This window comes from Onychostoma macrolepis, chromosome 01, assembly GCF_012432095.1.
Source record: "Onychostoma macrolepis isolate SWU-2019 chromosome 01, ASM1243209v1, whole genome shotgun sequence".
In the NCBI taxonomy this organism is placed as follows: domain Eukaryota; kingdom Metazoa; phylum Chordata; class Actinopteri; order Cypriniformes; family Cyprinidae; genus Onychostoma; species Onychostoma macrolepis.
This window is the reverse complement of record NC_081155.1, coordinates 25,675,979-25,792,597: the sequence shown is the minus strand read 5'-3', so window position 1 is coordinate 25,792,597 and position 116,619 is coordinate 25,675,979. Positions and strand designations below refer to the sequence as shown.

The 116,619-nt window shown below is 37.0% G+C and overlaps 3 protein-coding genes across 5 annotated transcripts; 1 reads left to right on the top strand and 2 right to left on the bottom strand.

Annotated features, from left to right (window-relative positions):
• Nucleotides 1-17,426: 17,426 nt before the first annotated feature.
• ubac2 (UBA domain containing 2) lies at nucleotides 17,427-41,318 on the bottom strand. Of its 2 annotated transcripts, none has more exons than XM_058779334.1 (9): nucleotides 41,098-41,318; nucleotides 31,976-32,103; nucleotides 31,365-31,484; nucleotides 30,669-30,775; nucleotides 24,801-24,924; nucleotides 23,521-23,568; nucleotides 21,728-21,982; nucleotides 18,984-19,121; nucleotides 17,427-18,568 (listed from the first exon to the last, which is right to left on the bottom strand). In XM_058779334.1, exons 1-9 carry the CDS (start codon nucleotides 41,129-41,131, stop codon nucleotides 18,461-18,463), a joined length of 1,062 nt encoding a protein of 353 aa, XP_058635317.1. In that variant the 5' UTR covers nucleotides 41,132-41,318; the 3' UTR covers nucleotides 17,427-18,460. The 2 variants fall into 2 exon arrangements, with proteins under 2 accessions (XP_058635317.1, XP_058635324.1); XM_058779341.1 differs by having other exon boundaries at nucleotides 18,984-19,118.
• gpr183b (G protein-coupled receptor 183b) lies at nucleotides 25,807-29,540 on the top strand. The gene is made up of 2 exons (XM_058779321.1): nucleotides 25,807-26,204; nucleotides 27,398-29,540. Exon 2 carries the CDS (start codon nucleotides 27,428-27,430, stop codon nucleotides 28,493-28,495), a length of 1,068 nt encoding a protein of 355 aa, XP_058635304.1. The 5' UTR covers nucleotides 25,807-26,204; nucleotides 27,398-27,427; the 3' UTR covers nucleotides 28,496-29,540.
• Nucleotides 41,319-49,601: 8,283 nt separating the features above from the next.
• On the bottom strand, nucleotides 49,602-114,578 carry dachc (dachshund c). 2 transcript variants are annotated; one of them, XM_058776485.1, is made up of 11 exons: nucleotides 107,842-108,383; nucleotides 88,618-88,733; nucleotides 84,478-84,603; nucleotides 74,956-75,128; nucleotides 72,939-73,074; nucleotides 71,640-71,774; nucleotides 55,206-55,351; nucleotides 54,984-55,131; nucleotides 51,923-52,066; nucleotides 51,089-51,157; nucleotides 49,602-50,481 (listed from the first exon to the last, which is right to left on the bottom strand). In XM_058776485.1, the coding sequence occupies exons 1-11, from the start codon at nucleotides 108,378-108,380 to the stop codon at nucleotides 50,444-50,446; spliced, it is 1,770 nt and encodes a 589-aa protein (XP_058632468.1). In that variant the 5' UTR covers nucleotides 108,381-108,383; the 3' UTR covers nucleotides 49,602-50,443. The 2 variants fall into 2 exon arrangements, with proteins under 2 accessions (XP_058632468.1, XP_058632458.1); XM_058776475.1 differs by lacking the exon at nucleotides 107,842-108,383 and adding an exon at nucleotides 114,428-114,578 and having other exon boundaries at nucleotides 49,605-50,481.
• Nucleotides 114,579-116,619: the final 2,041 nt, after the last annotated feature.

Sequence of the window (116,619 nt, the reverse complement as noted above, 5' to 3'; positions counted from 1 at the left end):
GTTGAGTCACAGTGAACAGGACCAGGACTTGTTTAGGAGTTGTGGTTTAGGAACACAGTGATTATGTCTCTGTGTGTATTATATTAATCTCTTGTATAATAGATTACAGAACTGGCGCTTAACTGGCCATCCTGTAGCAAATTATGTAGTAGCATTTTTGTATCATTTTCTGCTTTATTTTGCTGTAGTTTTATGACAAAAAAAATGACGTAATCAATTACAAATAAAAATTTTGAATACAGTCTTGTATTGTAAGATTGACTGTTAAATCTTGAACAATTCTGGCAATATTTAAAAGTGCAGGTAGGGCTTTTTAAATTGACTAATTGCGAGTATAAAATATTCATGAAAAAAAATATTCATAAAATATTCACATCAGCCTGTATTAAAATCTCAGCCTGTTAGTACATGCATGTAATGTCTGAGAAAGTCTAACAAATATATGTGTGTAACTACGAATTAAATAAATCTGTTACAAAAATTTTTTGTAATCATCCCATAACAATAGTAAGTAAAATTTAATTACATCAGTTGGTGTACTCTCAATATTGTCCCCTAGTGTTTTTCCCCCATATGTATAGCCTATATTTAAGAAATATTTGTAAACATTCAGAAATATTGATATTTCTCTCTTACTGAATGTTTGTGTAGAACCTGCTAAAGTTATTCCAACATGATTTGATCATTTTTAAAATAGCATCTTTTGTGCTTCAGTGAAAAATATAGGAAATCTGACCGCTTGTAAAAAAAAAAAAAAAAAAAAGAAAGAGAAAGAAGGTGTTAACATGGCCAGGAGCAAAGAAGTTAAACTGTAAGGAGACAAAAATAAACAAGAAACCTGTACCTGTACATATATACTCTGGTAGTATATAGACATATTATTACAGTAGTAATATACTGAAAAAAAATCTGGTGTAGGGTTTACTTTGAAACTACTTTCAAATTTCACCAAAATAATTACCAAAAAGACAAATAACACATTGAATTAAATGTGAAATGTGTAAAGTAGAATTACTGAAATAGTATTTTCTTGTGTGTGTGTGTACAGTAGGCTATATAAATATAAAAAAACATTTTGCTTAAACTAAATTTTGTTTCTATCAATATAATCTTGCAAAAGAAACTATAGTAAAGTTTTATTTCATAAAGAAATTCCAGAAATTACACACATACTATATATACACATACACATTTTATTGCTGCCGAAAAGGCTTGTTTCACATAACCTGTATCATGCAGGACATACGCTTTCCCTTGTTCAAGCCTTTTTCCTTATTTCTTTCTCGTGGTATGGAGCAGGGTGACTACTATTTTTCATTTGGCTTTGGGATTAAGATTGATCTCAAGAAGCTCCTAATGCATCTAAATGGACGACCTTCAACCTTCCAGAGACTGATGGACAATGCACAGTGACTATGCTTGTGAATTGCAAATGCTGGTAAAGAGTAGTCAATCATTTTTTCACAGTAGAAAAGACTGCCTAATATTACTGTACCATAGAAAATGAATATCCAGCATTTAAAACGGGCACCAATACAATACAATAAGAAGAATTGTTTGAGTATGATACATCTCATGAAATAAAATGAACAGCTTGAACAGAAATGAGTGCAACTTTATGACATGGTAGTGTGTCTAAAAGCTTATTTCTTCTGCTACACACTCAAAAGTATAAACTTTTTCTTCTCAAAAAGAGTGCACCCTTATTGTAGGAATACAAGCTAATAGTAGGCTATAAGCTGGTGATGCAGCATATGCCACTTGTATCCAGATTTAATACAAGGGTGAACAGGTGGTTCCTTAAAATTCAACAATTGACTTTGTTATCCACAAGCCTGATCTCTGACAAACATATTGCCTCCTGACAAGAGTCCTGGTGGTTGACAAGAGTAGGAGGATGTGGGGTTATGCGACATCTGTAATGTTCTGACAGTGAATGGACACTATAAAGCCACCAGGTGGTGCCAATCCTTCAGCTTCCTGAACAGATCACACCTGTAGAACATGTACCATCAGTGTAAGACTGGCTGGTTCCACGATGTATGAGACTTATTTTAATACTTAAAAGAATGTAAGCTGCACCAAAGTGCTTGTGGGCAAAATAATTGATTGAAGATAAACTTATTAACTCAATGTTGTAGCCTGGTAACAGACTGGTAAAAACATTCTGTCATGGTAATCTGATTGGAGCACTTTTCAGTTTAGTGTTTTTTTTTTATTATTATTTATTGGTTTATTTAATAGGGACCATGCATATTCATGAACATTGTTGTATAAAAAATACAGCATGTAAATATGCCAGAATTAGTGACAATAACTACTTTTCATCTGCAGTCCCTAGGCAGGTAACATAAAGACAACCAACAACAATACAACATCCATTAACTATAAATGAAAAGGTACACATAGTGGTAACATATACATTGACAACAAACAACAAAACAAAACAAAAATACATAATGGAAGAAACATTGTTCATCCACCTCTATACTGCATTCAATTTAACAGTGAAAGTGTATGAGTGATAAATGTGTGACAGTTAAAAATGAGTACATCTCTGGTTTTCTAGAAGCCACTGTTTTAAGTGAGTTTTAAAGGTGTTGAATGTAGGACACTCTCTTATTGGGAGGGGCAAACTATTCCAGAGTTTACCACCTATTATTGACAATACGTTTTGTCCAAAAGTGGTACGCCTAAATGGTATCACACAGTCCCCGTTTACAGAGGCCCGTGTACTACCTCCGCTTTCAAGTCTTTGGAAAAAGCCATGCAGCGGAGGAGGGGCAAAACTATGTAACACTTTATATACCAAACAAGCATACTTGAGACGTTTGAAATTGTCAAAACTTAAAAATTTATGTCTCTCTAAGATATCGCAATGGTGGAATGACAATGCCTTTTTATCAAAAGTTTTTATGGCTTTCTTAAAGGTCCCATGGCATGAAAAGTTCACTTTATGAGGTTTTTTAACATTAATATGAGTTCCCCTAGCCTGCCTATGGTCCCCCAGTGGCTAGAAATGGCGATAGGTGTAAACCGAGCCCTGGGTATCCTGCTTCGCCTTTGAGAAAATGAAAGCTCAGATGGCCCAATCTGGAATCTTCCCTTCATGTCGTCATAAGGGGAAAGGTTACCTCCCCTTTCTCTCCTTTGCTACTACTAAATGAGCTACTACCGTGGGAGGCGAGCGCAATATTTTTTTTCCTCGAGAGACACCATGGCTTGCAAACGAGCGAAGCATGGCAGTTGCTCAGTGTTTGGATGTACAAATGAACACCGAAGTATTTTTTTAGTTTCTTCATCGGAGCCTATGGCTAGCATTAGCTACATGATAATAACTGTAACAGCATACATAAACAAACCAACTAAAGTACCGTATCAATATTTTAAACTAACCATTTGGAGATTTCCTGCTGTAGCCGCTGAGTTGCAACTTCTTCATCCGGTGCTTCTCCATCCGGATCAGATTCTGGGTCAAACTGAAAAGCTTGAAGGACTGTGTGTCTACGAGCCATTGTGATACATCCACTGTCAACATTAGCTCATGGTAGCACAAGCTGGTTAAGGCCACACACCCACCCTCCACCTTGCCCCGCCTCTCTCCTCATTAGCATTTAAAGCTACAGACACAGAAATGGCACGTCCTAAGGAAAGCTCATTGTGGGACTTGCTCGTAGTGGCTGAAATTATAGTATTAGTAAGAGACTTCAGATATAGTATTAGGGACCACTTAGGCCTGTATAAAAGCATCCAAAAAGCAGCATGTCATGGGACCTTTAAATAGAGAGTCAATACTTTTAAGAGTAGTTGTGCTAGTTAATGACCAATTTGTAAAACAATACTCAATATGAGAAAAGATCATAGTATATAAGATCAACTTGGCAGCTTTGGTATCAAGAAACGGTCTAACTTGTTTAAAATTCTGAAAATTGTATTTATATTTGCCACCTTTTTTACATGACGTTTAAATGTTAGGGTGGAGTCATGTGACTCCTAGATACTTAAAATCATTAACAATATCAAGCTCCTGTCCTCTAAGGAACACATTATAATGTGACACCTTCATATTTTGTTTGGTAAACGCCTGTTTTTTTTTATGTTTAAGTAGAGACATGACATCTGATCTTTCACCTGATTTAAAAATGGGTGTAACCAGGGCCATCTTCCATGCTGATGGCACAATGGATTGTCTTAAGGACTGATTAATCAAATATGTAATAAGCTGTAGAAGGATCTCTTTGCGCCTTTAAAAAATTTGTATCAAGGCCATAGATATCCATGGCCTTAGAATTAGTGTGCAATCTATGTAAGACAAACTAACAAGGGTATTGCTACGGTCGTGTATGCTAAGGAAGCGCAAGACGAGGAGTAGAATCCAAACAATAGTTTTTAATAATCCACAGTAGAAATCCAGGAGAAAGGGGTTGCAAAACACACATGGTAAACTCAATAGCAGACAGACAGTGGAGGGAGAACACAGGCTTATATAATCAACGTAATCAAGGGAGAACAGAAACAGGTGTGGGGCCAATTAACCAATGAGGGAACAGAAGAAACTAGGTCAACATGTGACAGAACGCCCCCCTCCCGGAACGGCACGTCCCCACGCCGCCAAAAACAGTCCAAAGGAGGGAGGGTGGGGGTTCTGGAGGTGGGCGAGGAGCAAGAGGCCAGCCAGGATGGCGGCCCACGGCGGAGTCGACGGTGGGAGGAGCCATGGTGGAGAATGGTCCGACGACACCAGGGGGCCGACTGACCGAGACTGCGCTGCTGGAGAAGGAGACCCAGGTGGAACGGGGCAGACGGAGAGCCGGGGCGGAACTGAGGATCCGGAGGGCCAAGGCGGAGCTGAAGGCTCAGGCGACTGAGGTGGGGATCCGGAAGACCGCAGTGGAGCCAGTGCGACTGAGGACGCAGGTGGAGCCGGAGGGAAGGAGGAGCCTGACAGAGCCGGAGGGATGGAGTGACGAGGCAAAGTCAGAGGAGTGGAACACCAAGGTGGCGGATGGTCGACGACTGACCAAGGCGGAGCCGATGGGACGAGGGAGTCGGTGGGATGATGGGCAACGATGGAGACGAGGGAGCTAGGAGCCGAGGTGGAGCCGATGGGTCGGAGGACAGAGGTGTAGTTGAGGACTCTGAGGCTGGGAGTGGAGACAGGGGATCCGCACCTCTGGGCGGAGCTGAAGACTGGAAGTCCCGAGGCAGCGGAGTGGAGCGCATGGCAGGCACTGACTGAGGGTGAGCTGAGGGACTGACAGGCATCAGCGGAGATGGAGGCGAAGAACTGGCTGGCTTGAGAGGAGGCTGGGAGGGACCACAGGAGGACTTGAGCTGGACGGAACCAGCGGAGACTCTTGAGGGCGCTCTGGAAGCGCGGAGGTAGGGAGGCGCCTTCGTGGCGCAGGCACTGGTAGGCGCTCTTGAAGCACGGAGCTGGACGGAACCAGCGGAGACACAGGAGATTCAGGGCTGGACGGAACCAGCGGAGACACAGAAGATTCAGGGCTGGACGGAACCAGCGGAGACACAGGAGATTCAGGGACACAGGTTTGTACTTCTCCCCACCAGTCAATAAGGTCTGTCTGGAAAATTTCTCTAAGTTCCTCTTCATATTTCCCAGAGATCAGTTGCAGCTCACCCTCAGTCATAGGAGTGTGGGCGGGGCTTCCCTCCAAGCCCTCGAGTTCCACCAAAACTCCCTCGGCGACGGATGATGTTGCCGGCTCACGCACTTGGTCATATGATGGTAGTGGTTCAGTCGCAGCGGGCTCAGGCTCTCCATCTGCAGTGGGCTCAAGCAGTATCTCCGTAGATCGGGGTGACGGCTGGCTGGTCTCTGGCAGTGGTGGAGTGGGGCCGGTGGCGATATCATCCTCCACAGGGCCGACGGTGAAAGCTGACTCGTTGTGTATCAGCACCCACTCCACACAAGCGGCGAAATCCTCTTTGGGACCATTCGCTGGTAGGCGTGCCTTACACTGCTCGCTCAGGCTGATGATGTAAAAGACACAGAGCGAGCGGTCCGGGAAGTGGGTAAGGCACGCCAGATCTAAAAAGTCCCTTGTATGGTCCTCCAGCGAACGGTCCAACTGCTTCAGGCACAGGAGTTGGACGCCTGGCAGATCCATTCCGGGAGAGGACAAAACAAAACAAAAAAAATAAACAAAGAAAAACGCCGCTTAAGTAATTAACTGTTTTCGGTCTGCTATTCTGTTACGGTCGTGTATGCTAAGGAAGTGCAAGAGGAGGAGTAGAAGCCAAACAATAGTTTTTAATAATAATCCACAGTAGAAATCCAGAAAAAAGGGGTTGCAAAACACACATGGTAAACTCAATAAGTCAAGTCAAGTCAAGTCACCTTTATTTATATAGCGCTTTTACAATACAGATTGTGTCAAAGCACTTAACAGTATCAAATTGGAGGATAGAGTGTCAGTAATGTATAATGATAAGATTAAACACTCAATTTTCAGTTAAAGGCATTTCATTATTGAATTCAGAGATGTCATTGTCTAGCTCAGTTTAGTTTAAATAGTATCTGTGCAATCAAATCGGCGATAATCGCTAGAAATTAAGTGTCCCCAACTGAGCAAGCCAGAGGCGACAGCGGCAAGGAACCAAAACTCCTCTGAGACATAATGGAGAAAAACCTTGGGAGAAACCAGGCTCAGTCGGGGCCAGTTCTCCTCTGACCAGACGAAACCCGCAGTTCAAAAGTTTCTATTTCTATTTTAATTTTGTTGCAATTTCTAACAATAGTAGTATTATGTAGTTAGGTATTTTATTATATTTTAGTTATTTTGTTATTTTGGTTGATATATCTGGGGATATATCTCTGGGGTCATCCGGGCGTCCTGGTCTCCGCCGACGATCAGGGCCGCAGACGTCACCTCCGGCGCCGACCCACCATCTGATCGGACACGGACCGAGAAACAGACTAGGAAAAAACAGACAAACATTAGCGCAGATGCCATTCAATTTACGATGTAACGAGTACATCGTGTGTTATGGGGAGTGTTCCCGGTTCGGTTGATCTAATTAATGCAGCCTAACAATCCTTTAACGGATTTGAATAATAGATGCGTATTAATGTGTTATGTGTAAGCCAGGCTAAAGAGATGGGTCTTTAATCTAGATTTAAACTGACAGAGTGTGTCTGCCTCCCGAACAGTGTTAGGTAGACTGTTCCAGAGTTTGGGTGCTAAATAGGAAAAGGATCTGCCGCCCGCAGTCGATTTTGATATTCTAGGTATTATCAAACGCCAGAGTTTTGAGAACGCAGCGGACGTGGAGGACTATAATGCGATAAGAGCTCGCTCAAGTACTGAGGAGCTAAACCATTCAGGGCTTTATAAGTAATTAACAAGATTTTAAAATCTATCCGATGCTTGATAGGGAGCCAGTGCAGTGTTGACAGAACCGGCTAATATGGTCATATTTCCTGGTTCTAGTAAGGACTCTAGCTGCTGCATTTTGGACCAACTGTAGTTTGTTGATCAAGCGTGCAGAACAACCACCCAATAAAGCATTACAATAGTCTAACCTTGAGGTCATAAACGCATGAATTAACATTTCTGCATTTGACGTTGAGAGCATTGGTCGCAATTTAGATATGCTTTTGAGATGAAAAATGCAGTTTTACAGATGCTAGAAACATGGCTTTCAAATGACAGATTGCTATCGAACAGCACACCTAGGTTCCTGACTGATGAAGAAGAATTGACAGAGCAGCCGTCAAGTGTTAGATAATGTTCTAGGTTACATGTGGGGTTTTAGGTCCGATAATTAACACCTCTGTTTTTCAGAATTTAGCAGTAAAAATTACTCGTCATCCAGTTTTTATATCGACTATGCATTCCGTTAGTTTCTCAATTTGGTGTGTTTCACCGGGCGCGAAGAAATATAGAGCTGAGTATCATCAGCATAACAGTGAAAGCTAACACCATGTCTCCTGATAATATCTCCCAAGGGTAACATATAGGCGTGAAAAGTAACGGCCCTAGTACTGAGCCTTGAGGTACTCCATACTGCACTTGTGATCGATATGATACCTCTTCATTCACTGCTACGAACTGATGGCGGTCAGATAAGTACGATTTGAACCATGCTAAGGCACTTCCACTAATGCCAACAAAGTTTTGTAGTCTATTCAAAAGAATGTTGTGGTCGATAGTGTCGAACGCAGCGCTAAGATCCAGTAGAACTAATAAAGAGATACAACCACGATCAGATGATAGAAGCAGGTCATTTGTAACTCTAATGAGAGCAGTCTCAGTACTATGATACGATCTAAATCCTGACTGGAATTCCTCACAGATATCATTTTTCTCTAGGAAGGAATATAATTGTGAGGATACTACCTTTTCTAGTATCTTTGACAGAAAAGGAGATTTGAGATCGGTCTGTAATTAACTAGATCTTTGGGGTCAAGTTGTGGTTTTTAATGAGAGGCTTAATAACAGCCAATTTGAAGGTTTTGGGGACATATCCTAATGACAATGATGAATTAATAATAGCCAAAAGAGGATCTATGACTTCTGGAAGCAGCTCTTTTAGTAGTTTAGATGGAATCGGGTCTAACATACATGTTGTTGGTTTAGATGATTTAACAAGTTTATACAATTCTTCCTCTCCACAGTAGAGAATGAGTGGAATTGTTCCTCAGGGGTCTATTGTGCGCTATCTGATGCGATACTGTAGTTGACGGCTGCAGGATACAATTTTATCTCTGATAGTATCGATCTTGGAAGTGAAGTAGTTCATAAAGTCATTACTGCTATGCTCTTGGGAAATGCCAACACCTGTTGATGCTTGATTTTTCGTTAATTTAGTTACTGTATTGAATAAATATCGGGGTTATGTTTGTTTTCTTCTAGAAGAGACGAAAAGTAATCAGATCTAGCAGTTTTAATGCTTTTCTGTAGGATAGGGTACTTTCCGCCAAGCTAAACGAAATACCTCTAATTTAGTTTTCCTCCAGCTGCGCTCCATTTTCCGGCTGCTCTCTTTAGGGCGAGTGTGCTCATTATACCACGGTGTTGGACTCTTATCCTTAATCTTCCTTAAGCGTAAAGGAGCAACCGCATCTAAAGTGCTAGAAAAGAGAGAGTCCATAGTTCCTGTTACATCATCAAGTTGTTCTGAGCTATTGGATATGCTGAGGAACTGAGATAAGTCAGGAAGATTATTTATAAAGCAGTCTTTTGTGGTAGAGGTAATGGTTCTACCATATTTGTAACAAGAAGTTGGCTTTACAGCTTTAGCTATATGGAATATACAGGAGACTAGATAATGATCTGAGATATCATCGCTCTGCTGCAAAATTTCAACGCCACTGACATCAATTCCATGTGACAGTATTAAATCTAGAGTATGATTTCGACAATGAGTAGGTCCTGACACGTGTTGTTTAACACCAATTGAGTTTAGAATGTCTATAAATGCTGATCCCAACGAATCTCTGTCATTATCAACATGGATATTAAAATCACCAACGATTAGGACTTTATCTGCAGTCAGCACTAACTCGATAGAAGATCAGAAAATTCTTTAATAAAGTCTGTATGGTGCCCTGGTGGCCTGTATACAGTAGCCAGTACAAACATCACAGGATTTATCATTAACACTTGTTTCTTTGGATAACGTTATATGAAGCACCATTACTTGAACGAATTATACTTGAAACCCAACCTCTGAGAGATACTGAAAATATTTCTATAAATTGTAGCAACACCTCCCCTTTACCTTTTGGACGCGGTTCATGTTTGTAACAGTAATCTTGGGGTGTAGACTCGTTTAAAGTAATGTAATCATCTTGTTTTAGCCAGGTTTCTGTCAGACAAAGCACATCTAGTTTATGGTCAGTGAACATATCATTTACAAAAAGTGCTTTTGAAGAAAGGGATCTAATATTTAATAAGCCAAGCTTTATCATGTGTTTATCTGTATTATATCGTTTTTATTTGTTGAACATCAATTAAATTGTTACTATTACTTTGGTTTGGATGTTTTCTGTATTTTCTAGTTCGGGAACAGACACAGTCTCTATAGTGTGATATCTAGGTGAAAAGTTTCTATGTGCTGAGAGTTAACTGACTTTGGTGGCGTGAGGCGGCTAGCAGACGATCGGTTTAGCCAGTCTGTCTGCTTCCTGACCTGGGCTCCAGTTAGTCAAGTACAAACTCTAAGACTATGTGCCATATTTCTAGAGAGAAGAGCGGCACCACCCCAAGAGGGATGAACACCATCTCTTTTCAACAGGTCAGGTCTGCCCCAAAAATTCTTCCAATTGTCTATAAAGCCTATGTTATTTTGCGGGCACCACTTAGACATCCAGCCATTAAGTGACGACAGTCTGCTATGAATCTCATCACCACGGTAAGCAGGGAGCGGACCAGAGCATATTACAGTGTCTGACATCGTACTTGCAAGTTCACACACCTCTTTAACATTATTTTTGGTGATCTCCGACTGGCGAAGTCGAACATCATTAGCGCCGACGTGGATAACAATCTTACTGAATTTACGTTTAGCATTAGTCAGCACTTTTAAATTTGCCAAGATGTCAGGCGCTCTGGCTCCCGGTAAACAATGGACTATGGTGGCTGGTGTCTCTATTTTCACGTTCCGTACAATAGAATCGCCAATAACTAGAGCACTTTCATCAGGTTTCTCGGTGGGTGCGTCACCGAGTGGGGAGAACCTGTTTGATGTTCTGATCGAACGGAAGAGTGGTGTTTTGACCCGCGACTATGCCGCCTCACTGTCACCCAGTTGCCCTGCTGCACGGGCTCAACCGAAACCGAACAATGTACAGGACTCCTTGAGCTAGTCGCATCCAAAGCAGTATCTACAGCCCTCACATTCTTACTATCCTCAACTAAAGTTTGGATGCGTGTCTCTAGTTCTAAAACCTTCTCTGTCAGCCTAACTATTTCCCTGCATTTATCACATGTGAATCCTCGCTGCTGACAGAGACAGATAAACTATACATGTGGCAAACAGTGCAAACAACAATAGCAGGAGAAGAAGCCATTACTCACCGTGATTGATGAATGATACCAACTTAACTTACCACTTACCACTGTTGTTTGATGAGCTCATGAAAACGGAGCGAGGAAAAATAAAATAATAATAGGCGCGAATAGAATGCAAATGGAACCACGGTGACAAGCTAACGGGCTAACAAGCTGCACTCGCGGTTTTTAAAGGAGAACGATCAAATTAGTTAGATTAGTTTGAAAGATAACACCAGAAATATGGTGGGAATTAAGTTATATATTATCACTTTAGACAAAAGGGATTCTATAGCAGACAAACAGTGGAGGGAGAACACAGGCTTATATAATCAACATAATCAAGGGAGAACAGAAACAGGTGTGGGGCTAATTAACCAATGAGGGAACAGAAGAAACTAGGTCAACATGTGACAGGTATACGTCTTCCACATTTAAGCAAAGTCCATTTACATTTACAATTCCTGCCTCTTATGTTGATCTTTGGCCAAGTGCATAAATAGGAATAGTAAAGGTCCATGTGTAAATGGAACGAAAACACATTGGAAAGAAACTGCAGTCTGACTGCTTTACTATATAAACATTCCTTTACTCTACTGTACATTAATTCCTCCAAATCGGAACTTGTATGTAATCTGTGTAATTTAGTAGGTTACAAAACGTAATAATATGCCACAGAGCAATTTATGAAAACAACTGCACACAGGTAGAAATGTGTGGATCAAATGAAACAATTTTAAAAGCAAAAGATTCATGAGATTCAGATATTGTACAAATTACTTCAACTTTGACCCCTTGCTTATAGCTGCTTTTCTGGTGTTCATTCTCCAAAAAAGTCCTGGCTACTTCAGAGTGTCATTTCACAAATCCCATTATATTTACTGAAGCATGACATTGACTAAACCACTTTAACCTTTCAGTTCTGACCACTGAATACAAGAATGTCCTTAAAGGTCAGGACTGACAGACCTGTAATCAAAAGCTTCACTGTCTGTTATGACTACTTCACCAGAGTAAGTAAACAACCTGCACACTACAGTTTATCAGATATCACTCACCCAAAGTACAGCACTAAACTTTAGTAGCATTGATATAGGTTTAGTTCAAAAGAATAAAAGCTATTGTAGGAAAAAAAGGAGTTCAATTCAAATGTTTTCTTTAGTTTAGAGATATGTTTTTCCTGTTGCCTTTGGATTGGGGTTTTGTAAGACACAACGTTGCTTTGGAAAGTATTGTCAGAAGCAATATACAGGTCAAATTAATTGACTTAAATTAAAGCGTCACCATTTATTTATTTTTGTTTAAACGTTCATACCTTGTTTTACAGTGCCACTTATCCACATGTACACTTCTGTTTTTCATTAATATTATTTTCTGATTTCTTCAGTTTCTTATTTCTGCTTTATAAGCTTAAATCATACTAAAGAACGACACAATTTAAAAATAAAATAAAACAGGCTATGTCTTTATATTTGGCTCTTTTAATCAAACAGAAGGTCAATCATTTTCCTAGTAGTATTCTGACTTGGGCTCAGTGCTGTACAGTATAAGTGAAACACTACCATCTATTGCTTGACATGGTTATACGTTTCAAAGAGGCCTATATTTCTTGCATTGAACACAAATAATAATAAAGATGCAGAGTTATATGATCAGTGTTTAATTGCTTTTACTGTTGAAGCTGGACATTTATCCATTATTTAAGAGTAGCTACAGCATGTTTAAAGTTTTTGTGACATATTGAATAGACAGCACAACAGATTTAAAAGAGGTAGATTTTAGTAAAGGTACAGATTTGTGTTCAGGGTCACTGTACATTGTATTCTTTTGTCTAACATCTGTTGAAAGCATGGGGTGAGCTTTAGATACAAAACCTACCCACACACTCCAGACTTCTCCACTGGGTTGAGTGATTGTTAAAAGTCTAGTCTGGTGGTTTACAGAATGAGTTCAGTCTAGGGGTGGGCGATATGGCAAAAATATGAAAAACACGATTATTTGTCATGTTGGTTTTACTATTTTGCAAGTTGTCTGAGCATTACAGCCAAACTAATTTCCCTATTATAAAGACAAAACCTTTCAAGGTAACAAAAATATTTAGATATTTAGGCCAAATTGGGCGAAGATAAAAATCTTCACAATTATTTTATCTTTGTTATAAAAAAATGAGAACAAAAGATACACATTACAAATACACGTAATATACAAATAAAACAGTGTTTTATTTTCAGGTACAATAGGTGTATTTAGCAGGAGCATTCGAGAAATTGAATCAACAAATATAAAAATAAAACACTACATAGATTGATTCCTATTAAATCAACTGTATTAACGTTTTTCAGTCGAGAGTAGTGAGTGATTTTTCTCTTTGTGTTTTGGTGTTTTTAAGGAATAATTAACCCCAAAATAAAAAGTGTTTTATATTTATACCATCATTTACTCACTCAAAAGTTGCTTTAAACCTGAACGAGATTCTTCTGCTGAACATAAATGCTATTTTGAGGAACGTGGAAAACCAAACAGTTGCTGGTCCCCAGTGACTTTCATAGTATTTTTTTTTTCCTGCTATCAAAGTCAATGTGGACCAGCAAATGTTTGGTTAGCCACATTCTTCAAAATATCTTCTTTTGTGTTCAGCACAAGAAATAAATTAATACAGGTTTGGGACAACATGTGAGAGAAGGGACGTGCAGAGAGTTCCTCAGGGGCAGGGGCTCAAATGTAAAATAGGGGCAATGTTAAAAAAAAAAAAAAAATTATAGGTCAAAAGTTTGGATACATCACTTATGGTCATCAAGACTGCATTTATTTGATCAAATATTTAATATACTTTAAAAAAATATTTTATGCAATTCTGATTTATTATCAATGTTGGAAACCTGTGATACTTTTTTCAGGATTCTTTGATTAATAAAAAGTAAAAAACTTTTTTGTTGTTGTTGAAAGAAATTATTTTAATTCAACAAAGATTTGCTAAATTGATAGAAACTGTGATAGTCGAGTCAAGTCAAGTCACCTTTATTTATATAGCGCTTTTAACAATACAGATTGTGTCAAAGCACTTAACAGTATCAAACTGGAGGACAGAGTGTCAGTAATGTATAATGATAAGATTAAACTCTCAATTTTCAGTTAAAGGCATTTCATTATTGAATTCAGAGATGTCATTGTCTAGCTCAGTTTAGTTTAAATATTATCTGTGCAATCAAATCGGCGATAATCGCTAGAAATTAAGTGTCCCCAACTGAGCAAGCCAGAGGCGACAGCGGCAAGGAACCAAAACTCCCTCTGAGACAGAATGGAGAAAAAAAAACCTTGGGAGAAACCAGGCTCAGTCGGGGGGCCAGTTCTCCTCTGACCAGACGAAACCCGCAGTTCAAAAGTTTATATTTCTATTTTAATTTTGTTGCAATTTCTAACAATAGTAGTATTATGTAGTTAGGTATTTTATTATATTTTTAATTATTTTGTTATATTTTTTAGTTTAGTAAAGTAAAGATAGTAAAGATTGATATTGTTAGAAAACATCTCCATTTTGAATAAATGTTGTTCTTTTACATTTTTTATTTATCAATGAACCCCAAAAAAATGTCTTGGTATTCCGATCCAAATCACGGGTTCCAAAAAAATAAAATAAAAAAAGCAGCATAGCTGTTTCCAATATTGATAATAAATCAACATATTAGAATGATTTCTGAAGGATCATGCACTGAAGACTGGATTAATGATGCTGAAATTCAGCTTTGCATCACAGAAATAAATTATATTTTAAAGTATATTAAACTAGATAAACATTCTTTTAAATTGTATTAATAATTCAGTTTTTTCTGTATTTTTGATCAAATAAATGCAGGCTTGATGAGTATAAGACACTTTCATAATGATGCATAATTATCAAAAATGGTAACATGATAAAGTCCTTTCATGTCACCATTTCGCCAGCCTACACTTCACATAATAGGCCTGTAGGTGGCACTTGGGCTTAATTAACTATGATAGTTTCATGAAATAGTCAATGGTGCATCATACATAAATGTAGGCTAAGTGAATTGAATACTGATTACCATTATTGCGACTTTTGGCGCTGCAGGGTTTTGCGCCATGCTTTTGTAGTCATTTAGCATCCATTTTCTCAGCGATGTAATTTGATTTATGGGTGATTCTTACACTATGGGCACTTTTATGTTCTTTGGACATATTTTTAAAAATACATAATTTTGGACAAATACCTTTCTTTGTCAAACTAACAATAAGACCACCTTAAAAACTTTTTACTACCATTCTATTATGATTTTTTCATACTTTTAAACCTCCTTATAGGTGTCAAAATCACTGTTTTCTCCTTGTCGCACACCCAGATTTTTAAACTTCAACAATGAAAATAGGTGGTTTCTATGGAAATGTTCAGTGACATCAGAGCACATGTTGGACATGGAGGAAATTTAAATTTTCATCAACAACATGTGAAGAAAAATCAAGATAAATATTGCTTGATCAGTTAATATATTTATTCTACTTCATTTCCAAACATGCTGTACGTTCAAGGGTGTTTCTAAATTATTTTAGTTATTTTGCATACATGAAATGCTAAGTATTGATTCAAAGTTAATCAGTGAAGCTATCTTCCATTTTTTCACAAAAAAACTACAGAAATGTCATTTCCACCACACTGCCTCTGTGGTGGAAATGACATTTATGGTTGCAAAGTACAATTGATATGTTTAATGACTTTGTGAATTGAGTTTAATGAGTGTGATGAGTTTAAGACTTTTTCTAATAAATATCTCTGTTGTTTCTCTACATTCACGTTAATTCCTTTCCACAACACCCTGTCATTTCCATCACCACACATTTTTTTTAAATATTTAGAGTTCTCATCACACATTAAAAATGTATCCACAATTTATGAGATCATGCTGTACTTAATATAAAAATTCAAGTTATTTATTTTCTAATAAGCTCTTACCCAAACCAATAGTGTGACAGGTGTACAGTTCAGCATTTGGTCCTTAGGGCAGTTAATTTATCTCACTGACAAATGTATAATTATTGTACATTGTGGAAACACTGGTAAAACTAGTTACAAAAATGATCTTAGACAATTCTTGAGTGGCATAAGTTATTCTATATTTAAATAACAGCTGTATATTGAGATGTGGTGGAAATTACATTTGTTCATTGCAGGTCGGATAAATTTAAAATATTAATTTCTCTTGTAATCTAAGTTTGTCCTCTTACAGACCTTAAAACTAGACAAATTATTTAAACTTATGAGACTGTGTTGTGACTTTTGAACAAGTTTTTTTTATTCAACTTCACAAAGCTAAAAGTGCCCCTAGTTGAAGAAACGCCCTTATAAAATGAGACAAACCGCAGATCCAGATCGCTCCACAAATAAGCTCGTCTGTCCCATGTAATTTTCAACCGATTTATGAATAAGAACGGAAAATGACCCTTCCGTCGACCCACTCACTGAAAGAACCACATGGAATATCAGTCACGCAACCCAAAGCAACCCCTCAGATTGACAGATAAAATAAACAGGAATTTTCTGACTTTTGAGCGACTAGTTACCATTTTGTACGCATTGTCATGGTAATTATAATTCAAATGAATTTTGTTTTATTGACTACAATATCATTGTTATTTGTCTGAGAGGGTCACCTTTGAATAATTTTGAAAAAGGGCAGGGGCTTGAGCCCCCAAAGCCCCCACTTCTGCACGTGCCTGTGTGAGAGTAAATAATGACACAAATTCAATTTGTGTTTTGACAGTATTCAAGATATATAATCATATCGAACACCCCTAGAATTTCAGACTCCATCTCAATCTGTAAAACTGCTGAAATGCATTTTTCCCAAGATGAAGAGAAAAGAGCATGTTTATTATTATTGTTATTATCAAAAGACCACCTTAAAGAATTTACTCACCCAATGTAGACCTACTATTTGAACATTAAGAGTGGCAGAAGTGCGTAGCTTTTGGGCGGGCCAGTGCTTTTCTGGCAGTCAGAACATTAATTGATATTAATTTTTTTTTTTTAAATTTAAATACCACTTGATTACACACGAAATCAAACACTGTTTTGCATAATAAACAAGAGAACATTCACATGAACAAAATCTTATTAGCATGTAACATCATAATTTATATTTAAATGTCTATGTTCTTTAAAGACATGATTTTAATGCCAGTTATGGGTATCAACACTGTTGTTTTCCCTTTAATGAGAGTTTAAACAATATTTCATCTTATCTTTTTGTACCACAGAGAAATCATGCTGTTAAAAAAGTTTTGTCCCACTCTCCAAAAAACAAAAATATAGAGATGCAATTTTCATTGTGCAGAAAAAAGTTTCTAAGCATCATAAAATAACACAAATATTTCCAACTGGATGACTATGGCATGAAAGTTCCACTTGTTTATTTTTCAACATGCCACTATAAAAGTCATGGTACTTTTTTTTAGGCTTTTCAGACACCGAAGTCACACAATAACAATGACAAAATGTGTGTTTCTGCTTAATTTAAAATAATAATTAAAAATTTCAGTTTCCCAAACTTTCATTAGTTTTGATTCTGGATTAAATTAATCCACTTAATCCAGGTGTACTTTAAATACACTGCCATACAACTAGCCCTTTTACGTTTTGACCACAAAAAAAAAAGAAACATTTCACCCAAAAATAATTTTGTCATCATTTACTCACTCTCATGTCATTCCAAAAACCATATGACTTTCTTTTTCTTATGAACACAAAAATACTGTGACTATAAGGGATATTTTAAAGAATGTTCAGGCTGCTCTTTTCCACACAACAAATTGATGTCTATCAAAAAAAGCATCAAAAGTCATTTTTTGTATGAGGAACAAACCCGAAATAAAATTTTGGCCTCTGCCACAAGTCTCATATCCTGTTTTATGAGATTCGAGAACCTGTCAAGCTGTCTTTTGTGTTCCATGGAAGACTGAAAAACCACATAGCTAAGGAAAAACATGAGAACATTTTTGGATGAACAGACTTCTATTCAGTTTATTTATAGCAAAACAACAGAGGGTTTAATAATTTATCAATATATTATAGAATTCTTAATTATTAGACGATGTAGGTTCAAGGACGATGCCAAATGGCACAAGCCCTGAGACACAATGTATAATTGTCCACCATGTTGGCTCTGTCCTGTGGACCAGAGAGGGTTGCAACTGCAAGTCAACTCCTTGTAGCACTGCAAGACACAGCAGCAGGAGTGCCACACAGTCTAGTCAGAAAGGAAGTGACATGATCAGCTCCTGTGAGTTGTGTATCAGCATTCTTAACTTCTTCCAGCAGGTGTAGTTATGACACCAGTGTTGTGTTCTTAAGTACTTTCAACTTAGTGATCTTATAGAAGTTAAAAAACTCATTCTCCTTGTCCTCCCAGTCATCTTCGATTTATTTTATCTTAGTGCTGAAGCAAGAAGTTTGTCGCAATGTTAATGTCATTATTAGATGCTCTGAGAGCCTCTTGGGCATCCATCCTTGAGAAGCCCATCTCCATTAATCTTGCAACCTGGCAATAACAGCATTGTATCATTAAAAAGTTAGTATATGGCAAAAAATGATGTTCAATCTAGCAACCCATGATGCTGAATAAATAGGTGGAACTGAATAAATAGTTCACAAAAATGAAAATGTGCTGAAAATGTACACTCACACAGGCCAACAACAGATCTGAAGAAATTTAGCATTATATCACTTATACCTTACAAATCAATCCTCTGCAGTGAATGGGTGCCGTGGATTACTGTGATGTTCGGTGAGCAAGTGATGTAATGCTAAATTTCTACTCTTCTGTTCTGATGAAGAAACAAGCTCATCTATATCTTGGATGGCCTGCACGAGTATACATTTTCAGCAAATTTTCAATTTTGGGTGAGCTATTCCTTTAATAAACTGAGATAAAGACCAAAATCACATGATCTCACCTGCTCCTCAGCCACAGCTGTGTTATCCGGCGGGTGCATATAGGGGGGCTGTTGTGGCTGGGGACCCTCGTGGTGCCGGTTTTGTCCTCTGTGCCTTAGAGTCGGGAAGAATCTGTTCCAATTCAGGAGACCTGTCTGCTGAATTAATGACAGGAATTTCTTTTTAAGTCACCATGGAATAAAAATCAACAATTTAAATTTTTATGGAATTTTGCAGTGTTTATTATAAATGCTCACATGAAGTTTATTATAAAATGTGCACATCATTATTTTTTAATTCATGCATCCTCATAATAAAAATGATCCCCTCTCCTTTCAAAAACATCTCTTCTTAAATGACGTCACTTCTCACGTCTTCATTTCTTACAGCAGCCTGTCACTCACATCAGATTGCAGCAATTAGCAAACGATGGACAAAGCCCCACCCTACATTTTTTTTTCTTCATTTGAGAAGCCGTTTCATATAATCAGATATACAATAAAGAAGAAAAGCATAATGTAATTTCCACTTTATATAACTTTAAAGACAGTGTATCTTACTGCGTATTTCTATCTCTTATCTTACTGTAGTCCAGTAGAGGTAGCTTTTTTCGTAACTGTAGTGATTTCTGTCTCTCTCCATATTCAAAAACATATTCCTATAAAAGAAAAACTGAACAACCGGTAAGCATTATCGCAACTTCATATTCATAAGCCTACTACAGGTTTATCAATTACAACGCTTAACATACTCTAGGCCTTATTTATAGCTACACATAGGACTTATAACATGAGAGAAAACGAGAATTTTTTAGGCAAATTACCCACATCATTTCAAGAAAATAACAGCTTTTCTCATTTTCAGTTGCATTTTTATCAAGGACAAAATGATCTGTGCTTTTATCAGGTATCTGTGATGAAACCATGTGGCTGTCTGTGTTTGCTCACAGGAAACCATTAACTTCCTCTCGTTCAGAAACACTGAGAGAAAATAAATGGAAAAAAAGACGAAAAACAAGACATATCACTGAACATCTTGTCCAACCAGAGCGACAGAAATACAGAAATGGAGCTAGCTGATTCATTGCAGTTTTGATGTCTGTATCTCATCTGTGGAAAACATCTCTGGAAATGTAAGCATACCTCCATCACTGTTTTCCCCACAAACAGCATGGCTTGTGATCCAATACTATGTGAACATACCCATTGAAATGGAAACTTCTTCCAACCCACTTAGAATATTTAGCAAAAAAAAAAAAAAAAAAAAAAATTTATACCAATAATCAAATTTCACAATTATTTCACAAACTGCTGTTTCGAAAAAGCAGATCACAACTAAGGTGACTGTATCAAATCTGAACAGCTAAACTTACAAGAAAAACACCTATAAGACAAATTATAACACAAATAGTAATTTGCATAAACAAGCCAAAAACAGGACATAGTACAGGAACTCGAATTAGTGATTCATCATTTTTGTGAGCCTGAAACCAATGTGTGAACTACAAACAGCTGAACGTTTATTACAGGGACAATCCTGGTAATAAAAGTTCAGCAATAAAAGTCAGACCTCTGAAAGATGTAGCTGAGATTGTAGCATACAATAGTAGCAAACTTAATTAAAATGCTAAAAATGACATAAAAGTCTTATAAAATATTTTTTATTTTTTCCCCTCAATAAATATAGTGAGGGAAAAATCTTGCCTCATTAGTGCTGGACAACACTTTAAAGGTTAAACCTAGATAAATGTGCGCTGTATCCAATAGTTTGTGCGGAGAGTGAAAGCTAAAGCGCGCTTTGCAGGACATGGAGACGCCAGCGCGATCACTTGCATTTTTTTCAGTGGATACGCCATAATTTTTGCTCATAAACGTAAGAGCAACACATCATTCAGAACTGTAAAGGGTCTTTTATTTGTGTGCACTCACAATATCAACAAAATGTTGTGCTTTTAAAAAAATAAAGAAAACAAACATGATGCACTTTCTGCCGTCTCGTCTTGAACAGGAGCGCTTCACAAAAATTAACCGAAACTCAGTGAATACATGCCTCACAGACATGATAAATATATCTATAGAAAGCTTTAAATTACTACTTAATGAAATAAAACAAATCAAAAACAAAAACTCTTTCATTATAATCATAATCCATAAAGATGCATTTCTCTCTAAAGGCGCGTCTAATGAGGAGACGGCGAGTCAGGATCGGCAACTTCATCCTTGCGAAACGGACTCAGAAAACACTAGTTTATTAGTAAATAATTCAAATATCTCCTTACTATTTCCCCCAGACACATTCATGGTAATTACTTTTTCAGTGCTTTGCGGCAAGCTTTAGCCTATTGCGTGCATTTGAACGCAGAACTCTTAAGCTCTCGTGTTGTTTCCACCAGCGCGCAAATTTTTTTTCATCACTAATTGATGGATGTCTAAACTATAAAAATTAGAAGCCTAAAATAGGCCCGAGGCCCGGCCCACGTCTGAACTATGACGTGAAAATAGGCCCGAATCCTGGCCCTAGAGGCGTAAAAAAGTCGCTGAAAGGGCTGAAATGCAGAGCTCTAAAATGTTCTAAACCTTGGCCGTAAGTGAGATGTTCATCTGACCTTTGAAAGGAGTAAGCTGTATGCCCTTCATGGCAAGGCTAGTTCCTCTCTGTCATGTGAGGAGGTTGTAGAATAACCTAATGGCTAAAAGGACTGATAACCAAAATGCTGTAAGGCAGTCACCCCAGGTAGTTCAGAATAAAAGTATTGTAGAAGTACCTGAGCCTGTTGTTGCTGTGCATTTCTCCTGAGGTGTGCCAGCTGAGACAGGAGCAGTTGCTGGTCCAGCATATCCATCCTCTGCTGTCTCTGGATGTCCAAAGTAGCGCCCATCCCCAGCGGAGCCTCTGCAGTGGGCTCAGAATCAGAGAAGACCGGCTCTAGGAGCACCGAACCACATCTGGCTGCCCATCCTGGCACACGTAAGAACTTCTGGACTGCCAACTTATTACTGTAATACAACATGCCTGCGATCTGGAACAGAGTGATTGGAACAGGAGAGGTTAACATAAAAACATGACAGTAACAATGTGTCTACTCCGAACACAAGTGTTTTTAGAAATACCATGTAAGCCTTGCAAGACAAATCTACAAGGAGCCAGATTAAAGAGACTATCAAATCAAAAGATCTTTGTTGCTTTTAGACCATGGCTATAAGCTTTGAAGCCATCTACAGTACATGTAAGTGTACTTCTAAAAGCTGACACATATATTTCCCTCGTTCATGAAAATAGACTAAATGCATTGGCAGTTCATTTTGCTAAAAGAGCCAATGTTCTTTAAAATGAGAATTTTCCTTCAGATACCACAAACTGAATTAGCAAACCACGTATTTTTTTGTGACAGGATTAAAACAAAACACTACTGTATTCATTTTAGAAGTAAAAAAAAAAAAGTCTTCTGACCCAATTTCCTGCTTTAAAAAGTAAACCTTCGAAAACTGTGTCAAAGACTGTACAACACCCAAGAGTGTTCACTTGTATTGCTATGAATGGGAGGAACTACAACATGCAATATGGCACTCTAGAAACAGTTTTTATGTTATTTCATTGTGAGTTTGGCCAGAGAGTTGGTATTTCCCTATTTAAGTAAATAGAAGTTGGTCATGCATGCCCAAAATAGGCACCTGCATGACCCAATTTGCATTGAAATAGACCTCAATAGACATTCATGAGACAATTTCTTGGGGCTAGAAGTCAGCGATTTCAATTTTACTTTTCAAACAACACATTTAATTATGTTTAACATAATCAAAGTGTGACCCACCAATCTGAGAAGTCGTGGTTACGATGGAAATGGAAATTGGAACAGTCTCTGCTACCACTGAAGAGGTTATCCAGTTAAGGTAACTAGGTATTTAAAGTTACCATAAAGTTAGAGCATACAACATGCAACATTTCTGATAAATTTAAAAGAAACAAAAACCTACAAAAATCTATTACATAATTTGTGGTCCTCTATGCGATGACTGGGTGGTCACTCTTAAAGGGATATTTCAGCTAATAATGAAAACACTTGTTGCAAACCTGTTTGACTTTCTTCATTCCAGAAACACACAAAAAAGATCATTTTAATCTGTTTTTTTTTTTTAAAGACAATGGGGTCCAAAGTTAATTCAGACTCCATGAGCTAAACATTGTGATTACAAAATCAGTTATTTCTTCAAAATATCTTCTTTTGTATTCCACAGAAGAAAGTAAGTTATACAGGTTTGGAACAACATGAAGGAGTAAATGATGACAGTATTTTTCCAACTAGAAACCACCATCACTACTGAATGCTCTAATGGTAAATCTTTAACCTAGTGGTAGTATTGGTAGCTTTAACCTAGTGAACTCTCTTCATTTCTACAGGCACAGTGACTTCTCAGATCAATGGATCTTGTTTTTTGATTGTGGGTTGTATTGAATTTCACCATATACATGTAATCATACTTACTAAAGACCATTACAGATGCAAAAAAGGAAATGTAGAAACATGATGCAATTTTAATTGAGCCACTTTATACTTACTAGTCCACTGCAAGCAACCACCCACATGTAGGCACTTGAGGTCAGGAGCTGATGACAAGATGACAGAACAAACGAAAAACAAAAGAAATTCAGAACTATGTGAAGAAAGCACTTTCACATCCACAAAGCATCTTTAAAGCATTACAAACCAGTAATGCTAACTAAATAAATCATCCATAAACAAGTGTTTGATATAAAGAAACATCTTATTTGATGCAAGAGTGTAGGGATGTAACGATTTGACGATAAATCATGATTTCATATTTTAATTATCATTAAAACCGTATTCAATTACCGTGATTTGAACAACTCACGATAAATAAATACTGTGCAGCATAGAGCAGAGTTTTCAGTAACAGTCTCACGTGTGCATGACACGCAGAGTAGTTTCGTTTTGAGTGAAAACACGGCGGGAAAGCTGGGAGGTTTTAAAAGAGTGCTAAGTGAATTATACAAATGAATATATGAATTAATCAATTATATTAATTTACCTCTGAAGGTAAAGAGACTTATATTTACATTCAGCCTGTGTGCAGTTTCTGTCTGGACAAAAACGGACCGAGTTTGCATGCCCTGCTGTAAATTTTGAGCAATTGATGAAAAACAAGCTTACGTGGATTCTACACATTTAAACAATTCAGATAAGTTATGTATGGAGCAGATAATCATTTATTAATCAATTATCATTTTGACTTAACCCTTTTCTTTATTTAAAGGCTGAAATGTGAGGTTTACCTTTTTATGAAACTTTTTCAAAGCTTTATTTGAACATTTACATTAGTATAAATGGGTATGTTTGTGAATGCAAGACTGAAAAAGACTGTGATGGTAAAAGGAAAAAAGTCATTTACCCTTGTCTGTTTTTCTAATGAGCAAGTATGCAACTTCATCTGTTATCGCTTATATCACAAATCAGCTCAAAACCCGACCAGAGCATGAGACCACAATGAAGGTTCTCAGGTGCTAGAGTTTCTCATGACTTGTTGTCCTACAGACATTTCATCTGTGGTTTCTACTCTTGCAACAAATATCTGGTGTTTTTGAACCCCATCTCCCCCATACCACTGTGTATGAAATGTGCTATATAAATAAACTTGCCTTGCCTTTATTTGTTCGTCAAAAGATGTGCCAGTGAATGTCACTTACTATCCTAAGATCTCAAGCAGCAATGACTTTTACTTTTTGTGTGTAGCTTCTGAGATAAACTAGCATAGTGGAAAATCTTAAAGAATTACAGAAAACCAATGTGAAGATGATTTGTGAAGGCAGTCTGAGCTCACCTGTGCGCCCACAATGTACGTCAGAGACTTGTTTGTGATTGACACGTGGCCGAGGAGCTGAGTGACCTGAACACGTGGGATGGAGCTGTAGAAAGGCACAAAGAGAGCAAAGACTGGGCCCAGTCTGAGAAAGACAGAGAAAATGAAGAGTTAGAAACAGAAGGAAGTGTCAAGTGAATCCTCAACCTTGCTGTCAGATGACAATACAGAATGAAAATGTACAAATCAATCATGTAATAGTGCCTGCCCATGATGAAGAAAAGGGGAAATCTCTTTAAAATCTAGTTTAAAACATTCCTTTTAGTAGAAAGTAACATTTCCTTTCCTTTCTATTCTTTTCCTTAATCATTACTTTCCAATGTAATGCAGACTAAAACATTATGTACAATACATTGGTGAACAGTCACCTGTTTTTCTAGTTACTTCGAAAACACTTCACATAGTATTATATACATAACAGAGGAAATAAAAGGGGTACTAAGTAGTACGGTAGGATGTTTCAATGACAATTTATCGGTTTTAAGAATTTATCTATTGACAAAGGTGATAGACAGCAAGGTCTCTGTTAAGCAGTTTATATGCGAGATTGAGGAAATCAGATTAACATCAAATTCTCATTACAACATACAATGACGCAACAATTACAAAATTCAGTATATGGTTTATCAACCATTTAAGAAGAATGATAAGTGGGGCAAAAGCTTATGCAAATGTTTTTAACTTTTTAACGTAAATTTGACTTTTTCCATAAGTTATTTTTCACATTATTTTACCTTCCTTTCTACTGTTTGCTAAATAAAAAAAAAAAAAGATAGGTCTTGTGCAATAAGTACCTTACTAAGTCTCAAACTAACGGTAACTATTATGGCTGATGTAAAAATATGTTTCAATTAAAGTCACAAGATAATTTCACTTCTCCATATAGAGTTAAAGAGACAGTTCACCCAAAACTGAATAATCTGTCTTCATTTCCTTACCTTCATGTTGTTTCAAACCTGTATGAACTTCTTTCTTCTGTTAAACAAAAGAAACAAACAGTTGCTGGTAGCCACTGATTTCCATATTTTGTCCATACTGTGGAAGTCAATGGTTAACATCAGACTTCAAAATATCTTCTCGTGTTCAACAGAAGAAAACAATTCTTACAGGCTACAACAACCTGTTGAAAATGCTGATGGAATATTCATTTTTGGGTGAACTATCTCTTTAAGCAGACTCACCACGCTGCTAGAAAGAGAGAGAGATAGACAAGAGGAAAGAGAGGAACAGAGTAACAGACAGTGAGAAAGAGGCAGGAAGAGATGCTGAACTCTCGGTTTTGCTGCATTTTACGCTGCTTTAAAAGGGAGATATCGAGATTTAGAGTAGCACCTATGTCTAAGTGAAAATCTGCTCTCTTATCTGGTAAGTAAATATTTTCATTCAATTTTTGATTAAATAAAAAAGGGCAGAAGAAATGAAAATGTGTGTGTTTTGGAAAATTGTGTAATTAAAAGTGATAAATTAAGCATTATGGTGACCATGTGTGAAGTTAATTTATTTTATTGTGACTAAATTTTTATATATTTAATTATATGGTGACACTTTACATTGGTTAATGCATTAACTAAAATTAAATAACAATACTATCCATTTATTACAGTATTTATTCATCTTTGTTAACATTAGTTATTAATAAAAATGTTCTTTGTTAGTTTGTGTTAGCTCAGGTCCATTAAATAATGTTAACGGATGCAAAAAAAGTACATTTTATTTTAATAATGTATTAGTAAAATACTGAAATTAAAATTTACTAAGATTAATTAATGATTTACTTTTTTTCACTGTTAGCTCAAATGTACTAATGTACTTAACTTATGTTAACAATTGGAACTTTATTGTAAAGTGTTACTGATTATATTTAATTTCAAATGTGTGTGAATTTTCCTTTTTTCCAATGTCAAAAAAACAAACAAAAACAAATTACAAACTGTATTTTAAATGCTCATTTAAGGTAGTCATAACAGTTAAACCCGCAACAGAAACGTGGAAGAGAAACAAGGCTCGCATGAAAAAGGGAAATCGCTTAAAAACTACAGAAGTCTGTCACATTCTCACATTCTTACTACAATCAATAATATTGAGAAGAGAATTACTATTCATAGTAAAAAATGTACACTACCATTCAAAGGCTTGAGGTCAGTAAGAAATTTTAAATGAATTATTACTTCCATCAAGGACAAATTAAATGAATAAAAAGTGACAGTAAAGACACTGTCACTTTATAATAAAGTTACAATGTTTAAACAAGATTTCAATTTCAAAGAAAGGTTTGCAAAATATTAGGCAAATATAAATAAATATTAACTGTTTTCAACATAGATAATAAAAAGAAATGTTACTTGTGCATCAAATCAGCATATTATAATGATTTATGAAGGATCATGTAACACTGAAGACAGGAGTGATGGCAGCTTTGCCATAAATCACATTTTAAAATCATTTAAAACAGACTACAGTTACTATAAGTTGTAACAATATTTCACAATATTGCAATTTTTACTGTATTTTTGATCAAATAAATGCATTAAAATAATCCTTTGCCTCTCTCTCTGCAGTGACTTTACCTATATATATATACATATAAGATGAGCCCAGTTTTAGAGCAAAACGTCTCTTGCGACTTGTATGAACATCGTCCAGTGGCCCAAGTTCTCATTCCTCTGGCCTATTCCATCATATGTCCAGTGGGACTTTTAGGCAACGCCCTGGCTCTTCATGTGATCTTCTTCAACATCACCAAACTTAATTCCATCACGCTTTATTCCGCCAACCTGGCAGTGTCTGATATCCTGTTCTGCCTGTCGCTTCCCCTGCGAGCTGTTTACTACGGCCTTGGCTTCCACTGGCCCCTGGGGGAAGGACTATGTAAAGCCATAGCACTGCTCTTCTACTTGAACTGCTATGCTGGAGTAAACTTCATGACTTGTCTGGCAATCGATCGTTTTGTGGCACTGGTGTTTCCTCTGAAGCTGGCGAAGTTGAGAAAAGTGAAAAATGCCCGATTAGTGTGTCTGGCCATATGGCTGCTGGTGTTGGCCCAGACGTTGCCTCTCCTGACCATTAACTTGACCAAAACGGAGAGTGACAACAGAATCACCTGTATGGAATACCCTAATTTTGAGGGCCTTTTCAAAGGGCTGCCCTACTTGCTGATTGTTGGGGTAGTTTTAGGCTTTGGAGTCCCACTGATGACAATCATCGCCTGCTACTCTATATTGACCCGTAGACTACATCTAGCAGCAAAATCGAACCGGCTAACAGAACGTTCTGGAAGGACCAAAAAAGCAAGAGGAGTGATCGCAGGAGTGGTATTTGTGTTTGTGGTGTGTTTCAGCCCATACCATCTAGACCTTCTGCAATACATGATCCGAAAACTTATCTATAATCCGGACTGCAAGGAGCTACAGTCCTTTCAGATATCCCTGCATATTACGGTGTGCCTTATGAACTTAAATTCGTGCCTGGATCCCTTTGTTTACTTTTTTGCATGTAAAGGCTACAAGCAGAAGCTGATGAGAATGATGAAGTGGCAGGTGGGCACCCACTTCTCTAGTGTTGGAAGAACCTCGCCTGAAAGTTCAGGCACAGGCGATAAGGTTGGCACACGCCGCAACACCGGAATAACAATGAACACAATTAGAGAAGGTCAGTAAAACAACTGGTGATGAAAAGTGACAACCAACACATACAGTATGTGGGGCCGAACTTGAGACTTAAAAGCCAAGAACTAGGGATGCACCGAAATGAAAATTCTTGGCCGAAACCAAAAACCGAAAAAGAGGAAACCAAGGCCGAAAACCGAAACACCGAAAGAAATTATGCCAATTATTAGTACCATTGCATTTATGGCCATGACTGTGTACTAACTTTACTAAAATCAAGGCATTGCAATTGTATAAATTAATATTAAAGTTTCAAAGAATAAATCAATTACAAATTATGCAAATATTTATTTAGCACATTGCAACAATGCACAGTATAAAATAAAATTCAAACTAAAATGTTTAACTTGACCCCACTCATGTGAATGAATGAATGAATGAATGAATGAATGAATGAATGAATGAGGCATTTATATAGCGCTTTTAATGTGTATTGCTGTACACCCAAAGCGCTTTACAATCATATGGGGGGGGGGTCTCTCCTCAACCACCACCAGTGTGCAGCATCCACTTGGATGATGCGACGGCAGCCACAGGACAACGGCGCCAGTGCGCTCACCACACACCAGCTACAGGTGGAGAGGAGAGAGAGATAGAGCCAATCAAGTGGATGGGGATTATTAGGAGGCCACGATTGATAAGGGCCAGTGGAGGGAATCTGGCCAGGACACCGGGGATACACCCCTACTCTTTACGATGAGTGTCATGGGATTTTTAATGACCACAGAGAGTCAGGATCTCGGTTTAACGTCTCATCCGAAAAACGGTGCTTTTTTACAGTATAGTGTCCCCGTCACTATACTGGGGCGTTAGGACCCACACAGACCACAGGGTGAGCACCCCCTGCTGGCCTTACTAACACCTCTACCAACAGCTACCTAGTTTTCCCAGGAGGTCTCCCATCCAGGTACTGACCAGGCTCAGCCCTGCTTAGCTTCAGTGGGCAACCGGTCTTGGGCTGCAGGGTGATATGGCTGTGGCTGTTCTGTTGGCTGATGTGTACATTAAATAATAATGTACAGGCCTACTGGCCTGCTGAAAGGTTGTAAAATTAAATGTTCTCATAAAAACAAAGTGCATTTAGGTCAAGTGCATTTTAAATTTTTCTCTGTAGGAATACTACAAGAAAGTGCATTCAGAACAAGTGCAACTACTTAAAGATAGAGTAATATTTTCTCTGTAGGCCTTCAACATAATAGTGTATCAAAACAAAGACTGCCATAGCCCATATGTTAAATTTTGTGTATGTTTATGCCCTTTGCCTTGACACCATCACTGGGAAACTTCCTTGCCTTTTCAAAAACGTCCGCCACAGACGGAGTGGGCGTGCTCGGAGGCGTTTTCCATTTCTGTGCCGCGTTCCTCTCATATTCAGCGTAGCGATCGGAATGTTTTGCATGCGATAGTCATGCGCATCTCGTCAGTAAAGCCGGTTCCGTGATTAGCGCTAAATCGCCATCACCTGTTTTCAAATGGAGCGGCATTTAATACACAGAGCCGTAGTTCACTGACAAACTACGCAATTCGCGCTCAGAATCGCAGATGAATCGTCTGCGATATTGAACGTGATATTGCGTAGCTTGCTTTACAAGCACTGGCATCAAAGTTGAGAAAGAAAAAATACTTGCTGCAAAAAGACTATAGTCCATGTTGACCATTTATCATTCAAAACATAACTGTTAAAGGGTCAGGTCACCAAAAATGAATATTCTGTCAATATTTACTCACTTGTTCTACACTGTATGACTTCCTTTCTTTTATGAAACACAGATTTTCTTTTTTAATTTCCAATGGAAGTCAATAGTCACCGAAATGGTTTGATAAGAGTCTAAAAGCTAGTAGCTCAAAGGAGATAACTTGAAACAAGGTTAGTACTTTACTGTCACAGGACCTTGCCATTTCAACATTGATTTCATAAATTGGTGAGATGTTGTTTTGATGCCAGTAAAGAATAATTTCACAACAATACAATGAGACAAGAAAGTTAATCTAAAAGACCATGTCAAAACGGGAAGTTAATGTTTGTTTCACAGGAAAGAGCTGCACTTTCACATACATAAAGTTCTTACAGCATATAGTAAATGAACGTGGCAATACTGTTGAAAACATCTAATGGTTTGTAAAGACCAACTGTTAAAATGGTGTAGAAACTCGTGTCACTCACAGTCCAGCTGGAAGAACATCCACTTTAAGTTCAAACATGAAGCGAAGAGCCTCTGTCAGCAGCAAGTCCACAAAAGCAGAGAGAATCCATGCTCCAAAGAGGAAGGACTAAACGTCATAATCAAAAATATGACAATGTTTTAGATTTATACAACTATTTTTCAAGAACATCGTGGGATTTTAACAAAAGAAAAAGGGGGTGGGGGGTTAAAATCATCAGCATGTGAATGTATAGTAGGATAGCATATGAAAGGGTTTTTGATTTCATTAAAAAATTTACTTGTTTATAGCATTTTAACAAGATACACATCGTAATCTTAAAAAATTTGTCAACTGATTGCCAGATATGATGAAGGCGTCTGAAAGTTTCCATGTGACCTTCAGGCACCTTATCTTAAACTGGCTGGTGTGTACAGCACCATATTGGTATTTTTGAATATCAAATTTATCCAGAAATTATTTACCATTTTTTATTTATAATGCCATACGATTTTACGTAGAGAATGTTTTTAGAAAATGGGTGCAAAACATGTCTATGGTATAAAAAAAATCAGAAGCATGTTGTGTCAGTACTTCACAGTGCATTGAAAATTAAACTTGTCTAGAATACATTTTGCAATGTCATATTAAAAAAAAAAAAACATTGTGAGAAAAAAGAACAGGAAGACACACAACAGTGCTGCTATTAAAAACTTACAGCAAATTTGTGGCTGCCAAACCTTCTCTCAAAAATACGAAAATTGTAGATAAGCAAACTGCTGCAGAAAGTGTCTTTCAGGTCCAAGCAGATGAGCCGTCCACTAACCAGCCTCCAGAACTACAAGCAAGCCATGGAACACACACAGGATACTTGTGTTTAGAAAATGTAAGTTAAAAATTAGTTAAAAATATTTACACACACAATAACAGTCCAATAAAATGATCAGTTATATCTGAAAACTGTCCAGAATGCTTGGCCTAGAGAATGACTGATAATACTCTTTTATGACTAGTATGATACAGTTTATTTTTAAGCATCTAATCACCGATATACAGAAACCATTTTTTATGCCACAATAGCTCATTATTATTACTAACCACAGTAAAAAAATAAAAAAAATTATAAAAGGGCAAACATTCTAAAGCAATAGACATAGTTAAATGTAGTTAAATGTTGTGATATTGTCTAATTCATGCTTGTACAGCACTTTGGTAAACACTTGTTATTTCTAAAAAAGTGCTTCATAAATAAACTTTGACTTGACTCGAAATGTATGCATTAGTATATTGTGCACTGAATTCTTTAGGTCAACTGGATTAATATCTCACCTGCTTGCCCTGCCTGACAGCCTGGAGGTTGTATATGAACAGATCCTGGTACTGAGGCAGAAGCACAGTCAGCAGCACAGTGAGGACTGTAGGTAGCAGCAGTAAGCTCTTGGACAGGGGTGCTTTATCTGTAAGACAAGGCACAGAAATTGTTTAAATGTGTCACCAAGGAAATTATAACTTCTAACATTTGTCACGTCAGTGGATGAAAGTAATATTCCAAAAGGGGGACCTATGGGGTAATCATGCGAGTAGACCAAGTTCAGTCAGACACGCTGGTTTATGTCACCACTTATATCACCATGGTTACTACAATTTATTTAAAATAATTAAATTAAAGGAATAGTTCACCTAAAAATTAAGTGATTTCTGAGAAACACTGTTGAAAGTGGATCACACCGAGCACCAAAATACACTTCTAGCCAATCACCAGTAAGTGCCGTGTGCACTAATGATGGAGGAGTTACCTGTGTTGCATAGCATGTTCATGAATTTGGTGGCGGTACTATCAAGATAGGGGTGTGAACCTTTTTTATTTTGGTGATTTCAAATATCAACAGCGTTTCTCAGAAATCGCTTACTGCACCTTTAAGACATTTTACCTAACATTTTAAGAACCCTTCCTCCAGTGAAGAAGTCCATCTCTTGTTGACATCAAATTCCACCCACATATTTGTTTAGAACTGTTTTGGCTTGTAAAAAGTTTAAAGTTTGAGTTAAAAATGTCTTAAAGGCAGTGGCGGAGCCATGATGTTTTCACAGGGGTGGCCAGCAACCAGTCTGGGGTGGCACAGAAATCTTCATTATTTCAATAAGGCAAGGCAAGGCAAGGCAAGGCAAGGCAAGTTTATTTATATAGCACATTTCATACACAATGGTAATTCAAAGTGCTTTACATAAAAGGAAGTGAAATAGCCATTAAAAATAATAAGAAATTAAAAATAATAAAAATCACAACAATAAAAACAAAGTGATTTAAAAATTGATTTTAAAGAAATTTAAAACATTTAAGAATAGAAAGTGATTATACAAAGTGCAATCAGTTCGGACGTAGCACAGTGCTCATTCAACAAATGCACAGCTAAACAGATGAGTTTTGAGTCTGGATTTAAAAGTGGCTAATGTTTTAGCACATCTGATCTCTTCTGGAAGCTGCTTCCAACTGCGGGCGGCATAATAGCTAAAAGCAGACTCCCCTTGTTTTGTGTGAACCCTTGGTATTTCTAACTGACTCGATGCTAATGAACTGAGTGGTCTGTTAGGTTTATATTCAGTGAGCATATCTGCAATATATTTAGGTCCTAGGCCATTTAGAGATTTATAAACGAGTAAAAGTACTTTAAAATCAATCCTAAATGTAACTGGAAGCCAGTGTAAGGACCTGAGGACTGGTGTGATATGCTGAGATTTTCTGGTTCTAGTCAGAATCCTGGCAGCAGCGTTCTGGATGAGCTGCAGCTGTCTAATGGTCTTCTTTGGAAGGCCGGCGAGGAGACTAGGGCTGCAACAACGAATCGATTAAATCGATAAAAATCGATTACTAAAAGCGTTGGCAACGAATTTCATAATCGATTCGTTGTGTCGCGCGACGCGGAGACGTTTGATTATTAAAAAAAAAAAAAAACTTTAGTTGAGCGCGGAGCGGAGTGAACACACTCGGTCTCTCTCGCGCACGGATGCTAGCAGAGTTTGGCGCCTCATAAATAAAAACAAAAAGTAAAAAAAAAAAAAAAAAAAAAAAACGAGCGGAGGTAGAGGAAAGATACATGGCGGAGGCAGAGAAATCCGTGCGACCCAAGTCATCCAAGGTGTGGGAGCAGGGGCGGCGTTTGCGTATGGCAGAGTATGGCAGTTGCCATACCGTAGCCCAGTCAGGTGCTGTGAAAAATTATCCAAACTTGAGTCGCTTATAATTCGTTTTTATTATTTTAAATCAGAGAGTTTTAAAAATAGTAAACCAATGATAAGCATTAAAATAACTTGTCAGTAAAACTGTAACGCCATTGGATCATCGAGCTCTCAGCGAGACCTCGTAACTTCACCCCGCCTCCGTTCAGATTGACGCGCGCACAGCCTGGAGAAGATGAGATCTCTGCTTTTTCGCAATGCAAGGGTGAATAAATAATTGGTGTTTGAATAGTACAGCGTTTTCTTTACTCAAACACTATGTCAGTAAAGGATAATGTTTTTGTGTGTTTGAAGAGTGGAGAAGAATTAGTTATTTGCTGTCTATATACGTTTTAAATATCCGTGTTATGTGCATAAGCGCTTAATTTGAGATTTTGGCCAAGTGTATTAAACAAGAAAAACTAAGCGCCCATATAGCTACAATCAAAGTTATATAACCTGTAAAGTTGATGAAAGCATAATGCACTTAATGCACTTATGCACTGCATAACAGCCGTTCTAACGACAGACAAAACACTCCATCTCCGTCATTCTCTGGTCAAAAACATTATTAACTCCATTTGAGCTTGATTTTCATATAATGTTAAGTGCAGGTGTCTGATACAATACCAACGCTAACGACGCAGTGTTGTTAAATTATTTAATTTTTGCACCCCAGATGTAAAGCATACATGTGTATGTTTTTGTGTTAGTCCATTTTATTTTATTTTATTATTATTATAACAGCTCAGGGATGTTCAAGGAGCAACATGTTTGTGCACTTTCTAAAGATTTTAGTTCTGTTTTTGAATAAAGGGTTGGAAATGAATGCTTTTTTTTTTTTTAAATCCGATTCATCGATTAATCGAAAAAATAATCGACAGATTAATCGATTATTAAAATAATCGTTAGTTGCAGCCCTAGAGGAGACCATTACAATAATCCACCCTGCTGGTGATAAAGGCATGAACCAGTTTCTCCAAGTCTTGACTGGAAACAAAACATCTAATTCTTGCAATGTTTTTGAGATGATAGTATGCTGATTTAGTTACTGCTTTGACATGACTACTAAAACTAAGGTCTGTCTCCAGAAACACCCCAAGATTTTTGACTTGGTTTTTAGTTGATTGACCCCTAGAGTCAAGGTATGCATTCACCTTGATAACTTCATCTTTGTTTCCAAATGCAATGACTTCAGTTTTCTCCTTATTTAACTGAAGAAAGTTCTGGGACATCCAACAGTTTATTTCATCAATGCATTGGCAGAGGGAGTCAATGGGGCTGTAGTCATTTGGAGATAAGGCTAAGTAAATCTGGGTATCATCAGCATAGCTGTGATAGGCAATTTGGTTCTTTCTCATTATTTGACTTAGTGGGAGCATATACAGGCTAAACAAGAGCGGTGCAAGAATTGAGCCTTGTGGGACTCCGCATGTCATGGACGTCCACTTAGACTTATGCTCTCCTATGCTCACATAATAACCTCTCCCTTCTAAGTATGACCTGAACCATTTGAGTACCATCCCAGAAAGCCCGATCCAGTTTTCCAGTCTCTCTCTAGAAGTATGTTATGATCAACCGTATCAAACGCAGCACTAAGATCTAGTAGTACCAGAACTGATATTTTGCCTGAATCAGAATTGAAGCGAATATCATTTATTATCTTAATGAGTGCTGTCTCTGTGCTATGATGTGCTCGGAAACCAGATTGAAAATTGTCCAGGTATCCATTTAAGTTTAAGTAGTTGTTCAGCTGATTAAAAACTACCTTTTCAATAATCTTACCTATGAACGGAAGATTTGATATTGTTCTATAGTTGTTCAACATTGTGTTATCAAGATTGCGCTTTTTCAGAAGGGGCTTAACAACTGCAGTTTTCAGGGAGTTTGGAAAAGTCCCAGAAAGAAGTGAAGCGTTCACCACTTCTAAGAGATCTGCTTCTAAACAGTTAAGCACACTTTTGAAAAAAGATGTGGGAAGTGTGTCAAGATAGCATGTTGACGATGTAAGGTGCTGTACTATTTCTTTCAAAATTTTGCAATCAATTTCTTCAAAAACAGACATAGTCACTTCTTTTTGAAATTGCGGTCGAATCTGTGTGACCTCTGCAAAAGTAGATATGCCAATCTCCTTTCTGATATTATTGATCTTCTCAGAAAAGAAGGAAGCAAACTCATTGCATTTACTGTCGGAGAGCATTTCACTGGGAATCTGACTTGGGGGGTTTGTCAGTCTCTCCACAGTAGCAAAAAGAGTGCGAGAGTTGTTTAAGTTACTGTTTATAAGGTTTGAGAAGAAGGTCTGTCTAGCTGTAGCTAGTTCCACATTGAAAGCATGAAGGCTGTCTTTATAGATGCTATAGTGAATTTCAAGTTCTGTCTTCCGCCACATTCGCTCAGCTTTTCTGCATTGTCTTTTCATACTCTGAACTGCTGTTGATTTTCTCCACGGTGATTTTTGTCTGCCATTCTTCTTGCAGACCCTTGTCGGAGCAATATCATCAATAACATTCTTAACTTTTGAGTTAAAAGAATCCAGGAGAAGATCAACAGAGTCTGCAGAAATGCTTGGTGTTAAAGATATAGCCTTCATAAATAGCGCACTAGTGTTCTCATTAATGCATCTCTTTCTGACAGAGACAGATCTAGATTCAGTGGTAACAGAGATCAATATATCAAAGAAAATACAGAAGTGATCAGATAGTGCTACATCCTTAACAACAATAGATGAAATGTTTAGACCTTTACTGATGAGTAAATCTAGAGTGTGTCCACGATTGTGTGTGGGTTCATGCACATGCTGGATCAGATCAAAAGTGTTTAAAACAGTAATAATTTCTTTTGCAGTTTTGATTTCTGCATTATCTATGTGAATATTAAAATCCTGCAATAGTAAAACAGTCAAACTCTGAGGAAATCATTGATAACAGTTCTGTGAACTCTTCAACAAAGGCTGGAGAGTATTTTGGAGGCCTGTAAATAATGATAAACAGAATGCGTGGAGCACCTTTCAGCACAATACCTAGATATTCAAAGGACAAATACTGACCAAATGACACTTGCTTGCATTGATAAACATCTTTAAATAGAGCAGCTACACCTCCACCTCTCCTAACAGTCCTGCAGACACTTGTAAAATTAAAGTTAGGAGGGGCTGTTTCATTGAGGACTGTTGCACTGCAGCTGTCTTCAAGCCATGTTTCATTTAGAAACATAAAATCCAGGTTGTTTGTGGTTATAAAATCATTGATCAGAAATGATTTTTTTTTTAGTGAGCGAATGTTTAAAAATGCTAACTTGATGGAATTACATTTTGTCTCTACAGCAATCTTAGATTGACGCATTACAGGCCGCAGATTAGATGGGTCAGCCGTACGGTTTGAGAAGGCCTTAGACTTTCTATCACGTGATAAAACAGAGATATAGAAGGCTACAGGCACACTGGGTTCCCGCTTGTTCTGTGAACATTTGTGAGTGTTGCTGCTAATATAGCGGGGACCCGACACATATCACTGAGAGCTGTTATCAGTTGTTTTTGGTTCACCTATAGCCGATGGAGGAGGGATATAAAGACAATATAAAAATGTGATTGACTATTAAGTATTGGACTGTTTTAGTGCCTAAAACACAACTGAATACAATTAATTTCTACTCAATTGCAACTGAGATATTTGTGAATTAGATCAAGTAATAATGAGTAAATATAACAATTTGTGTATTATTACCCACCTCCAAGTATTTTAATGAAGGGGCTCACTATAGCCTTATTGCTTAGTCAGCTTGATTCTGGTTCTCAAAACCCCCAAAAGCTTGTTCTCCATCACTGCATACTCATTGATGAGACATGCAGATAGTGATAAGAATTGGTTAATAAAAAAAATGTAAAAAAGAAAAAGGCCGGAAGTCAACAGCACATAAATGCCAGAATATAAAACGAGTTATTTTATGCATTTAAATGGTGTTAAATGGCGCATGTTTTCTAGTATAAGTGCATTGTGTTCATATTTACTTGTGCATTAAATTACAAAAAAAATAAATAAATAAACATTAGTTTGCGCCTTATATTGTAATCTCGAATTGCACAATATCTTAGTACATGCATTTGAGAGACGTTCTTTAAAGGGGTCATATGATGCTATTTTAAAGATCATTATTTTGTGCATTTGGTGTAACAGAATATGTTGGCATGCTTTAATGTTCAAAAAACACATTATTTTTCAAATACTGTACATTATTGTAGTTCGTCTATGCCCCGCCTCTCTCAAACATGTCGATTTCTACAAAGCCCCTCCTTCAGACAAGTGCAGTCTGTTCTGATTGACCAGCTGACACAGTGCATTGTGATTGGCCGAACACCACAAGCATGCGTCGGAAATGTAACACCCCTTACCATAATCGCGAGCTTCAGCTTTCAAAGCAAATATAAAGACAGTTATTAATGTCCTTAGTTTTCCCATCAGTTCAAGCCCGAGAGGGGAACAGAGTTGCGTGACAGACACAGTGATGATGATCGTATGTATTTTCAGTACACAAGCCACGGTTAAGACAGTTGACTCCACTGTGAGGTGACCCTGTCCCTGTCCCTGTCTGTCTCTCTCTCTCTCTCTCTCTTTCTCACACACACACGACGCGTTACTCTACACTGTGCAAAACTCCACATTTGAACAGTCAATAGCAAATACTTAAACTAATAACAAAACAGACTGAGTTATTGATTAAGAAGCGCCAGATTTTCATAGCAAAGTCGGAATTGACCCTTTTTTTTTATTTTTTAGAAATAACCTTTCTGCATAGCCAGCCTTGTACTCTCCTAGGTTCACAAAACTGTCGTCCATAAAATGCGTTGCACCAATTTGAACATTTGTGTTGTGCTGTTCTGTTGTAAACAAATCTCAACAATGATTCCTAATTGCATCTACTTTCGGAAGGCCAAATAAAGTGCTTTTGCATAGAAACACACAGTGTCTCCCTGACATGGCTGCATCAACACTATTGCAGTTACTGAAACTACGCCTTCTTTCTTTGCGCACATTTGGGCAGCATTACGCAAATATTTCCACATCGTGACGTAGACATGTGGGGGCATGTTTGAACGAGGCGTTTCAGCCCGGTCTGGATCGGCCTTCTCTTTTAGATAGAATAAATCCTTTTGAGCTTTGTAACTTTGAGCTGCAGATCGTATACATGCACAAACAGCTACATAACACACTAAAGAAAAGGAAAACAAGAAATCGCATCATATGACCCCTTTAATGTAATGCTATACATACATGAACGCACTAATCGCCTTTTTGGTAATTTCATGGGTCTGAAAAATCTCCCGTTTGATGTGGTCATAAAGAGATACGCTGGTTCCTCGCCTTAATAAATGCATTTCTTGTCAAGAAAAAAAAAGGGACAAAAACTGCCGTTTTCAGTAGGGTGGCCAAGCTTTGGTCAGTGGTGGCCACGGCCACCCCTGACCACCCCCTGGCTCCACCCCTGCTTAAAGGGGTCATTGGATGCCAATTGTCCACAAGTTGATATGATTCTTTAGGGTCTTAATGAAAAGTCTATAACATACTTTGGTTAAAATTTATCAATGGTAGTGTAAAAAACACTTTTTTTACCGTCAAAATCAGCCCTGTTTTTAATAAGCCATTCTAGTCCAGTGTTTCTCAACCCTGGTCCTGGTCGTCCCCCAACACTGCACATTTTGTATGTCTCCCTTATCTGACACACCCATTTCAGGTCCTGGAGTTTCTTCTAACGAGCTCATGAGTTAAAACAGGTGTGTTTGATTAGGGAGACACACAAGATGTGCAGTGTTGGCGGGCGCCCAGGACCAGGGTTGAGAAACACTGTTCTAGTCCATGTTGCTTTAATATTGCTAATGAGCTCTGCTGACCCCGCCCCTCTCTTCCGTGAGTGATGAGCAGACTGTAAACTTCAGCCGCGAAACTGGCTAACTAGCACATTATTAGGAAAGGCGATTTGCAAAGATTCATAAAAAAGCCCTTATACACTTCTGTAGATGAAGCTGGATCACGAATGATTCGCGCGAACATAGACGCATTTAGGCAGATTGGGGATCGACGCGTTCCCTTCAAAACGAAAGTAAAGTTAATCCTCTGCGTCTTCAGCAGCTCAGATGTCAGGAGTAAATGATGACTGCTATTCATTATTACATCCAACGACAAAACACCTCAATCGCTTAATCGGAGACATCTTGTCTTCCCCTGCACCGGAGTCGACACTACGGCGGACAGCTCTCAGCTCACTCAAGGCGGGTCTAAGGTAAGACGGCCTTGTCAATCAACTATCGTGGGAGGGGTCTGTACAGAACTACGTCATTCTGACAGGAACCTCAGAACAGCCTGATTTGAGAAAGGGGATTTTAAAATAGGGATTTAAAAAAAAAAATCACTGGGTGGATTTTTATCATTACAGGATGGATGTGTACACACACGTTTATGTTCAAATAACTTGTAAAGTGAATTTTGAATCTGATGACCCCTTTAAATATGGATTTGTTTCTTACAAATGCATATTTTGACTTCACAAGATGTTAATTGTGTAGTCGTGCAACTGGAGTCGTGCAAATTTCTCATATATTATTGTTTTTATCAGCTGTTGGGACTCATTCTGACGGCACCCATTCACTGCAGAGGATCCAATGGTGAGTGAGTAATGCAAAGTTTCTCCAAATCTGTTCCCATGACAAAACAAACTCACTAATATCTCCGAAACTGTGGTTACTATGGTAATTTTCATAAGGTTTTCCAGTGCAACTGTCATTTAAAAATGTACTCTGTTAAAACTGAAAGGAAAAAATAGTTTTCCACAGAAGAAATACAGTCATGCAGGCTTGAAACAGCATAAAGATAAGTAATGTATTGTCATTATTACATCAGTAACAATCATTCAGTGCTGAACTGAATCTCTTTAGTGGTGTTTATCAGGAAGGCGGTGATTTCAGGACAAGTTTTAGCAGTCTCTGTCTATCTGTATAACAGTTAGCTGTGTGTCATGTCGCATTTCCCCAGGAGCGCACGATTTCACGCCCACAACTTTATAAACGACATCAACACTTCCTGTCTTAAATCATGAGCCGAGGCAAAATGATTTGAAGGCAAAGATTATGTGTGAAGTGCGATGAAACTCGGATGAAGGTTATGATGATGACTACACTTTAAACTGAATGAATGACAGCAGGGTCTAATCTACATGACATGATTATTTTGAGCTGTACTTACACAAACCCCTCGAACCGGTGGACGTGAACATCATGACACTTACACGCAGAATATAACTAAGAAGACTAACAAGGTGACGAACCAAAGGCACTGGATTTAAAACGTAAAAACAGTAAAAGTTAAAGGGAAATCTCGCTAGGAGAGAGGGAAAGGGGAAAGGGTACTGAGGATGGCGCCTGGCAGGAGACAAACTTCATCCGTGTCACTCTTGCGAAATTAGCGTTTTCTTTTACTGTAGCCACTAGAGGCCGTAAGTTAGTGGCTTTTCTAGTACAGGTAAAGGTTTGAAAGGTTTAAAAATGATTTAGTATGTCAAAGATTCAAATTTTTATGTTATAATTATGATTTACCAAAGCATGATTTGTTATAAATAGCATAGCTACTTACCTGAGAACTATGTTTTTAAAAGTAGAAACCCGGATCACTGTTATGTTTGTAACCCCTCATTAGCATTTTAACCGCCATATTTAAAACTAACCGTTGTTTCTGTTGTAAGTTATAATAGAGTAATTTACTTCAGATCACACTTTAACATACTAAAATGAATAGAGCAACGCCACTTGCTAAGATTAAGTTTTTAGTTTTAAATAAAGCATTGTTTTTAGCCTACAAATTTGTTCTAGAAACTATATATTTTGTTCTTTTTTAAAAATTACATTTTATATCGAGATGTATTTTGTCTACATTTTTTAAATTAAAATTCTTACAATGTGGTAATGGGGGATGACACAAAAATACATATTACTATATTTATTGCTATAAATTCATGCACAAAATTATAGGTTAAGTATAGGTTATAACAACAAAAGTCTTTACTTGAAATTAATGTACACAGTTTAGGGTTATGTTGTAGATTCCTCAACAAACTTTAATTTGAAAAATATAAATAAATAAGTAAATAAATAAATATGGGGGAAAAGATGTACCAAATTGTGCAACAAACATAAATAAATAAATAAGGTTGAATATGAATTCTGGCTGGGAATTTTGTTTAGGTGCATCACACTGACATTTAAAAAAAACTGAAAATTGAGATGATGATGATTATGATGTTTATTATTATTATTATCATTATTATTATTATTATTAATCTGCCTTAAAACTGATCGGGCAGACCAAACTGAACCTGATGGTACAGCTCAATTTATGGAGACACTGGCAGACTCAAAATCGCTTATAATTAACTCCCATTTGTCATAAGACTGAAGTGTATTTTTCCGCCATTTTGAATTTTTCGAAAAGCATGCTTTCATGATCTAGTAGGTTTATTGTCTGATCGCAACCTAACCAGTGCAGAAAAGTCTCTGGAGTCTTAATAGCAGAAGTTATCAAAACAAATATGAAGTTCCATTGTCAGTCGCAACAGGACACAAAAATGTTAGAAGTGGGTGGGGCCACTTTTACTAAAATGACTACAACTCTTGAATGGAATGAGATATTTTCACTCAGAACACATATGAATGAGTTCAATCTGAGGTCACAGCAATAAATAAATACATAAATAAATAATACAAAAATGGCTTGAAATGTGGCATGCTGTGTCTTTGTCCAAGGTGCCACCATCTCTGAGGGCATTGAAATACTGTATCTTGAAAAACATGGCCGCCATCAGCTAATCAAATTTGAGCCAATCAGAATGAAACTCACTGTGCCTGTTTGACTCATGTTCTTAGAGGTCTGTAAGAAATTTGAAAGAAATCAGCCACAGGGTGGCACAATAGTATTTTACGCCTCTTATATCATGCAATACTTAAAACATACACACAATATTCATATCATCCCTGCGTTCCATTCGAAAGGACTCATCCCTAAGCCCTAAGGGCCCAAAGTGTCCATTAGTTGTATCCTTCAAAATCCTTCATTCCGAAGGGCCCTTTGAAGTGACCAGATTTGAGCACTTCTGTTTGGAATGACCCTTCAATATGGCGGCCCTGATTGTTTTCACTCCGGAGGGCAATACATCCCGTTTGGAATGCGCCATCTATGTTAGATTTTCCACAGATTGGCTATTTGATGCTATGTAAAAAGCCTACTTTTTCGAACTCGTCCTAGACCATTATCAGACAGCCCTTCTTGAATAACGCACAAATAAATTTGACAAAGAGTTCAACAAAGTGGATATGAGGCTATACCTCCTCAACACTTTATCGTATTCTGACCAAACTTGGAGTTTGTAATTATCACAACCTGACCTGAACCACCTGCAGAATTTCAGCACAGTGCCATCTGTTGGTCAGGAGATACGAATTTTTTTTATTTCCAAACAGTTTGGCCAAAAATTACATGAAGTATAAAGTATACAAAAAGTATAAAAATATATATTGCGCCACCTATTGGTCAAAAGTAATAAATCATTCAATAATATTAGTGTTTGTATTTATGATTTTTCAGTCTTTTGGGGTAAAATCATCTTAAAATGTCTAAGGTCTTCAAACACCTGAACCCCAGTAATTGCTGCTTGAAGCTATATTTATTATTATTATTCATCTTTGTTTATTTTCACTTTCAGATGCGTATTAATTAATGAGATGAAATGTGAAGTTGAACACTGTCTGTGACACAAGTGTCTTGTCTCTCAGGGGGGAAAAGGTGAAATGAACCTATCAACATTTGTTCAACAAACACTGGAAATATGTTATTGGTCATAGACTAAGTTCTATTCCACTGCACTGTGGTTTTATGACCACACGGTGGCAGCACAGTCAACGATTTCCAAAACCCTAGCAATATGTAAATGCATTACTAGAGTCAAGTTAAAATAAATAAATAAATAAATACTCCAGGATCCATAAAGGTTGAGGTTGCCTGTCACTTAGAAAGAATAGCCTATTGTCTGTCCATATAGGCTACGCGCACATACACATATCCTAACCTTTTTAGCTCTGTGATTATATGAAATAAATGAATGAAGAAGAATAAAGCAATACAGGTAGCTACCGCATTATGCAAGAAATAGAGCTAATATGCCTTTAAATAGTTTCCGATCATGAAACAGGCCGTTTGGCTTTTGATAAATGATCATTGCTATCGTCTGACTTCAATTTCACAAACAAGAGCTTTCTCTGCTGGAGAATTAATGAAAACAAGACATCTTTCATTTGAGCCGGTTTGAAAGCTCAGCTGCAAGTCAACGTCAAGCTGCTACATTAAGTAAAATACTTTTGTTTGTTCCCCACTGCTGGCTTTGAGATAAATTAGCTTGTTTGTGTAATGACCATCTGTTGGGTGTTTTAGACGTGTTGCGCAGGCTGGCGGTGGCAATGCTTATGGGGAGTTGCTGGTTTTCATAAGATAATCATGAAATAGGACACAGCAGTCTTGACTAATAGAGATGATAGAAGACAGAAGCCTCTGTGTCCCAACTATCGCCAAGAGATGGAGGTTCCTGGGGCGCTTCACTTGTCTGAACGGTGTAGGAAATAGCAAATCTTGCATTTTGAGCTAACAAGTAACATGAAATCATGTAATTGAGATCAACTTCAAAATGGAAAACTTTCTGTCAGCTAAACAATTGCTATGTTGTTAAACAACAGTACAATGCTGTCAAAAATGGTGCTACCCTGCCTGACTAAAGGTCAAGGTCTTTGCTAATTCTGCTGGAATAGGGCCTACCAGTAAAGTTATAACAAACATTCCTTCCCTGTTACCGATTTAGCATCATAATCATGTCATTATCCATTACAGGACTGTATCATTTTGAGAGGATATAACCCGTAATGAGATGATGGGAAACCAATTGCAGATGCCTAAAATTAACATGGGTAAGTCTAATAAGTTTTTATGACCAGCCTGAATTACATGGGCCGGTCATGCAAGGACTTTGCAGAAGTACAAATCTCACATGTGAGTGCAAGAAATGGAAAATGCATCCCAGATCAGCCTTGAATTCATCAGCTAACACCTTGTTTAATTCTCATGCATGATTTTAGTATTAAAATGTGTGCAAATGGGAAGATAAACAATAGGCCTATTGAATTAATTCCTTTCCTTTTTGTTTCATTCCTTTTTTGTCCAATCTATGGCTGTATTTATAGGCTTTACAATATGAACTTTAAACAGGAAGTATGGTTTTCACAGCCAGTGGTGATACGGCCAACAGATTAATGAAGGGAAATGCTGATGTGAGTCATAAAGAGGAAAAACAGCCTTGATCTTTCTCTAGATTATTCATAACGTCAAATTCAGATTCACTGAATGTGAAACTTATTAACTTAACAAAGATTTTTCTGATGTACTTCATTACATATTTTTATTAAATAACTTTTTGAATAGTCCGCTCATGTAACATGCATGGAAACTAAATAGAAGCCAACCAACATTTTGCCTGAAAGCCAGACAGATAATGACCAAATCACACTTGTTTCCATAAAAAAAGAACTGAAGAATGGAGGGTAAAAGACCTGAATAGAAGAAAAAGTAGCCATGTTTCTGTCTTTGTCAACCTCAACAAATTAGAGCGTGTGTTCATGTAATAAAGAAAATCCAGATTTGTCGGCAGCACTGTCTCCTGCTGTTTGCTTTGTCCATTAAAAGGAAATGAGCAGATGGCAGTTGGCCTCCTCTCGTCCTTTTTTCTCTTCTCCCTCTCTCGATGTCTCTCCCTTACTGCCATTCTCATTGTCCATTAATCTCTCTCTTCACAATCTGCCTGAGTATAGAGCTGACAGCGAAGCCCCCAGGGAGAGGGAGGGAAAACAAGCCAATCCAGCTGTCAGAAGTCCAGCGAAGGGACATAAGTCCTCTCAAGCACCCAGTGCCCCTGTCAAGCAGCTTGAGTGAAAGCACACACACACTCACACATATCTAGTGACAAGGCAATGGCAAAAACAGACCAAACAAACAAAACAATACATTCTCATTATACCCAAATCCTTACAGCAAAAGAGAATGTGAGAAATGTCTTAGAGTAGGTTGTTGTCCTCAGGTTTTCATCTTGACCAAGAACTGATTATTTGGTCTTTTGAGGCCCAGACTTATTGCAGTTTTCACTGCGAAACCACAAAAAAATCTTGTAATTCTGATTTTACATATTGCAATTGTGAGTTTAAGGGATATTCACACACAAAAAAAGATAATTCTGTCGTCATTTACTTACCTTCATGTTATTTCAAACCTGTAATCAAAACTAAGATTCATAACTTCAGCCTTTCATTATTTACAACGTTGTAAACTGACTGAACAAAATGATCTTCCTGTAGATTTTTAATTGCGTGTTAAAATGTACAGCATATACTACAGCAGTTGTGAGAAATATAGTTGTATTTACAAGAACGAAAATGTGTTTTAACACATTTCAACATTCGTGTACAACATCAGAGCTATGATAATGATTTCAGAAGCCACTATTTATGCTGAGGAGGTGCCTGGACTGGGATGAATAACATTTCTCATTTCCTTATTTATTTCACATTGTGCCAACAGTCACTGGCACATATTCAAGTTTGTGTATTGATATCATTTTGACTTTGGCAGTGCCTTATTTTTGTGTGTCGGGTGAATACAGGCCTCTGAGCTCAAGGCTCTGCATGGGGTCTGACAACTTTATTGTTGACCATTGTTTAAAATGCATCAAACTTTTGAGTGTCAGGCTACTGTATATTTTGTTCTCAACCTTTTTGACTCCAAGGCTCCTCATTGTCGATAACAACATTCGAAGGCCCGACACTAAATTAAATGGCAGGATTCCAGGTATTTTAAAAGCTGAATATTTTTCACAGTTTACACTCTTTTTAACCAGTGAATGTACATGAATTGTCAGGTTTAAGATTTTATGAATTTTCATGACTTTTCCAGGTCTAAAAATCAATTAGGCTTCCTCATGTATCCAGGTGTTTCAATGTGTTTTTACAGTTTTATATAATTTACTAATAATATTGTTGCCATATATGATTTCAGATTATATGTGTACTTATGTACAGGTCTATGTAAATACTCAGATGTGTAGTTTAAATGATACCTGAGATCATTCAGCCCCCAAAAGTATTTTTGGACCAATTTTATTGTATCTGATACAAAATATCAAATCTTTCTCTGTACTTTCTGAGCCATTTTTTCCATTACCGGTAACAACTTAATTACCATAAAGCTACATTTTTTAGCATTTATTAATGAATCATCAGCATATTCTAACAATGAACATAATCATTTTTACAGCATTTTATTATGTTAATTAAAAAAATGTACTGTGTAATACATTTAAGATAATTGTAAGATAATTTAGGAGATATTTAATTTACCTAAATTTAAAGGATAAAGTAGTTTAATCAGGACTTAATTTGTCCATTTAAAATATATTCATATATTCATTTTTATAAATGTTAAATTGATAACTGGTTCCTTAATTTTATTTTTAAAATAATGTTAAATTTATGTTCGGCTAATGCATTCATAATACATTAATGTTAATTATGCTTTCAATGTTAAAACTATTATATACATACATATATATATATATATATATATATATATATATGAACATTACTCAAGATTAATAAATGCTGTAAAAGTATTGTTCATTGTTAGTTCATGATTTTAACAAATTGAAACTTCCTGTAATATGATCTTTTAGCAGCCTGTCCCAAGGTCATTTTTAGTAGATGAATGAAGTCATTTATCTTCAGGTTCACACAAATGTTCTAGCAGAGGAACCACAGGTGCAGTTCATCACATTAACCAGGAACATGCACTGACATTTTAAAAGTGTCCTAATAATTTGAACAATGTGTCTTTGAAACTGAACACTTAAGTGTTTTCCTTCAGTTGTTTGTACTATATTTCTGGTTTGGTATTTTGATAATGCAAACATTTTTAAGTGTGGCTTAAGTGTCCAGATGCTTTTTGGGCCTGCTGTACATTTTGCCTGTTAACTTCATTCCTTCTTTCTCTGTCAAGAAAAAAGCCGAACTAAATAAACAGTCCCCTCTTTTTGTCAGGATCACTAAATTCACCATCATTTCCTCGGAGGGCAGTTTAAAATCAAAAGTTGATCTCCTCTCCCTTTCCTCCTCTCGCGAATGAGTCAATTTCACGGCACATTATCCCGCACCATTCTCCCTTTCCCCCAACTCTCTCTCTCATTAGGAGCGAGAAGGAGCAACATGAATTAGTAATGACAGTGAAAGGTTTGAAAAGCTGAGCGCTACTCTCTTGCCCTTTCATTACCCGTCCACGGCCTGACTCTCATCCTGCTCTAACGCTCATTTGGATAACTTGTCCTGCACCTCTACCGCTGTCTGTGCTAATGTATAATAGGCACTCTCTGATTAGATTACATTTACGCTACTCCGTCGTGGCTGGATCTATTACAGACTGTGACGAGCCATTCAACAGGCCCTGGATCTGTCTGGTTAGAGTCATTGTGGTTCTTAACAGACCCGTAAAGGAATGTGAGATTTATAGAAATAGATAAAAGCGACCACCTTAGGGGAAAACAACTAGTATTGATTGCATATGACTGCAGTTAAGTGCAAATTCAAACTGGCCAGACTCAAGTTTAAGAATCACCACAATAAATATGTTGATAATGCAGTTTTTGGTCTAGTGTAGTCAATTTTAGTATATGTACAGCATATAAAGTATTGTCTGGACAGAACTGTACACTAACTCTGAGTGCATCAACTTGATACACCACCTAGCCGATGAAAAATGCCTCTCCCTTTCAAGGTTGATTGAAACTTTAACCTCATATTCAATATGCCAGAGAGACCTGGAATGTGCCAGAGACTGGGCTTTTTTCCACAACAGGGGCCTGAATAATGCAACAATCAGTCAATTATTCATCTCTCCTGGCTTCTTATTATGTTCAGAGAGAGAAAGAGAGAGAGAGCATACCGCTAAACAGTACAGCTTGAGTGATTGGCTAAATGCTGCGTCAACACATTTTGTACACGTGCTCTTGAGAAAAGAGAAAGTGTCTGTCCGTATGGCTTTCAGTCTGGGAAGTTACATAAAATAAAATAAAAAAATAAAATAAAATGATAAAGCGCTGCAAACGTTTACAAGTGGTAAACAAAAGCACAAGATCAAGAGTATCTTTCTGTTTTGAAAGGAAAATAAATAAATAAGTCAGGTAAAATAATGTAAAATAAAATAAATTAAATTAATTAAAATTAAATAAAGAAGCACTGCAAATTTTTACCAGTGGTAAACAAGAATAAGTAAAATAAAATAATAAAATACTATAATAAATATAAAATAATAAAATACAATAAATAAAATAATAAAAATTTAAATAATAAAATACAGTAAAATTACAAAAAGTAATATGTCTATGTCTTGGAAGTAAAAAAAAACAACAACAACATTTACCTGCGGTAAACAAAAACAATAGAACAAGAGTGTCTTTCTGTCTTGCAAGTAAAATAATATAAAATAATAATAAAATACAGTAAAATTACAAAACAAAGAAATATGTCTTTGTGTCTTGGAAGTAACTTTTTTTTAAACAAGGACAAGAGCGGTAGAGTATTTGTGTGTGACTGCTTTGATTTAGTGTTGCTATCAGTCAGTTAAGTATCAGTCAGTTTTTGAAACATCTCCCTTGTAAAGCATGTGGGAAAAATCTTTATTGTATTCCAGATGGACAGGACAGAAGTAACGACATGCCAGCATGCTCTCCATGTCGAGTAGGATAATAAACGGCAACTGAACAAAAAATAACTTAGATACAAGAAATCTTATTAAAAATGTTTGTATTGATTTCCTAGATCTACAGCGTACAATGCACAGTAGCATGTCTACACGTTTATGTACATATTTGATGAATTTTGAGACAAATCTGCTATGATCCCATATACAACAATGACAAAAAAAACAAAGAAATCTGGACAGCTATACCTTCTTTTCAAAATAACAGACAGATACACAATACGCATTTAAATGCAGTGTCTATATTTGATAAATAACTAAATAAATTCAAATCTCTCTTCAGACACGAATGATGTTTTGGAACTGACGTAAAATGGGCAATAAAAGGGCATAGAATGGCAAAGTCTGATCAGTGTAGTCAGGCAGATTTAAATGCTTTATAAAATGCTTTTAATTTCTCAGTGTTGCGAAAAGTCCCCTGGAAACCTGGTTATTCAGCCAGGTGTGCGTTGTGATACCATTTTCTTCTCGGCCATCTCATGAGGATAGGTGACTCACGCTTCATTCTACTGAATGCTGACTTTCAATGGCCATAATAATCTTGTCAAGTCCTTGTGCTGCAACACACTGACATCAGCCTATAAAATTGCCTCATTGTCTTCCATCAGTCCTCCAGCAGAATTGCAGACGTTATTTACCAGGCAATTGACTACAGTCTCTTCTATACAGTATGAATGCATTTACTCCTCGCCTTCGTTCTTCAGTACATCATTGTGGACTTCAGAAAGAGTCTTCCATCTGTGGAGAAAAATAAATGGTATGAATGAAGCTTGACTGATGTCACAAGCAGCGTATAATGAACGGACAAATCCATAATGTTCTAACGTGTGTGGAGATGAAAGGATTGTTAAAGGAGAGGATGCGGTATTTGAATAAACGTCAAAGACAACAAAAAAGAGCCCTTCCCTCGCTTTCCTCTCAAGCAAGACGAAAAGAGAAAGCAAACCCTTTGAAAGATTAATTACTACATGTAGATTATGTAAATTATGCCCATGCAAATATTTCATGAGGACAATTAAGAGACCCATTAATTACTGCTCCCCTTTCTTTCTTTTTTGCATCAGTGTCATTTCATTTCACTCTCAATGTTTTAAATGTTTAATATTCTAACAAAGGCTTGCCATACATCATCAGGGCTCTGTTTACATTATCATATACATTGTCAAACAACAGAACATAATGGATACCATAATGGACACCATATAGGATAGATGGTATCCATCTGCGGCGGTAATTTCTTTCAAGACTTTGAAGATTACAGGGGAAAACACATTTAAATATAGATCCACGAAGAAACAATACAACGGAACATGAAAAGATGAAATATCCATTCAGACATCTGTACCTTGTATTGTTCTGTCAGTGTCTGTTTTGCTGCTGTTATGGTTTGTCTCCATTTCCTGTTGAGGAGGGTCTGTTAACATGAAAACAGTTATCAGTAGGGTTATGAATTATTTGTTGCTTTAACTTTATTTAAGTGTCTGTTTTTACTCTTCAAATACCTATAAAACACATTTTAAAGTATCAAAATTATAACTATACGTCACATGGCTTTGCTGGGAGACCTGGGATTGTAACACCATTTTCTTTATTGTCTGCAGCAACTTTTGTGCTATTTATCTCATTTAATATTTTTTCCATATTTATCTGCAACAAATTTAAGTTGTTTTGAAATCTGCAACTTATCCCTGAACTGTGTTCTGTTTTACAAACTACTCCACTACTGGAACTAGAAAATTGTGAAAATAGAAAATAGTTTAAATTTTGTACATCAATTTATTCTGTTCATCAAATTGAACTGAAATAATTTTAATACAAGCCTACATCAGTTTAAGCATTTAAAAAAGGCACAAAAAACAGCAAACAAATTGGAAAAAATGATTAAACAGATATGTATAACATTTGACTGATCTTTGTGGTCTGGTAGAAACAAAAGGTAGTGTTGCAAGAAGTGTTTAGCCGCACTGTTTCTCAAGTTTGGAGTAAATTTTACATATCAGTTTAATCAAACAAAATCTGCTGATTCAGTATCAGATGTCATTTAACAAGCATTAACCTGGTTACATATCAAATTATAACCCAGATGTTAAGCTTTTAAATCTTGTATTTGTTTAGACACACACTTACAGTTCGTACCGTCACCTCATTAGGGTGGTGGTCATGTGATGTGCTTTCTAACCGTTTTGAGTGGGTGATCTCTCACTGCAGGCCGTCCGCTGCAGGTTCTGCTCGGCCTGGTCTCTTCTCTTGGACTCGACCTCCAGAGCCTCCTGCAGTTTCCTCTTGGTCTTCTTCTCTTTCTTCAGCCGCTTCTGGATGAGTGCTGAGAAAAGCACATATGGGAAAAAAAATCAATAATAATAATATTAACTAGGAAATGGTAAATGGTAAGATTTTTAAAATGTTTTTAAAGAAGTCTCGTATGGGTCTCTTATGCAAAGGGTGCATTTATTTGATGAGAAATACAGTGAAATTACAGTTTTAAATAACTACAATTGTCTATTGTAATATGTTGTAAAATGTACTGTATTCCTGTAATGCAAAGCTGCCATCATTACAGTCTTAAGTGTCACACGATCCTTCAGAAATCAGTCTAATATGTTGATTTGCTGCTCAAGAAACATTTCTTATTATTATCAGTGTTGAAAACGGTTGTGCTGCTTCATATTTTTTGTGGAAACCGTGATACTAACAGTTGTTATTTGAAATAGAAATGTTTAAAAGGTCATTAATTCAAATTAAAAGTAAAATACACTAATAAAAGCATTAATTTACATTAAAAATATCTTGACCCCAAATGTTTGAACAGTAGTGTGTTTCAAAGTATTATATCTACTATATCTTATATAGCTATTGCATTAAACTTTGAAAAATGACTTTGAAAAACTTTATGCTACTGTATAATTGAAATATTATTACATCAAATCCCACATCACAGCAAACAGTAATTATAGCAAACTATGAAAAGCTGTTCCACATGCCCTTATTCAGCCTTTCACTAAATACTGTGTCTGATATAACGCACATCTAATGTGAAACTAGGCTGGAGCCCAGTGGAACATGTTAATTTTCCGGTTTGCAGTAAGAGCTTAATTCAGTCGGCACAGTCAGCAGGAAAAAAAAAAAAAAAAAAAAAACGCTTTCTGTCTGATAGATGTGAGTCTTTCCTCTGTGAGTGATCTAGGACCAGCCACCTTTTTCTTCTTAATCTTTTCTCTGACCACTGGGTATAAAGCACAGAAACCGATTCGAAGTCAGTTGGCTGGAGTATAAAGACATCTCTCACTAATGGAAGAGCCAGTTGATTTGATGAATTATGCAAGAGATTCATTATCCTCATCAAATGTGATGCGGCGAATATTAACATAGCAATTCTGTTTACGCTGATAATAAATCATTCACACTAATATCATAATATGTACTTGTAATTACAAAGGGTAATTCTCAGTGTCTGTGTATGTGTGTGTGTGTGTGCGGCTGAAGGAAAGTGCTGAATTTGCAGTAACATGACTATCTGGAGCTCAATGCGGGCGATGGGAGAATACGAGATGAGGGGCTCTCTAATTAAACAACATTCATTAATGGTGCATGTTGCCCTGTCACCTTCTTTAATGATTCCGCCGTTTTATGACCGCTGTCTCGGAGGTTTCTGATTTATGTAGTCTACGATTATATGTACATTCTGGAGAACAGAAGATTAAGAGATTAAATTGAGTGTAAATTTATTTGTTAGTAAACGTGATGTGAAAGCTCAAGTGACAGACAGTTAGATGTGAGAACCTGTTTTACTTGGGTTTTTTTTAGATGTGGGCCGACAACATTACATGTAACTGAAGATGAGCTCTTCTTTCAATGCAGATACAATTTCAAATGTGAAAGCACAGACTTCTTTTTCCTGTTAAATCCTTATTTTCAGTGGAATCACTAAATTTGCAACAGCTTATCTTGCAGACATCTGTCAATCATCAGTCATGCATAGTGGACATGAAAACTTGCTGATGGCACATGTATGTTGCCAAGGCATTGTGCTCTGTTTTGCACAAACATCTAAAAAAAGACTGTCCGTGATAAAGAAAAGGTACTAGGTTTGTAGAAATGCAAATGGGAAAGCATTTATACCATTTTGAAGAAAAGTTTATACTGTATTTTTCTGGATATGTGGTGTTACCATCAAGTAAAATGTAATTTTCAGTTGCCTTACACCCAAATACATGTGAATGCTCACATCTTAATCATTAAATCATTTTCAATTATTAGTTCATAAATATTATATTTTTGGGAAGTTGCACCACAATGACATGCTACAACCTGAACTAACTTTGCATGGTCATAAACAGGTCAAATTATCTGATTTATTATAGGAAACATATGGACCTTGACACATAGTCATGTTCTTCTCCATTTCCTGGTTTTTTTTTTCTGCAAGACAAATTTTATGCAAACTTTTGTCAACGCATGTATGAATTGTATTCTTCATTTAAATAAATTAATATTAATTCATTTTTATTAAATAAATTAAAAACAGCAATATGTCACCGACCCACATTTACCTGCATTCTAATTGTTAAAGGAACAGTTCACACAAAAGTAAAAGCTCAATTACTATTTATTTATCCTCATGTTGTTCCAAATGCATATGCTGTTGAAACACAGAAGTAAAACACAGTAAAAACACAGTAAAAGCAATTTTGGGTGAATGCTTTTACTATTCCTTTAAACATCAAAAATAGTCAAAAACTGATTTATGAAATGGGATATGAAACAAAGTATTGCTGATCAGAAGAGATTTTTTTTTTTTTGTTACACTTTATTTTAGGGACCAATTCTCACTATTAACTAGTTGCTTATTAGCATACATATTACTAGCATAGTGGTTGTTTATTAATACTAATAAAGCACATATTAATGCCTTATTCTGCATGACCATATTTTAGATCCCATTACTGTCATTACTCCAGTCCTCAGTGTCCCATGAACCATGATAAATTAATTCAAGTTAATTCAAATTAATTCTGCATTTGTTTATAAACAGAAAGTCCAAAAGAAATACTTAACTGTCACTTTTGATCAAATGAATGCATCTTTTCTTAAATGAAAATACAAATTTCTTGAAAAGAAAAAGCCTTGGTAGTGTACATGTGCTCACTAGGACACTCAGATCTGACCTGGGGTCTGCAGAGAAACCCAATTCTTAAACAAAGCATTGTGTGCAGACTGGTCTCAGATTAGCTAATAATCACCTCTGTTTTTCTGCTCGACACAGAGCTGTCTCTCCAGCGTCTCTCGCAGCTCTCTCTCCCTGTACAGCTCCATCTTCAGCTCTGTGCGCTCCAGCTGGACCTGCTTCTCTTGTGCTCGTGCATTATCAATAGCCACCTTTAACAGACCCTGGAAAAGAGGAAATGGGCTTCATATTTGCAGTGTGAATCTTTACGCTAAATATTTTGAAATATTTTATATACCTGTATATTGGTGAGGAGGGTTTCTATGGAGGACAGGCCCTCAGGAAAGAGCAGTGGAGCAGGGAATCCTGGGGGTAATGTTGGCCCAGAATGAGACACTCGCTCATAGCTGTCTCGAGATGTCGGTGTGCACAGGACATTTTCTTCTGTCATAATAAAAAAACAGCACATTAATAACCTTTAAATAACTTAAAATACAATGAAAAACCTTTAAATAATTGCATAACTGCTCACAAATTTGGGGTCAGTAAGATTTTTGGCAACATTTTAGTATAGGGACCAATTCTCACTATTAACTAGTTGCTTATTAGCATGCCTATTATTAACATATAACATATTATTAACATATTGGGGCAGTCATGGCCTAATGGATAGAGAGTCGGACCGCATGTTTGAGTCTCAGGTCCGGCAGGAATTGTAGGTGGGGGGAGTGAATAATCAGGGCTCTCTCCACCTTCAATACCACGACTGAGGTGAGACCCTTGAGCAAGGCACCGAACCCCCAACTGCTCCCAGGTGCCGCAGCATTGACTGCCCACTGCTCCGGGTGTGTGTTCACGGTGTGTGTGTGTTTACTGCTGTGTGTGTGCACTTGGCTGGTTTAAATGCAGAGCACAAATTCAGAGTATGGGTCACCATACTTAGCCACACGTCACTTCACGTTCACTTTCACTTTTTTTTTTTTAAATTGGCTGTTTACTAGTACTTATAAAGCACATATTCTGCATGACCATTTTCTACATCCCTAATCCTAAACAATACCTAAACTTAACAACTACCGTAACAATTATTAATCAATAATCTAAGTTTATAGAGGAAACAGTCATAGTTAATGGTTTTTTAATAGCAAGAATTGGACTTGGATCTTGAAAACAGTTTCCACAAAAATATGAAGCAGCACAACAGTTTTCAAAATCGACAATAATAAGAAATGTTTCTTGAGCATTAAATCAGCAGCTTTGCATCACAAGAATTAACTACATTTTAAAATATAGCCTATTACAATATATAACGGTTATTTTTAAACTGGAATAATATTTCTGTATTTTTAAATGCAGCTTTGCAGGAAAACACTTATTTTTTTCACAAATATTCACAAATGTGTGATACTTACAAACACATATGCAAGTTCTCTATATTCTAAGTATGTTTTTAGTTCTCACACTGATACTCAACATCCTCAGTCTTGAGAGCAGAACACTAGCATCATAATGATTCAAGGTCATTACACATCAATGCTGCTTTGTTTCTAGTGCACTCCATGTAGATTTCTTTCTTTAAATGTCAGTCCATTCATCTGCAGAGAATCAGCAATGTCTTCAGTTAAATCAACTTAGTTTCAATGAGCCACTTCACACTGGTTCTGGTTCATTTTTGTGGTCTCAGAAGAAATAAATCTGGTTTAACTTAAGCCACAGCAGATCCTCCCACTATCTAATGGCTCTAAATCTGTTCTCAGCTTTTAGTCACAGCTGTATTAGGACATTCATAAGGCTTAAAATATGACTGTAACATATTACTGCACTGTGTATTGGCCAATATTATAAAAGAGATATATAAAGCTGAGATATAAAGGATTCTCAAACAAACTTTCTTGTGTATCCCGCTTTGTGACAATAACTTCTCCATTACAACAATCCCTTGTCATCTGAAGCTTAAAACGAAGAAAAGGCTGAGAGCACTGACCAAAGCACTTCAAGCACAGGAAGAGGCTGAGATACAGAGCACCAAGAAATGCTGTTTTTGATCAGGCTGAAGCCTTGATCTTGTCATTGTCACTCACTTCAAAGAGTTTGCTAATGTATGGGTCCTCCTGCTACTATCCAGAACTAACAGCAACACCAGAGTCTGTCTCGATCGGACAATTTCATCTTACTCCTCCTCTCATCTCTCATCTCTGCCACTTTACCAATATGATCTTAATCTTTAATTAGCCTTGGTTTAATCTTTATGAATCACACATCATTTTGTATTTTAATTTTTGATTTTTATCTTAATTTGGTGGAAAATTACAGTCTGGTATTCAGTACTAAATCAATTATATGCACTTTCCTGTATTATTTCCGGCAGTATATTTAAGAGCACAAATAGGCAACCATGGGCATTTTTTTATTTTTTTTGAGTATTTGCGCTTTATCTAAACAAGAATTCTATTTGTTGCTATTTATACCTGATGTGGACAGTATTTACCACTGTTTACGCTATTTACATGTTTTTACACCTAATATAAATAGCTGTTTTTTTTCAGTGCAGCAATAGTTACCAATGTAAATATACAAGCTGGCCAAGATTTAGGTTACAGCAAAAGAAATGAAAACTATTAGACTATTTCTTCAGCCTAGGGCTCCACTATTGTACCTATCAAAGCTGTTTTAATACATTTGCACAGTGAGACCAGATGGGCTCTGTTCGTTTTGTAGGGCTGTATTAAAGCATGGGGTTTACGCAGGTATCCATAGTTCTGTAGTGGTAATAACCAGCCCTGCGTATGCTAATAAAAAATGTCAGCAGGGAAGCCAGAGAAAGGTGACTTTCTGTTCTAACACAGCTGATCTATTAGCATAATACTGTACTGCCATATGGCGTTGGCATTACAATTATATACTGTAGGGTAGGGCATGCAAGTTCAAAATTATTGAACTGCTATAACAAGTCTGCATCAAAAGGAAAACCTCAAAATCATTAGGGTTGTTAAAATACATCCAGAGATTGACTACATATAGACAACTGGACATTTTCCACTGCAATAATAAAAGTTTCTGTTTAATACATTTGTTATTATGTGAGGTAGTGTAAAAACTCAGGTTGAAAGGTTGATGGTTTGATCCCTACAGGAAGCAAGGTATGTTCTCGCCATTGTTCCCTTTAGCAAAGCACTAAACTGCAGGTTTCTCCAGAGGTAAATGGTGCAGTGAAATAATTAAAGGGACTGTCCCTTTAATTATTTCACTGCACCATTTATGGCATTATAAAGTAAACTGACTGTATGGGCCTGATTATTTGACAGTAAATAGCAATTCCATTATTTTTTCTCCGAAACAGCATTTCAGAAGCATAATGAGACACCTTTTTGTGAGCATGCTTTCAATTGCATTATTGCAAAACACAAAAATACAAAGTATCCTTTTCACAACACAAAATAAGTTTCATCTATGTTAACATTTAATTCACAGTAAGTATAATGAATTATTGTTGCAGTATAAGCAATGTAAACAGAAAGAGAGAGAGAACATAAAGCATAGAGTAAGATAGCGTTCAAGAGAGATGAAACTATCAATAAATATGCGTCTGTCAAATTGATCAGAGATACATACAGAGGAGAAAGACAGATGGCATCAAATACAGAATTTTACATTACAGTATGCCATGTGGGACTGTATACAGAGGCCATGCTAGAGACTGGCAAATTACTGTGAGTCACCCTGAAAGGGTGTATAGACTCATATGGTATAGTGAAAACATTTACCGTTTTGGCAGTAAACTCTGTCTCATGGCAGTGTCATATCATATCTTTTGATGACACACTACACTGTAAAAAAAATTACATTTTGAAAAATTGTGGAAACTGACAAATAAATATTGGCTCAACAAATTGCTACCCGATAATTATCCCCAAACAAACAAACAAACAAAAAATGCATTGTAGTAATTTTAGCTGAAGGTCTGAAGTTAAAATTAGAAATATACATTCACCGAACATATTAATTTGACCAATCGGTAAGCCCCTCCCCTCGATCGCAGACTAGCCAATGGCAGTCGAGTATCAGCTGCACGGGCGGGAGCGGAACTCGGACATCTTTAGGTTTCAGCGCCATAGAGAAACATTGGAAGATCCGAAGCTCGCATCGGTTTTATGGGGTTTATGCTTCAAAAATGGAAAAACGATGTGCCTGTTGTACTTGTAACACTGATTCCAGGTATCCTGAGAGGATGGGCAATATAATTTATTTTATTGCATTTCCTGAATCCAAACAAAACAGAGCAAAATGTCCCTAAGTATTCAACCCCAATACAAATGAAGACAAAAACGTTCATTTTCTGGTTGTCATACACAAGTTACAGTTTCCATCTGCTCAAGCAGAACGTTAATGTTATCTTGTGCTTTAGCAAGGTATCTCTGGCTAAAACTAGCTAACGTTAAAATTAGTGAGTCCATGCTAGCGTACAACCTAAATAGCGGACTGTTCTCGCGTCTTGTACAGTGTAGGTCAAAAACACATAAATGAAGGTCTACATTTCAGTGCCTCTCCTTATTAAATGGGTTAAATGTACATTAATTTAATCATACCCTGCGATACATGAATAGTGTTGATCCTGCAAGTTGTCATCCGCGATCGAAAAATATTTTATTTTTATATATTTTATAAATCCCTCCATTATTAATTCCCATTTGGTGGCCTTCTGTGTCCAAAATTGTGCAAAAACATCGTGGGACAAGGTTTTCACACTGTAGCTGTCAAGACGATGAGCAACTCCCTGTTTGTCCGAGGTCCGAGGGCGGCTTAGGTCACTTGTGCTCAGCCAATCTATCAAGCAGAAGTGAAAAATCTGGAGATGGGTATTAAAGGTATAACTACATGAACCTGGGGCGCGGGGGGCGCCAGAGTTCACAGCGGGGGCGCGGGAGCAGAAGATATACTGTAGGGTTGGGCGATAAAACGATAACTACAATTATAGTGATATAATTTTCCTCGATAAAACAAGTTCGTTAAACATTCAATGCAATGTTTATACGAGAAAAGCGGAACAAAACAGCGCTACTCATTTGAACCGCGCCACACGGACCATATCCGCTCGGTTCAAATAGCGGCGCAGCTAGAGCAGATCACGCGAGCACTAAACAACGCTGTGAGATCCAGTGTGAAGCGCTTCAATTCAGCGAAGAACACAAATGACTGATATAAACTATCAGTCGATATCAGTCAACTGATATAAACTAGTTAAATCCAGATAAAACAGCGCTGACAAACAGCAGAAAAACACTGTGTGCAACGTATACAGTCGGAAGGCTTTTCAATCTACAAATCGCCATCGTTTACCAGGGATTTACTGTAGTAACATTAACTGCACCACGGTATTGTGGCAGAAATGTGTGGTATTTATATCAAATTTATTATATTAATGTAGACGTGTATTAAAGGAGTAATGGAATGTAATTACACTATATTTGTGATTTAAGCTATAGGCTAGCGTTTGTGCATTTATACTACATGTAGCCTATTAGACTACTGTTTTACATATAAATAGGCTAACGTTACCTAGAAACCAGTTGGATTTTTACCACAGTATTGAGGTGCTATATGTGTGGTTTTAACTCTGGTTATCATGATGTAAATGTATGGAAGAACAATGGTTAATTTTAATAAAACTCAGTCCGAAAAATAAAATTTCACCATATAAAAAAGGAGGTTGTTGCAATTTTTTACAGATGTTACTGATTTTGATAATGAACATAAATTTACATCTGCATCCTAACTCAAACTACTACTGTCAACTCAATGTCAAATGTTCATTTTTTTTCCTCATTAATGTACACACAGCACCCCATATTGACAGAAAAACACAGAATTGTTGACATTTTTGCAGATTTATTAAAAAAGAAAAACTGAAATATCACATGGTCCTAAGTATTCAGACCCTTTACTGTGACACTCATATATTTAACTCAGGTGCTGTCCATTTCTTCTGATCATCCTTGAGATGGTTCTACACCTTCATTTCAGTCCAGCTGTGTTTGATTATACTGATTGGACTTGATTAGGAAAGCCACACACCTGTCTATATAAGACCTTACAGCTCACAGTGCATGTCAGAGCAAATGAGAATCATGAGGTCAAAGGAACTGCCTGAAGAGTTCAGAGACAGAATTGTGGCAAGGCACAGATCTGGCCAAGGTTACAAAAAAGAGCTTAAGGTTCCTAAGAGCACAGTAGACTCCATAATCCTTAAATGGAAGACGTTTGGGATGACCAGAACCCTTCCTAGAGCTGGCCGTCCGGCCAAACTGAGCTATCGGGGGAGAAGAGCCTTGGTGAGAGAGGTAAAGAAGAACCCAAAGATCACTGTGGCTGAGCTCCAGAGATGCAGTCGGGAGATGGGAGAAAGTTGTAGAAAGTCAACCATCACTGCAGCCCTCCACCAGTCGGGGCTTTATGGCAGAGTGGCCCGACGGAAGCCTCTCCTCAGTGCAAGACACATGAAAGCCTGCATGGAGTTTGCTAAAAAACACCTGAATAAGATTCTCTGGTCTGATGAGACCAAGATAGAACTTGTTGGCCTTAATTCTAAGCGGTATGTGTGGAGAAAACCAGGCACTGCTCATCACCTGTCCAATACAGTCCCAACAGTGAAGCATGGTGGTGGCAGCATCATGCTGTGGGGGTGTTTTTCAGCTGCAGGGACAGGACGACTGGTTGCAATCGAGGGAAAGATGAATGCGGCCAAGTACAGGGATATCCTGGACGAAAACCTTCTCCAGAGTGCTCAGGACCTCAGACTGGGCCGAAGGTTTACCTTCCAACAAGACAATGATCCTAAGCACACAGCTAAAATAACGAAGGAGTGGCTTCACAACAACTCCGTGACTGTTCTTGAATGGCCCAGCCAGAGCCCTGACTTACATTTACATTTATGCATTTAGCAGACGCTTTTATCCAAAGCGACTTACATTGCATTCAAGGTACAGTTTTTACATTTTATCAGCTCTTGCTTTCCCTGGGAATCGAACCCATGATCTCGGCTATGCGATCTATGCTAGCGCCATGCTCTACTATTTGAGCTACAGGAAAGCCTTAAACCCAATTGAGCATCTCTGGAGAGACCTAAAAATGGCTGTCCACCAACGTTTACCATCCAACCTGACAGAACTGGAGAGGATCTGCAAGGAGGAATGGCAGAGGATCCCCAAATCCAGGTGTGAAAAACTTGTTGCATCTTTCCCAAAAAGACTCATGGCTGTATTAGATCAAAAGGGTGCTTCTACTAAATACTGAGCAAAGGGTCTGAATACTTAGGACCATGTGATATTTCAGTTTTTCTTTTTTAATAAATCTGCAAAAATGTCAACAATTCTGTGTTTTTCTGTCAGTATGGAGTGCTGTGTGTACATTAATGAGGAAAAAAAAATGAACTTAAATGATTTTAGCAAATGGCTGCAATATAACAAAGAGTGAAAAATTTAAGGGGGTCTGAATACTTTCCGTACACACTGTGTGTGTGTGTGTGTGTATATATATATATAATATATACACATACAGAATAAATCATTATTACCATAATACAGAGGTGGGTAGAGTACCCAAAAACTGTACTCAAGTAAAAGTAAAAGTACTTGAAGAAATATTTACTCAAGTAAAAGTAAAAGTAATAGTCTGAATATTTACTTGAGTAAGAGTAAAAAGTACTGGATAAAAAACTACTCAAGTAGTTAGTTACTAGTTACTTTGGATCATATACTGAATATAGTCTATTTTTATGTAGATCTATAGATATTTAGATAAAATTTATATATACATATATAGATATACTGTGTATATATATATATATATATATATATATATATATATATATACACACACAAACAAACTGCCGTTCAAAATACTTTTAATGTTTTTTTTATTTAATTTATTTCAGTGATGCAAATCAGAATTTTTATCAGCCTGATTTATTATCAATGCTGTTCTTTTTTAGCATTCTATTCATAAAAGAATCCTGAACAAAATGCCATAGGTTCCAAAAAATATTAAGCAGCAAAACTGTTCCCTGTTGAAAAAACCAGCATATGCTGGTAAGGTATGTTTTGAAGCATGGGATGCTGGTTTGAGCTGATTTAAGCTGGTCCTTTGCTGGTTTATGCTGGTCCGCCCAGCTTAAACCATCATCTCATCTTCAAAACATACTTAACCAGCATATTCTGTTTTTTTTCAACAACACTGGTAATAAATCAATATATTTGAATGATTTCTGAATGATCATACAACTCTGAAAACTGGAGTAACAGCTGATAAAAATTCTGATTTGCATCACTGAATTAAATTAAATTATATTTTAAAGTATATTAATTATGTATTATAAATGTATATATGTATATAACCTCTGACACGGTGAAGAGTGAAAACTCCTCACATGACTGCTACAGAACATCTGTTCTGCAAAATGTAAACAAATGTAGCCTTTATTTCTGCAAGCGTAAATATTGTTAAAATATCAATATTAATTGTGTTTAGGCAAAGGCATTCCTCCTGGAACTAACGCGGATTTGGCGGGTGTTCATTTCATACTCTGTGACAGCTTATTTAATGAATAAATTATACATTGTATTTAATGTGTAAGGTACATGTACAACAAACTGGTAATTTCATAGTGGTATCGTGTACTGTAATCGAATCTATACCTGTGGAACCGACAGCACACGCGGTGTTCGTCTAATAAAGACGAATATATATGGGGGGGGCACAGAACATCATTACAGGCGGATTTTCCATTAAAGTTATGGTGAATATACGGAGTTTTGCATTTATTAAGTCATGTTTCACGTACATTACATTGTATTTTGCAGAATAACAGTGAATTCACGCCTTGAATTCTGTGATGATATTGTAATTGTTGTTTTAACGATGTGGGATTTGACATTATCCTGTATTTCGCAAAAATTAAACAAAACACGCCTAATTTACAGAGTGCACGAATACATTAATGATACGTGATGAAGATTAGACTAGTGCGCATGCGCATTTACAGTGCGTTTTTTTCACTGCATTATTCAGTCTTTAAAATGCATTTAGAATGATCACATATGATATGGGGGCAAAATATATATATATATTTATGTCATTTCATAATCAGTATCACGCGAAGAGTGCCGTTTTCCCTCCAAAAAGCAGCATGATTACAAATATGATATTGATTTTATACAACAGTTCAATAAACAAGAAGAAAACAGGCAATACTGTGTCTAAAACACAAGTCGGGACTTGTGTTTTAGACACAGTATTGCCTGTTTTTGCTCTATTTCACCATCAAAAAATCATTCCAAACACAGCCACAGCACTGTTTTGAGTCTCTGAGCAACATGATGACTGTTTCGTTCCTGAATGAATCAACAGTTTAAATAATTCGGTTCAATCGCAATGACTCACTTATTAACAGTGACTTGCTGCCACCTATGGGCGGTCTTAATTTCACATTTAAAGTATCTTTTCATTTTTAAAATAATTGTACATATCATTATTCAACGTTTTATGTTTAAAATATCAAAACATTATTTATGTGTAACTGCAGGTTAAATGCATTCATGTTCTGCATTAAACAGTGTGAAAAAATAAAATAAAATCTAAATGCCACTTCAGATACAGCTTCTGTTTCCTCTGCATTGCAAAGATGAATTTTGTTGATACTGATTTCATTTGATTGGTAACAGCCCAAATGTCGTATTATTCTAATTGACTGATTAAATGTAAGAATTTGACTCTAAAGATGATGCACACTTTTAGAAAAAATGGTTTTTACAATGCTAAAAATACCCATAAAAGGTAAAAATCAATTTAAACTTATTGGAAAAGATTAATTTCTATCACTGCTGTGAACTGACCACCACATAGAATAAGAAGAATATCAAAAACTTTAGGAGGCTGTCAACAGTCCTTAAGATACCAGCACAATAACACACTCAGCAAAATATTGTCTAATTATCATTATCGATAAAATCCCAGAAAATGGATATCATTTTTGTCAATATCGCACACCCCTATCTCTCAGTTACCTAAAGTTACTATTTAATGAACTAAATTATTTTTTATCTCACTTTATGATGAATATATGAAATGTATGAGACATAAGGAATACGTTTCTGCTATAACATTTTTTTTGTTCCCATTAGTGTAACCCACAATTGTTAGGCCTGAGCTCACAAGGCACCAATTGATGTAGAAAAAGAACCACTACGAATTTCACTGTGAGTATTTAACAGTAGTTCTTATTGGATATACTGTATGTTTATTCCATATTAGTTTCAAATACTATTAGCTCTTAGATGTAATTTGTGAGGAGTTGCTTTATTGAGAGCTGCCAAGAGACATGGCTCGTTGTAATGTAGGCTGCTAATTCTAATGTAGACTTAGTATTGACATTGTAAAAAAAAAAAAAATATATATAAAATAGCAGAGTACAGAGCCATTGGAGAACCACACAACTGTAATGAAAATTGGAATTCTTGAAATAGTAAGCAGCAGCAGTTGCACTTCAAGGGCCCTGTCAAGTCTACTGAATGTCTCCGTTGTCCTGGAAGAGGAGCTGGTGCTTGACAACTTTATAAATGACTTTGTAAATGCATTTATTGTACTTTTTTGGATTACTGTATGCATTCATCCTGGAGGATTTAAAGGGATAGTGTACTCAAAAATGAAATTACTCATTAATTAATTACTCACCCTCATGTCGCTCCAAACCCGTAAGACCTTTGTTCATCTTCAGAAAACAAATTAAGATATTTTTGATTAAATTTGTTTGATGGAATTTTTGATGAAACAACGGTTTTATTGATGTGGAATGACATAAGGGTAATTAATGACAGAATTTTAACCTCAATGAACCTCTTATGATTTTTTTGGCAGACATTTGAAGTGTAAGATGCAGTTTCATGAGCTCAAAGTACGCTGTTAGACATTTCTGTAGTTTCCACAGTTATTTACTGTATATCACCCAGTGTAATACTGCAAATTCCTTTTACAATAAATAACTGTAATACCCTTTGCATCATGGGAATTTTCTGTGACGTCAGACCCCACATACAGAGACTTACTGTATTTTTTTAAATTGCTGTATACTACTGTAACGGTGTCTTTGGCGCCATTATACTGAGGTCGTTTTATTTTCCTCATTTCTTACATTTGGATTGACACAATTTGCCCTACACCGTGTCTACAACTCCGCAGCAGCTTGGGACTGACTACTGGATGTGTTACATCGCTTGTAATGATTGGAAAATCCGTTCGTGTCAGAAACAGCATGATCGCTTGGAGTACATCTGCACGTCAGAAATATACCGGGGCTTCACTTTACTGTCTGAATCCACTGTAGATAGTGTATATATAATGGGTTCTATATTGTTGTCTGTTGTCGAGTTGTGCCGCGCCACGCCGTGCCACTGGCGTCCGAGGAAGACACGGAAGCAGCGGGCAGTGCCACGGGTTTTTCCCAGGGATGAACCCGTGAGAGTGGAAGAGCTCTGGAAAACATCTATGCTGTGCACGATGCACCTTACGAGAGAATAAGGCCAGCAAGCAAGGTAAAAATATATGTACATTTGTCTGTGTGTTTGTGTCAGATTTTTGCACACCAGTTTACCTAACATTAGTAACATTTACTCATCAACATGGCGGTTACAGAACTTTACCATGGTAAACTGCGCTGCCATTTCAAACGACTTTTGTCAGCTTATTGAATTAAGTTATAGAATTAAAATAGTTTTTAACGAGCAACGCTTATCTTATATTAACATTAGGTTAACTAATGTGAAATTTAGTTCAGGTGTTAGTAGTTAATGTTGGCCAGTAAAATAAAATCCTATGTTAGCTAAGTTAAACTAGTTTTATGGCTAGCTGCCTTTCTAGTTTTAGAATTAGTTTGTTATAGTTTTTAAATGGAATTTAATATTTACTGCATTTTTTTTGTATTTGTGTTTTAAAGGCAACTGCAATGAAGCATCAAGAAAGACATGAGCAGGCCAGCCACCCTGAGACTGATAATTCATGGTAAGAGAACGACTATGGTTTTGAGAGGTTTGTGTATTCTATATGAGGATTGCCTTTTAAAAGTGTGCTATTTCTACATCTTGTTTTTCAGAAAAGACATTTCTGTCAAAGTGGATGGTGAGCAAGGGTGGTGGCCTCGTTTTGGAGCAGCACCTGGGTTTTGCAGATGTTTGTCTTTTTTCCCCATTATGTTTCTGTTGCCTAAAGATTCTTTGTGAGGATGAATCCAGAGGACACAACATAATGCACAGCAAAACGTCCTAAGACAGGAGAAATGGTGAAGATGCACCGTTCCAGCACTGGAAGTCTGTATTTTTAAGTGTTATACATGCAATGTTTTAAATAAAGAATTTGATATTTTGTAATTATTGTGTCTGTTTTAATTGAATGCCAGTAGTACCTATGTAGAGTAAAAATAAAATGAATTCTATATAAAAATTATAAAATCTAATGAAATCTATATGAAAATGAATGAATTACAGTAATATACTGATAAATCAAATACAGTTTGCTACTGTAAATCTTAATTACAGTAACTTACTGGCAACAGTGTTGGGTCAATAACATGGTTTGGTAGACTTCTTTTTTCCCAATTGGCTCAACATATTATTTCTCATTGAGCCAATGTTAACAGACTGTTGCCACAATTGATAAAATTGAGTTAGCAGAAATTCAACTGGGCCAATGGAAAAAATTAGATGTAATCAGTCACTAGAAAATTTTGAGTTGGGGAGGTCTGAAATGTTTTACAGTGTATGGATTTTATGTCAGTTACATAAGTTAGGTTTTAAAAGATTGACTAACTGTTACAAGTGTGATCAGGTTGGATTCTTGCAAGAGTTTTGAAAATGTACACATGTGAAAACTGCACCAAAACGAATAAAATAACCTAATAATATGTTCACATTTTAGTTCAATTGTGGCCATGATTTAACTAAATTAAAACGATTGAAACAAATTAGTACAATGAGGCCACAATTTAACTAAATTAATAAATAGCCATAAGAACAAATTATTCATTTATGTCCATTATATTTTTCCTGCATGTCATGTGTTTTGTCAATTTCAACTGTGGTCTGTTCCTTAAAGTTAGTGTTTGGATTCTAAAGACTCAATGTAAGATTTTTTTATGTTTTTGAAAGAAGTCTCTTCTGCTCACCAAGGCTGCATTTATTTAAAAATACAGTAATATTGTGAAATATTTTTACAATTTAAAATAACATTTTTCTATGTACATATATTGTAAAATGTACTTCATTTTTTAAGCTCAGTCCACATTCTTTTGTCAAATTTCTTCATATGTGTTCCACTGAAGACAGTACGTCACAGGTTTGGAATGACAAGGGGGTGATTAAGAGATGATAAAATGTTAATTTTTGGGGTGGTGAGATCATACACGGCCAGTCTGTAGATGATGTCACAGGTAAACTGAGCAGACTTATTGAAGTTATTAAATCTTTCCCAGTCTTTCAGTCAGTCTATTGTTCTGTCTATATCTATTTCTTTCTGTACATCTCATTTTCTCATATGCATCCTCATCATTTAACCCCAAGCATCTGTTGTATTTTTGTTCTTGAATGTCCTTTGCTTTAAAAAAAAAGCATCAAAAAGCTCAGCCCAGCTCTTTGCCCATACTGTATTTAAAGTATATATATACCTCAGGATCCATTTAAACAAGTAGGTGCTCAAAATCTCACCTTCCCTTGTGCCTGATAAGGTCTGATTAGATTTACTCACCCCTCCCTTATCTCTGCGGATTCACTTAGCTGACCAAAGCATCTTAATCTCACACTATCTGATCTTCACATCTTGGCAGAAGAGAGATGCCTCTGTCACATTCAAGGTGTTTCAAAGAGGAAAAACAATCGGTCTCCCACTTCGGCCGGCTCTTGCTCACCGTCGACTCCCCTCACCGCCGATCTCCCTCTTTCTCACCTCCCTCCCTCTCCCAGGGTTCCTAAAAGCATGGTGTCTGCTGGAATGTGATTAGTGTTGGCCACCGGAGCACTCAGCGGGAGGAAGCTTGCGCCGTGCCGCTGAACTACGGTGCCCCGGAGGGACAATCAGTGCTGAGTTAGCACTACTCTCTTTTCTCTTCTCCATCTCTCCCTGTGCCTTCAAATCTGATTGATCCTCCATTGAATTATTAGGGTGTGTGCACTTGCTTTCAAGCAAAAAATACTGGCAGCCTGTTAGATCATAAGTGTATCTCCTCAACCAAGGTCACTTTTTTCCCCTCTTGTTTTGGATTCCCTGGGCTAATGAACTTCTGCGTCCACCGCTAAAGCTCTCCACAGTCAGCATAAGAGAGCGAGCGGAGAATGAATGAAGGTTGAAAAGCTCCGAGGTGGATAAAGGACTTGTCTTTGAACTTTTCAGTCTTTGACAAGCCATAAAGAAGAGATACAACTTCTGATCTTCACACTTTCAGCGCTGCCCCTAAAGATTAATTTCAGGAACATGAAGGTGGAAGTTATCCTTCAGTCTAGTGACTGGTAAAGGTGTCCTGGCAGTGACTGAGAGTCTAGAATGACGTTCTACAAAGGGAGAGCCATTGATTTTTGAAGTTTCATAAAATCAGCATGCATAAAATTCGAGACGAAACTTCACACGAGCTCAGCAGGCCTGGAATTGTGCCAAGGGGCTAACTTCAAAATCAAAACTAGTTAAAGGACAGGACATAGTTTTTATGACAGTGAGCTTAACTGTTCGAATTTATGCAGCCTTTTGTGAAATGTATTTTTGAACAAAAATAAAGAATATGATGTTCAAGAAGCATTTGGCTTGATGGGCTGCATGATTTCCACATTGAATTTGACGTCATGATGGCATTTCTATGTAGTCCATTCCCCTAATAACAGGAGCGAACCATCATTATGCTTTCAGACTGACCCTATTGTGTTAATGTGGTAAAGAGTTTTGCTGGTTAGCATAGGCCCATTAGCCCCTGCTGGTTGATGCCAAAACTAAACCATTTGGTTCTAAAAAATGCATCTTTCTGAGGTAGCCTGTATCATTCAATCAACTGCCATTGACATGAATTCAAATGGGTAGTGTTTTTTTTTTTTGCTTTAGTACATTTTTGACAGAAATATCCTTTTTCCTCTTCAAAAAATATTGTAAATGCATATTGCCGTCATTTATATCTTGCTGTTTTTATATTATCATTACCAGTCTATTTTAATAACAATAATTCAGTTAGCATCATGATTTGCATTTATCCTTAACAAAAAAAAAAAATTAACATTATCTTCAGTAATTTTGTTTATGAGATTAATGCTAATGAGTGTTTTTCACCAGAAATACTGTACACTACGGTTGGGGATCGGAAGATTTTTTCATATTTTTAAAAGAACTCTCTTTTGCTTACCAAGCCTGCATTTTATTTGATCAAAAATACAGTAAAAACAGAAATATTGTGAGATATTATTACGCTTTTAAATAACTGAAAGTTTAAAAGAACAGTATTTATTTGAAATAGAAATCTTTTGTAAAATTATAAATGTCTTTACTGGCACGTTTGATCAATTTAATGGATTTGAAAAAATGTATTGACCCCAAACTTTGAACAGTAGAGTATATAAACCTCCCTGGTCATAATATACCTCATCATCCACATCGCCACATTTGATGTAGTGGCATCAGTGGTAAAAATCCTTTGAAATTTGAAAAATCTGATGCAGGGTTTTAGCACCTTTGTGAACTGCACGATTTTGCCAAATCCCGAAAGGCTGTGCTCAGTCACGCGAAAGCCCCCCTTTCTGATTTCGGGTGCACTGTCTACTCTCCACGGCACAATGAGGAAATTGTGCTGACTACTCGTCCTTGCAAAGTCCTCATTAGCCTAATGAAAGCCTTCAAACGCAAAAACCAAACAAGGGTTCTGGGAGGTTATTAGGAAAATTACACCTCCAGGAGGGCCAGGGTAAGGGAGTTGGTTGGGAGGAGGAGGGGGGGTCTTGCTCATTACTTCACGCTCTGCAAATCGCTAACTAATTTAGACCCACTACCATGCCATTTCTACTTCTATGGATAATTTTCAAAGAACTGTGAGTGAGAGTATTCATTGATTTCTCAGAATACGCATGCATATCAAGACTGATATATGAATAGAAATGAAATATACTGAGTATTAGGTGACACATCAGCGGAATCAGCAATCATTTCCTGCAGTCAATCTAAACCACTGCTGATAAATGATCTGCTAAGCTAAAGGAAAAATATTAGACACAATTTTAAATCTGTTTGGGAAAAATGCTTGCGTTTTCCATGACGGGTTTTTTTCCTGTTATGTAATTCTAATCGTGTTTTTATAACATAGAAGAACAGTAAAAGTGCAGTCACTGCTAAATGTTTTGACCTTGTTGAACTGTAATGTAATGAGCTTCTGAAATAAGCACTTTTGTACTGTTTAAACTGTCATAATCTGGGTTGTTCACCAGTCTCAGACAAAAGGAACCCAAGTAATTATTTTCTAATGCATACAATCTGTATAATCAGTAAAATATGATAAAACAGCCATGTTTTATTATGACAAAAGATAATGTTTGTAAACTTTGACATGACTCATAATGCTATTTAATAAAAGTAATAAAAGATTATTTAATAGGATATATTTAGAAGTAGAATGGCTTTCCCTTGCAAATTCTATTCAACACAGAATGCAATATTACTGGCATCTAACCTTTTTCTGTAGAAGCCCTCTTTGTTTCATGGCCTGTGTCATGGGTTGCCAGATCCCCCTCTTTTGGTCCTGGTGGTGCACTTGGAGACAGGCCTAACAAGGCGTGGCCAAGAGAAAGACCATTCTGATGTAAATCTAAAGGGAAAGGAGGGGCATATAGACAGATTTTACAAACAAAAGACACAGATACAAAAGCCTGACTCGTGAAACCAAATGTTCCATTGTAGTAGGTATAATATTTGTTCTATACAGTTTTGAATTTACTATGTTTTTGTGAAGATGTACAGAAGTTTTTTTTAAATATTTTATTCAGCAAGGATGAGTTACATTAATCAACAGTGAGAGAAAAGGCTTTTATAATGTTATAAAAGATTTCCACAAAAATATTAAGTAGTTTTCAACATAAAGAACATTTCTTGATCAGCAAATCGGCATATTACAATGATTTCTGAAGGATCATGGGACACTACTGGAGTAATGGCTGCTGAAAATTCAGCTTTGCATCATAAACTACAATATATTCAAATATAGCAGAAAACAGTTAGTTTAAATTATAATAATATTTCACAATAGTATTGTTTTCAGTCTTGGCATGCATATAACTTCTTTCAAAAACATAAAAAAATCATACCGATCCCAAACTTTTGAATGGTAGTGTGCAATGTTTTAATTCAATAATGAAAGTTTCACTCATATCTTGTACTGAACAAGTGTTAAAAACTCTTAACAAAATTCCACAAGTAGATAATATTATCTCAAAAAACCTAAAAAAGATTACAAGATTTCAACTTATGTTTAGTCAAAAATAGGATTTAAAACACATACTGCTTCCCAAATTATATCATACCACTGACATCCGATATCTTGGGTAAGATTTATAATGTGTCTGATAATAGACTGAAAAAAGTAGAGAGCATTATCTGTAATTGCATAGTTTTAGTTCCGGTTAAAGCAATGCACATGAACTGCTCTGATGGCTTTGCTTTTAGTAGATTCTGTGATATCACCTTATTCTTAATTCTAAAAGCACATTTGTAAGGTTATATGTGTAGTTTCACATTATCGTGAGAGCATAGTGCTAAGTGCTCAGGGACCAAACTCTGCTGAAATAGTAAGTTTGGTTTTAGCCATATGAGAGGATACAGACAGAAATGAAAATGTTGAATTATACATATTATTACAGCTAACATGACTCCAATGACAACTAAAATCTTGAAGTTATATGCAACGTAGACTTAGTAATAAGACATTGAGGAATAAAACAAAAGACAAGACTTTTATGTGATCAAGCAGACGTACGTGGCCGGTCAGAAGAGCTCTCTGTGTGGGCGGGAGAGCTGGACACGCTGCTGCTCTGTCTGGAGGATAAGTGGCTCCCTGACCTGCGGCCATCATCCAAAGAAGGGACAGGTGATGGGCTGTCTGGGACTCGCTCCTGATAGTGAACACAAACTTTAGTCATTATAATCTGTCATATAGTTTCGATAAAGAAGAACTTTCTCTGCTGTGAAATTTAAATACTCTTCTAAATAGTACACTGTGTGAAGAATAAACAGAAGGAATAGTTCACTCAAAACATGAACAGATCTGGGTAACATTTTACATGAAGGTTCCATTTGTTAACATTAACTAACTACATTAGATAACATAAACTAACAATAAAAAATCTTAATGTTGATTGATTCCAACATTTACTAATACATTATTCAAATCAAAAGTTGAATCTATTAAAGTTATTTAATGGACCTGAGCTAACACTAACATTACCAAAGTTTAATAAATACTGTAACAAATGTATTGCTCATTCTTAGCTAATGTTAGTTAATATATTAAATATAGTTAACAAATGGAACCTTACTGTAAAGTGTTAACAAAATCGGTCACTATTTATTCATTTAAATTTTTTAGTGTAATACAGGAACAAAAAAAAAAAAAAATTCATTGATCTTTTCCATACAATTTCAGTCAGTATGGTCACTATGAGTTGTTCTTGTATGAAAAATTTGTTATAATTCCTGATTTAAAAAAAATCCACATATGTGATACATATTATTAAGGTTTGCTCTCGCATCACACAAGCACATTTGACCTTTTATTTGCTTTTATGTGCTCTATATATGTGTGCTGATCAATGTTTATTCTGTGAATCTTATGAAGCGATCATGTCTCTGAAGAAGACTGGGACTAAATAGCTTCGTATGGTATAGATTCGTATAGATTCGTATGGATTACTTTTATGATGTCTTTATGAACTTTTTAAAGCTTGAGGTTTTTGGTGGAATGTACTTTCAATGCCCACACGCAAATGTACATAAGTTAAATTTCCATGTATGAAATATAGTGTGAGCTACGAAGTAGAAACATATATGGAACCTATTAGAAATGGAAACAATTCCACATAGGTATTATCATATGTGACCCTGGACCACAAAACCAGTCTTAAGTCGCTGGGGTATATTTGTAGCAATAGCCAAAAATACATTGTATGGGTCAAAATTATTGATTTTTCTTTTATGCCAAAAATCATTAGGACATTAAGTAAAGATCATGTTCCATGAAGATATTTTCAAAATTTCCTACTGTAAATATATCAAAAGTTAATTTTTGATTAGTAATATGCATTGCTAAGAACTTCATTTGGACAACTTTGAAGGCAATTTTCTCAATATTTTGATTTTTTGGCACCCTCAGATTCCAGATTTTCAAATAGCTGTATCTCGGCCAAATATCCTAACAAACCATACATTAATGGAAAGCTTATTTATTCAGCTTTCAGATGATGTATAAATCTCAATTTTCAAAAATTAACACTTAAGACTGGTTTTGTGGTCCAGGGTCACATATATATCTAGCCAATAAATATGTATGTTTATGTATGTGTAATACATTTTAGGACATATTTGTCATGTACATGTATATCCATTTAAAACTCCTCAATACATGTTTATATAATATAAAAGTAAATATAAAAGACAGACCTATATAAACCTATATATTCCTATATATAAACCTATACTGTATATACACCCAGAGAATGTACGTATGTGAAAATTATATATGGCCTTATAGGTAAAATATATCACGCTTGATATAGGGCAATATATGTCATGTATCACATTTCCATACAGGTGAAGGAACAGAAATCTCTCATGTTTCATTAAAATACCTTCATTTCTCTTTCAAAGATGAACAAAAGTTTAATGGGTTTGGAACGATGTGAAGCTAATTAACGTAACTGATGACAGAATGTTCATTTTTGGGTAAACTTTCCCTTTAAATTTCTTAAGAACTGTATGTACAGTTTGTGTCCTTGTACCTTTATAACTGACGTCATCATTCTGGACGGGGCACTCTGGACCTGAACAGCAGCTGCCATATTGGCAATAGTATTGAGATGGTTCATCTGGTTCATTGCCATAGTGACCGAGGCAGGAGGCAGACTAACTGGAATCAAGGGATGTGGCATCATCATGAATGGAAGTTCCAAACCTGTACGGAAACACACACAAAAATAATTATACCTTAATTAATCACCCATAACTATAATCTAATACGCATTTCTGCATAAACGCTTTATTGCACTGCAGGAAAACCTAAAAAAAATGTAGAATTCCAAAATCAAACTCATTAAAATAACACATGCTGCACCATCAGTTTGAGGATATTAAGAAACACTCATCACACTGTAAGGGAAAACATCTTGTAAATAGTTCCAAATTATGATGCTTCACATTATGAAATTTCATCAGCTTCTGCTTTGTTAGAGCTCTCTTTAAAGATGTGCCATTATGGCACAGCATGTCTACAAGTATAACAAGAGCTGCTGGAGTCTGTACCTCAAACCAATTAGCTGCTTCTCAGACTGCTGCAAACGTCTTCATACATAACAACCCCGTGATAAATTAGACCACACACTCTATCTGTAGCACAACAAGCTACGTGACAGCAAGACTGCAGGTGTTTTGCTTGTTTTAGTGTGCTGATCCAATCCCTCGCAGCACTCTAACAGTGTTATGCTTTATAGGAATGTGAGCGGATATTCTCCAGAGAGGAATAACGGCAGAAAAAGGAAATGGATCCTCTCACAACTGAACAGGTCAGGGCGTAAGGTTACAGTCAGCCACTCTGCGGCCGCCCATACACCGCCGCCACTTTGAAAGCGAAGGATGAAAGAAAGACAGAGAGAGAGGACATTTCTCTCAAAGACTTTTTCATTTCCCATCAGTTGCCTTAAGAGACGCTCCTGAACTGTGTTGGCCTTGTGGTAATGGATTCACTAGGGTTGATACTCACGGCAGATGATGAGAAGGAAGGCCAGGAGATGATGAGCCCTTTGCAGGTGATAGTTTTCAAGACCTTCCATCTCCCTCTGCTTTTCAACCAAATACCAGGCAGCTCTGGAGGTCAGAGGTCAGCTCTCTGCCACAGAGACTTGAAGGGCCACTTACAAATGAAAGTTCTCCTTCCTTTCGCCGTGACATTTTTAGTCAGAGACGGGGAGAGAAAAAAAGCCCCTGATTTTCATGAAACAGATGACACGCAGATCAGTCACGGTGATCGGGCGACAGAAAGGAAGTGAAAGGGAGATCAAAGAAAGCCATTGAGTGCTGAGGAGATTGATGTATGGGGGGAAAAGGGATCTGAGCCAGAGCCAAGCACAAGCACATGCCAAGAACATGCTCCGTCTTCTTCGCTAGGCGTCACTAATATTCTTAAAGTCAAAACGACAGTGCCATCCGCGCATTCGCCTTTTCAAGTGGAATTTAAACTGCCATATTACGCTACAAAATGCTGATAGGAGCAATATCTGGCCTTCTAAGCACATTCGGGAAAGGGCTAAAGTGGCCAGGAAACACACTAAAGCCCCTCCCCATCCAAAAAGACACTTTTGAATGAAACTGGAACTAAGCCAAATGCATCAACATCCGTCACCCTTCATTCGTATCTCAAGGGGCCTACGTCTCAGCTTCTGCTGCAAAAAGAATAACAATGCGATTCGTAAGCGTCTGTTAACGCCGCAGTGCCACCGAGGCCTGTTTCTCAAACACATGGTGGCCGATATCACTCACGAAGAGCTTTCAATCTTTATTTACCTAAAACAAAAGAGCCTGGGGCTAAAAGAAATTGGAGGCGCACCATTTTAAAATATCCCCCCGCAGCAGTTGCCATTGTGCGCTTGAGCCCGAGCTATTGTGGGAGTGTAAATGATTTTGACAGGAAGTTGCAAATTGTATAAATATTTAGCGTTTAATAAAAAAGGAGAAACAAAACAAGCGAACGCTGAGGAAAGGAAACAAAAGAAGTCTAATGACAGGGCTGGGAAGGAGCCAAGTACTCGGCTGGATAAATCCAAACACAACAGGGATCTTGGTACAAAATTGGGCACAAAACTGTTGCGTAAAATGGTGTGGAGAACAACAGAACAACACCACACCTGGAAAGGATTCAAACGAGAAACAGCAACAAAAAAATATACAATGTAGCCTGCTGATTAGAATCAAGCGTGAAGATTTGTACATGATATTGTTTGAGCTAAATAAGGAATCATTTCAAACGATGTCTTTACGTCTTTGAATATGATACAATCTGGTTTCCTAACCTTTTTTAAAACATTAGAGGAAAACATATTAGAAAACATTCGATTTTTATATGTTTTGTGAGACAGAATAGATGTTAGATAAATCAACCAATCAGCAGCAAGTTTTAAACACATATAAAGTGTCCTTAAATGAGTTATTATGGCCTTTCCCACATCAAAAGTGAGTCTGGAAAAAACTAGACTCATGTCTCAAGTCTGAGTCTAAGCCAATATTTTCAGGAGTATTTGGACTTGGATTTGACAAGTTATATAAAATATGGTCTTGGACTTAAGATTTAAGATGGACTTGAGACTGAGTCCAGTCTTATGCCTTTTCAACTGCATCTAATATTTAAAATCATGTAACAATGTCACAAATTTGACAATGCATTGTAATAAAACAATTGGTTAAACATTAAAATAAATAAATAAACAAGTAAATAAATGAATTAATGAATGACAAAAAAACCTTCAGATTTAAAAGTATCACACATTTTTCATGCAACCCAGCAAGGTATGATTGTGGGAACTGTGACATTTATAACATCATTTCAACCAGTAAGTAATCTCTAATTTTCTTCATTTCTTCATAATTATAGTGTGGACTGAATTCCTTATTTTCAAAAATTTACCTCAGCAACCCAAGTTTTTGTAACTGATCATTGAAAAATGATCAAACAACTCTCAAATTTTATTTATGGCAAATACAAGTTTATCAATAACTGTTAAACTAACATTTGGTACTAGATATCCCCTTTTGAGTCCATTTGAAATTTGCAGTCTAGTTATACTTGCAACCTTGTAACTCGTTCTGCCTTATTTTACACCCTATTCTTGGAATGTGACAAATTATGACAAGGCATTTTGGTATTTCAGTAGAATTACTGTTTTGTAAAACTTTGTTTAAATATCTACATTTACTTGTGGGTTTGCCTATGCAACAGATTAAAAAATAAAAACAAAAAACTTCATTATACACAGAAATGAGGCTTCCGATTTTCCTAGTGCTACTGGAAACCCTTTCCTCTTTATTGCTACTTTAATCTCAGTCATAAAAGTTTCTGCTCATGTCATGTGCTGTAACCCCTGCAGGTAACGCAGCAGTTGTCTTTTCCTCAGGCCAACCTCCCCGGAGACAGAGACCACCGGCAGGTGTGTGTGAAAGGAAGAGACTCATACATCTGAGAAGTATTTGCTGGCCTGACAGCACTGATCCCACTTCTCATTTCTCACACACTGCAATATCTCCGATTAATTATTAACCTACGATAAGACTATTTGTTTTCTCAATTTCCCCATTAAAGGCATTTAACGTGTTCCAGCCTGACAGCCGTATATAAAACAGTAGCGATAGACAAGCTTTATTTCCCAGACAAAGGTGCGGTTGCCAGTAAGCAGCTGTGGTCTAGGTGTTTAGTCTGTGCGTTTAGCTCTGGTCTTTGTAGTGGTTAGACACCGTGGAGTAATTTCCACATTCCCGTCAGCAGGGGGTGGGGGAGGGGATTATGGAAAACCGGAAGTCTTGTTTCTCCTTTAGATGAAATTAATGATGCCTCCATGTGCTTACTGTTGAGTTACTTCCCTTATGGAAATAATCACAAAAAAGCAACAACAACCGCAGTGGGGAACAGAAAGGGATAAAAAAAAGAGAGATGGAAAAAGGGGTTATGTGGTGAGGCCCTTGAAGGGTTTTGGGGCCTCGTTTCGGGGAAAGTTAATGAAGGCGCAGATATTTTGATACGTAGACGAAAAGAACTTGGGAGGTTGCGATTTTCAGTCTTTGGCTGTGAAAGATGAGATGATCTAGAGCTGAGAAAAGATATAAATTGAGCTCAGAGCAAAACTGGAGAAGGAAGTATTAACAGGCAGTGTGCTGAACTACAGTGCTCTCCCACACTCCCACTGTTTGTCTGGCCAGAGGAACACGCAGCAGAATTATTGAGTGCTCAAGACAGAGAACATCACACATACACACACTTTTGCCACCCACAGCCACACAGAGACTCAGAGAGGCAGTCGTCTCAACCAGCTGCTTGTGATTACTTGTGTTTACAATGAGCATCAAGCATCTGCTGCGTGTAATCCAAAACATACACACACACACAGAGAAAGAGAGAGAGTCTGTGGAAAAAACATGTGCATAAAAACACATACACATTATTAAAGCACAAACACATACAATTAAAATCTGTGTATGGTCATTTTCAACACCTGTTACTGTTATCTTTCTATTTTAAGTGCTAGATAGTGCTCAAGTACTGTATGGAGGATGACTTCTTCTATTCAAGCAGCAACATATATATATATATATATCCCAGTTTCCACAGTTATTTAAAGCAGCACAGCCATTTTCATTTGTAATAATAAGAAATGTTACCTGAGCACTAAATCAGCATATTAGAATGATTTCTGGAGGATCATGTGACACTGAAGACTGTTAGTTCTGTAAATTGTTAGACTGTAAATTCAGCTTCACGGGAATAATTTACATTTACTTCTTCTTCATTTACATAGGCTACAGTAAAAAAAAAAAAAAAAAAATTTTGACTGGTGGTGCAGGCTAACAGGGCTATGCTAACCAGCCAAAAAGTGATCTCTTGGTCTTGAACCTAACAACATGGGGTCAACAAATGATTTTTTTTTGTGATGGGACTACCTCACTGGCTGTGATTCTGTTTTGTACCTCTCATAGTACAGAAATGGCACAATCCTTTTAGTTCCAGTTAGCTGCAACCAAACATATTGAGTCTTATCAAATCTGTCATGTTTCTTAAAGGTTGTTTCACAAGCACATTTCAGAGAGAACAACTAAATTCAGCTCAACAAACTCTCCCTCTGCTTTCACACCAATCTCTATGACTCTAATTATAAAAAGTGCTCACTCAGTGTAGCAGAGGCTTCTCACATTTTGTCTGTCTCGTGTTTCAGCCCTTTTTCCTAAAGGTCACTGTATTCCATACGACAGCTTCATTATGGAAAGAAAACCTAAATTCAACCCCAAGTGCTCAAAACAAAGGGAAAAAAGTTTTATTAGAGATGACAGTACATCCCCATTCACTTATGAGTCAAAACTACATGTAAATTATGCATTTTGCTGCAATGGATAAAACCTTTGTGACACAAATGCAGAAAAATGCACCATTCTTTTATCCCTACAGCTCAGTTGAAGTTTTGGTCTTGAAACATGGCTTTGGTCTGGAATCACAACCTAAAGTCTAAATCTGGGCTTTTGTCTTATTAGAATATTTATGACTATTTCCAATGTAAAGGTAATAGAGAATCTAGGAAAAAACTGCCATCAAGTCACTCTCTCTCACCAACCCTTAATTGCTTTATATTAACAGATTTAATTTTTTTTTTATTCTGAGTGTGTATAGAAAATATAAACAGAAGCTCACGTGCATATTTGATGCTAAATCAATGATTCTCAATGATTCTCACGTCAAGCAAGCATGTTAGAGCTTCTGTTTTCCATATATGATGAGTTCTATGTATGTGTGCTGATCACTGTTTATATGGAAATAAAATCTTAAATTAAATCTGTTTATAAAGTGAATCCATCTCTTCAGAAGACTTAAACTGATCAATTCATCTTGGTCACTATTGGTTATTGTCTACATTACTGATGAAATTATGATGCTGTTAATGACTCAGCACTAAAAAATGTATCTTCATAAGTGGAGAGTTTTTGAGGAAAGTTTGCACCACTCCAATGATTTCATCTTTTGTTCAGTGACTCCTCTGAGAATTTTCTTTATTCATGTTTCATTTCTATGCTGATTCTAAAATGATGTTATAGAAATTAAAAGGAAAAACGGGGGAAATGTTCCACTTCATTAACTGTTCTTCTTTTATCATCCAATTTTTCCTGATTATGTTCTGCAGGAATCCCATTTCTTTTCTATTACAATTTTTGGGGAAGTTCGGCTTATCTGTCAGCTCAATCCCATGAGAGTGAGAGACAGGCTCTAATGGATGTGTGGATGTGCTCGAGGAACTGCAGCCCTGGGGACCACGACATATTTCTTGACTTGACGTTCTCCATCTTTACCTCTTCTCCTCTCTTCCAAACAATGCATGCAATGCAATGCATAGACTATATGAAGAGTTCAGGTGCAAAAGCCTCTAAGTGCTATCTGAAATTTCCTTCTAAAATGAGCATCTTTATAGGCTCCTATGTTTAGGTTCAGTAATTTTACTCTAATAGCTATGTATAGGTCCTTTTCTATGCAATTAAAGTGAAATAACTAAACATAAATATAGGAGCCTGATAAAAATGCTAATTTTAGAAGAAAATTTCAGGCTTTTGCATCTGAACTCTTCATATATTTGCAAATTTAATCCAAAATTAATAGGTTTATATATGAATTAGTGGTGGCTCAGTGGGTGGCATTGTTGCCTCACAACAAGAAGGTGGCCAGTTTGAGTGCCAGAGCTCTTTCTGTATGGAATAGACAAACTGATGCTAAATTATCTGTAGGTGTGAGTGTGAATGTCTGTGGACTGGACTGGGCGTATCCTTGTACATTGCACAAAACTGTGGGATGGGCTGGGATAGACAAGCGGTTTAAAGCCCAGAACACACCAAGCCAACGCCGACGAACTAGTGGCGACGAAAGCAGACTGCAGACTGCAGACTGCAGCAGACGCTCGACTCGGCCAAGTAGCACGTCCTTTCTTGTGCACTGGTTCACCAGCTGAACAGCCAATCAGAATGATCAGATGGCCCAACTGACCGACGAGCTCCGACGCCGATTCAACCGAAAAAAAGCAGACGAGGACCAACTTAAAAATGGACTGATATTATTATAGATCTAACCTAAAAGTGGCGAAAAACACTTTTGTATTAATGTCAAAGGTCATGAGGTGTCCTATCACACTCAATGGCATTTTGGAATTACTTTAGTATTTTAGCTTGATCTCCAAAATAAATAAATAAATATGCCACAGCGACTGCATTAAATGATTAGCTAATAAAAAAATGTTTTTAAATCTCAAGAGACCAAATACTCAATTTATGAAGACAAGCTTCTTGAGTTTTCATGGAAATGTTAATAAATTACCATTAATAAAAGAACATGAATAAATATTGGTATTTTAAATATATTAATAAATTTCAATTTCAATTTTAAGAACATTTTTACTTTTCGTGTTGGGTCACCCACTTAATTTCCAATGTAAAATAAATTTTCTGAAGCAAAACCTGTCAAGAATTTCATATCTAAAAAAGCCCTTGTGTACAACACGCATAACTGCTTTTAACTAGTTGCATGCCGTCTTTTACCAACTTGACTTCAACAAGACACATCCTCTCTAAATTCCTTCTTTGACAGGATGGTGTGACTATATCCAGAGCCCTCCACTTCCTGCTCGGGGGCACAGCTGTTATAAGAACATCTATTTAACCAGAGATGAGCTCATAACCTGGTAATCATGGCAGGAGGGGAGCTGCTAAAAACAGTGTTCCAATCACCAACTGGATCAGTGCCACTGGAGTTCCGCTCGAACACTGTCGTATCTGTCTAGCCAGCCTCATACATGCCACACATCCCTACAGATCTGTTCAATCTTCAGGGTTTAGATGTATCACATTTCTCAGACTTAGAGTACTATTCTGGGAACAGTTCGTGTTTGTCAAATGTAAATAATTATATGACCAGTGGATGAGGGTTCCCGTTCAAAACAGGCATGAGAGACTGATCTTTTCAGATTTGTTCACCAGACAAAGCCGTCATTGTGTCAGTATTAAAATTGCAGGCCACCGAACCTGAGAGATGGAAAGAGACAGATATTTTGAAGATGGATATAACAATAAAGGAAAGAAAGTTGAAAAGAGCTGTTCTGCACCACTCAGCTCTCTTCAGCTGTATTAATATTCCACACCAAGAGTCCACACTCAAGGTTATTCTCACTCTAAATTGCTGAAGATAAAAAAAGCTCCTTCTTATTAGCATTTGTGGGTAAAACCTGGCTAATCTTATTCACACTTATCCCTCTCGCTGTGACATCCTGGCCTCTGTTTTCACTTTTTCTCCACAGAAAGGTCACAACCTCATTTTCATGGTATTTTCTTGCTTAAATCTGCTTACAATGCACAGTTTCTGAAAAATAAGCACCGCATCAATGGACAGTTTCTGTAAAATAAGCACTGCTTCATAGAATAGTGGCAATTTCTCTCTTATTAAAGCTGCAGTATGTATTGTAATTTTTTTTTATTTTAAAATGATTTTATTTATTTTAAATGATTCACAAAAAAGTGTCCCAACATGACACCACTGGCGCAACCAATGACAATGAGTTTGGGGCATGATTCCCTGTTGTTCTAACCAGGGACAGACAGGGGAGTGTTTGTTGTGTTATTGTAAAGGCTGGAATTAATGATTTTTGCGCCAAATTACAGTCTGGAGAAGTCGACGATAGTCAGACTCTGATTTTTTAGCTTCAGACTGGATTCCATCCAACATGTTTGATATTTTGAGCCAATTTTAGAACACATATCGTTTTCATTTGTCATATGTCTCCTAGCAACAATGTGCACATTTCTGCGTGATTTTGTTGTGATTGGAATAACTGTAAAGTCTGGTAGTGTGTGATCCTCAGTTGTTTATGTCCTGTATGATGGTCAGTTTTTCCTCTGTGACTATTACAAAGTTGTTAAGTGTATGATGTCCAGTATTTTTCATATCTGTTCAGATAGAAGAAGTCGTGTGTATTCCAGCTTTAAGGATAGTGTGCATCATGTTTAAATACTTATCTAAACACTGTTCGCAGAAGTGAAAACAGCATAATTTTGAGCAGCTATTTTGAACTTTTTGCTATTTTGCTTTTTTTTTTTTTTTTTTGCTATTTTGGGGCCTTCATACGTCACAAACTTTAAACAATCTCTCTAGTGGGTTGTTAACCGTTGCGATTAGATCATTAAAGGCATAGTTCACTCAGAAATGTTGTTAAAATCATATTTAAGATTAAGATATTTTTGCTTAAATCCGAGAGCTTTCTGACCCTCCATAGACAACAACGCAACTGACACATTCAAGGCCCAGAAAGGTAGTAAGGACATCGGCTCTTGTTGGAGTACTGTCATGAACGCACAGTGGAGAATGACACAGAAGAGAAGAATTGTTGAAAATTTATTTAGTTATTTGGAACTTTTTGTATATATAGGCTATACGTGTAGTGTTGGACAAGGTTTCATAGGGTCTGAGCATTTGGGACAGTTTGACATATGAGCTTCAGTTTAAGAAAGGAACTGACACTTACCCATGCTGGAGGTGATGTCACCATTCTCAGAATCTGTGCCGTGGTTATTATTGCCATGGTAACTATTCATCACCTCCAATTTGATCTTCTTCTTCATGGCTTCAGCAAGTGTGGCAGCTGTTAGGCCTATCGGAGTATTAAAGAGAGCGAGAAAGAAAACGTGTTAATTCACAATCATTACATTTTCTTTGCCTTTTCCACTTCAGCTGCCTAAATCTCATGAGAATATGTGAATATGAATAACTGTTAACAGATTCACCTCACCGCTTTTCCAAAAATGTGCCTCATTCAAATGCTTTTGTGAAAGCAATTATGAATATTTCACATCCCATAATTGAATTTGACAGAAGAGCACACTGGCACGGTAACATTAGATGATAACAACAGGTCTATTATTACCCACAGCGTCATCCCAAAGCTACAGTCTGACCCACGTCACTGTTCTGCAGTCAGTCCATTGACTAATACCTCCGTCTATCTACCATGAGACACCAGCTTTGAAGAGCAGGCCCTGGATCAGCTGAACGAGGTGACATCTGTAAGTTGAGACCTGCTCCCCCTGTCATACGCTGATAACTCAGGCTGCCTGGCACCTGCCCATTGTCACAAGTCTCCAATAACCCTTGTTAACTGCGTGTGTGTGTACCCCCAGTGCACACATGTTATAATTCAATTAAAATTAGATTAGCTTCCCTTCATTGCACAGAGAGCTGCTTCTAGCCACGCAACTCAAACTATTACATGCAACTCCTCTCTTTCCTCTTCCACTAGCTTTAAAAAGATCTCAGTAAGGCAAAATGAAGGTTGTTTTGTTAAAGTTGTTTTTAGACTGAGATCATTCTAATATAGCCCCCTGGGGAACAGTGAAAATGTTTTTGGAATGTAGCTTTTTTCCATGTTATTTACTTTATGGAGCATGAGAAACAAAAAGTAATTGAAAAAGTAATTTATATATTTATTAATCTAATAATAATCTAATAAATGTTAAAATGTATTATTTTATGTTGAAATTACCTACGATTAATAAATGCTGTAAAAGAATGGTTCATTTTATTGCATTAAATAAGAATGTTAAAAAAAATTGTTGTTTTTTGTTTTTTTTTGTATCCACACTAGTGTACACATCAATTACCAGAGCATCTAAATTTGTGTTTTTCAGCACTTATGAATTCCACATACATGCACAAAACCCTACACATCAACATAATTCTTACTTTTTGGATTTTTTTACACAGTTTGTGAAAACATGAGTAGTGTTCCTAATCTTATAGATTTCGAATATGCAGTTTTGGGAAAAGAACAATTTGTAATGCAACAAATATTGTAATAACAAGAGTATTAACTTGTAAAAGTTTCAAAGGAATTTTGCTCGAGGATTTTGTTAATTCCTTATTCACCTGTAGTGTGCATCAGGTCAGGTGCAAACATATTTAATAAATGCACGATCCTCCACACTGCTAGTTTCATGTGCATGTTGTGTTTGGGGGGATTTTTTACATGACAGAGATATAAGCATGTGCAAGCCTGTAACTGTTTTTGTACCAGAACAACTGTAACCTCCCATTCAGTGGTGTGACAACAACCAAAATGCTGTTCCTCCACTGCTATCAAAACATGCCGCTGTTGGTTGGTTAAAGTAAGTCAGATGAACGATGAAAGATGAATTACCTTTGACTCATTTATTAAATAACATTGCATCAACGTTGGCTTGACTGATATGCTCATACAGACAAACAGAATTATTCAGAATATGGCAGTTCATCCTGAACACTGACTTTGTGAAAGTATCCATCCAGTTCCGATGTGTTTCAGATCCATCCTTTTAAAGTCTGCGCTCTAGTCCGGGCAAACTGCTCTCAAATGTAGTTCTAGAGCTTTCGTATGCTGGCATTTGGCTGCAATTCACAACAGTTATGTGCAAATATGAGGCAAGCTCTGGCAGTGAGCTTTAGGAGCGGGGTGTTTTTTTTCTCACTCTCTCAGTTGCTCTCCAAATGCTTTCACTAAATGTCAAGATCAGAGCATGAAAGCCAAGGTCCCTATTCAGCCTGTGAAGAGGACGATATCAAAGCATTCCCCACTCTCAGTCTGCAATCCACTCAAAGAGGGAAAAAACTGTCCTCTCTCTCTTTCTCTCTATCTCCCTAGTGGCCTTTGAGTTCCCATCTCTGTGGCTGACATTGATAGTGTGACCTCTGCTGAAGATAAAAGAGGCCTGTGCTATTGAGCATTTTCTTTCTCCCTCTCACTCTTTCTCTCTCCATCACCTGCTCTTTCTAAACGAGTACAAATGTGCGGCCCTTTTCGGGCTCTCTTTGAGAAGTCGTAACGAGCAGACTGCGCACGCACATACACAAAAAGAAGGGCAGCTTAGAAGTTGGTGCATTTAGCTTCAGGATGCAGGATGGACAGAAGTTGTGATGCTTTAAACGACACTCTTTTGAGCAAGAGGAGAGCTGACACCACAGAGGCCGAGGTGAACATATCTCCAGGCAAAATCTAATAGGTTTTAATCATAATATCACAACACAATAAAGGGCAAATTAGAGTTGGCAAGATGAGGTTACATACTACCTCAGGCAAACCTGCATTGTGAGTGTGGAAACAATAGCTATGTTTTGTTGACTTTGGGCTTTTCCACAGCACAGCATGAGTCAGATTGTTTATTTGCGTCACTTCAGATAAGTGCTGTTTAAAGTGACTGACACAGAAATATAACAGGCTTCAACTGGTCTGTAAAAATAAGCACTATTTCAAGCAACTGAATTAAAAAGATTAAGAAAACAGAACTGAAGTTAGTTTTATATTAAAGCCTTCTTATCCCTGCTTAACAGGCAGAGAAAACTGTAAGGAAGCCATTTGTATGCTTATTCCCCCCTAAAAGTTCAAACGCTGTGGCTCTGTAAAGCTCAAAGCATTTTTTGTTTGAGCATCCTGTTCAGTCCAGCATAGCAACAATGGCTCAGCCAATAGCGTGAGTGTGGGTGGAGCTATCAGTTTAACCAACCAATTGCAGTGTTTGGGAAACCTATTTGAAAACAGTCATTCTTTTTCTCATTATTATTATTTCAGTTTCATTTGGTGATGCTAGTGAGGCAGAAATCACACAATTCTGCTATAAATCTTACATAAATCACCATATTTCCTGTTTCAGCCTAAAGATGCCTGTAACTCTGTCCTAACCAGACACCACTCAATGCCACAATAAGCAATACAGCCACAATGGTGATACAGATTTACTTTTATTTTAGATTTTAATTTTTTTTTACAGCAATAGGCCATAATAAAAGCAACAATTGATAATTTACCTCAGATATTAAAAATAACTTAAAGCAAACAATTAAGTACTACTTCAGGTAGAAATTCAAAGTGGGCTAATATTGCCCACAACAAATTGCGCAGTGGACGAGGATTCGATTAGAACTACAAACTACAAACATGCCAGATATGCGAGACCGAGGGACAGGTAGATAAAGGGGTTTGAGTGATAAATAATCAATAGCTAACCTTTTGAAAAAATATTTATTTAATGTTATCTGCATTGTATTTCATCTGCAGTAACACTGGGAACTTTTATAATGATCCATTTGGTCATTAACTTTTAAATGCATCATTATGCAAACGTATGAGGAGAGTTCTTGGCATGATAGACCCGTGACTGGCAGATCAACGTGCCTCTTGATTTCTCTCCAATACGGTAGGAAATTAAATCAAACGAAATATGGATAATGTTAATTTTGACAAGATGATTGACAGTGCAGTTTAAATGTGCAGTTTAAATTCTTCACAAAAAGAGTACATACTTTTAGGACATAGTATAAGTAGGCGAATTGGGACACAGCAGTGTACTTGCACAGAGACTCCACCCACATGCTTTTCTGATTGGCTGTGATTTGTGATTGATTTTATCATGTCTGGTGTGGATAAACAAATAACTTGTTGCTGGAATCTTATCCTATCATGTCTGGTTAGGACACAGTGTAATTCTTCATTTAAATCATTAACTGACTACTTCCTTTTCCTATTCTCCTTTCACTTTTAATTATAAATCCAAAATTCTGCTTTTCTCATTTGAGAAGGAATGAGATTTGTTTGTTCTGGCAGTAACATTGAAGTAGGAGCATTTCCTCATTTTCTTACCAGTGTGAGACATCATTCCTGAGGACATGAGTCCGGAGACGGAGTGGGTCAGGACGTGAGGGCTCTCGGGTGATGTCACGCTCTGGGTTCGTTTAGGAGGTCTGCCAGGTCTGGAGCTGAAAGATGGACACATTGGTTACATGTAACAACCTATCTAGAAGCCAGTGCACTTCTTGCACATTAGAAGTTGCAGTGTAGACATTTTTGTTAATTATAATGGGAATGTTGTGTTTTTGCTGCATCATGTCATTCACGAGAAGTGTAGACAAGGAAGGTACAGAATGATTAGAAACTACCAAGTAGGCCTGAGGCTAGTTGTCAAACAAGAAAGTTGTCAAAAGTGCTTTATCCCAGTGTAACTATATGTTCTCAAATGCCCTATTACACAAATGTGTGTTTTCTCTAGCAGTGGTTTGCTATGCTGGTTTTAAACTCCCATTTTAAAATGTTCTTAAATACTACAACTTCTATTAATAATAATTTAGTAAATTCTGTTTTCTAAACTTAAGTTCCAGTCTCATCTGTTTTTTTACCATAGTTAACTTTAGTAAACAATGGCTAAATAAAAATAAAACCACACTGGTATACACTATACAAATATTTATTAATTGTAAATAAAACAAATATTATTGGAGTATATTTTACAAAAAAATAGAGTATTTCTTCTTTAAAATTTCATATTTAAATATATGTGTTACTTGCTTTTATTTTATTTTATTTTTTGGTCCTTTAATTGCTTTCCATTTTTTTGTTGTATTGACTAAAAAGCCTATAATATGCTGTTCGACTCCCAGTGGGGCATGCTGTCAGGAACATCAACTTTTGTTCAATGAACTATATTTTTACTCCCGAACAAAAATAGTGGAACAGCTTTTTTTAGTCAAGACCTGTAGCCAAGGTTATACACAAACTGACCTTCTCTAAAAAAAATGTTCACTGCAGCAAAAAGTGTGACAACTAGTCCCAGTCTCCCATATTTTTTATTTTTTTTTAAATCAAGGCATGGCTAGTGCACACTCATACACACACATTTCTGTTCAGAGTTGGACTAATCTACTATGCATACTAGCATGCGTCAGTAAATACTCTCAAGGACAGTCTTTTCTGCCATCTCCTGTACCCCCTCCCTTCTCTTTTTCTCTCTCTAATTAGATCACACAGTAGACTCATCTCCCTTTTCCATAATCAGCCGATTTTTTGCTCATGTATAATGCATGCTGCGCACCTTGTTACCTGCTCCTGCACATTCATGTGCAATTTAAATTTGTTGAGTTTACATACGCTAAAATCAGCCACGGCTCTCAGAAGAACACACAAATAACATCTGCATTAACTCAAGTCTTTATCAACCAAGTTCACGTAATTAAGTCTGAATGGGAGGGGAAATAGGTTACCGTCTATTTTCACCTGTTTGACTCAACATGATGCACCCCTGATTGTTTTGACTCTTGTGTATCTTTATCTGCAACTGAATAGGTGTCAGGTTTTAAGAAAACCTTTAATAGAAAGCATTTACTTATTAAAAAACTTTCTTAATCATTTTGCTGAGCATTCCAGAAAAAAGTCCTCTATTTCATGCAGATCCTCCGCTCACACCTCCCCCAGTGCTCGTGAGCGCCAATCATCCTTCATAAAATATTAAACTCCCCGCCGTTTGCCCTTTTAAAATCTCCCTCTCTCAATTCCCTAATTGTAGTGTTTCTTTATCTGTCCACTGCAGAGAGTAAATAAATGAACAAAATAGCTATTTTATCACAGCGCCTGACCTTTGAAACGGGAGAGGATTATCACAGGTTTATTTCTCACCCTGTTCTCTCACCCCACACACACACACAAAATAGGAGTCGTGAGTGAGTGTGTGTGTGTGTGTGTGTTTGTTTGTGTTTGTCTTTGTCTTTGACAGAGATGATTGCTGTTGTACATGGATGCAAATTTTTGTCTGGATCTATTCATTTATTTAAAAATAGGATCGAATTAAATTCATACATACATTGACTTCATTGCACCTCATCTGTAATTTTTGACATTTCTAAATTAAACACACACTAACACACACACACACACACACACACACACACATATATATATATATATATATATATATATATATATATATACAGTATCTCACAGAAGTGAGTACACCCCTCACATTTTGTAAATATTTTATTATATATTTTCATGTAACAACACTGAAGAAATGACAATGTAAAGTAGTGAGTGTACAGCTTGTATAACAGTGTAAATTTGCTGTCCCCTCAAAATAACTCACCTACACCCCTAAGTGAAAATGTCCAAATTGGGTCCAAAATGTCAATATTTTGTGTGGCCAACATTATTTTCCAGCACTGCCTTCACTCTCTTCGGCTGAGTTCACCAGAGCTTCACAGGTTGCCACTGGAGTCCTCTTCCACTCCTCCATGACGACAGCACGGAGCTGGTGGATGTTAGAGACCTTGCGCTCCTCCACCTTCCGTTTGAGGATGCCCCACAGATGCTCAATAGGGTTTAGGTCTGGAGACATGCTTGGCCAGTCCATCACCTTTACACTCAGCTTCTTTAGCAAGGTAGTGGTCGTCTTGGAGGTGTGTTTGGGGTCGTTATCATGTTGGAATACTGCCCTGCGGCCCAGTCTCCGAAAGGAGGGGATCATGCTCTGCTTCAGTATGTCACAGTACATGTTGGCATTCATGGTTCCCTCAATGAACTGTAGCTCCCCAGTGCCGGCAGCACTCATGCAGCCCCAGACCATGACACTCCCACCACCATGCTTGACTGTAGGCAAGACACGCTTGTCTTTGTACTCCTCACCTGGTTGCCACCACACACGCTTGAGTAATCCAGTAATCCATGTCCTTAGTCTGCTTGTCTTCAGCAAACTCTTTGCGTTTCCTTCTGGGATGACAGCCATTCAGACCAATTTGATGCAGTGTGCGGCATATGGTCTGAGCACTGACAGGTTGACCCCTCACCCCTTCAACCTCTGCAGCAATGCTGGCAGCACTCATACGTCTATTTCCCAAACACAACTTCTGGATATGACGCTGAGCACGTGCACTCAACTTCTTTTGGCCTTAATTCTAAGCGGTATGTGTGGAGAAAACCAGGCACTGCTCATCACCTGTCCAATACAGTCCCAACAGTGAAGCATGGTGGTGGCAGCATCATGCTGTGGGGGTGTTTTTCAGCTGCAGGGACAGGACGACTGGTTGCAATCGAGGGAAAGATGAATGCGGCCAAGTACAGGGATATCCTGGACGAAAACCTTCTCCAGAGTGCTCAGGACCTCAGACTGGGCCGAAGGTTTACCTTCCAACAAGACAATGACCCTAAGCACACAGCTAAAATAACGAAGGAGTGGCTTCACAACAACTCCGTGACTGTTCTTGAATGGCCCAGCCAGAGCCCTGACTTAAACCCAATTGACCATCTCTGGAGAGACCTAAAAATGGCTGTCCACCAATGTTTACCATCCAACCTGACAGAACTGGAGAGGATCTGCAAGGAGGAATGGCAGAGGATCCCCAAATCCAGGTGTGAAAAACTTGTTGCATCTTTCCCAAAAAGACTCATGGCTGTATTAGATCAAAAGGGTGCTTCTACTAAATACTGAGCAAAGGGTCTGAATACTTAGGACCATGTGATATTTCAGTATTTCTTTTTTAATAAATCTGCAAAAATGTCAACAATTCTGTGTTTTTCTGTCAATATGGGGTGCTGTGTGTACATTAATGAGGAAAAAACATGAACTTAAATGATTTTAGCAAATGGCTGCAATATAACAAAGAGTGAAAAATTTAAGGGGGTCTGAATACTTTCCGTACCCACTGTATATACACACACACACACATACATAAATACCGTTTATGTATATTATATATTATTAAGATGTGTACACCACCTGACATTTTTAGAGTCGTAGCTTTTTTTGAAAATGGTAAAAAAAAAAAAAGGTTTTCACAACCTTATGAAATTAACATGAATAGAAAGAGTGCATTTCTAAGAATCTGGCACATTTCTAAACCTAGATTCTTTAATGACTCATGAACAGCATTTTATTTCATTTTATTAATTTTTTTCTCATGAACTCTCTCTCTCACACACTCACACACTCACACACACACACACACCTCATCTTTCCAGATATGAGATCCAGGTGGATTTCATTCTGTGGTCTTTCCATCTCAGCTTTACCAACAACCAGTTGAAACCCATGAGGTTTTGTGTTTTATATCCACACAAGCATGATCATCTTCTGTCCGGTACTGCTGGTCTGATTCAGTTCACAATAACAGCAAACTCCGAGAGACGTGCTAGAACTCTAGTGCTAATGACGCAGCTCTTGTGAAGGACTGTCTTCTCTCTTCCTACAGCCATGCTGAACGCCTAACAGGCTGACATTTTTAATAATTCCTAATGGGGCGATATTTTAATTAAACTGATACTGATGGAATCAGATTAAATGTGGTTAAGCCGTGCAGCGGAAATGACTCAAGAAATTCAAAGAGAGATCAGTAGATAAGGCACCATTTTAACTCTCTCTCTCCTTGTATGATTCATTAACTACGACCCCCTTCCGTTCGCAAAATGAAGAGTTTTTTTATCACTGTAATTTTTCTAGATACTTCATTTGAGAGGACAGATGTGCACAGGAAACAAGACTTAAGATTAACATGGTAGTCTATGAAAGAGTGAGTCAGAGGGGGAGAGAGAGAGAGGGAACAAAAATGCAACGTACAACTCAGGGTGCCTTTGAGGACATTTAATTAAAATCTAATCCTGCATTCATTAAGGCTCACATAAATTAAGCTGTCATTCATAAGATTTATGGATTCTCATTTGCATACCACATACAATTCATCAATTACTGGGGTATGAAAGGGGCACAACCCCCTCTGGGCTGCCCACTGCCACAAACAAAAGAGGAGGAGGGGGGACTGAGAGAATTAGAGGATGGGGGGTAGCGGGGGCGGCTAATTCTCCTGTATTCCACTGACAAACATTCAGATGTACTTTTCAATTATTATGTCCAGTGGAAGCAGTAAATAGGGACTCGTCTAAACGGTGATGATCTGTGTCCACAGCACAAAAAGATAAGAGAGGGCGGTCAGAGCAGGACGTACAGTATTTCACAGAGGAAACTGATTACTTTAGATTACAGAAACAGAAAAAAGGAACTAAGAGAGATAGATACCTCAATCCCTTATCTTTATAATAACTACCTGTTTCACTGTAAAGCTGCCGTTCTGGATAAGCTGGAGAAAACAAACAAATCAAAAAAGAACAAGAAGCCGGGATGACCATATTAATATTCAGGGTTAATGAAGCGAAGAATAAGAGAGTGTAGTGTGTGTGTGTGTGTGTGTGTGTGAGTTTGTCTACCCATTAGCAGAGACGGACTCTTTCTGACAGGTGAATTTCATCAGGCAGAGAGTTATAAATAGTGGATTTGTCAAATAAGTTCACATGAATTTATACACTCCTTTTGCAGTATGGAAGGTGTTTTGCTAGTTTTTGTAAGTCTTGCTCAGTTGGGGTTTAAAAAACAATGAATATTCAGTTATATTATCGATTTGAAGGCACTGATGCTATCTGATGAGAACAAAACTTGAACTGAATTGAGCTGAATAATGACACTACTGTCTTTTGTAGAGCTGACTTTGAAGTCGTTTAATAACTGACGACCTTTGCAGTGTCGACACTATTATTGAACTGAATTATAACTGAATTGAGCTGAATAATAATACTATTGTCTTCTAGAGCTGTTTTGTACACTAAAAAAACTGGTGTAGAGACAATTACAAAGAAACTGAAAAAATATATATTTTTTTTACAATGGGCTGAATTGAATTTGTTTCATAATTGATGAACTTTGCAACATTGACACATCTAATGTAGCTAAATTGAGCTGAATAATGATACTATTGCATTGTAAAAAGCGCTAAACCACAAATGTTACTTTAAAGAGATATTTTATTTTGTTGGTGTAATTAAATTGTATTTTTGGCTTAAAACTAGTTAAGTTAGATGTTACCATTTTTATTATGTCCTCTGTAAAGCTGCTATACAGTTGAGATTGAATTTGTTTCATAATTAATCAATTTTGCTACACAAACTCTTTCATTGTCCTGTTTATTACTGTAATCTGTATTGTATAAAGTGCTACAGAAATAAATGTCACTTGACTTTTTGCATTACCTTACATTTAATATGAATTGAAGACAGCTTGAAACAAATGGAAAAACATTTAGACGGAACTGTCCTTTGATGAAAAAAGCCCAACTGAAAGGATAAGAGCAAACATCCTTTATTCTGGGCTCAAACAGGAAGTTCCTTCATGATGGGGCGTAATCGGAGCTCTTATCGCAGTGAAAGACTGAACCCAAATAGTCCACTGTTTGTGTTTCAATCTGCGGCTCTCTGTGATGAATGAAATGTAAATAAGTGTTGTGGCCCCCGCAGGGGAACGAAGAAAGAAGGGGAGAAAAAGAGACAGACAGAGACTTAACATCTGTCCCAAACACACACACACACACACAGAGATGCTTTAACACTCTTGTTCCCAAAGCATACGTGCACACACACAAATATCCACATGCACAGGAAATAACAGCAATGGAAAAAAGCAGTACTGTAAACATTTTACAAACAGACTGCTTCCTCAAACAGACGTACACATTCACACACAAACAGCCACACCAACAAACTTCAACAAGATCGGTCAGTGAGTCAGTTAGGATTGTGTGTGTTACTGTAATATTCTCTTTGACGTACTTCAGCCAGCCAGCTGGCCTTTCCAAGCCTGTTGACATTATAAACAAAAACTCATATTATACTAATAACAGATTATACACAATCACAACAAAAAAAAGATTGATGAAATTATATTTCATTTACAAAGCTCCAGATCTTCAGGAGCTATGAGAGTCCATTATTTCATATCAATTATTAATCAGAGAATCATGTAAATACTCTCAAATGTGTTGATGAGAAAGAAAAAGAGATAGTCTGAAAAACCTAATAAATGTTTTAAACTGAACTTAATGAAAACATATTGTGTAGCATGTAAATAGACACACATGGGGAGGAAATTAACGATGAGCAAAGGATGAGTGTAACAGAGTCATTTAGCAGTTGTTGACTTGTCTTGTATGTTAGTAAATATGTACCATATGAAGTGAACCATTACACCACCTTGTCTTGCTTTTGTTTAAGACATTATACGGTCGTTTAAAAACATGTCAGGGTAAGTCGAAGTTCAACTAGTTTTGAGAGATTTTCAAAAGGCTGGATAAGAACTGAAACCGTTAAAAAAAAAAGAAAACGCCTCAGGAGTTCAGACTAAATATTCAGCTTTATTTTCTCTACTTTAGCCTATATCAAGTTTTATTTGTATGTATTTTGCCACCTTGTTACCAAAATTTGTAAACAAAAATGCCAGAATCATAGCTCAAATTTATCTGGAAGTCAGTAAAATTTGGTACCAAATTTTGGTTTGTATTTACTGATGAACTTAAAAGAATTGCCATTAAGGACAGAAAATTAAACACATTTAGATCATTTTTGTCCAACAACAGGGAAAATGGAAACAGATTGTTTACTTGATGTCGAAAGAATCCAAATGAAAATACTATGTGGGTGTCACAAGTTTAGGAAAAACTAAATTGGTTTAGAAAACAGGGAAAATCTAAATATTATGCTTTTGGTAGTTAAAATCAGCCATTTTAAATTTGATAACTAACAGTAATTTTTGCAACAGTGAATTGAATATCAGTTAAACACTATATATAGTGGTCTTATTTTAATTGTCGGATACAGCCGAGAAGATCAAGAGCTTGAAGGATGGGTTACTTTTCATACAAGGTTAATTTTATCTCAGATACATAGTTCTTACAAACAAAAACATATGACTTGTGACCCTAATGCTATAAAAGTACACCATATTTGTAGGAAAGAGGCAAGTAACAAAACCGAGCTTACATGGGAAAAGAGAGAAGGCAAATATTTTATTAACAAAACAATGAAGTGTACATCGTATGAACCAACTGAATAAATGAAACTACTTTTTCTCTATTTGACAAACTGCTATGAATTTTATCAGTTCAGTTCTGTAGGTTCACGGGTCGATTTGATCATATTGTAACCAGGGAACAGTTCAATCTCATCTCTGGCAGATGTTAAAAGGTTAATTGTAAAAGTCTATTTCTCCTGTTCAGGTGCTTGCACCTCTTTAATTTGCTGTTATTATTGTCTCTCATTACAGAAGAAGCCAACAGGGACCTGACAGGTGACATCCTATCATCAGAGGAGGGTTATAAAGCTGCTACTCCGGATTACTAGAGGAATTTTAAGACCTATATAAGCCAGTATTTCCTTCATGTTAATGCTTTAAGAACTTTAGGATTTACCAAGCAGAGATAAAAGAGCATATTTCAAAAAAAAAAAAAAAAAGATAGGCCGGTAAATATTCATTTGAATCTCAGTGAAGTGAACACACTTCGTTCCTTCTCTCTCAAAAATTGCTGAGGCAGAATTACACCAAACAGTTAGTAAAAAGCAAATTTTAAGAAATTGTAATTTCAGTCATGTATTTTTTTAGTATTTGTTCAGGTCAAACTTGCATATCAAGAACCATTGCACTAGATTAGCTTAAGAAGTTTATTGGAGTTCTGAATGAGTGTGTTTCCATCACAGAACAACATTGTGGTCTGGAACAGGAGTAATAAAAGCCAGTAACACCTGCCATTTATAGGGACAATATCTCAGCTGTGTACTCACCTCTATATAGGACATAATCTAAGCTGTGTCTTGTGCATATGTAGGTCATTTAACATCCCACTGCCTCTCCTCTCATCCTTTTGTCCTTCATACAATAAAAGTCCACAACAAAAATAGTAATTCTCACATGCTGGCATATAAATCACTCGCTTTTCTCTCTCTCAGTAGCTTTTGGCAGATATGGGCCGCGCATGTGTGTGTGTGTTAACTTTACCTTCTCACGGGGCCTGTTTGAAAGCACTGCCACTTTCTTTTGACCCTCAGTAAGAAGAGTTGTGTAAAAACATGAGGTGAAATCGACACAACCATTACACAGGTTAATCTTTTCCTCGTTCCTTAGTATCCATTCTGTCTCCTTTTTTAGCAACGTGTTGCACTGTGATCTCTCTATCTCTATTTTCATCTGTTCTCCAAATTTTCGGGAGATGCAAAATTTCCTCCTCTGTCCTCTCTGCACTAATCAGGTCACAGGCGTGAAGGAAGCTTTAGGCAAAACCTTTATGTGTTACTGCTGCATTATCCTGTTCTACTTAAAGAAGCATTACCTCTAAGAAGACAGAAAAAGAGAGCGAGAAGAGAGAGAAAAAAGTTTACAGCATCATAGTGGTGTTCACTTTCTTTTTGCATTCCCATGCACTTTGTTTACACATAGCTTGTTAAACTGAGTTTTCCCACAAATGGATACTTCCCTTTTGCCAGCACAGAATATTCTGGGTTCAATACGAGTTAAGCTCATTCAACAGCATTTGTGGCATAAAGCTGATTACCACAAAAAAATAATTAAGACTTTTCTTTAAAAAAGCAAACATTAAGGTTACAAATACGCATTCGCTTCAACACAGCAAACTTAAAAAAATGAAGATCTTATTACATTTTGATCTTATTATTTTATTATTTTACTTTGTCATGGCAAAGAAGTTGCAGTGTTATTTTAGTATAACTGAGATATTAATATTTGAAACTATTTTTATATTTTCCATTTTCATTTCAATTTTAGTTAAAGTTTTAGTAATTTAGATGTTTTTATTAGTTTACTTTTTACAATATTTGTCTATATTGTTTTTATTCTTTTTATTTCAGTTTTTCCCCTCTCTCTGACTTTCCGGTTGTCCCCACTCTCTCCTGGCCACCTAACCCACTGTAGTTTAATACAACGATTTAGTCTACTTCCCACCAATGCACTTCACAAACAGCTGCATTCTACACGCCACGTTTCCTAGACACATCACAAACAAACACCGGCACAGACTAAGAATGCGTTGCTTCTTGATTTTTGATTGGTTCTAAACATAGCAGTGATTGACAAACCTAGATACAGCCATAGCCGTGCCACGTTCTCCCCATGGTCTGGACATCTCAATTAGTTTTTGACATTTTTGACTGAAGAATCTCATTAGTTTCAAAGCCAGAGGGGTGAAACTGCTTAATCGTGAAGCTTTGTAACACTTTTCAGACTCTTACTTCCTATAGCAGATCTATGGCAAAGAATGACAGTCTCTCTAATAACATTGAGATTAACCATGGAAATGTCATCTAATGTTTTTTTTGTTTTTTTTTTCAAATATTTAATGACAGTCTGTCGCTGGTAGGAAAACGTACAGCATTTACAACTTCTAACTACAAATCAGCTTGAGCTGTTGACATGTTTAAAGATTTTTATTTTATTTTATTTCAATATATTTTATTTACTGCTGTTCTATGCTTAAAAGGACATTTCACCCAATAATGAAAATTCTATTATCATTTACTCACCCTCATGTCATTCTACACCCATAAGACTTTTGTTCATCTTTGGAACACAAATAAGATATTTTTAATATTCTCTTTTTATTTTTCTCCATCCATTAAAAATACACTAAACCAAAACTTTCACACATCAAAAAGCACAAGTAAACTGAATCATTTATAATCATGTACAGTATAATACAATAATCATATATAATAATATAATCATGTTGGTGTTCTGATGCGTCAAACACTGTGTATACCATATTTCATGATGAATGTTTTTGAATTACAGCTTAAATGAAATCTGTTCATCATATAAAGCAATTGTGTATCTTTGAAGACTTGGGAAAAACACTTGATTCATATAGATTACTTTCATAAAGTGTTTTAATGCATGAAAATTTTAGTTGCATGGGTTTTCAATTGATAGACAAAAATGAACATGAAAATATCTTAATGTGTGTTCCCGAAGATAAATGTAAGTCTTGTGGATTTAAGTCATGGCATATTTCATGTCATGTTGTATTTATAAACAGTGTACAAAGGTGAATCAGTCTTCTGACTGACTCTAAAATCATGATCATCGCTTTAATGTCACTTTAAGATCAACGTGAGAATTTCATGTGGAGAATGAAAGTTTGGCAAGTGTTTCCAGAGGCCCAACTAATACAACATACTAATTGTTAACGCACTGTTAATACTTTAACCTGGGTTAGTAATTAATCCTTGGGGTAACCATGAGATTTCACACTGTAGATCTGAAATCCCTGGACTAATGTTCTCATTTGCAAATCTATGACTTTTACAACATCAGTGGAGAAATACAGCATGCAACTTATTTCAATACTTGCTTGTCCAGCAGTATTTGTCCAGAAAGGTCACTGCGTGAATCTGCTCTAATTGTATCTTCTTCTGAAATATACTAGAATAATAATAATGTCTCTTCATTATTAAAGAGATCGCTCACCCAAAATGCAAATTCTATCACCATATACTCACCCTCATGTCATTCCAAACCCTTAGGACTTTGGTTAATCTTCAAAACACAAACTAAGGTATTCTTCATAAAAAACCTGAGAGGTATCTCTCACTGTCCCCTCTGTCACATGCTAGAATAAACCTTGCTGGTTCTTCTGCCTTTTCTTATCTCTTCACAAGACTTGGATCAAACCACTCGATTCATTTTTTTTAGTTACCGGGACTTGGAGGGACAATGAAGGGACAGAAACCTGTTGAGTTTCAATGAAACTCATCTCACATGTTGAGTATTGAACTACTGAATATCAGAGGTTGCCTCATTAAAACGCATGCATATTTAATGAGCTAAATACCGAGACAGTTTATAGTTGGCTGTCTGTTGTGGAAGAACTTCCTTCAACATTCAAGCAACATAAGTAACATTTTGGCTTTTCCTTTTTCCCACTGTCATGAGATTGCTTTGTTTGGACCTCGTTATCACTACACTTAATATGTTTTTTTTTATTCACAAATGTATAAGCACAATATATTTATATAAGGTTTTGTTCTCGACCTGTTTGAAAAATCGACACTAAACCCTACCCTAAATCCAAAAGCAAACATGAGATGAAAAAACATTTGTCGAATCAACCATGCCATTTTAGTTTGCTTCTACTAGTCTGAGCTCTTTTATTGTGACTCGTGTTACGCGGGACTTGTGTTACACATCACTATTGCAATGCTGTACCAGGTGAGCTACCGAGCAAGTTTACTACATCAGAAAAGCTAAACGTATGGAGATGTAAACATCAAATATATTGGTTTACAAATCAAGCACTATGGTAAAAGTGTTTTTAGATCATAACATAGTGTTGTGCAAGAAAATAAGTCTTTATTACCTGATAATCTGCCCCTGTAATATTCAATTGTATGAAAAGGAAAAAAAAGTTGTTGTTTTACTGCCACTAGTGTTTATTTCATCAGGAAACTGTAATGAATTGCATGTATACATGTAGGTATGTTTTTGTAGTTTTGCAAAAATGCAGGCAGAGGCACATTATTACCAATGAGCCTATGCTGGTTAAATATAAAGAAAAAGTGAAGCTCACAGTGTTTCTATCACTTCCTGTTATTACGTATCCAGGTGTTTTTCAGCATTAAATTATCCTAAACCTCCTGCAATTCAGTGTTTAAAATGTCCCATTATGAAGCAATCACAGGAAACTAACGAACCATTTCTGTCCTCCTGTCCATCATCCTCTCTCATCAACAAGATCATCGACCATGTGTGTCTGTGTTTGAGACTTCATGATCAAACAGCCAGAACAGTGTGTTAATAATCAGACCGAGTCAAAACATCATGGTGGCCACGTACAAACAGAAACACACACACACACACACACTTTAGATTTCCATGTGCTTCAGAGGGAGCCGGAACAGAGAGACTCCCTGAGGTGGAATTAATGAAAAACCCTTTCATGGAAAACTCATCAAGCTGAGAGAGAGAGGAGGAGACTGCTAGCGTGTGTATGAGAGAGAGAGGAACGGAGAAAGTAAGAAAGAGATAGCATGTCCTTGTGTGTGTAGTGAGTGGAGGGGGGGTCAGAGCGCGTGACCTCTCATTTCATACTTTAATTAAAATCTCCCCCTGACGTCCTCCTCTCTTCCACGCTGGCTCGCCTTCCCACAGAGGCCATCAGTGCCAGCGCGCACACACACACATGCACACACATTCTTTCCTCGGCCCTCCACACCCGTACACAAACACACACTCCATTTGAAAAGACATGTTTACTCTATCTCTAATGTCCTCCTGTGTTTCATTAGCTCTGTAACATTCTGTAAACACCAGGGGAACTTTCAGAGCATTGCTTACACCACCATTACACTGAATACACAAGAGAACTATCAGATGCTAAAACACATCATATGCAAACAGCTAATGGATCCAAAAATATGTCTTTCTGAGCACCCGAATGAGAATTTTGTCAATTAAGGATAAACCCCTTGGTACAATTTGTGTACAAACGGCTTTACTTACGATTTACACAGAGATCTGTTCTGTTCGTGTTTTATGATCAAGGCCCCTTGAGTCCACAGACATCATATTTAACTTGTGCACAACATTGCGAGAACAGCTGTTATCAGAGTAATCCATCATTTGTTTTACAGTGTTTCACCGGCTCAGCAAAAAGAGAAAAAAAAAACAAGTAAGCACCGTTATGTCCTAAAGACCAACATGAATGGGTGTGCACCTATGAAGATGTGTGTGTGTGTGTGTGTGTGTGTGTGTGTGTGCACGTAACGCTGAGAGCAAGTGTCAACACTATACATTTCTGTGTGTGTGTGTGTGTGTGTGTGTGATAAACAGCAGCTGGAGTTTCCCACAGATCAAACAGAGCAAGAACAATAATGAACAAAGTGCTGAAACCCCATGATGAACTTTATGCCCAATAAAGAGGTGCTTTATGCTGATATGAATGTAACTCATCCCTTCAATACCAGACCACAACCACTTCAAGATAAATTCTAAACCTCAGTTCAACATAAAAGAGATATCCAGACTGTTAGATTTAATCAGCTCCTCTTTAGATTTCAAATATGTATCGCTTATGAGATTGTCTGTGGATGAATTAAAATTAAATAAAAGTTATTTTTCAAAAATTCAAAAGTACTTACAACGGTGACTTACACCTCTTCACACTTTACAAATCTTCTGTGATGAACATATTTTGGATTTAAAATTATTTTTAAATTAATACTGAATTCTGAAATATTTAATTAGTCTGGCATGTTATTATAATTATTAATAATAATTATATTATTATTTCTTAATTAATAGATATAAGTAAATGTTTGAATATAAATATATTTACTTAATATGTTTATGAATAATAATAAAAAATATATAGAGAGGGAGAGAAATATATAGTACACCATATTATATATATTTTTTCTTTTCTTTTTTTAAAAACTGCTTCACTGCTTGTTTATCTCTGAAAAACTTTTATCTGTCAAATCAAAGTCATGTGAAATGACCAACAAAAGTCATGTAAAAAAAAAAACCCCACATAAAATATGAAATGATATCATTGAGAGCACTCTTGCAGAACCTCATAGCTATATGACAAGGTCAAAAAGTGCATTAAAATATAAGACAATTTTACCCTTTTGTGTTTAATTCAGGTCATATAAAGTCATGTGCTGCAGCCCCCAAACACGTAATAATATGTATGAATTAATAATAGATACTAATTTAAGTATCGCCTAATTTAATTAATAATAATTCATCATAATTTACAAATTTATTATTCATTATATTGTTCAGTTTATTTATTTTTTTATTAAGATGGGTTTACACATATATATTTAAGGTGCATGGAAAACATGTTAATATATTATATTCACTTTAATTTTTTTATTTAATTAATTTTTTTTTTTCATTCCTAATACAATCCTAATTTTAAATTTTTTTTATTTAATATACATATTTTTCATTTACATTTACGTCCTTGGCAAATGTTATCTAAGTGATTTACCAAATCTTAGAAATATACAATGTGCATCTCAATAAACATTTAATTAGCCATGTTCTGTCTGACTGCATCTAAACAAACACCACACACGCACACTGCATGTAAGGTGATATTTTCCAAACTCTCATCAATCCACCTCATCTCTGAGAACACACTGTCTTACACTTGCACACACAACAGCAGATGGACACACTCAAACACAATAGCACCATAAAGACATCAACAGTATTTTAAGCCCTAGTTCGCTAACACATTTCTTTTATGATACGCAGCATGCCACTACAAAGCTATCAGCTGTCTGGGCAGCTGCATCGGCGGTTTCCAATAGAGTCACTAAAGCTTTGAGAGATCTGAACACACACACACAAAGGATATCTATTTCAACCACACATGTACAACAGCCGACCATAAACTCCACAGCCGTATGTAATGATTGATATTAGAGGATTAAAAATATACTGCAGCCTTGAAAGCGTGGCAATCGAAACCTTTCGTGATAATACAAGTCTAGAAAAACTGTGTGGATGGATTACAGATCTGGTTCTGTGTCACACATTCACACACTCTTCTATTTTCCTTCCACTAATCCCTCACTCCTCACTAACACACTGTGGAAGGGCCGAATCAAACCTTGCTGACTGATAGAGGCTCGTGTTACTGCTGGAAAGGACCTGAAGGTCAAGGGAAGACAGAGACATGCAGAGACGTCTTTTTGAGGTTAGTGCGTTTGTGTACGTGTGCAGGAGAAAGAGGGAAACACAGCGGGTGAGTACAAGATAACGGGAATTTTTAAATGAAAGCAATCACACTGACATCAATTAATTGTCTGCGAATAATTTGCTGTCTAGGGTGCCATTGCCGCTGCTATGGGTATTTGTTTTGACTAATCCATGGCCTTTAAAATGTTCTCCCATTTGAAGATCAGAGAAAGAGAACACACATTGACACACTCCTCTCACACCGAGCATTCACACGACTTGAACTCTGTGACAGAAAAATCTTCAAAGACACAAATACCCATTTTTGCAAAGTATTCGCAAAAGGTTTGCGCTAAGCTACGTCTGTCATCTCACTTTCTCACAAACGCACACACTAATGAACACACAGGCCAGCATAAGCTCCACTTCACAGATGGAGAGTTTCTGAGAGAAAGGTCACAACACAAAGCCAATGAGTCGTGATACATCACGTCCATTTAAGACTTTCTGGAAGTGAATGTGATTCCACGAAAATAAATAATTCAGTAAATAAAGGCTGACTAAGTGCAGGCTAACTGTAAGAGAAGACATAAGCATTTTTTTTTTTACTATTAAGAGCAAAAACAAAAACACAGCAAGCCAAACGCCTTTTATGGACATTCAAAACTTCCATGTTAGTGAATCAGCCTTTAAATAATGGAAAACATTGTGTGCAACAGAAACCAATTGCGAAGTCTGTTGAGCATTGTGAAGTGCTGCAGTAAATCAACTATCAGTTTTTATGCTGATCCAAGACGCGTTTTGTTGGTTCAAAACATTTACCGTTAGAATTTAGTCATAAAAGGAAATGCTCGGAGTGATGAATGACTCTGTAAAGCAGACAGACCAAGTCAGCACCTATAGGGCATTTTTTTTCTGTCTGCCAGAAAAAGCTCATGGATTAGATGACGGTCAGAGAAGGCATATCTTTTCAACAAAGACAAGCGCTGAGGAAGTAGTCAGATTTGATGAATAACAGCAGCGTAGCTCAAGAACGGACATTTATTTTCTTTGAGGTATTTGGTTATTTGAGTTTCACAACATGGGGAGGATGGGTGGTTTTGCTGTTTAGTTCCTTATCCTGTTAACTTATGTTGTTTTATAAAACCTATTTAAAGAAACAATAACGTGCCAGTTGAGCAGAATTTCTTTATCCGGTCATGATGAGTCAAAGTGCCAAACTTTGACTCAGTATGAATCATTTCTGAACCAAAGAGCCACCCTTTGCACCCTAACCAAGAAAGTCTACGAGAAAACATTTTCACAAGGTGGCAATTTCATTTGAATCTGTACAATTTTTGGGGAAAAAATTATGAAGTAAACAGTACAAAAACATATGAATGAAATTAGCCACCAATTCGGCAAAAGTAAAGATTGCGTTGGCCTCAATCTCTCGATTTAAACTTCTCAGTTAGGTCTTTAGAGAATTCAAGGGACAGAGGTCCAAGAGTTCAGCCCACGCTGTCTGCCCTTGCTGTCTGATCTCCATTCAGCTCTGCCAAATTTAAAACATTAGGAGGCCAGACATCGATTAAATAGTCATTATACAGAGATAGAAATGTTTAAATTTGGCAGTTTTGAGCTTTCTGACTAGAGGTGGTCAGAGTTTGGATTCTCAGATGCATTTTCATGACGAATGAGAACAAATGAGCAAATTGGAGGTCAGAAGAATGGTCTACTTCCTCGCATACATATGTTGTGATTACAAATTTCAAAACACATTTGTAAATTTGCTGATTAATCCTGAGGCAAAAAGTATTAATACGATTAGGATATAATTCAAAGTGGAGACAAAAAGGGCGGGAGGACTGTTAGAGAGCACCCTTTTAAAACTGCCGCTCTAGGCAATATGAAAAATTAATTAATTTCTGCAGAGAATCAATTTCTATATTAGACACCGCCGGGGAGCGAGCGCTCAGGCAGGAATCAGAGATTCTAATCTCGTTCCAGTAACTTGTGTCACAAGCGCTTAACATCTCCTCGCCAGTGCCAATGGCTGCCTAAATGCGCTCTTTAATAAGCAAGCAGCTATATGAGCTGGTGTCATAAATTTGCTAACAGATACCAAGGTTTAGATAAGCAAACCTATACTGTTCTTTCAAACAAGGCTCACTTAGTTCTCTTTAATTGCTAAACAAGTGTACAACTACAGTTGTTTTATTGTGAAATAACTCAAACTAATGGAACCATATTATGTTTTTTTTTTTTTTGTCCTCTGATAAACATTGTTCTGGACTGCACTTCCAAAAAGCATCATGAACTTAAGCTGATCGCAAAAACGGCAATTATGATACTTTTAGGAAACGCAGTCCTGATTGAATGCAGCGTCTTGCAGCATTTGCTTGTATTCGGATGAGCAGGAAAACAGTTCTTCCAATTATTCCCTAATAGGCTATAGTTTATCTGTTCAATTAAATAGGCTACATATTATACGCATTAAATTTCTAGCAAAACAAAATCTGCAAAAATTGCAAAAAAGCAGTGATTTTTTTGTATTTGACTATGGATAGTTTCTATACCTCATATATTGATACTTCATTATTAGATCCGCCTATCCTTACTCTCGAGCGCACTCGCGCGCAAATGCATCAGTATGTTTGCCATCACTCTAAAGCTCAGATAAATTTGCGTTATTAACAGGCTACTAAAGGGTCGATATTTTCAAAGCACGCGAACTTTGATGGCAACAATGTCAGCAGCAAACTACTGGCTATAATGACAGCTCAACAGAATGTAGAGCTTTTATGACCAGCTGTCTGAACCGATAAAGACATTCAATAACTACCTGGGCTAATATAATCATGCCACGTTGTGAGTCACTGCAAATTCGTTATGTGTTCAAATGGAAACTGCATAGCCTATGTCGTAAACAACGAAAGACATTATACCAGTCCTAGAAGTGATACTTGTGGTGCATCTGATAGGCTACCCATGGGACAACTGCCGATTAACCTGTGAGTTGACATTCAGTTTAACTCGTAACAAAAGCAGACTAGTCCCATTAAATATTTATATAATAGATAGACTGATACGATCTCTCCCTCTCATTTTTCCATATCTATCTCCAAAAGTGTAAGTTTTAGAAAGAGACAGTCATACCTATTCTGACTGCCTGATTGATGGTGAAAGACACCTGTCCTGCCCAAAAGGTGAGCCTGATGTACTGTATATTCAATGCATTTCAGTATAAAAATAACCTGATATGTGCATAATTATCAAAGGCTAAACTGTTCAGATATGTGCACGATTATCAAAGGCCAAACTGTTCAAACTGGATCATAAGCAGATAAATGTGCTGCGCTCAGCAAAGAGTTTGTCTGCGCAAGATACAGTACTGATAGGAGCTCAATAAAGCCGCATAGTGCAGTGTGCCAAGTAGCCTACTTTAATCCTTTCTACTTTAGTGCAACTTTAGTCAAACTTTTCAAAGTATGTTTACAGTATAGAAAAGAAGCCTACTCGTCTCGCGTAGCTTTGAGAAGGCTATTTACCTTGCATTGGTGCAGTCGTTATACAGAACCTCGAAGTCTTTTCTCGATATAAGTTTGCAGCGGTTGACTCCAGGCTGAATTGCGCCGAGACCACGGAGGACGCGAACCTGCTCCACGTTGCACACCACGGGCGTTATCTCCAGACGTTTGAGTTTAGTGTACACGGTATGCAGTCCACCGACCAGGTGCTTGAGAAAGAGGTCAAACGCCTGCGGGAGGCAGATGAGCTCGTGGCCGTTGACAGTGAACGACGCGAGCTTCGCGCCTCGGACCTCGACCATTTTACATTCGTTGTTTTGAGGGGTGTTTTCCACCGGAGAAGGAGTGGAATACACGGGTTTGTGCGGGAGACTTCCGATGGGGATGCCCGGGCTCGCGGAGGAGAGCAGCTCCGATCTGAAGAGGCTCGGTCCGGACGGGGTGACGGACGGTGAGGGCGAGAGGGTCGCCGGGGTCGAGGAGTTGACCGCCGCGGCGACCGACATCGGAGGCGCGTGGGCCATCGGTGTTGCGGGCAGCAGCGCAGCCGGTGTGGCCATGTTCAACACTCAATAAATGTCTTGAAAGTGTTCGGACAAAAGTAACGTATCACGGGAGAATTACTAAAACAACAGCAAAAACAACTCGAAAAGTAAAATCAGCCTGGCACGGGGGGGAAAAAACGAGATATTGTCTGTGCGTCACGACATCGATCAAAGCGTGATAGTGACAGTGGGAATAAGTGAAGAGCTGCGCTGGTGCTCAGACGAGTTGAATCTGTCACATTGTGGTCCGGAGGAGGAGCCAAGAAACAAAGAGAGTTTGGAAGAGACACAGCGCGCACGTGCGTCCCTTTCTTTCAAAGCAGGTAGATCTGAAACAATGAACTTCACAAGAACTCATGCTATTGCTGACGTTGAGCCAGGTTTACCAGGTACCCTTTATAATACTCACAGTAAAGATAAACAAACAGAACAACAGACTACACATTGAGCGTGTTTTTCTAAGCCACTGACTGTTAAGTTGGTTATGTTATGTAACTTGGAAAGGTTACAAAGTTTATGGAAGGACAGCCGTATATTGTATGAATTCATGCTTGAAATCAAATGAATAATAACAGCACTTCAATAGTTAATGGCGCTTTGTACATGCACATGGGCAAGTGATTAATTCGCCGCGTGAGAAATTCTGATGAAACAATATTGAAAGCAATTTAAATAAAGCTCATTTAAATGTCAATTCTCATGGTTGGGGCTTTACTATAATTGGCTATTTAATTAAAACAATTTTCACGGTCATTAATACAGCCCGAGCGTTGTAGTGCACTGACATATTTTAATTACATGGTATTAACAAAATTGATATGCCTTAGAAAGCACGGTGAAAATTTGAATAAGAAATGATTAAAGCAATTATACATCATCCCCTTATGGACATTAGGAGTATCAGACTGGTCAACACCGAGAAAGAGAATAATACAACTTACTGTGCGGTTGCAAGACTTTTTAAGTCTAATGGAGTGGAGAAAATAAAAAAATTAAATAAAACATATAGGCTACTCGCTGCTTAAAGAAGAATAATTTTCCAATTTTTTGTTACATTATGAGGTCGAGCATACAAAGAGACAGGATATAAAGCTTATGCTGCCATCTATTGTGAAGGATTTAGGAAGTGAAAATAATTAAACTGAAATGTCAATGACTATTTGTTATTTGCAAATACCCAAAAGTGCTCATGACTGCAGATCCTATGGTTTGTAAGGGTTCTCCACATTTACCACCGCTAATCTCAGAATAAACACTTGTGGTGTCTCTTGAGGCACAGAGACATTAATCTCAATTATCAAAATACACTTCTCAGAGGCATCATGATATATCCCTGGTACAGCAGGAGGCACTTACGTACCCAATTTCATTGACACTTACAGCCTGCCGCTTGGGTTTAGTGACATTTCACAACACAGTGTAGTTCTCCAGTCAGTCAGACGATCCTAGTATACACAATTATTTTACAATAACATTTTTAAATGGCCACTCTAAATGATTTTTTATGCATGGTTTAAGAGTTCACTTCTGCTTTCATGCTATATTATTGATTCCGCACATTCGCTGCAATCTGTCAGACAATCATGAGCTGTTCTTACAACTTTGCATTCACCAACATTAAACTGTTGCTGTTAAATTAACGGTAAAGTAATTTTATGCATTTCAAGAGGAATTTAACACTGATGTTTTCTTGTTACTTTTAAGTAACTGGCAATAACTGCCTGCATCCCTCAGTTCCACATTCCTTTATTGAATTCACTACAGTGATTACAGCAGTTCCTCATTGACTTCTCTATTAGAGCTGCGGCCAGAGCCCATTCCCTGACCTTCTCTTCATCGATCGGGCACATTTGTCGCTCCTCTATTATAATGCAAAGAGAACATTTGTTATAATGTACGTCCGATGCCTTTGCACAACTGCGATCAATATGTTCAACTACAGACCGTACTGTATAGAGAGAGACAACCATGTGTACGTAATTTAAAATAGGACAATTCACTGTGGACATTCACATGCTTATTGATTCCTCTGAGACGTGCTTAACTGATGCTGTTCTTTCAATCAATACACTTAGTGTTTTGATATGCAATGAGATCGTCATCATATGCTTATAAGACCTCATGGACATTCACTTGAGACAAATCACATTTGCGTACCTATCTACTCAAATTCATGTTTTACTTTCTCTTATCTCCCGTGTCAACCTTAACACCAATGTACAGGACGCAGAGTGGGAGGGAGTCAATGCCTCAATTCACACACACCAGCCTATTAAGACCAGCAACATCCATCAGCCAAAGCTGCCACACTTTCAAATGCACTGTGCTGGGATGGTCCCTGCAACAGCCCTGTAATTTAATTCCCCCTGCCATGCATACACCCTGCATAGCCACGTCCCCTGATGGATTAATCATGCCATTTCCACAAAGGTCCTTCAGAAGAGAATGGAGTTTGATGCAGCCACTGACGCTTGGTGTCATAACTCAAGCTCATGCCAAAACACCAGTGTCCTGTTTTCCTGAAGATGGATGTGGGTTTTGGGGAACTGCTTTGAATGTGTCCTTCATTAGATTAGAATGTATGGATTTGTTCTCAGCTTCAAGGATAAAGGGGAAAAATCTGACTGTATAAATTTGCCACACTGCAAAAATCCTATTCTTCACCTTCAAATGAAATATTTAAACTTCCTTAAAGCAAAATACAACAAAGATTGGGCTTTAATAACGATAAATGGCCAATATTACAATTCTATAGCTTTTTGTCTAAAGAACATTATAATATATAGCCTAGTAAGTATTTTTTTTTCAGATTTGTTAAAGAATAGGTACTTTTAAAGGTCTTATTAAATCATTAGTGTTGTTAAAGATGTGAAAAGTCATAAGTGACAGTTATTTGTTATAGCAAAAGTAATCTAAATCATGGTTCTCATCCAGAGGGCCTCGGTAAATTTTCAAGGGAGCCAAAGGATGAGCTTAAAATTAAATACATTTTTATTAATATACTGACTTAATTAAATTATTATTAACATATTAAATAATCTCTAAATTGAAATGCGATTTTATATACATTTTCCAGAATTTAACATTTTTACTTCATTGAATTACTTAATTAATATATCAATAAAAAAAGCTTGAAACCAAGCAGATTTGTCATATTTACAGCATAAATATTGTAGTGTAAATGGAGGGCTTTGAATATTCTGTTGGACAATGGGGGCCTAGATTGATAACAACCAATCTAAATTATATCTAAAAATATGGGATATGAGCATGCACTGCCCAAAGCTGTGCATGCTCATATCCCATAATATACCAAAAAATACAAAAATCATGTTGTAGAAAATCTTATTGTTAAATAAAAATAAATGAATAAATAAAAAAATAAACAAATATTGGTATAAAGCTGATATGGTGCAGATATACTGTGCTGCCTTGTTGCATATAATAAGACTGTTTTGTTCCTTTAGATGACTCGGAAATTATTCTACACCTAATTTTACACTTATTTTATTTTTTTAGTTTCCAACAACAGTTTTCTTGTTTTATAGCAACTTTTGAAATGTTGAAAGTTGAGGATAAAATCAAAGCAAGCTGCATCACACTAATCAATTATTGAAGGTGCTAAACTTGTCCATAAATAAACTTGTCTCCATCAATTTCATTTCCCTTTATAACAGATCCTATTTGATGAAATGATATGCTTGTGTTTTGAATGACTCCACATAGCTACAAATCTAATGCAGCATGCATTCATTATATCAATCAAAGACTATTGTGTGACCTGACATTCCTTCCTCACTGCGGGTGTTACTTAACATTTGACACACCTATTCTTCAGTTAGACCTTGTTTTGGACAGTGGACAGTGAAGTGTTTTAAGATAGCATATGTTTAAATGAAGGCTTGCACATGAAATTAATGCTAAAACTTACAGCCAAGTTCCAAGGAGGGGGGGGGCAGTTTTATTTAGGTATGCTAAAGAGATGCCCACCTCACATTGGAATTCACTCCAGCTTCTTCTAGAACATTGCTTCCATGATCAAAGTCAGGGAGGGGAAAATATCTCTAGAGTGCCAGTCATGGAGATGAGATAGAGCAGAAAAATGCCTGACAGCACTCCTCTGTCAGCGCTTTAACGCTTTTTTTCTGTTTTCTAACAAGTTTTTTTTTTTTTTTTTTTTTGTTACAGACAAAATTAATTGTGGGGATGTGAGATGCCTGATTTACATTCATTAAAAGTCATCTCCAGAAGTCAAGTTCAGTTCCAATCAAATTTGGGTAATTATGCAGAACAAGATATTCCCCTAAGAGTTGAAAACTCAACTTTTTTGAACGTCACTCTCAATGAACAAGTTTAATTTTAAATATACGTGAGGAAAGGGTGAATAGTTTATTCTAAAAAACAAACTCCTTGACATATTCTCAAACACACTTTAACAGTTACCAAGCACTCAACAGGTTAAGCTTTCTTCATTCTGTTCGTTTACTGTTTTATAGGGGTGTGACAATGCACTCGGGTCAGTATCTGATACAGATCTCATGATACAATACTCTCACGATACTTTGAAAAAAGCCAAAATAGATTTCAAATGGTAAGTTTTTATTATTGTTGTTGTTATTTTGTGCTGCAATATATTGTGATATGATATATTATTACACCTCCGAATGCAACAAATTTGGTTTCACTGTTTTTCATATACAACGTTAGGGCATATTCAGACACAGGTGCTGCTTTCTCTGCTTAAAAAGTAAATAAATAACAGACTTAACAGAGCCTAAGCTGGTTTGCTTGGCTTAACTGATTTAAAATGGTCTTAGCTGGATTAAGCTGGTCTTGAAGAGTGCCCAGCTTTAACCATGGTTAAAGATGTTTTATCAGGATTTATACAACAACACAATGAAAAATAAGTTATGTATTACATAAACTGCATTTTAGATACAACACTGCCATACACTTTCTCTATTTTCACAATAAAAACAGTTTTTATGAATGAATCACTTGACAGAATAATTCATTAGCTCACTCATAACAACAGCCACTTGTCATCACCATACTGGCGTAATAAGAGAATTATGATCACTTTATTTAATGAACAGATTTATAATTTAAGCTTTTAAATAAGTATTGATCAACACATATGGCACTTAGAGCATGTCAAATATACAACAGTGGCGGGGCGGGGCGGGGGGGTAGGGGGGTTCGATATGACGATTTTTGATCGTGGACTATAAAAATGTCTCCACGATTTGCTTTTTTGAATAAATATCGTAGTATCGTACTTCAGCGCGCATTCTATCAGCTGCAGTTCTGGCGCCGCCGTCTCTATATACTGTACAAGGCCACATACATTCAGATCAGTGTTAACTCAGCGGTAGAGTTACTCTCACGGGACACTGCACTTATTCGCAGTCACAAAAGTACATTATCTGCATCTGCTTCAAAGACTTACTGGTTAAACATTCATTCGTGTTCTGTTCTGACTAGCGCCTTTTCTGAGCACATACACCCAAAGCGCCTGCTCTAAAAGGCCCGTCAAACAGTGCCTGATTACTAAACTAAGTTATGTTTTGTGCTAATACTGTCAAAACACACAATGTTTATGTATAGACTCAGTTGGTTATGTCTAAAATGAAAGTAAACAGCTGAGAGAAACTGATGCATGCCTGCATATCAGATGCTTGCAGGTCATAAAGGGACAGTACTAACCATGCTGCCGACTGTAATTAAAGGGATAGTTCATCCTAAAATTGTAATTCTGTCATTATTTACTCACTCACATGTTGTCCCAAACCTGTCTAAATGAAAACTCTGTAACATAGTTTGGTTAAAATTTCACATTGGTAGTGTAAAAAAACACCCTGTCAAAAACAGCTCTGGTCAGAGCAAGCAGTATTGTGTCATTCTCCTTTAAATGTTAATGAGCTCTGCTGACTCCGCCCCTCTCTTCGAGCTGCTCTCTGAGGGACTGTTTACTTTAGTGCATTCATCCTGAAACTTGCTAATTAGCACATTATTAGGAAAGGCCATTTGCAAAGATTCATTTAAAAAAACCTGGTACTCACTTTTTCTGGAGGTGAAGCTGGATCATGAATGATTCGCGCGAACATAGACGCATTTAGGTAGATGGAGGGCGCATTCCCTTCAGAACCAAACCTAATCTCTTCAGATGATGGGAGTAAATGACTGCTGCTATGTTCATTATTACATCCAGCAACAAAACACCTCAATAGCTTAGGAGTCATTCTTGTCTACATCTGCTCCGGCGGTGAAACAACAACTGATGACAGCTCACTCAGGGTGGGTCTGAGGTAAGACACCAGTGCAGTCTGTGCTGAAAAGCTGCTGTCAATCAACAATCGTGGGAGGGGCCTCCGTCCGTGTGACGTCACACGGACAGACGGCTCGATTTGAGAAAGGGGTAAAGATTTAAGAGATTACAAAAAAAAAAAACACTGGGTGGATTTTTATCATTATAGGGTGGTTGTGTTCACACTGCCAACACACATTTCAGTTCAAACAACTTGTAAAAGTGCATGTAGCATTATATGACCCCTTTAATAGGAATCAATCTATATAGTGTTTTATTTTTATATTTGTTCATTCAATTTCTTGAATGCTCCTGCTAAATACACCTATTGTAGACTACCTGCAAATAAAACACTGTTTATTTTATTTGTATATTATGTGTATTTGTAATGTGTATCTTTGCTCTCATTTTTAAATAATGACAACGATTTTTATCTTCACCCACTTTGGCCTAAATATCTGCCATACTTTTTAATATTTTGTTACCTTGTAAGGCTTTGTCTTTATAATAGGGAAATTAGTTTGGCTGTACTGCTCAAACAACTTGCAAAATAGAAAATCCAACATGACAAAGAATTGTGATAATATTGTGAATCGTGATATTTCTAAAAAAAAATCGTGATATTTTTGCCATATCGCCCACCCCTAGCGTAGGGGGACCAAACACATACACACACACACAAGCAAATTTTAGCTTTTATTTACCATATTTGATGTTCTCAGTGTATGCAGTATGTGTTGATTAATATTTATGTGTGAATAAACACCAACATCAAACCTGTTAATCAAGCAATTATGTCTCTTCAGAAGACTTTACGATCTCTGTATCAATTTTTTTAAGCATCAGTTTGGGTGAAAGTACTTTCAGTAGCGGGACAGAAATCTCTCAGGTTTCTTATGTTTTAAATTAAAGATGAACAAAAGTCTTACGGTTTTGGAGTGACAAGAGGATGAGTAAATGATTTTAACTTTTTGGTAAATTTTAGAATAAATCAGCGTCATGAAATAAGTCATACTGTCATTTTATTTATATAATGCCATTTACAAAACATTGCTTTTAATCACTTAGACAGTAAATGTGGACACATGTACCATTAACCTCAAATCTTTGCTGTTCTAAGAATAAAAATAGATTCCGAGTTCAGAATGCTCAGATTTGTCCTGTGATTTTTCATTCATCTATTTCCTGAGGTTTATCTCCTCTTTACCATCCATTTCAGAGTTCTGTAACCTGTTTTGAGGAAGAACGCTTCCTTTAAAACGCGTGTAACTGAACTTTTCCACCAACAACTTCTGTGACCTCAAAGGCAGTGTGATTTTTTATCCTTTCCTCTTGAGGCGGAGAGAGGGCGAGGGTTATTCATTCGTGCTTAGCTGTGTGTTGAGTTTGATGGATAAGCCTCATAAGCATTGATGCTAACACTCAGGTGCACACTCTCTTTCTCTCTCGCTCTGGTTCTTCACAGATCATAGAGCATCCTTTCCCTTACACTCACTCGCTCTCACACACACACATTCTGCCCCTTAGACCCCCTGCTGGGTTCACTTTCTACGACATCCATCAAACCTAAACAAGAGGGGTCATTCAGCTGGCAAATAACCTTCACTCAGCTACAGCAGTGAGCAAGCTGCGGATAAAAGACTCACTGCTAGTGCGGGCCAGTGGAGTGAGTTAGGCCTTGGGAAGAAGTTCTCTTTTGTAGTCATGCTGGACCAGCTTCTGAAAAAAAGAGATATACACAGCACTGATTGCCACTGCATCTTTTGAAACACAAAACCATAACAACCACAAACCATAAAAATAACACCATTATATTAACCAGTACAAACTGTAATTTAAAAGGTGTAAAATATAATATTAAAAATATATGACAACTTGCTTTAGCTACAAAAATATTATTTAGATTGGAGGACAACTCACAAAATTAATTGTAATTTTTGAGGTACC

What these genes read in the sequence shown, in the direction of transcription:
- dachc (XM_058776485.1), bottom strand. Translation starts at nt 108,380, where the DNA reads ATGGCCACACCGGCTGCGCTGCTGCCCGCAACACCGATGGCCCACGCG. An exon ending in TGACATCACCTCCAGCATGG is followed by an intron (nt 75,129 to 84,477) that starts GTAAGTGTCAGT and finishes GTTTCCGTACAG; the next exon opens with GTTTGGAACTTCCATTCATG. An exon ending in CACTGACAGAACAATACAAG is followed by an intron (nt 50,482 to 51,088) that starts GTACAGATGTCT and finishes TTTTCTCCACAG; the next exon opens with ATGGAAGACTCTTTCTGAAG.
- gpr183b (XM_058779321.1), top strand. Translation starts at nt 27,428, where the DNA reads ATGAGCCCAGTTTTAGAGCAAAACGTCTCTTGCGACTTGTATGAACAT.
- ubac2 (XM_058779334.1), bottom strand. Translation starts at nt 41,131, where the DNA reads ATGATGTTCACGTCCACCGGTTCGAGGGGTTTGT. An exon ending in TTGGCAGCCACAAATTTGCT is followed by an intron (nt 30,776 to 31,364) that starts GTAAGTTTTTAA and finishes TATGACGTTTAG; the next exon opens with TCCTTCCTCTTTGGAGCATG. An exon ending in CAGCTGTGGCTGAGGAGCAG is followed by an intron (nt 18,569 to 18,983) that starts GTGAGATCATGT and finishes TGTTATTGCCAG; the next exon opens with GTTGCAAGATTAATGGAGAT.